Source organism: Nicotiana tabacum, chromosome 20 (assembly GCF_000715075.1).
Source record: "Nicotiana tabacum cultivar K326 chromosome 20, ASM71507v2, whole genome shotgun sequence".
Taxonomy (NCBI): domain Eukaryota; kingdom Viridiplantae; phylum Streptophyta; class Magnoliopsida; order Solanales; family Solanaceae; genus Nicotiana; species Nicotiana tabacum.
The window spans coordinates 121734531-121878709 of record NC_134099.1 but is presented as its reverse complement, the minus strand read 5'-3'; positions in this window follow the sequence as shown (position 1 = coordinate 121878709).

Sequence of the window (144179 nt, the reverse complement as noted above, 5' to 3'; positions counted from 1 at the left end):
GACCAAAGGCTAGAAAAATATCGTCAATCGTCAATAGAGGCATACATTCAAAATCTCCACTAACGCACAAGAGTATACAAGAACACGGCAAAAATCAAAAGCAGAAGTAAATGAAACATCTTCATATTTGTTAAATATCGGTTACAACATCCCTCGAAGGGTCCTTACATATAAATACAAAAGCCCGCAAGGTGTTCTTACGAAGAAAAGTAGAATCAAAAGGGTGCACACGCGTGATAAAAGCCTAAAAACTGGTCTACTCTCGAAGGTCCATCTCCTGCGACAAGCGCCTCCCGGAAAGCATCCTTAGGAGCCTCATCCTGGCCTTCCAAATTGATATCCCCAAAGGATAGGGAGAGATGTAGGAAAGGAAGAAAAAAATCCATAGCTCGCCGAAGATCGAGGACCCTTGCTAGCCAAGAGAACCTTGGAGAGGCAGTGGATTGGTCGAGCCTCGGCCTAGCTTGCGCGGCTACTTAGAATCCATTTCTTGGAACATTTAGCTGTGCAAACTACCAGCTCGGGGTAGAGTGCCACGTCGAGCCCGGGAATGAAGGTAAGCAGCGGTGTATAACTAGAGCCCCTTTTTGAGCAGTGGTATGCAATCTGAAGAGTTTTTCATGTGCAAGGAAAGCTAACGCCTATATGTCATCATCCCAAGCAAACAAGGGCAGCTACAACACACGTAACAACAACCACAACAGCGACAAGATGGCATGGTCGTGCTCGACAAGGGGAAGCTCCGGCAAGAGGCCGCGACACAGCCTATGGGAGCTCTACCAACTGGCCTTGAGGCCACAAATCCCAAACATGATGTACAATGGTGGAGGAAGATGATAAGGAGAAATGGGCGAATGAGCAGATGAAGGTATTTGGATAGAAACACAAAACCAGAGCACCCCTATTTATAAGGGGTAATGACATGGTCATCGAGGCTTTGGAAACTCACCGGCAAATGCAATTACTGCGTTCTTGAAGAGCCGAATCGACGGCAGTACTTTCTCCTTCGAGAATGGGAGTCGATCGTGCGTTGAATGATTTCAAATACACAAGTCCGTGGGACATCTCAGTTGTTGCAATAGCTCGCGCCACAGGTTTCATCATTCGTATGACGACACCGCGAGAAGCTCATAGAGTCAGGTGTTAGAATCATTTACAATTGCTTCGTTCTAGGAAACGCGGAGACTATCTGTATGTGGTGAAATCAGAGGGCTTAATTTTTTACTACCAAGCGACTTTGGTAGAACACCTCGAGACCCCAAGGACGTGGAGTTGCGACCGAGTCCCCTCCCTCAGGGCTCGTCGAGGCCCGACTCAAAGAATACGAAGATCGAGGCTAGAGAAAAAGGGGGAATTCCCAAGACACGCGACCAAGTCTGGTAGAGCCGGCCTACCCAGAGCCTGTGTTGAGGCGTCATGTATAACCATCCCATCTCCATGCTTTTATAATTAGTGTATGTTGTACCATAATCGGGTTCCCCTTCTATATAAAGTGAACCCTCACCACCTTGTAGGTTGCTATTGTTCCAACTATTCTACACAAGATCAATAATATCTCTCTTTCTCTTTCTTCTTTCTAATCTGCTCGCCCTTACTCGCTCGAGGCCCCTCTCTGCATTTATTATTTTCATACTTGTTGTTCATTTATTGCTTGGCATTGGCCATAGAGAGCCTTCTACGATTATATTCTAATTGTTATCCCTTCCCCGGCTACCCTCGATAGCTCGAGCTCGAGCCGGATATCGACCCTGAGGCCCCTCATCGACCGGTCCGGAGCCCGGGCGACAATCCCCTCGGTTTGATTACTGTCCCGTTTTAGCTTGTGTATGTTCGTTAAACTTCATACTCCTAGCGTCAACTGCTCTAACAAGTAGTATCAAAATAGATCACGTATTTTTTGAGTCCCATTTAGAAATTTAATTGTTGTTACCATTTTCACGGTAAACAACTACTTACGTAATAATGATCAACACATTGGCACATTTTCTCCAAGTAATGCACATATTATGATAGTGTCCATTTGGATTGTGGAAATCTCGTCGGACTTTGGACAAGGTTTATCTTAGTGGGCTGTTACGTTAATAATGCTGTAACCTGTACTAGGTTTAGCATGATGCATGTACATTTCAAGTTGGTGGAGGGTTTCTAGAATGGTCTAGACTAGTACTCCAAAGTGGGTAACTTGAGATGGAAAGGCACGAGACCGTAGATTGGACCGCTGATCGACTAGTCTACCACAAATAAGCCTTTTCATTTTAAAAAAGGGTAATTTTGCAAGAGCATGGACACTCATCAAGCACCTCTATGTTGATAATTGGCACGAGTAGAGTATGATGTGGAGCATGCTTTATGCAAAGATAATAATATTTTGCCAGGTATTTGCATGATAAAATATGTAAAAGTAGTAAATAAGATAGCAAAAGTAATCATGGAAAGAATAGAAAAGAAAGACAAAAAAGGAAGAAGTCAGTGTAGTTTGTGGAATATATGCAGGAATGTAATAAAGCAGGTAAGAAAGTAGGCATGATATAGAATTTTTTACAAGATGAAGAGCGATCATAGCAAATAAAGGTAAATAGGTGAAAGGATGTGCATGTCGTAGCAAATAAAGGTGAGCAGGGGAAGGAATGTGCATATCATAGCATATTTAAACAAATAAAGGTAAGGAAGCGAAGGGATATGCATGTCATATCATATTTAAACAAATAAAAGTGAAGAAGGAAAGGGATGTACATGTAAAAAAGGAAGCAATCCACATAAGCCAAGGTCATTATGGTAAGAGCCTAGGTGTAAATCCCCAGTAGAGTCGCCATATTGTCGCACCCTATTTTCTCTCAAAAACGGGTTTTGACGTGTGACAACTCTTTTATATGAGGAAGGTTAAAAGAGGATAGTCAGCATCTAATGATTTCAAAGGTGCGTTAGGGCACCTGTTCGCAAATAACTCTGTTTGACTAGTCAACGCAACCAAAGATCGGGTAAGGGCTCAAATTACCTTAAAGAGAAGGTGTTACACACTCTTCGAGGTCTACAACTGTGGGTCCCGATAAAACTTTAGGCTTTGTGGATTATGTAATTAGGCAAGTTGATCAAATAAACAAAGAGAATATAAAAAGTCGAAGAGTTCATTATAACACAATGAGAATTGGTACAAATCTTTAAGGACTACAAGGATACAACTACAATGGTATATGTTAAATGATTACGTGTAAATAGCAAGCATATAAAGGAGGGGGTCCTATATTTTTTATTCTAAAGGATCACCCCGTGCAACATAAATAATACTTTGCAACTCCTTTTAGATAGGAGTTGCGCATATTATTAAGCGGGCACAAACTATCATCTCCTGCTACCCGATTACTCTGTTGAAGTTGTTCACCTAAAGCGCTCTAATTCAATTATAAGTCGTGTCCTATGCATGCACAACTTGTCCCATGCCTATGGTCCAGGAGGCTTTGGACCCGTATTTGGGTGGTTCTAGACTTACTTAGGTTGCTCAAATTGATAAAACTAATCGCGCATTCAAAACAAATAGGGCTGCATATAATAGCAAAGAGTGGCTCAAGTTAGCCTCCACACATAAACAAAGAAGCACGCAGACTGAGTTTCAGATTAAGCAGTAGAACATTTCGAACTTAAGACTTAGATCCCCTTTGGTCCTATATGCATGATCTCTATATGATTCCACGTATCAAATAGGTAATGGTGCATTTTTAGGCTAACGTCAGAAAAATTAAGTCATTATGAATATTATAGACATGGTTTCTAAGATTCTAATTTTTTAGAGATGTACATGCAACGGATTTGCAGATTACAAAACTATAGGCATGATTTCTAGATTATTTGAGAAAAGGGCAGTGAAACGACCCCAAAATCATGAATTACCAACGCTGATTTTATAAACGAGTTTCTTAGGCAGGTGATAGTGTCCTAAAAGCATGGTATCAAATAGTTGGCAATTACAATTGATTTTATATAGTTTTATCCCTATAGGCATGCTATCTAGATGAGCAGTGCAACGATAATTGAGGCAACTGATAGATTAGTCATTCGAAGTTTCTTAGGCATTGCAAACAGTACAACAAACATTTGAAAACAGCATGTGTTGGCGAGTTAAGTGATATACGTGTGTGTGACTTATAGAGGCAGGCTTTCTACACATGAAATTAAAAACATTTAGAGAAAATAGCAAACATACCACATAGATCTTATAGGCATACTTTCTACCCATTTGTGTGAGAATTAGAGTACCCTACCCTCTAATTTACTAATTTCCCCATCTCTTTTTGTTTATAAATTATTACAGACCCAAGAATAATGAATACAAGTGTGGATATTACATATTAAAAGACTACAGGCCTAATACACAGAGCAGGCCCAAAAGAAAAATAACCTACTAACACCTAGGCCTTCACCAAGGTTCACCTTTCACACGAACAATAAACCTAGAACCCAACACATCTTAAGCATGAGAATCTATCAATTAAACCCCATGGCCATACACGAACTCATACCAGGCTTAGAAGAGAGAAACCATATATGCTAACCAATTGGCAGTCCTAATGTCTATTAGCAGTGATCATAATTCTTAGAAGCTAAGGGGACAAGATTGGTCAAACAAGAGGGCTTGAACATACCAAATAGTAGGAAAGCTCTGACATAGCAAGTTTGACATAGAAAAACTGACACCATGTTGAGAAATTATACAACAAAAAGGGTATAACATGCTGAAGCAAGTCTATTAAGTTAACAGGACAAACACACACACATGCTAAGTTCTTAAAAATTAAGTTTAGCACAAGACATCAACCAAAGTAGGTTATAAAAGACTTTAAATAAGTGAGTCTTATTCAAAGTAATTATAGTTAGAGGGATATGCAATTCCACATGAAGTTGACCACAAACAGCATAGAAACAAAACGAATAACATGGATTACCATGAACCTAAACAGTGTCTTAACTCATGAGAATATACAACACTTAAGGGAAATGAGACAGGCAAGCATAACAATTCATACCAATTTGCTCGACAGAAGGAAAACAGACATAACAATTTGCCTTAGAGGCTATTGTAATGACACAAAATTGACAAACCAAACATATAATGAAACTTAAATGGCATGGAAACATGTTTTAGATAATGAACACAACCTTAGATATCTATCATACTGGGAAAGAAGACTCAACAAAGTCTAGAATACAAATATAGAAATACAGGAAAAGGTTGTGAACACACATTAGTCTAGAAGCACCTAAGAAAGCTGGAGTCCATTCTAATAATGAAAAATATATTACTTATACTGAAGCCTACTGAATTCAACTAATAAAGAACATAGAACTGCAGTGGATTGTTAAAAGCAATATATTGGCAGTAAAGAACACAATATTAGGGATCCAGGAAAAGCAGGGAAATTGTATCATGCTTACAATATTTAAACAACATTAACACATAGAATACACACGTCATAGACAAACAGAAAAGAGTGCTCCGAGCAGTGCTTGCACCGGAGGAGGTCATTTTAATAGTATTATAGCCTTGGTTTTCAGTCAGCAAAGAATTCAATAATTTCAGAAAATATTCAAGTGATTCAGAAGAAGAGAACGAGTGAGAGAAGAGTATATTGAGAGTAATAGCAGTCAAAATTAGGTCCTTTTAAAAGGGAAATCGGGAAGGGTTTATGTAGTAGCCAAAATCAACATCCAAATAAGGAAACATAATAATCAAACATAAACAAGGAAATAGAATCATGCAAAATCGTTCAGTATCAATTTAAGAGAGAATCAAGCAAAATCTAATTCAAAAGGAAAGCACAGATTGTCGAAAATCTCACTGAATTGGACTATATAGCCTGATAGTGAGTGCATATAGATTAAATATAGTCTAAATCTCAAAGGTTGAATGGGGTTGAACCCGATTTGTGGACTGGTGTCCCACCCCGTTTTATCACGAAAATGGGTTTTGAAGCGTGACAACTCCTTTAAAGAAAGGGTTAAAAGAGAAGAGTCGTCACCTAATGATTTTTAAGGTGCGTTAGGGAACATATTTGCAAATGACTCGGGTTCAACTAGTTTGCATCACCAAAGATCCGGTAAGGGCGCAAAATTACCTAGAAGAGAAGGTGTTAGGCACTCTTCGAGGTCCACAACTATGGGTCCCAGCCGAACTTAAATTATATGGATTAATCAAATAAAGAAAGAGAGAAAGAGGGCACAAAGTTTGGGAATTGTATTACTATGAAAGACTTTGAGTAAATGAATACAAACACTTGATAAGGTAAAAGGGAAATAAGATTGGGGGTCCTAAGTTTTTTAGTCCAAAAGATCGCCCCGTGCAACATAAAAATAATACTTCGTAACTCCCTATAGGTGGGGCGTTACTCATATTATTCAGCGAGCACAGACTATCATCTCTTGCTACCCGATTACTATCTTTAAGTTGGTACCTAAAGCGTACAAGTTCAGTTATAAGTCGTACCTTATGCGTGCACTACCCGTCCCATGCCTATGGTATAGGAGGCGTTGGACCTGTATTTGGGTGGTTCTAGACTTTACTTAGGTTGCTCAGAAAATGTCAAAACTAGGCGACATACAAAACACATTGGACTTAACATACGAGCAATTAAAGGCTCAAGTTAGCCTCCACATTTAACATCAAATGCACGCGAAATAGATTTTTATTTTAGGTAGTTCAAGATTAAGGAACTTAAATCCCTATAGACATGATTTCTATGTGATAGGCATCAAGGCATGCAAGCAGTTTTAGAAATAAACGTCATTCATAGACAGGATTGCATAGATTGTTACACACTGATTATTAAGAAGGCAAATTCCCAATTAATAGTCCTGCAGCTATTGCGCCTAGGTAATTTAGGATAACGAGAGTAGAAATTAAGAATTACTCATGCTTTTGATAAAGGCCTAAGTGAGCGATGAACAATGTTAAAAAGGTGTCATTATTAGTTATTAAGCCAAATAGTGGCATCCTATAGGCAGGATTTCTAACGATTAACATTTGGGAACCTGATTTTGTTGTTAAACCTTATAGGCATGTTTTATAGTTGAATAATGTGATGTAATGACAAATAAAGGAATTAGAGTCCTATAGGCATGATCTCTAGAAGACACACTACAGTAATGAAAATTATAAGTATTACGCCCCACAATATTACGTCTATATTACGTTTCGCAGTATTATATTACGTTGATGTTACGCTCCGCAGCAATAAGTTACGATGATGTTGCACCCTACAGTATTTTACAATGAATTTATCGTAAGGTAATTGACATCAGTCCAAGTAAAAGATTTTTTTTTTTGGAGATTATAAGGATTATGCTATTTCACAAGTGATGAGTAAATTCGTGAAGGTGAAAGGGGAAGCAAGTCAAAGAAAATGAAATTTATTGAAGTTTGACATTTTGGGATAAAATACGGCCCGAGCTAAAATACGCGGTATTTATGGACTAGTACCATACAAAGTACTACATGACAATGATAGTAAGGTGTACAAAGTATGTTAAAAGCAAGTAGTATTTTAAGTAAGTTGAGTTAATTTTTAATTATGTGGGTAATTAGTTAATTGTTGGTTAATGGGAGATTAACCATTTAATTAAGGAATGTTTGGATATGACAAACCCTCCCCACGTGGCAACACCCCCCAATTCCCATCTATGACTCTTAAGTTAAATAGATATGTGCCATCTTTTTTTATGTACATGAATCTGGAGGTATAATATTCAATTACAATAGCAGCACCCAATGCTAGTTTACTAGGCATTGGCATAACAATATTCTTTATTCTACATTCTCCTTTTGAAGATTAATTGTGTATGTCATGTTCTTTTTCTTTCTTCATTAAGAACTCCTCCCTACGTCTCACAGATCGCCAACCCCAGAATCTTGGAACCAAATTTCGTGACTTTACTAGACATTTCTTAGTTTGACAGGAAATAGGATATGTGCAGACGTGTTTGTATTCAGAAACTCCTATGCTCTTTCATCACTTTCCAAATGAGGAGTTATTTTAAGTTTGGAACAATTCACCACTATCTTTAGTTGTTTCGAGCCTCAAAAGAATTTTGCTTGCGTGGAGAAGCCAGGACTAGAATAAATTAAGGCACGTTACTAGCCATATAGATGCCATATGACAAATATTCATAAAGGTTTTTCCCTACTTTGATCCGGCGTTACGTATTCTTTGCAAAAAATGTGCGCTAGAGGGATTGTCAAGAAAATCGGCTCAGGTATATTAAGACTATCCCTTCTTTTTTTTAGTATGATCCATACGATACAAACGAAACATGCAAATGCACAAATTCCATGAATGACTCTATTTATAGAAGTATTAGAGATATCTATGTTCTTGAATTTTTGTGTGTATAATATTTTATCATATGTTCATGGGTCTCAGAAAAATAAGAAAGTTGAAAAGAGTTTACTTTATGATATTACTCAAAGGCTAAATGGTCTTATGAGATTCCGAAAGATTTTATTAACGTACTTTTCATGCATTGCATTCATGTGCATTGACTCATGACCAGATGGCGTTATATACGCGTATATATGCAAATATATGTACATGGGATATGGGAAAAGGTTACGACGTTATATACGCACCACCACGTGATCAACTAGTATATGATGATGATGTTGCCCACAATGACTGAAATATGATTCAAACGGCGTTATATACGCGTATATATGTATGTATTCAAACGGCGTTATATACGCGTATATATGTATGTACATATATATATATATATATGGGATATGGGAAAGGTTATGGCGTTATATATGCACCACCACCTGATCAGCTGGTATATGATGATGATTTTGCCACAGTGGCCAATATGATATGATGGGATGCCCTCAGAGGCTAATAATGTTATGAAACATGTACCTATGCATGACATGATATTCATACGCATATGCATGACGCTAAAAGTAATTTATAATTTACAGAGTTATCCGGACATACAGGTTGAGTCACTTACTATATATTTCTTCCATGCAAGTTATGTACTTATTTATGTGCCTTACATACTCAGTACATTATTCGTACTGACGTCCCTTTTGCCTGAGGACGCTGCATTTCATGCCCGCAGGTCCAGATAGACAGGTCAAGAGCCCTTCAAGTAGGCTATCAGCTCAGCGGAAGATGTTGGTGCGCTCCATTTACTTTGGAATTGCGTGTTTGGTTAGTATAATTTAGACGTGTATTGTTTGGTATAGCGGGACTCTGTCCTGACCATTATGACATTTATGTACTCTTAGAGGCTTGTAGATATATATCGTGTATGTGAAAGATTGTACGACCTTGTTGGCCTATGTTTTTAGTTTATAAATAATTATGTTGGCTTATTAGGCCCGCATGTCACGTGTATATGATGATGTAATAAGAAAGATACGTTACGTTGGTACTCGATTGAGTAAGTTACCGGGTGCTCATCACGGTCCATCGGTTTGGGCCGTGACAATAAGGGAGTTCTGGGGTATTTATTTCCTACGGGCAGTTTCTCTAATAACATATAGCAACCAAGATATTGATGCATTTGAGCTCATTCTTTTCTAATAAACAAGTAGTGCAAGTGTGTGCTTTTCCTAATAGCATTCTTTCTATAATGTGCATAGAGAATGAATAACAGAAAGCAAGTGCATCATTCTATCTTATAGGCATGTTATATACCCCTCACATATTAATATTTGAATCTACCCCATCACACTTTTACTAGCACCCCAATAGTTTATACAACAATATTATTATATACCCAAATTAATAAGTAAAGTAGTAATATTACATGACAATAAACAGGGCTATAGCAGGCCCCAAATAAAACAACTAAATACCCAGCCTTGCTGGACCTTCAATACTTCTGACATAGTATACTTACGCCTTCAACAAATAACCACATGATCACAGTTCCATAGGGAAGCCCAGACCCCTCTCAATAAGCCACAACACCACACCACTTGGAACAACCAGTATAGAACATAATAGATGATAGGGAAGTAGAGTATTAGGGATAGTTTTGGAGGTTAAGGAATTGACTAGAACCTACCCCTAGTATGTCAGAGATCACAAGGGCCTCAATTAGATCCCGAGTAGTACTCACACTAGGAAGGCCCACAATAGAAACTAGATAGCCTTGGCTTTCAACCGGCTAAGAATAGGAATTTAGAATGACAAATAAGGAGGGTAGACAGAGATCACTGAACTAAGCATACAACACAAATGGTCAAGCAGGCTAGTAGGTCCGGCAAGGTTCACACGTCAAAGTATCATATAAACAACCATCATAGGAATTAGAAGAAGAAACAGGTTTGGAAGCATACATAGGTTGCACTAATGGAAATCTAAGGGTCTAAATTAATTTATGTCTAACCTAATGTCATCTTAATCAACAATTGAACACAATGGAGGGATACACATATTGATAACCACAGAAAGGAGAGAATAGCAGATGAACCAAAGCATACTAGAAACATGTTAGCATAAGAGTCCTAGAAAATAGAGTGTTTATCTTTTAGAAATCCATGATTGTGTGAAACAAGTTTAAAATATACTTTAGGGCAACATTAAAGAGCATTCAAATATATACAGGACTTTGTACCAAAAGGTTCAATCGAGTAAAAGGGGTTTTCATAGAGTTAGGGTAGTATCTAAACACAATATATGCAGAAATTGGCAACTTAACAGCACACAACAACAATAGTCAGGCTCATATTGGAATGGGCTGCTATTGAAGTCCAAAATTAAACATGTTAAGATGCTATAGAGTACAGAACCAATCTCATGAGATAAGAGATCATGGAGTGTAGGTCATGGTGAAGCATAATACAAACCATAGGTTGTTCTCATGCGTACAACTAAAATAGAATGACATTAAAATTGAACATTATCGTAATTGAATCATGCTAATACAAGTTCAAATACATATACAGAACGAAGGAAAGAAATTAAGCATTGCAAAGGTTTAAACACTAACTAGTAGCAGAATCAAAAGAGTGAAGAGTGTAATAGCAAAAACCCCAAATCCCCGATGCTTCAGAGTTCACAAGAGCCTCAAGAATGGGCTCCGAGCAGTTCTTGCACCGGAGGAGGTTGTTCAATTATTTAGCGAGTGTTCGAGTGTGCTGGTGAGTGAGTAAGAGAGAAGAGTAGTGAAAATAATAGCTAGGATTCAAAGATTCAAATCTTGTTAAGGGGGTTTCATGAGAGGGGTTTATATAGTAGCATATTTCATATATGAAATAGGGAACACGGTAAAAATTAAACACAGAATAAGGAAAAATATGCCAAAATCAATTAGAATCAATTTTAGGGAAAATAGCACATAGAATAAGGAAGTTCAGTAAATTCAACGAAGAATTAGGAAAAATAACATGCAAGAATCAAATAGCACTCAAAATATGCGAAATAGGTTGAACTGAGAATATACGAAATCAATTAGAGTCAGTCTTAGGGCAAATAAAATAAAAAATAGGGAAATACAGTGGGTTAAACAAAATAAGGAAAGTATCATTCAAACACAAGAAATGGAATAATATCAATCGCAAATCAGTAAAGAATGAGGGAAAATCTCAAACCCTAGTTTAGAATAACCACTTGAATTGGACCAAAAATGCAAGGATTGTTCAATATAACATGTATAGAGACGAAAGATTGTCCAAATCTTAAAAGAATCAAAGTAAATCAGCGTGCTCTTGAGAAGTAGTTCTTGCCAGATATCGGTCAAGAACTAAGTAATACCATAAACATGCGTATAACGATAGAGTATCACAAAATAGGTAAGTAGATCATGGATTGATTCCATGTTTGAGTCGGAATCGGAGAGGGTGTCATGACCCTAAATTGACCCGGTCGTGATGGCGCCTAATGTGAAACTAGGTCAGCAGACGCGAACCCCTAAACCAATCAGAAATTCATAATAAGTCATTTTAAGCAAATAATTTGCTAATATCCCATAGCATAAGTTAGAATAAGCAGTGCGGAAATATAATACAATCCCGAGATCGGGGTGTCACCAGTCATGAGCAACTATAACTCATCTAGGAACAAGAAAAGACAACATAATCCGAAAATAAAACACTAAAACAATCTAAATAAGATAAGAAGGAGAATCAGTCGGCTGTGAATGCCAAGCAGTAACCTAGTTAACTCCGGAGACCTGATGGAAGACTGATCAACACTTAAAATTGCGCCCCACTCCTGGATCTGCACATGAGGTGCAGGGAGTAATGTGAGTATGCCAACTCAGTAAGTAATAAAAGTAAAAGCATCTGAGTAGTAAGAAAATATGTAATTTCATGTCATAGCACTATAGCAAAATAGTATATGTCCAGAACAGTACAGTAAATCAATAAAACTTGTAAAAACAAACCAGTTCAGTAAAACCCTTTTAAAACATCTTTCAATAGTTTCAAACGAGTGATGCAAATAGTAAGAAAAGAATAGAAACATAAACACCCCCTTGGGTAAAACATGTACCACAACTGCACCTCGGGCAAAGTATCAACAGATCCTGCCCCTCGAGCTACCTCACAGTCACTCGTAATCAGCCCTTCGGGCAATATCACAGCTCTCACACTGGGTACCCGCATCATTGGGGGTGTTCAGACTCCGGAGGGGATCCTACAGCCTAAGTCTATCACAAGCCATCTTGTGGCATAACAAATTAAACCCTCGACCTCTCATATATCACAAATCAGTACACATGCTCCGACACAAAGACCGATCCCATAATAATCCTCACAACACAATCCCTCGGCCTCACTCAGTCAGAAACCTCCCAAGCTACTTGGGCAATAGTAAAACATGATGCTCAGCCCAAAATATCATTTAAAATATTAAAATGGAGTAAATACGACTGAGTTATGAAAATTGTAGAATATAGCATCACTAAGTACAAATATGAAGTCAAAACAGCGAGGAATAGTAGTAAAAAGCCCCTAAGGGTCCAAAATAGTTGGCACAAGGCACAAATATGACATTCAGCCCAAAACATAGTAATACTTTTCAAAACACAATGATATCAAACAGTTTTTAATCAAATACGCGACTTAATAGTCGTACGAGACAGAGCAAGTCACAATCCCCAATGGTGGACTACCCCACGCTCGTCATCTAACATTTGTGCCACCACAAAGTATCACAACGATGTGAAATTTGGGGTTTCATACCCTCATGATAATATTTACAATCATTACTTACCTCAATCCAGTCCAAATTCTAGCCCGCGAAGCCTTAGCCCATCGAATCGGCCTCCAACTGCTCCAAATCTATCCAAAATCAGTATCATACCATTAATACATTCTAAAGGAACAAAGCCCAAGCGAAAATAATCAAATTAACTCAACAATACCGAAATTGGCCAAATCCGACCCCCGAGCCCACGTCTCGGTTTTCGATAAAAACCGCAAAACTAGAATCCTTACACTCTCACGAGCTCATACATACCAAATACATCAAAACCCGACCACAAACGATCCCTCAAATCCTTCAATCAAAGTCTCCTATTTCAAGCCCTAACTCCCTAATTTTAGGCTTTAATTCCCACTAATTTCACGTCTAATTAGGTAGGAATCACCATAGAATCGAGTATTGAGTTCAAAATTCTCACCATCAAGTGTTTCCCTTCCATTCCCTCTTCAATCCCTCTCAAAAAAGATTCAAAATCGCACAAAAATGGAGAAAAATGCACCAAAAATCGAGAAGGCAACTATTTAAACATTCTGCCCAGGATATAATTTCTTCTTCACGAACTCGGTCAAAGCCTCGCGTTCGCGAAGCACAAATAATCACAACTGAAATTTTCCTCTTATGCGAACGCAAACACCACCTCGCGAACGCGATGCTTTACTAAGCTTAGCCTACACGAACGCATTCCTCCTATCGCAAACGCGATGCATTAGGGCCTGATGCCCAAGTTTGCTTCACCCTTCTACTCGAACGCGAACTATGCCACGCGTTCTCGATGCACCTTCTGAGTCAACCTTCACGAATACGTAACCAACATCACGAACGTAAAGGGCAACTCGCCGTCCTCACTCAATATCTCTTCGCGAACGCAAGGGCCCTCTTGTGAACGTGAAGAACAAAACTCTGCAACAAAAATACCAGAAAATCTTCAACTTCACAAAACAAGAATTTGATGTGTTAACCACCCGAAACACACCTCAGGCCCTCGGTACCTCAACCAAACATGCTGACACATCCCATAACATTCTTCAAACTTGTTCCAACCATCACAACACTCAAAACAACATCAAAACATCAAATCACCCTCAGATTCAAGGCTAAGGATTCCAAAACTTCAAATTCCGCTTTCGATCAAAATGTCTATGAAACCTCGTCCGAATGACCTAAAATTCTGCATACACATCCCAAATGACACAATAGAGCTACTCCAATTTCTGAAATTCCATTCCGACCCCTATATCAAAATTTCCACTACTAACCGGAAAATGCCAACATTGCAATTTTGCCAATTCAAGCATAAATCTTCCATGGACCTCCAAAATACATTCCGATCATGCTATTAAGTCCGAAATCATCTAACGAAGCTATTCAACCCATCAGAATTCATATCTAATACCTTTTTCACACAAGTCAGCATTCGGTTGACTTTTCCAACTCAAGCTTACTCAAAAGAGACTAAGTGTCTCATTTCTCTACAAAACCACTCTGAACCTAAACCAACCATCCCAATACCACACAATACAGTTGAACAAGATGTAAAGAAGAAGAAATGGGGGAAACAAAACAATAACTCATGAAATGACCGGCCGGGTCGTTACATCCTCCCCCTCTTAAACAAACGTTTGTCTTTGAACGAGTCAAGAAACATACCTAAAGCCTCAAATAGGTGAGGATATCTGCTCCACATCTCCCGCTCGGTCTCCTAATTAGCCTCCTCCATGGGCCAACCTTACAACTACTCTTTCACTGAAGCTAATTCCTCAGACCTCAACTTTTGGACCTGCCGCTCCAAAATAGCTACTGGCTCCACATCATAAGTCAAATCATCATCTAACTAGACCGTGCTAAAACCCAAAAGATGAGATGGATCGCCAATATACTTCTAAAGCATAAAAACATGAAATAACGAATGCACACTCGACAAGCTGGGTGGCAAAGCAAACTCATAAGCCACAACTCCAATCCTCTGAAGCACCTCAAAATGCCCAATAAACTGAGGACTCAATTTACCCTTCTTCTCAAATCTCATAACACCCTTCATGGGTGAAACCTTAAATTAAACCTTCTCCCAACCATGTATGACACATCACAAACCTTCCTGTCAGCATAACTCTTTTGTCTCGATTGCGCTGTATGAAGCCGCTCTTGGATCACATTCACCTTGTTTAAAGCAACAAACCGGAGATCTACATCGTCTCACATGCAAAGCCTTTTATGGAGCCATTTGAATACTCGACTGATAATTGTTGTTTTAAGTAACTACATGAGTAGTAGAAACTGATCCCATGAACCACCGAAATCAATGACACAAGTGTGCAACATGTCCTCCAATATATGAATAGAGTGCTTGGACTGCCCGTCCGTCTGAGGGTGAAAATCTGTGCTCAACTCAACCTGAGTACCTAACTCTCTCTGCACGGCCCTCCAAAATTGTAAAGTAAACTGAGTACCTCTATCTGAAATAATGGAAACTGGGACACCATGCAAGCAAACAATCTCTCGGATATAGATCTCTGCCAACCATTTTGAAGAATAGGTATTACACACAGGAATGAAGTGTGCGGCCTTGGTCAGCCGATCCACAATTACCCAAATAGCATTGAACTTCTTCAAAGTCCGTGGGAGTCCAACTACAAAATCCATGGTGATCCACTCCCACTTCAACTCTGGAATATCCATCTGTTGAAGCAAGCCACCCGGTCTCTGATAATCATATTTCACCTGCTGACAATTGAGATACCGAGCTACAAACCCACAATGTCCTTCTTCATTCTCCTCCACCAATAATGTTGTCTCAGATCATGATACATCTTCACGGCACCCGGATGGATGGAATACAGTGAGCTATGGGCCTCCTCTAGAATCAACTCTCGAAACCCGTTTACATTGGGCACACATCTCCGACCCTACATCCTCAACACCCCATCATCACCAATAGTCAAATCTCTAGTATTGTCGTGCGGAACTCCGTCCTTAAGGACAAGCAAATGAGGATCATCACACTGGCGCTCTTTGATGCGATTAGATAAGAAAGACTGAGAAACCACACAAGCTAAGACCCGGCTAGTCTCTGAAATATCCATCCTCACAAACCGATTGGCCAAGGTATGAACATCAACTGCAAGAGGTCTCTCCCCAATAGGAATAAATGCAAGACTGCCCATACTTATCGCCTTTCTACTCAAGGCATCAGCCACTACATTGGCCTTCCCCGGATGGTACAAGATGGTAATATCATAGTCCTTTAGCAGCTCCAACCATCTACGTTGCCTCAAATTGAGATTCTTCTGTTTGAACAAGTGCTGGAGGCTATGATGATCAGTAAACACCTCACAAGACACACCATAGAGATAATGCCTCCAATTCTTCAATGCGTGAACAATGGCAGCCAACTTCAAATCGTGACCAAGGTAGTTCTTCTCATAGGGCTTCAGCTGACGAGAAGCATAAGCAATCACTCTACCCACCTGTATCAACACACACCCAATACCAACTCTTGAAGCATCACAATAAACTGTATATGAACCTGAAGTTGATGGCAAAACTAACAAAGAAGTTGTGGTCAATGCAGTTTTGAGCTTCTAAAAGCTCGCCTCACACTCATCCGACCACCTGAATGGAGCATCCTTTTGAGTCCATTTGCACAAGGGTGATACTCTAGATGAAAATCTCTAAACGAACCAATGGTAATAACCCACCACACCAAGAATATTGTGAATCTCTGTGGCTGAGGATGGTCGGGCCAACTCTGAACTGCCTATATCTTCTTCGGATCAACTTGAATACCCTCACTGGACACCACGTGTTGCAAGAAAGCCATTGAACTGAGCCAAAAATCACATTTGGAGAACTTTGCATAAAGCTTCTCCTCTGTCAACCTCTGCAACACAACTCTCAAATACTCCGCGTGCTCCTCCTACTATGTCAGTACACAAGAATATCATCAATGAAAATAATCACGAAAGAGTCGAGATAAGACCGAAACACGCTGTTCATCAAATGCATGAACGATGTTGGGGCATTGGTCAGCCCAAAAGACATCACAAGGAACTCATAATGACCATAGCGGGTCCTGAAAGTTGTCTTAAGAATATCCGAGTCCTTGATCTTCAACTAGTGATAACTTGAACAAAGATCAATCTTGGAGAACACACTCGCCCCTAAAGTTGGTCAAATAAATCATCGTTACGAGGCAAAAGATAGTTGTTCTTGATGTAAATTTGTGCAACTGCATGTAGTCAATGCACATCCTCATCGTGCCATCCTTCTTATTCAGAAATAGAATAGGAGCACCCTAAGGTGACACACTAGGCAGAATAAACCCCTTATCAAAGAGTTCCTAAAGTTGTTCATTCAACTCCTTCAACTCCACTGGTGCCATACGATACGGTGGAATAGAAATGGGCTGAGTACTCAGCATCAGATCAATAACAAAATCAATATCCCTTTCTAGTGGCATGCCCGGTAGTTTTGTAGGAAACACATCGGGAAAATCCCTCACTACAAGAAGAGAATCAATACTATGAGTCTCTGCACTGACATCCCTCACAAAGGCTAAGGATAAAAGACAACCTTTCTCAACCATCCGCTAGGTCTTCAAGAACGAAATCACCCTACTGGGACAAAATCAGTCGAACCTCGCCAATCAATCCATGGCACACCCGGTATAGCCAATATCACTGTCTTAGCATGACAGTCCAATATAGCACAACATGGAGATAGCCAATCCATGCCCAATATCACATAAAAGTCCATCATACAAAGAAACAAAAGGTTCACTCGGGTCTCCAGACCCCCGATAGTTACCACACATGACCGATATATGCGGTCCACAACAATAGTATCACCCACTGGAGTAGATACACGAATAGATGAAACAAGAGACTCACGGGGCATATCCAAATAACGAGCAAAATATGATGACATATATGAAAAAGAGGAACCAATATCAAATAACATAGAGGCCTCTCTGTGGCAGACTAAGACAATACATGTAATCATAGTATCTGAAGCAATAACATCGGGTCTAGCTGGGAGTGAATAAAAACGGTCCTGACCACCACCTGATCAACCTCTCCCTCAAGGGCGACCCCTAGCTAACTGTCATCCACCCCTAGCTAGTTGGATGGGTGCTGAAGTCGATGGCTAACTCTTTTGCTTAGATAAACCCCCAAGACGACGAGGACACTACATCCACATGTGACCCAACTCTCCGCACTTATAAAAAACCCCAAGTCTCCAAGTGGGCCCTCTTGGCCACCCACGACCTTTTCTTTTTAGAGAATCCCGCTCCTATGTCGAAGGACGTTTTGCTCGGCAGTCTACCAGGTGGGTTTGTTTCTCTTTCTAGTTTCGAGTATCTTCTTGGATAGTTATAGCGGCCCATAGGCGCGAGATTTACATTTTGGCGGAGCGGCAGCCCCCTGGACATAGTCCTTTCAGGCAGTGGCCGTTTAGTGGTGCTGGAGACGGGGACTGAAGGAAACCCCTAGCACCAAGATGGCTAGTAAGAAAAATCTGGCATAGAAGAGCCCTGAACTGATGGAGAACGGGACGAACTCTAGGCTGGTAGGGCATTGAGTGATGAACGGACCTGATGAGAACTGTGAGAACCATGGCCCCATGACACCCCACAATAACCTGGGCAAGCTGACTGAGCATGCCTGAATGGACGGCCTTTGTCGTGCTGAAACTAACCCCCATGAGGAGTACCAATGAATCCACCCTGACCATAAGGCCTCTTAGCCTCCCTCTCAATCCTTTCTAGACCACGAACCATCTCAATCTGTCAAGCTATGTCAACAACCTCATTAAAGGTAGCATCGCATACTCTCTCTCTGATCATAAACAATCGAAGCTAAAAATCGAGGCCATCTATAAACCACATAATCCTCTCTCAATCTTTGGGAACCAACCATACCGTATGATGAGCCAACTCAGAGAACTGCATCTCATACTATGTAATAGATCTGTCACCCTAACGAAGCTGCTCGAACTTCCTGCACAACTCCTCTCGGCGAGACTCAGATACAAATTTCCCCAGAAAGAGAATGGATAACTGCTTCAAAGAAAGGGGTGTTGTGCCAATCGGCATATGCCTCTCGTAAGCCTCCCACAAACTATGTGCATCCCCAAAAAACTAGAAAGTAGTGAATGAGACCCCACTGGTCTCTAGAATACCTGCGGTCCGAAGCATCCTCTGACACTTGTCCAAGAAACCCTAGGTATCCTCACCCTCTACACCTCTGAAAGTCGGAGGTTGAAGTCTACCAAACCTCTCCAATCTGCGCTGCTCATCCTCTGGAATAAGAGGAGCTACATAGTCCTAAGAAGCTGTAACCGGATGGGCTGGAAGTGCCCCTGGTATCTGAAGTCCAAGCATGACCTACTCAGGTGTGCGAGCGGCGTGAGTCTGAGTGCCTCCCCCGGCCTGAGAAGTAGCTGCAACTGTAGTAACTGAGACCGCCTGAGCTAGGCTAGTGTACACCTATAGAATCTGGGCTAGGGCCTCCTACAGGCTTAGAATCACAATCGGCACAGCCAGTGCCTAAGCTGGTGATGCTGGAGCATCCACAACTTGGACCTGATCATAAACTAGGGTGAATGGTGGATCTGTAGCTACTACCCTAGCTATTGTGTGGGCTACACCCCTGCCCTTACCATGGCCTCGACCACATTCTCGGCCTCTAATGGCCGCATCTAGTGGTACTGGTGGTCGTCCATCATGATCGGTAGCATGTGTCCTCACCATCTGTGAGAGAATAGAATAACAAAAGTTTAGTAGTAGAATCAACAGATTCGCACAACAGGAATTCAAGAATAGGAAGTTTTCCTAAAGGTTCTGCAGTGTCCCGAGGAGAAGTACAGACGTCTCCGTACCGATTTGCGAAAATCTACTAAACCTGCTCATGACTTATGAGACCTATGTAACCTAGGCTCTAATATAAACTTGTCACAACCCTAAAACTGACTTGGTCATGATGGCACCTAACGTGAAACTAGGCCAGCCGACGCGAACCATAAAACCAATCAGAAATTCACAATAAGTTATTTTAAGCCAATAATTTGCTAAAGTCCCATAACATAAGTTAGAATAAGCAGTGCGGAATATAACACAAGCCCGACGTTAGGGTGTCACCAGTCATGATAAACTACAACTCGTCTAGGAACAATAAAAGACAACATAGTCCGAAAATAAAACACTAAGACAATCTAAATAAGATAGGAAGGAGAAGCACTGGGCTACGAATGCCAAACAGCTACCTAGTTAACTCCAGAGACCTGCTGGAAGACTGATTAGCACTTACTATCGCGCCCCGAGACTCCTGGATCTGCACACAAGGTGCAGGGAATAATGTGAGTACTCCAACTCAATAAGTAATAAAAGTAAAAGCAACTGAGCAGTAAGGAAACAGGTAATTTCACGTCAAAGCACTATAGTAAAATAGTATATCTTCATAATAGTACAATAAATCAATAAAACTCGTAAAAACAACTCAGTTCAGTAAAACCCTTTAAATAGTTTCAAACGAGTGATGCAAACAGTGAGAACATGATAGAAACGTAAATAGCCCCTCGGGAAAAACATGTACCTTAACCGCCCCTCGGTCAAAGTATCAACAGATCCAGCCCCTCGGACTACCTCACAATCACTCGTGATTAGCCCCTCAGGCAACAACATGAAGCAGCAATATCCCCTCGGGCAATATCACATCTCACACACTAGGTACCCGCACTCACTGGGGGTGTTCACACTCCCGAAGGGGCTCCTACAGCCCAAGCGCTATCACAAGCCATCTCATGGCATAACAAATCAGGCCCTCGGCCTCATATATATTACAAATCAGTGCACATGCTTCGGCGTAGCCCGATCCTACAATAATCCTCACTACACGGGCCATCAGCATCACTCAATCCGAAACCTCTCAAGCCACTCTAGCAATAGTAAAACATGATGCTCAGCCCAAAATACCATCTACAATATCAAAATGGAGTAATCTATAGCATACCAATAATACACACAAAAGGAACAAAGCCCAAGTGATAATAATCAAATTAACTCAACAATCCAGAAATTGGCCAAACCCAACCGTCGGGCCCACATCTCAGATTCCGATAAAAATTGCAAAACTAGAATCCTTACAGTCTCACGAGTTCATACATACCAAATACAGCAAAATCCAACCATAAACGGCCTCTCAAATCCTTAAATCAATGTCTCCAATTTCAAGCCCTAATTTCCCAATTTTAGGCTTTAAATCTCACTAATTTCACGTCTACTTAGGTAGAAATCACCATAGAATCGAGTATTGAGTTAAAAAATATTACCTCCAAGTGTTTCCCTTCGATTCCCTCTTCAATCCCTCTCAAAAAGCTTCAAAACCGCTCAACAATGGTGGAAAATGGACCCAAAATTGTGAAGGCAACTATTTAAACATTCCGCCAGGGCAATAATTCCTTCTTCGTGAATGTGGTCAAAGCCTCGCATTCGCGAAGCACAAATAATCACATATCAAATTTTCCTCTTACGCAAATGTGAACACCACCTCGCGAACATGATGCCTTACTCAACTTTTCCTACACGAACACATTCCTCCTGTTGCGAACGCGATGCCATAGGGCCTGGTGCCCAAGTCTGCTTCACCCTTCTACGCGAACGTGAACTATGCCACGCTTTCGCGATGCACCTTCTGACTCAACCTTTGCGAATGCGGGCCAAAATCGTCAACGCGAAGGGAAACTCTCCTACCTCATTCAACATCTCTTCGCGAATGCGAGGGCCCTCTTGTTAGCGGTAAGAACAAAACTCCGCAACAAAAATAACAGAATATCTGCAACTTCCCAAAATAATAATTTGATCCGTTAACCACCCAAAACACACCCGAGTCCCTCGGGACTTCAACCAAACATGATGATACATACCATAACATCATTCAAACTTGTTCCAACCTTTGAAAAACTCAGAACAACATCAAAGCATCAAATCACCCTGGGATTCAAGCCTAAGAATTCCAAAACTTCCAAATTATGCTTTCGATTTAAAAGTCTATCAAACCTCGTCTGAATGACATGATATTTTGCACACACGTCCCAATTGACATAACAGACACACTCCAATTTTCGGAAGTGACGCGCCGCAATATTGTGATGATGTTACATCTTGTAGTATTATAATACGATGATATTACGCCTTGTAGTATTACATAACAACGACGTTACGCTTCGCAATATTATATTACGATGATTTTACACCCTATCGTATTATACATGAAATTGTCGTAAGATAATTGACCTCGGTTCAAGGACAATATTATTTGGAGATTCTAAGCATTATGCTATTTCAAGCAAGTGATGAGTAAATTCGTGAAGGTGAAAGGGGAAGCAAGTCAAAGAAAATCAATTTTCATCCAAGTTTGACATGTTGGGATAAAATACGGCTCGAGATAAAATACCCGATATTTATGTATTAGTGTTGTTTACTGTGAAAATGGTAACAACATTTAAATTTGTAAATGGGACTCTAAAAATACGTGATCTATTTTTGTGCTAGTTGTAAGAGTAGTTGATGCTAAGAGTATGAAATTTAACAAAGAAACACAAGCTAAAATAGGACAGTAATCAAACCGAGGGGCTTGCCGCCCGGTCTACGAACTAGTCGATAAGGGGCCTCGGGGTCGATATCCAGCTCAAGCTCAAGCTATCGAGGGTGGCTGGGATAACAGTTAGAATATAGTTAAAGAAGTTACTTTATGGTCGATACCAAGTAATAAATGAAGAACAAGTATGAAAACAATAAATGCAAAGAGTGGCCTCCGGCAAATGGGTTACAGAGAAAAAAGAGAGATAGAGATATTATTGATCTTGTGAACCATAGTTGGAGAAACAACAGCCCCTTACAAAGTGGTGTAGATTCCCTTTATTTATAAGAGGGAACACAATATAGTACAAAATGCATTAAATGTAAAGACACGGGGATGGGACGGCTAGGCACGATACTAGACTCTGCTAATGGTTGTTGCTCGCCTTGGGAGATCCCCACCCCGAAAATATTTGTTGGGTAATAGGCGAAACTTGCAGGAGGGAGCTTGATCGTATCCCTACAGCCTCGAGATACCGATATGAATCCTCGAACGCACATTAGTGGCGAAAAATTGCTCCTTCCAAAATTCACCGTATACAGATAGTCTCCGCGTTTCCTAGAACGAAGTAATAGGAAACAATTTTGAATCTTGGTCTCAAGGTCATCTTTGTCGTGACGTCAACCATTTAAGAGCATTAAATTCCATGCTCTAGAGAACTGTGCAAGGCCACCGTCAGATATGATAATCGAGAAACCCATGAACTGCTATTGGCTCGTCCTTTCCGCTCCCCAAGCGGTTTCTATAAATGTATTGGTTGCTTGACACTTCCCACTTTCACCCCATTTCCAAGCACACGAGTTAGAATCTTTTGTATTTGACACTCTTTCATCTTTTTATAGAAGAATTTTTACCATTGACATGGATAGGAATTCTAGGATGGTTCCCCGGTGGAACGACGCTACATCATCATATTGATTGCCTAAGGAAGAAACCAGAGCGATTCCCTCTTTGGGACAATGTACCCCACCTAATCTAGATATGTCAGGGGATTTTAGCGTTGATGACACTTCATCTATACCGGGCCAGTGTAAGCATGTGTCCTGATATATTAGCATCGTGACCGATACTAGCAACGTGAGGACGGGCTGCCGATGGAGCGATGCAGTGGGGGTGGAGGTTCCCGGTCCCAATGATAATATAACAGACCATAAGGCTGGCTTCCTTCACGTGTACTCCTACCCTAGGTCTTGATAATTCTACCGAGTGCTCTCCCCTGGATATAGACCCGGTTATCCTTGATTTCTGCGACCGATACCAGGTAACGCTTGGTCAGATCTATCCTTATTATTTGAGGATAGTGTTAATGCTTTGCCATTTTACCGAAGGGGTTGAGGGTGAGATCTTTACCCTCAATCATCTGATTAGTATGTACAACCCTTGATTTTACCGAAGATTAATCATGCTCTGCCATCAGTCCAAAAAATCATTTTTCTTAAGCATCGACGAGGGAAAGGATCGAGAATGGATGAGCAGGTTTATCCGGGTGAAGACCTCGGACATTATCCCGGCCTAGAAGATGCCCTTTCTGGAGCGGTGGAATACCCGACGTAAGCACTTTTTCCCTTAGCCGCTTTTCAACTATTCTTCCTTTCGAAATAATGATCTCTTTGTGCTTCTTGCAGCCACTGTTTGGTAACCGGAGGCGGTTCCAGATCTGTCAGGATGGATCAAGCGGTTGGATGAGAAGTTCCCATATCGTGTTCGGTCCTGGACCGTCCTAGCCAAGAAGCGTTGGGTGGATAAGAATTATGGTGAGGTTCCTTTACCACCTACGCCTTGTACTTCGTGTTTCTTTTTGAGCCCTTTGTGAAAGCGTCTTGCCGTTACTGTGCTGGTGCAGGTCTTGGCGAGAATATACAGATGATGTTGCCCCTTGGTGGTGAAGTAGGGGCTTTGTAGCCCGACACGAGTAAGAAGAGGAAAACAGGGTAGCTGTTGTCCATCCTGCGACAAAGAAAACCAGGTCACTCGAGCATCGAGCCGCTATTGGGACTGCTGCTTCAACATCAGAGGTGAATGCTGACGCTGGGTGAGAGGATGACGATGAATACTCACTAGAGAGGAGAATGAGGTCGAGTGCGAGAGCCTCGGAGGCGCCTCAGTCGGAGGCTGCTGAGTCCGGAATGATTGGCTATGGTCGGCCTTGTGAGCTGGGGACCCTCGAAGAGGATGTTGATGTAGCTTCAAATCACGCAACTGGACTAGATGCAATTTTCGCCCGGGGGACCGCTGCCATTGATCCTGAGTGGTCGGGGTTTGGAGCCTTTCAGGAACGTGGGTTGCCACTTGGAGAAGTTGGCGATCTAAACAACTTCCTTTCATGCTTCCCAATCTCGTCAGGGGAACTGTGGGATGCTCAAAGATGATCGGCGTCACAGCAGGGATTCCTCTCCAAGGGGGAGGCTCTATTGCCAACATCTTTGATGGTGTTAGTGATAGGGTCAATCTTGATATTCACGGTGCCGTCAAAGGGTCAATCTTGCTCGTGCCCGACTTTTATTTTGTATTCCCATATATATTGGCTTACCTTTATTAACTATGTTGAGCAGAGTGGCTCACAGATTAATCAACTAAATGCGGAGATCTCCGGGCTGAGGGAGCAAAATGAAATAGCGGCCAGGGAGTTGGCGGCATCCAAGGATGGTCTCATGGATGCTCGCAGGGAGGTTGCTACTTTAGTCGCGGCTAAGTCTGAGGTCAAACTAAACGCTGTCACTTATCAAGAGGATGCGGCCACAGCACATAGAATAGCTCGTGACATATCAATAGAATCTAGGCATAAACTAACCCGAGCTATTAAGCATGCTAAGGCGGAGGCGAGGAGAGAGACCCTGGAGGAAATTGGAGCCAGAGGTATCGACCTATCAGCTGATCTCAAGGAGGCCGGTGAAGTGGAGGAAGAACTGGCGCTTTTAGTTTCCCTTGATGAGGGCGAAGATAATAGCGATGAGGAGTAGTCTCCGAGTCATTTTGTATCCCCTCATTTTTCCCTTCCATGCGGCCCCCGGGGGAATGGATCGTGTAAAGATGTTTTTCTTTTTACAATGTAATCTGTCAGCCCCTTTTTTTTTCTTTAGTTTCCTTTCCCCTTATCTTTCACATTTTAGCTTTTGCCTCTCGGCACCGGCCCTTCGTAGACTACTCTCGGATCACCTGGGACCTTAAAACTGGCCATGTCCTAGGGTTAAACCGACAGTTCCTCTCAGACTGATGCTCGTGATGTTGGGGGGCTCCCCAAGGTCTCGTAATTTTTTTGAGTTATATGGGGTAACAGTATTCATATGATCCGATAAAAAAAAGAGAGATCAGGGTGACTCCGCCAGTACGCTTCCCTAGGAAAGGGTGGCGTTAATGCAGCCAGAATTAATTGGCCCTCTTGAGTAGGTGGGCCGTTGTTGCTTTGCCCCTATATATTTGTTCATTTGACTCTCAAGTGGAGAATTTGTTGTTTTAAAAAGGTTGTCTTTTCTACAGAGCCTGGCACTTTGAGCTAGTCCTTACGCATCCCTATTTCAGAAAAATTTGCTCAGATCTTTATTTTTTTTCCTCCCTACTTTGCCGCAATCATGGCTGCTACGTTGATGTCCAATCATCGAGTGGAGGGGAGTCCCTTCTGCATTCCGCGTTTGGTTGGCAGAAACGGCTTGCATCCGATGTCAGGTGAGTGAGGCTAGAGATGCCCTGCCTATAGAAGAGTCATCACGCCGGGGAAACCTCCTAATGTTCCGGGCCATCGGGAGCTCATGTTGAGGATCATTTCATCAGTGGGGGAGAAAAACCTCGAGGTGATCAGAAAAGATTGTGGATGGGGGGAAGGCATGATTTTGCAAGTACCTTCCCCCGAGGAAAGCATTATGACACATGTTGAGGGATTTTAAAGAGTATACACTCATGTTTTTGTGTTGGGTTCCCCCGACCGGGTCGTGCTCGATTTCTGTCAGAGATATCAAGTAACACTGGCATAGGTTCATCCCTCCCTTTGGAGAATAGTACAGGCGATGAGATATTTTGATGACAAGGCCGGGATAGAGTTTACCCTTAGCCATCTAGTGATGTTGTATTGGCCATTGGGTTACCCGGGCCTGATTGCTCTTCAGCGTCGATCCACTCGAGCTCCTGTAGTCAGCAGCGAGGAGGACGAGGATCGAAAATGGATGAATTTGTTCATTCGGATCCGAACGACCGACGTCATTCCTGGAGAATTTTTGCCATTTCCTGAGAAATGGAAGTTCACACGTAAGTGCCTCATATGAACTGTCTTTATTTTCACTAGAGGCTGGCTCTGTAATGATATCTTTCTGTTCTTTTTTTGTATCAACTCATTGGTCGCCTAGCGAGGTCCCTGATTTAGCCGAGTGGTCTCATAAGCTGGCAGCTTGCCCGATTTATGATAGGCACTGGTGGCAAGATCTATCTAAAGGGAGATGGGAGGCGAAGCATCACGGTAAGTGCCCAGTGCTCTGCCTCCTAAAAAATGGCGATTTTCTTTCTAGTTTATTTTATTTGACTATCGTAGGTGTTGGGGGTCCTTTTGAAGTGAGGTCGTGTCCCCCATGTGAGGAGGAGAGATTGTTGTCGTCCGGATCAAGGAGTGTTGATAAAAGGAAAGACGTTCAGGGGTGTGAAAGGGCTTGCAGTGAGGCGACTCCCTATCAGAAGTTAAGGAGAAGCGATTCGATTGATTAGCAACCTTTTGAAAGCGGTACGCCATCGCATGTTGCTTCGGCCTTTGGCGAGGCTCAGCATTTTGGCCTTATGGTGAGTTTTGACTGTTGTAAGGTCATTCTTGCCCCGCGCGTTTCCTTTTCCCCTCTTCTCTTTCTTTACCTGGCTTTCTTTCATAGGCCTTCGACAGGCTTAAATCCGAGCTGCTTCATTGTGAGGCCCCGTTGCGGGAGGCTCTGGATAGGGAGAAATCCCTCAAGCTTCTTTGTGCGGCAAAGGAAAGCTAGCTCATTTCCCTACGGCATGAGGTGGACTGGAACCGGATCCGTGAGTTCCTACTGGAGAAATAGGTACCCTGCATTTCATGCCTGCTTGCACCCCCTTTCTATCTTGGCGTCTTGATGTTTTGATTTTTCAGTTGAAGGACAAGGCGGATGAGCTCGGACAACTCTAGGGCGAGGTTGGCCGAGTCAAATGCAAATTCATCGAGCTGCAAGCGCATGCGAGTGCCCATTTTGCGGCCAAAGAGGGGGCTCAGGCCGGGGTTTATGCTCTTGAGGCACAAATCTAGACCCTTCGTGCGAACGATTCTACTTGGGTGAAAATGATCGCAAGGCTTTCGTCCGATCTTTCGAAGGTGAAAAACGAGGTGGTGAATGTCCGTGCCGAGGTTTTGATGAGTAATACCAGGGCGGGACAGAAAGTGGTGGCCTATACGTGGAGCGTTGCCGTTGCTAAAGCTGAGCTGAAGAGGGCCCTTGATCATGCAAGCAATAGCAAGGAGTATGCGAGGTGCAGATCCCGAAGGGAAATCCTTAAGGAGATTCATGTCAGGGGCTTCGATCTCTTGGGGGAGATTCATGCCTCGGAAGGTTCTTAGCTCGTAGGCTGAGTAGCTCGAAGCCTTGTGATTTGGAGATGATATGGTCGAAGCTCGTTTGTCTGTTGAGGGTAGCATGTTTTAACCGGTTCTTTTCGAAATAGATTCGAAGTAATGGCATGCAATTTTGTTAGCGATGGTCAGGCATCCTCGAGTCGCGTTAATTTGGCTGGTGTAGACGTTTTGACCGTAGTCATATGTGTTTGGCCGGAGCCATTTTGATCTTGAGTGATAGTTTAGGCGTCTACATCGACGGTATAGCCTAAACATCAAGAATGAGTTTTATGCCTGTAGTAAGGTCTTACAAAATTTTCATGCCTATTGAGGTCTTACAGTTTGTCATGCATGTTGAGGTCTTACAGTTTGTCATGCCTATTGAGGTCTTACAGTTTGTCATGCTTGTTGAGGTCTTACAGGTCATGCTTATTAAGGTCTTACAGATTTTGTTGCTAAGTAAAATAGATCTGGCTAGACCGAGTCTTCCTGTTTGGGGTCTTTCGTCCTCAGGTTTTCCAATGTATGATGATTGACGTCAGTCTCCGAGTCATCGATTTTGCTTAGGATCGAAAGCCGTTATTCGTGAGCTTGGAATTGCCTCGATAGGGCCTTATGAGCCCAGAGTTCCGAACTTGAGGTCTTATGTGTGACAAATTGTCGATGCTAAGTCTCCAAGTATTTCGGGACATATTCGGTGGAGGGAATCCTTGCCATGAGCATGCTGAAATTTTGTTTTTTGGAATACGAGATGCTGAAAGATATTCTTTAATTGCTTGGCCAAAATACATGTTGTTTCGTTGTTATGAGCTCGGCCCACGCGGGCACGGTTCCTTTGACCTTTTGTCCCAGTACATGATTTCCTATTGGAGTCTCGTTTGTCATTTTGCGCGACGGGGCTAATTGCTAAAAAAGTGCCGGTAGGCTCATTGAGTCCTTCTTAGGAAGTGTGTGGACGTTGCCTCGTTAAAATCCTTGCCAGCAAAAACGCATTTCGGGTTAAAACCACGATTAATGGAAAAGAGTGCAATGGACGCTCTGAAACCTCAGGGTCCTCGAGCCGGAGCGGCCTCTCGATTGCCTTGGTTGCTGGCTTGCGTAAGAGTTATCGTGAAGTAAAAGATAGAAAAAGGGAGAGGTGATTATACCTTGGTGGCGATGGAACTTTCGAGTTCCAGCGTTCGTTTGGCAGTTGCTGTGTGGTCATCTATTTGAATACATCTGGGGAGAGTATCAAAAAATTGCGCCGATGATATGTTGGGGCTTGTCTGTGTTGTTCTTTTTGGCTGCTTATCTTTCTCGGGATTGATTTTTAACTCGGTTGCTGAGAAATTCCCGAAGGTGCCCGTTCTCGAGCAGTCGGGCCACTTCCTCTCGGAGCTGCCTGCAATCCTCGGTTTGGTGCATGTGCGAGTTGTGAAACTTGCAAATCAAGTTGTAGTTCTTTGAGAGGGATCCGAGTGTACATGTCTGGGACACCTAGCGTCCCTAATTTTGCTAATGGCGAACACGATGTTCGATACATCGATGTTGAAGTTGTACTCTGATAGACGGGGCGCCCCCGTTGGCCCTGTGTACCCATCGAAGCCACCTCTGTTGAGGGTCCCTGAGGATTCTGTCGTCGGTTTACCGACCGGTTGTTGCAAGGTGGATTGCATTTTGGAGTAATTCTCCTATAATCGGGGAACGGCTGATACCTCTCTTTATTTGATTTTGACTCTTTCGCTAAGAGTCTGCTCGGGTATACTGAGCCCGAAGGGGATCCCAACTGGTCGTCCTCGACCCTGATCTTTGACTGGTATTGGTTGTGGACGTTCGACGAGGTTACGACGGGATACTCGATCAGGTTCTCTTTTAGCTGCCTTGAGGCCAACAAACTTTGTTCATTCAGGCCTTGAGTGAAGGCCTGCACTGCCCAGTCATCGGTGACCAGGGGTAGTTCCATTCGTTCTGTCTGGATATGAGACACGAATTCTCGCAGTATTTCGTTCTCCCTCTGCTTAATCTTGAATACGTCGGATTTCCTTATTGCCACCTTGATGGCACCGGTGTGCGCCCATACGAAGGAGTCTACTAGCATGGCAAATGAATCTATGGAGTTGGGAAATAGGTTTTTGTACCACATCATGGCCCCTTCTAGAAAGTTTCTCCAAATTTCTTTAGTTAGACGGACTCGATCTCCTCATATTTTATGTCGTTGCCTTTCACCTTCCACGTATAGGCACTGACGTGTTCATTGGGATCCGAGGTCCCATTTTATTTTGGTAGTTCTGGCATTCTAAACTTCTTTGGAATAGGTTTCGGAGTTTCTTCCTCTGGGAACGAACGTTGCATAAACATCCTCAATCTACACCTTTTAGGACCGGAGGCGCGCCCGGGATTTGGTCTACTCTAAATTTATAAGTTTCGACCTTCTTATCATTGGTTGCTATCATTTTCTTGCCTGACTCGATCCTTTTGGTGAGGTCCTCCAGCATTTTAACGATGGCAGGATTGGCTACTGATCCATCGTTGCTTGACCTCTCCGGTATCCATTCGGCTGGGGGAGCAGTATCCGGTGCTACTGTGCTAGGAAACTTTGGGTGGTTGTGCAACTGAGCGATAGCCAACTGCTGTGCCTGCAACATTTCAAAAATAACATGAAGACTAACTTCCAGTTCTTGTCGGTCTAGGGTTTTTTGGGCTTCTTATCGGTCGCCATGCCGTGTGCTTTCATCGATGTTTGAGGTTTTGTTGACCTGCTATGTGTCTTGCAAACCCGCATCCGCTGAAATCGGTCCGAGTGCGTTATCGGGGTTCTGTGGCGTCGCGCCAACGACTGGAGAAGCCATACCATTTTCGCCGTGATTTTTGAGGTAGTCGTTCTCAACCCTGTTTACCGAGCCAGACATTTTGACCTGAAATCAAGAGATCTTGGAAAGAAAAAGTTTGAAATATAACTTGCGTTTGTGTAATAAAACCAGCAAGAAAATAATCACTGTTATTTTTAGCCCCTCGATGGGCGCCAAACTGTTTACCGTGAAAATAGTAACAACAATTAAATTTCTAAATGTGACTCTAAAAATACATGATCTATTTTTATACTAGTTGTAAGAGCAGTTGATGCTACGAGTATGAAGTTTAACGAAGAGACACAAGCTAAAATGGGACAGTAATCAAATCGAGGGGGCTTGCTGCCCAGGATTCGGACTGGTCGATGAGGTGCCTCGAGGTCGATATACGGCTCGAGCTCGAGCTATAGAGGGTAATTGGGGAAGGGATAACTATTAGAATATAATTAAAGAAGGCACTTTGTGGCCAATACCAAGCAATAAATGAAGAACAAGTATGAAAATAATAAATGCAAAGAGTGGCGAGTATGAAAATAATAAATGCAAAGAGTGGCCTCGGGCAAATAGGTTAGAGAGAAAAGAGAGAGAGAGTGAGAGATATTATTGATCTTGTGTAGAATAGTTGGAGCAACAACAGCCCCTTACAAAGTGGTGTGGGTTCCCTTTATATAGAAGAGGGAACACAATATAGTACAGAAAGTATTAAATGTAAAGACACAGGGATGGGACGGCTAGGCACGATACTAGACTTTGCTGATGCTAGTTGCTCGCCTCAAGAGCTCCCCACCGCCAGAATCTTTGTTTGGTTGTGGGCGAAACTCGGGGGAGGGAGCTCGATCGTAGCCCTGCAGCCTCGAGATACCGATATGACTCCCCGAATGCACCTTAGTGGCGAGAAATCGATCCCTCCGATTTCACCGTATACAAGTGTCATACAAGGTACCACAAGACCATGATAGTAAGGTGTACAAGGTGTATTTAAAGTGAGTAGTATTTTGAGTAATTTGATATAATTCTTAATTATATGGATAATTGGGTAATTATGGATTTTTAGTGGGAGATTAATTATGTAACTAAGCTAATTGAGTAAATTAACATTTTGGATAAGGAGTTAAATCTCCCAATGTGGAAGCACGTCAAAGTCAATTTGATGACTCTTAAATTTGTGTTATATGGTGGAAAATGAAGAAAGAATGGTGGCTTAGTCACCACATAAGTGGGACCTACACCCAAGGACTTAAAAAGACTATCTAAAATCATTTTAAACCTCTACAATCACAAGAAAAGCTTCAACAAAGTTCTTGTATTTTGAATAACAAAAACAACATTTTCATTCTCAAAAAAGTACGTCAGATTCCTACAAAATTCCTTACCAAAACTCTACAATGAGATTCTAAAACATTACCTTAACAACGTGATTCTTTCAACCAATTCTTACAAGATTTCAACCAAACTTCTTGCTACCAAACAATTCCAACAATAATTGTTAGAACCGTAGCAACGTAAAATTTTGCAGTTCTAAAGGAGTACGGTGCATCCTTTTCCAAGAATATTATACGGATTTTACCCTACCCTAGGTATGTTAAGGCTATCCCTTATTTCTTTTTGGCATGATCTATATGACACAAATGAAACGAGCAAATGCAGAAATCCATAAATGACTCTATTTATAAAAGTATTAGAGATGTCCATATTCTTGAATCCCCACATATCTTATTATTCTATCGTCTGTTCATGGGTGCCAGAAAATATGTAAGTTGATAAAGGTTGTTTCGTGATATTAATCAGAGGTATAATGATCTTATGACATTTTAAAAATTTTTATTGTCGTACTTCTAATGCATTACATTCATTTATGCATGTACATTGACCCATGACCATACGGCGTTATATACGCGTATATGCGTATATTATATGTATATGGGATACGGGAAAGGGTAATGGCGTTATATATGCATCACCACTTGATCAGCTGGTATACGTTGATGATTTGCCCACAGTGGCCAAAATGATACGATGTGGATGCCCTCAGAGGCTTAATGATATTATGAACACATGTACCTATGCACGACATGACATTCATACACATATTCATGACACTATAAGTATTTTATGATTTACAGAGTTCTCAAGACTTACAGGTTGAGTCATTTACTCTATATTTCTTCCATGTCTGTTATGTACTTATTTATGTGCCTTACATACTCGGTACATTATTCGTACTGACGTCCCTTTTGCCTGGGGATGCTGCGTTTAATGGTTGCAGGTCCCGATAGACTGGTCAAGTGCCCTCCAAGTAGGCTATCAGCTCAGCTGAAGATGTTGGTGCGCTCAATTTGCTTCGGAGGTGCTTGTTTGGTTAATATGATTTAGACGTGCATTGTTTGGTATGGAGGGACTTTGTCCTGACTTTTATGAAAATTAGGTATTCTTAGAGGCTTGTAGACAGATGTCATGTATGTAAAAAATTATATGGCCTTGTCAGCCCATGTTCAGTACATAAGTGGAGACGCTATGTTGGCAAAAGGCGATTAGGGAATGGAGACCCTATATCTAAAAATAATCTCAACTAGGGAGTGGAGACCCTATGTTGGCAAAAGGCAACTAGGGAGTAAAGACCCTATGTCTAAAAAATAATCTCAACTAGGGAGTGGAGACCATGTGTTGGCAAAAGGTGACTAGGGAGTGGAGACCCTATGTTGGCAAAAGGCGACTAGGGAGTGGAGACACTATGTCTAAAATAATCTCAACTAGGGAGTGGTGACCCTATGTTGATAAAAGGTGACTAGGGAGTGGAGACAATATATCTAAAATAATCTCAACTAGGGAGTGGAGACCGTATGTTGGCAAAAGGCGACTAAGGAGTGGAGACCCTATGTCTAAAATAATCTCAACTAGGGAGTGGAGACCCTATGTTGGAAAAAAACCGACTAGGGAGTGGAGACCCTATGTTGGCAAAAAGGCGACTAGGGAGTGGAGACCCTATGTCTAAAAATAATCTCAACTAGAGAGTGGAGACCCTATGTTGGCATAAGGTGACTAGGGAGTGGAGACACTATATCAAAAATAATCTCAACTAGGGAGTGGAGACCGTATGTTGGCAAAAGGCGACTAGGGAGTGGAGACCTTATGTGTAAAAATAATCTCAACTAGGAAGTGGAGACCCTATGTTGGCAAACGGCGACTAGGGATCGGAGACCCTATGTATAAAATATCAACTAGGGAGTGGAGAACCTATGTAGGCAAAAGGCGACTAGGGAGTGGAGACCCTATGTCTAAAATAATCTCAACTAGGGAGCGGAGACCCTATGCTAGAAAAAGGCGACTAGTGAGTGGAGAACCTATGTAGGCAAAAGGCGACTAGGGAGTGGAGACCCTATTTCTAAAATAATCTCAACTAGGGAGCAGAGACCCTATGCTAGAAAAAGGCGACTAGGGAGTGGAGACCCTATATCTAAAATAATCTCAGCTAGGGAGTGGAAACCCTATGATGGCAAAAAGCGACTAGGGAGTGGAGACCCTATGTCGAAAAATAATCTCAACTAGCGAGTGGAGACCCTATGTTGGCAAAAGGAAACTAGGGAGTAGAGACCCTATGTCTCAAAAATAATCTCAACTATGGAGTGGAGATCCTATGTTGGACAAAGGCGACTAGGGAGTGGAGACCCTATGTCTAAAATAATCTCAACTAGGGAGTGGAGACCCTATGTTTGCAAAAGACGATTAGGGAGTGGAGACTCAATATCTAAAATAATCTTAACTAGGGAGTGGAGACTCTATGTCGGCAAAATGAGACTAGGGAGTAGAGACCCTATGTCTAAAATAATTTCAACTAGGGAGTGAAGACCCTATGTTAGAAAAAGGTGACTGTGGAGTGAAGACCCTATGTTTAAAATAATCTCAACATAGGAGTGGAGAACCTATGTTGGCAAAAATAGGCTAGGGAGTGAAGACCCTATGTCTAAAATAATATCAACTAGGGAGTGGAGACCCTATGTTGGCAAAAGACTACTAGGGGTTGACACCCTATGTCTAAAATAAGCTCAACTAGGGAGTGGAGACCCTATGTTTGCAAAAAGCGACTAGGGAGTGGAAACCTTATGTGTAAAAATAATCTCAACTAGAAAGTGGAAACCCTATGTTGGCAAACGGCGACTAGGGATCGGAGACCCTATGTCTAAAAGCTCAACTAGGGAATGGAGAACCTATGTAGGCAAAAGGGGATTATGGAGTGGTGACCCTATGTCTAAAATAATCTCAACTAGGGAGTAGAGACCCTATGCTGGAAAAAGGCGACTAGGGAGTGTAGACCCTATGTCTAAAATAATCTCAACTAGGGAGTAGAGACCCTATGTTGGCAAAAGGCGACTAGGGAGTGGAGACCCAATGTCTAAAATAATCTCAACTAGGGAGTGGAGACCCTATGATGGCAAAAGGCGATTAGGGAGTGGAGACCCTATATCTAAAAATAATCTCAACTAGGGAGTGGAGACCCTATGTCTCATAAATAATCTCAACTAGGGTGTGGAGACCCTATGTCTAAAATAATCTCAACTACGGAGTGGAGACCCTATGTTGGACAAAGGCGACTAGGGAGTGGAGACCCTATGTCTAAAATAATCTCAACTAGGGAGTGGAGACCCTATGTTTGCAAAAGGCGATTAGGGAGTGGAGACCCTATATCTAAAATCATCTCAACTAGGGAGTGGAGACTCTATGTTGGCAAAAGGCGACTAGGGAGTGGAGACCTATGTCTAAAATAATCTCAACTAGGGAGTGGAGACCCTATGTTGGCAAAAGGGGACTAGGGAGTGGAGACCCTATGTTGGCAAAAAGGCGACTAGTGAGTGGAGAACCTATGTCTAAAAAATAATCTCAACTAGGGCGTGGAGACCCTATGTTGGCAAAAGGCGACTAGGGAGTGGCGACCTTATGTCTAAAATCTCAACTAGGGAGTGGAGACCCTATTTTAGCAAAAGACTACTAGGGAAAGGAGACCCTATGTCTAAAATTATCTCAACTAGGGAGTGGAGACCCTATGTTGGACAAAGGCGACAAGGGAGTGGAGACCCTATCTCTAAAATAATCTCAACTAGGGAGTGGAGACCGTATGTTGGCAAAAGGCGACTAAGGAGTGGAGACCCTATGTCTAAAATAATCTCAACTAGGGAGTGGAGACCCAATGTTGGCAAAAGGCGACTAGGGAGTGGCGACCTTATGTCTAAAATCTCAACTATGGAGTGGAGACCCTATTTTAGCAAAAGACGACTAGGCAGAAGAAACCCTATCTAAAATTATCTCAACTAGGGAGTGGAGACCCTATGTTGGACAAAGGTGACAAAGGAATGGAGACCCTATCTCTAAAATAATCTCAACTAGGGAGTGGACACCCTATATTTTCAAAATGCGATTAGGGAGTGGAGACCCTATATCTAAATCATCTCAACTAGGGAGTGGAGACTCTATGTCGGCAAAAGGCGACTAGGGAGTGGAGACCCTATGTCTAAAATAATCTCAACTAGGGAGTGGAGACCCTATGTTGGCAAAATGAGGCTAGGGAGTGAAGACCCTATATCTAAAATAATCTCAACTAGGGAGTGGAGACCCTATGTTGGCAAAAGACGACTAGGAGTGGAGACCCTATGTCTAAAATAAGCTCAACTAGGGAGTGGAGACCCTATGTTGGCAAAAGGAGACAAAGGAGTGGAGACCCTATGTCTAAAATAATCTCAACTAGGGAGTAGAGACCCTATGTATAAAAAATAATCTCAACTAGGGAGTGGAGACATTGTGTTGGCAAAAGGCGACTAGGGAGTGGAGACCCTCGGTCTAAAATAATATCAACTTGGGAGTGGAGACCATATGTTGGCAAAAGGCGACTAGGGAGTGAAGACCCTATGTCTAAAATAATCTCAACTAGGAAGTGGAGACCCTATGTTGGCAAAAGGCGACTAGGGAGTGGAGACCCTATGTCTAAAATATCAACTAGGGAGTGGAGAACCTATGTAGGCAAAATGCGACTAGGGAGTGGAGACCCTATGTCTAAAATAATCTCAACTAGGGAGTGGAGACCCTATGTTGAAAAAGGCGACTAGGGAGTGGAGACCCTATGTCTAAAATATAATCTCAACTAGGGAGTGGAGACCCTATGTTGGCAAAAAGGCGATTAGGGAGTGGAGACCCTATATCTAAAAATAATCTAAACTAGGGAGTGGAGACCCTATTTTAGCAAAAGACGACTAGGGAGAGGAGACCCTATGTCTAAAATAATCTCAACTACGGAGTGGAGACCCTATGTTGGACAAAGGCGACTAGGGAGTGGAGACCCTATGTCTAAAATAATCTCATCTAGGGAGTGGAGACCCTATGTTTGCAAAAGGCGATTAGGGAGTGGAGACCCTATATCTAAAATCATCTCAACTAGGGAGTCGAGACTCTATGTTGGCAAAAGGCGACTAGGGAGTGGAGACCCTATATCTAAAATAATCTCAATTAGGGAGTGGAGACCCTATATTGGCAAAAGGGGACTAGGGAGTGGAGACCCTATGTTGGCAATAAGGCGACTAGTGAGTGGAGACCGTATGTCTAAAAATAATCTCAACTAGGTAGTGGAGACCCTATGTTGGCAAAAGGCGACTAGGGAGTGGCGTCCTTATGTCTAAAATCTCAACTAGGGAGTGAAAACCCTATTTTAGCAAAAAACGACTAGGGAGAGGAGACCCTATGTCTAAAATTATCTCAACTAGGGAGTGAAGACCCTATGTTGGACAAAGGCGACAAGGGAGTGGAGACCCTATCTCTAAAAATAATCTCAACTAGGGAGTGGACACCCTATATTTTCAAAATGCGATTAGGGAGTGGAGACCCTATATCTAAATCATCTCAACTAGGGAGTGGAGACTCTATGTCGGCAAAAGGCGACTAGGGAGTGTAGACCCTATGTCTAAAATAATCTCAACTAGGAACTGGAGACCCTATGTTGGCAAAAAGGAACTATGGAGTGGAGACCCTATGTCTAAAATAATCTAAATATGGGAGTGGAAACCCTATGTTGGCAAAAGGAGGCTAGGGAGTGAAGATCCTATATCTAAAATAATATCAACTAGGGAGTGGAGACCCTATGTTGGCAAAAGACGACTAGGGAGAGGAGACCCTATGTCTAAAATAAGCTCAACTAGGGAGTGGAGACCCTATGTTTGCATAAAGCGACTAGGGAGTGGAGACCTTATGTGTAAAAATAATCTCAACTAGGAAGTGGAGACCCTACGTTGGCAAAAGACGACTAGGGATCAGAGATCCTATGTCTATAATCTCAACTAGGGAGTGGATAACCTATCTAGGCAAAAGGCGACTAGGGAGTGGAGACCTTATGTGTAAAAATAATCTCAACTAGGAAGTGGAGACCCTACGTTGGCAAAAGGCGACTAGGGATCGGAGATCCTATGTCTAAAATCTCAACTAGGGAGTGGAGAAACTATCTAGGCAAAAAGAGACTAGGGAGTGGAGACCCTATGCCTAAAAATAATCTAAACTAGGAAGTGGAGCCCTATGCTGGCAAAAGTCGATTAGGGAGTGGAGACCCTATATCTAAAAATAATCTCAACTAGGGAGTGGCTGCCCTATGTTGGCAAAAGGCAACTAGGGAGTAGAGACCCTATGTCTATAAAATAATCTCAACTAGGGAGTGGAGACCTTCTGTTAGCAATATGCGACTAGAGAGTGGAGACCCTAGGTCTAAAATCATCTCAACTAGGGAGTCGAGACTCTATGTTGGCAAAAGGCGACTAGGGAGTGGAGACCCTATATCTAAAATAATCTCAACTAGGGAGTGGAGACCCTATATTGGCAAAAGGGGACTAGGGAGTGGAGACCCTATGTTGGCAATAAGGCGACTAGTGAGTGGAGACCGTATGTCTAAAAATAATCTCAACTAGGTAGTGGAGACCCTATGTTGGCAAAAGGCGACTAGGGAGTGGCGTCCTTATGTCTAAAATCTCAACTAGGGAGTGAAAACCCTATTTTAGCAAAAAACGACTAGGGAGAGGAGACCCTATGTCTAAAATTATCTCAACTAGGGAGTGAAGACCCTATGTTGGACAAAGGCGACAAGGGAGTGGAGACCCTATCTCTAAAAATAATCTCAACTAGGGAGTGGACACCCTATATTTTCAAAATGCGATTAGGGAGTGGAGACCCTATATCTAAATCATCTCAACTAGGGAGTGGAGACTCTATGTCGGCAAAAGGCGACTAGGGAGTGTAGACCCTATGTCTAAAATAATCTCAACTAGGAACTGGAGACCCTATGTTGGCAAAAAGGAACTATGGAGTGGAGACCCTATGTCTAAAATAATCTAAATATGGGAGTGGAAACCCTATGTTGGCAAAAGGAGGCTAGGGAGTGAAGATCCTATATCTAAAATAATCTCAACTAGGGAGTGGAGACCCTATGTTGGCAAAAGACGACTAGGGAGAGGAGACCCTATGTCTAAAATAAGCTCAACTAGGGAGTGGAGACCCTATGTTTGCATAAAGCGACTAGGGAGTGGAGACCTTATGTGTAAAAATAATCTCAACTAGGAAGTGGAGACCCTACGTTGGCAAAAGGCGACTAGGGATCAGAGATCCTATGTCTATAATCTCAACTAGGGAGTGGATAACCTATCTAGGCAAAAGGCGACTAGGGAGTGGAGACCTTATGTGTAAAAATAATCTCAACTAGGAAGTGGAGACCCTACGTTGGCAAAAGGCGACTAGGGATCGGAGATCCTATGTCTAAAATCTCAACTAGGGAGTGGAGAAACTATCTAGGCAAAAAGAGACTAGGGAGTGGAGACCCTATGCCTAAAAATAATCTAAACTAGGAAGTGGAGCCCTATGCTGGCAAAAGTCGATTAGGGAGTGGAGACCCTATATCTAAAAATAATCTCAACTAGGGAGTGGCTGCCCTATGTTGGCAAAAGGCAACTAGGGAGTAGAGACCCTATGTCTATAAAATAATCTCAACTAGGGAGTGGAGACCTTCTGTTAGCAATATGCGACTAGAGAGTGGAGACCCTAGGTCTAAAATAATCTAAACTAGGGAGTGGAGACCCTATGTTGGCAAAAGGCGACTAGGGAGTGGAGACCCTATGTCTAAAATAATCTCAACTAGGGAGTGGATACCCTATGTTGGCAAAAGGCGACTAGGGATTGGAGACTGTATATCTAAAATAATCTCAACTAGGGAGTGGAGAACCTATGTTGGCAAAAGGCGACAAAAGAGTGGAGACCCTATGTCTAAAATAATCTCAACTAGGGAGTGGAGACCCTATGTTGGAAAAACCGACTAGGGAGTGGAGACCCTATGTTTGCAAAAAGCGACTAGGGAGTGGAGACCTTATGTGTAAAAATATTCTCAACTAGGAAGTGGAGACCCTACGTTGGCAAAAGGCGACTAAGGATCGGAGATCCTATGTCTAAAATCTCAACTAGGGAGTGGAGAACCTATGTAGGCAAAAGGCGACTAGGGAGTGGAGACCCTATGTCTAAAATAATCTTAACTAGGGAGTGGAGACCCGATGTTGGCAAAAGGCGATTAGGTAGTGGAGACCCTATATCTAAAAATAATCTCAACTAGGGAGTGAAGACCCTATGTTGGCAAAAGGAAACTAGGGAGTAGAGACCCTATGTCTCAAAAATAATCTCAACTAGGGAGTGGAGACCTTGTGTTGGCAAAAGGCGACTAGGGAGTGGAGACCCTAGGTCTAAAATAATCTCAACTAGGGAGTGGAGACCCTATGTTGGCATAAGGTGACTAGGGAGTGGAGACACTATATCTAAAATAATCTCAACTGGGGAGTGGAGACCGTATGTTGGCAAAAGGCGACAAAGGAGTGGAGACCCTATGTCTAAAATAATCTCAACTAGGGAGTGGAGACCCTATGTTGGAAAAAACCGACTAGGGAGTGGAGACCCTATGTTTGCAAAAAGCGAATAGGGAGTGGAGACCTTATGTGTAAAAATAATCTCAACTAGGAAGTAGAGACCCTATGTTGGCAAAAGGTGACTAAGGATCGGAGATCCTATGTCTAAAATCTCAACTAGGGAATGGAGAACCTATGCAGGCAAAAGGCGACTTGGGGGTGGAGACCCTATGTCTCAAAAATAATCTCAACTAGGGAGTGGAGACCCTGTGTTGGCAAAAGGCGACTAGGGAGTGGAGACCCTATGTTGGCATAAGGTGACTAGGGAGTGAAGACACTATATCTAAAATAATCTCAACTAGGTAGTGGAGACCGTATGTTGGCAAAAGGCGACTAATGAGTGGAGACCCTATGTCTAAAATAATCTCAACTAGGGAGTAGAGACCCTATGTTGGCAAAAGGCGACTAGGGAGTGGCGACCTTATGTCTAAAATCTCAACTAGGGAGTGGAGACCCTATTTTAGCAAAAGACGACTAGGGAGAGGAGACCCTATCTAAAATTATCTCAACTAGGGAGTGGAGACCCTATGTTGGACAAAGGCGACAAGGGAATGGAGACCCTATCTCTAAAATAATCTCAACTAGGGAGTGGAGACCCTATGTTTTCAAAAGGCGATTAGGGAGTGGAGACCCTATACCTAAAATCATCTCAACTAGGGAGTGGAGACTCTATGTCGTCTAAAGGCTACAAGGGAGTGGATACCCTATCTCTAAAATAATCTCAACTAGGGAGTGGAGACCGTATGTTGGCAAAAGGCGACTAAGGAGTGGAGACCCTATGTCTAAAATAATCTCAACTAGGGAGTGGAGACACTATGTGGGCAAAAGGCGACTAGGGAGTGGCGACCTTATGTCTAAAATCTCAACTAGGGAGGGGAGACCCTATTTTAGCAAAAGACGACTAGGGAGAGGAGACCCTATCTAAAATTATCTCAACTAGGGAGTGGAGACCCTATGTTGGACAAAGGCGACAAGGGAGTGGAGACCCTACCTCTAAAATAATCTCAACTAGGGAGTGGAGACCCTATGTTTGCAAAAGGCGATTAGGGAGTGGAGACCCTATATCTAAAATCATCTCAACTAGGGACTGGAGACTTTATGTCGGCAAACGTTGACTAGGGAGTGGAGACCCTATGTCAAAAATAATCTCAACTAGGGAGTGGAGACCCTATGTTGGCAAAAGGGGACTATGGAGTGGAGACCCTTTGTCTAAAATAATATCAACATGGGAGTGGAGACCCTATGTTGGCAAAAGGAGGCTAGGGAGTGAAGACCCTATATCTAAAATAATCTCAACTAGGGAGTGGAGACCCTATGTTGGCAAAACGGCGACTATGGAGTGGAGACCCTATGTCTAAAATAAGCTCAACTAGGGAGTGGAGACCCTATGTTTGCAAAAAGCGACTAGGGAGTGGAGACCTTATGTGTAAAAATAATCTCAACTAGGAAGTGGAGACCCTATGTTGGCAAACGGCGACTAGGGATTAGAGACCCTATGTATAAAAAATAATCTCAACTAGGGAGTGGAGACATTGTGTTGGCAAAAGGCGACTAGGGAGTGGAGACCCTCGGTCTAAAATAATATCAACTAGGGAGTGCAGACCCTATGTTGGCAAAAGACGACAAGGGAGTGAAGACCCTATGTCTAAAATAATCTCAACTAGGGAGTGGAGACCCTATATTAGCAAAAGGCGACTAGGGAGTGGAGACCCTATGTCTAAAATATCAACTAGGGAGTGGAGAACCTATGTAGGCAAAATGCGACTAGGGAGTGGAGACCCTATGTCTAAAAAAATCTCAACTAGGGAGTGGAAACCCTATGCTATAAAAAGGCGACTAGGGAGTGGAGACCCTATGTCTAATATAATCTTAACTAGGGAGTGGAGACCCTATGTTGGCAAAAGGCGACTAGGTAGTGGAGACCCTATGTCTAATAATAATCTCAACTAGGGAGTGGAGGCCCTATGTCTAAAATAATCTCAACTAGGGAATGGAGACCCTATATTGGCAAAAGGCTGCTAGGGAGTGGTGACCCAATGTCTAAAATAATCTCAACTAGGGAGTAGAGACCCTATGTTGGCAAAAGGCGACTAGGGAGTGGCGACCTTATGTCTAAAATCTCAACTAGGGAGTGGAGACCCTATTTTAGCAAAAGACGACTAGGGAGAGGAGACCCTATCTAAAATTATCTCAACTAGGGAGTGGAGACCCTATGTTGGACAAAGGCGACAAGGGAATGGAGACCCTATCTCTAAAATAATCTCAACTAGGGAGTGGAGACCCTATGTTTTCAAAAGGCGATTAGGGAGTGGAGACCCTATACCTAAAATCATCTCAACTAGGGAGTGGAGACTCTATGTCGTCTAAAGGCTACAAGGGAGTGGATACCCTATCTCTAAAATAATCTCAACTAGGGAGTGGAGACCGTATGTTGGCAAAAGGCGACTAAGGAGTGGAGACCCTATGTCTAAAATAATCTCAACTAGGGAGTGGAGACCCTATGTGGGCAAAAGGCGACTAGGGAGTGGCGACCTTATGTCTAAAATCTCAACTAGGGAGGGGAGACCCTATTTTAGCAAAAGACGACTAGGGAGAGGAGACCCTATCTAAAATTATCTCAACTAGGGAGTGGAGACCCTATGTTGGACAAAGGCGACAAGGGAGTGGAGACCCTACCTCTAAAATAATCTCAACTAGGGAGTGGAGACCCTATGTTTGCAAAAGGCGATTAGGGAGTGGAGACCCTATATCTAAAATCATCTCAACTAGGGACTGGAGACTTTATGTCGGCAAACGTTGACTAGGGAGTGGAGACCCTATGTCAAAAATAATCTCAACTAGGGAGTGGAGACCCTATGTTGGCAAAAGGGGACTATGGAGTGGAGACCCTTTGTCTAAAATAATATCAACATGGGAGTGGAGACCCTATGTTGGCAAAAGGAGGCTAGGGAGTGAAGACCCTATATCTAAAATAATCTCAACTAGGGAGTGGAGACCCTATGTCTAAAACGGCGACTATGGAGTGGAGACCCTATGTCTAAAATAAGCTCAACTAGGGAGTGGAGACCCTATGTTTGCAAAAGGCGACTAGGGAGTGGAGAACCTATGTAGGCAAAATACGACTAGGGAGTGGAGACCCTATGTCTAAAATAATCTCAACTAGGGAGTGGAAACCCTGTGCTATAAAAAGGCGACTAGGGAGTGGAGACCCTATGTCTAAAATAATCTCAACTAGGGAGTGGAGACCCTATGTTGGCAAAAGGCGATTAGGGAGTGGAGACCCTATATCTAAAAATAATCTCAACTAGGGAGTGAAGACCCTATTTTATCAAAAGACGACTAGGGAGAGGAGACCCTATGTCTAAAATAATCTCAACTACGGAGTGGAGACCCTATGTTGGACAAAGGCGACTAGGGAGTGGAGACCCTATGTCTAAAATAATCTCAACTAGGGAGTGGAGACCCTATGTTTGCAAAAGGCGATTAGGGAGTGGAGACCGTATATCTAAAATCATCTCAACTAGGGAGTGGAGACTCTATGTTGGCAAAAGGCGACTAGGGAGTGGAGATCCTATGTCTAAAATAATCTCAACTAGGGAGTGGAGACCCTATATTGGCAAAAGGGGACTAGGGAGTGGAGACCCTATGTTGGCAATAAGGCGACTACTGAATGGAGACCCTATGTCTAAAAATAATCTCAACTAGGGAGTGGAGACCCTATGTTGGCAAAAGGCGACTAGGGAGTGGCAACCTTATGTCTAAAATCTCAACTAGGGAGTGAAAACCCTATTTTAGCAAAAAACGACTAGGGAGAGGAGACCCTATGTCTAAAATAATCTCAACTAGGGAGTGGAGACCCTATGTTGGACAAAGGCGACAAGGGAGTGGAGACCTTATCTCTAAAAATAATCTCAACTAGGGAGTGGAGACCCTATATTTTCAAAAGGCGATTAGGGAGTGGAGACCCTATATCTAAAATCATCTCAACTAAGGAGTGGAGACTCTATGTCGGCAAAAGGCGACTAGGGAGTGTAGACCCTATGTCTAAAATAATCTCAACTAGGGACTGGAGACCCTATTTTGGCAAAAAGGGAATTATGGAGTGGAGACCCTTTGTCTAAAATAATATCAATATGGGAGTGGAAACCTTATGTTGGCAAAAGGAGGCTAGGGAGTGAAGACCCTATATCTAAAATAATCTCAACTAGGGAGTGGAGACCGTATGTTGGCAAAAGACAACTAGGGAGAGGAGACCCTATGTCTAAAATAAGCTCAACTAGGGAGTGGAGACCCTATGTTTGCATAAAGCTACTATGGAGTGGAGACCTTATGTGTAAAAATAATCTCAACTAGGAAGTGGAGACCCTACGTTGGCAAAAGGCGACTAGGGATCGGAGATCCTATGTCTATAATCTCAACTAGGGAGTGGAGAAACTATCTAGGCAAAAAGAGACTAGGGAGTGGAGACCCTATGTCTAAAAATAATCTCAACTAGGAAGTGGAGCCCTATGTTGGCAAAAGGCGATTAGGGAGTGGAGACCCTATATCTAAAAATAATCTCAACTAGGGAGTGGATACCCTATGTTGGCAAAAGGCAACTACGGAGTAGAGACCCTATGTCTAAAAAATAATCTCAACTAGGGAGTAGAGACCTTGTGTTAGCAATATGCGACTAGTGAGTGGAGACCCTAGGTCTAAAATAATCTAAACTAGGGAATGGAGACCCTATGTTGGGAAAACGCGACTAGGGAGTGGAGACCCTATGTCTAAAATAATCTCAACTAGGGAGTGGAGACCCTATGTTGGCAAAAGGCAACTAGGGAGTGGAGACTGTATATCTAAAATAATCTCAACTAGGGAGTGGAGAACCTATGTTGGCAAAAGGCGACAAAAGAGTGGAGACCCTATGTCTAAAATAATCTCAACTAGGGAGTGGACACCCTATGTTGGAAAAACCGACTAGGGAGTGGAGACCCTATGTTTGCAAAAAGCGACTAGGGAGTGGAGACCTTCTGTGTAAAAATAATCTCAACTAGGAAGTGGAGACCCTACATTGGCAAAAGGCGACTAAGGATCGGAGATCCTATGTCTAAAATCTCAACTAGGGAGTGGAGAACCTATGTAGGCAAAAGGCGACTAGGGAGTGGAGACCCTATGTCTAAAATAATCTTAACTAGGGAGTGGAGACCCGATGTTGGCAAAAGGCGATTAGGTAGTGGAGACCCTATATCTAAAAATAATCTCAACTAGGGAGTGAAGACCCTATGTTGGCAAAAGGCAACTAGGGAGTAGAGACCCTATGTCTCAAAAATAATCTCAACTAGGGAGTGGAGACCCTGTATTGGCAAAAGGCGACTAGGGAGTGTAGACCCTAGGTCTAAAATAATCTCAACTAGGGAGTGGAGACCCTATGTTGGCATAAGGTGACTAGGGAGTGGAGACACTATATCTAAAATAATCTCAACTAGGGAGTGGAGACCGTATGTTGGCAAAAGGCGACAAAGGAGTGGAGACCCTATGTCTAAAATAATCTCAACTAGGGAGTGGACACCCTATGTTGGAAAAACCGACTAGGGAGTGGAGACCCTATGTTTGCAAAAAGCGACTAGGGAGTGGAGACCTTATGTGTAAAAATAATCTCAACTAGAAAGTAAAGACCCTACGTTGGCAAAAGGAGACTAAGGATCGGAGATCCTATGTCTAAAATCTAAACTAGGGAGTGGAGAACCTATGTAGGCAAAAGGCGACTTGGGAGTGGAGACCCTATGTCTAAAATAATATTAACTAGGGAGTGGAGACCCGATGTTGGCAAAAGGCGATTAGGTAGTGGAGACCCTATATCTAAAAATAATCTCAACTAGGGAGTGAAGACCTTATGTTGGCAAAAGGCAACTAGGGAGTAGAGACCCTATGTCTCAAAAATAATCTCAACTAGGGAGTGGAGACCCTGTGTTGGCAAAAGGCGACTAGGGAGTGGAGACCCTTGGTCTAAAATAATCTCAACTAGGGAGTGGAGACCCTATGTTGTCATAAGGTGACTAGAGAGTGAAGACACTATATCTAAAATAATCTCAACTAGGGAGTAGAGACCGTATGTTGGCAAAAGGCGACTAAGGAGTGGAGACCCTATGTCTAAAATAATCTCAACTAGGGAGTGGAGACCCTATGTTGACAAAAGGCGACTAGGGAGTGGCGACCCTATTTTAGAAAAAGACGACTAGGGAGAGGAGACCCTATCTAAAATTATCTCAACTAGGGAGTGGAGACCCTATGTTGGACAAAGGCGACAAGGGAATGGAGACATTATCTCTAAAATAATCTCAACTAGGGAGTGGAGACCCTATGTTTTCAAAAGGAGATTAGGGAGTGGAGACCCTATATCTAAAATCATCTCAACTAGGGAGTGGATACTCTATGTCGGCTAAAGGTGACAAGGGAGTGGAGACCCTATCTCTAAAATAATCTCAACTAGGGAGTGGAGACCATATGTTGGCAAAAGGCGACTAAGGAGTGGAGACCCTATGTCTAAAATATTCTCAACTAGGGAGTGGAGACCCTATGTGGGCAAAAGGCGACTAGGGAGTGGCGACCTTATTTCTAAAATCTCAACTAGGGAGTGGAGACCCTATTTTAGCAAAAGACGACTAGGGAAAGGAGACCCTATCTAAAATTATCTCAACTAGGGAGTGGAGACCCTATGTTGGACAAAGGAGACAAGGGAGTGGAGACCCTATCTCTAAAATAATCTCAACTAGGGAGTGGAGACCCTATGTTTGCAAAAGGCGATTAGGGAGTGGAGACCCTATATCTAAAATCATCTCAGCTAGGGAGTGGAGACTTTATGTCGGCAAACGGTGACTAGGGAGTGGAGACCCTATGTCTAAAATAATTTCAACTAGGGAGTGGAGACCCTATGCAAGAAAAAGGAGACTAGGCAGTGGAGACCCTATGTCTAAAATAATCTCAACTAGGGAGTGGAGACCCTATGATGGCAAAAAATGAGTAGGGAATGGAGACCCTATGTCTAAAAATAATCTCAACTAGGGAGTGGAGACTCTATGTTGGCAGAAGGCGATTAGGCAGTGGAGACCCTGTATCTAAAAATAATGTCAACTAGGGAGTGGAGACCCTATTTTATCAAAAGACGACTAGGGAGAGGAGACCTTATGTCTAAAATAATCTCAACTACGGAGTGGAGACCCTATGTTGGACAAAGGCGACTAGGGAGTGGAGACCCTATGTCTAAAATAATCTCAACTAGGGAGTGGAGACCCTATGTTTGCAAAAGGCGATTAGGGAGTGGAGACCCTATATCTAAAATCATCTCAACTAGGGAGTGGAGACTCTATGTTGGCAAAAGGCGACTAGGGAGTGGAGACCCTATGTCTAAAATAATCTCAACTAGGGAGTGAAGACCCTATGTTGGCACAAGGGTACTAGGGAGTGGAGACCCTATGTTGGCAATAAGGCGACTAGTGAGTGGAGACCCTATGTCTCAAAATAATCTCAACTAGGGAGTGGAGACCCAATGTTGGCAAAAGGGGACTAGGGAGTGGCGACCTTATGTCTAAAATCTCAACTAGGGAGTAGAAACCCTATTTTAGCAAAAAACGACTAGGGAGAGGAGACCCTATGTCTAAAATAATCTCAACTAGGGAGTAGAAACCCTATGATGGCAAAAAGCGACTAGGGAGTGGAGACCCTATGTCAAAATAATCTCAACTAGGGAGTGGAGACCCTATGTTGGCAAAAGGCGATTAGGGAGTGGAGACCCTATATCTAAAACTAATCTCAACTAGGGAGTGGAGACCCTATGTTGGCAAAAGGCAACTAGGGAGTAGAGACCCTATGTCTCAAAAATAATCTCAACTAGGGAGTGGAGACCCTGTGTTGGAAAAAGCCGACTAGGGGGTGGAGACCCTAGGCCTAAAATAATCTCAACTAGGGAGTGGAGACCCTATGTTGGCAAAAGACGATAAGGGAGTGGAGACCCTATGTCTAAAATAATCTCAACTAGGGAGTGGAGACCCTATGTTGGCAAAAGGCGACTAGGGAGTGGAGACCCTATGTCTAAAATATCAACTAGGGAGTGGAGAACCTATGTAGGCAAAATGCGACTAGGGAGTGGAGACCCTATGTCTAAAATAATCTCAACTAGGGAGTGGAGACCCTATGTTGAAAAAAGGCAAGTAGGGAGTGGAGACCCTATGATGGCAAAAGGTGATTAGGGAGTGGAGACCTTATGTCTAAAAATTGTCTCAAGTAGGGAGTGGAGACCCTATGTTGGCAAAAAGCGATTAGGGAGTGGAGTCCCTGTATCTAAAAATAATCTAAACTAGGGAATGGAGACCCTATGTTGGCAAAAGGCAACTAGGGAGTAGAGACCCTATGTCTCAAAAATAATTTCAACTAGGGAGTGGAGACCCTGTGTTGGCAAAAGGCGACTAGGGAGTGGAGACCCTATGTCTAAAAATAATCTCAACTAGGGAGTGGAGACCCTATGTCTAAAATAATCTTAACTAGGGAGTGGAGACCCGATGTTGGCAAAAGGCGATTAGGTAGTGGAGACCCTATATCTAAAAATAATCTCAACTAGGGAGTGAAGACCCTATGTTGGCAAAAGGAAACTAGGGAGTAGAGACCCTATGTCTCAAAAATAATCTCAACTAGGGAGTGGAGACCCTGTGTTGGCAAAAGGCGACTAGGGAGTGGAGACCCTAGGTCTAAAATAATCTCAACTAGGGAGTGGAGACCCTATGTTTGCATAAGGTGACTAGGGAGTGAAGATACTATATCTAAAATAATCTCAACTAGGGAGTGGAGACCGTATGTTGGCAAAAGGCGACTAAGGAGTGGAGACCCTATGTCTAAAATAATCTCAACTAGGGAGTGGAGACCCTATGTTGGCAAAAGGCGACTAGGGAGTGGCGACCTTATGTCTAAAATCTCAACTAGGGTGCGGAGACCCTATTTTAGCAAAAGACGACTAGGGAGAGGAGACCCTATGTTCTAAAATAATCTCAACTAGGGAGTGGAGACCCTATGTTGGCAAAAGGCAACTAGGGAGTAGAGACCCTATGTCTAAAATAATCTCAACTAGGGAGTAGAAACCCTATGATGGCAAAAAGCGACTAGGGAGTGGAGACCCTATGTCAAAATAATCTCAACTAGGGAGTGGAGACCCTATGTTGGCAAAAGGCGATTAGGGAGTGGAGACCCTATATCTAAAAATAATCTCAACTAGGGAGTGGAGACCCTATGTTGGCAAAAGGCAACTAGGGAGTAGAGACCCTATGTCTCAAAAATAATCTCAACTAGGGAGTGGAGACCCTGTGTTGGAAAAAGCCGACTAGGGGGTGGAGACTCTAGGTCTAAAATAATCTAAACTAGGGAGTGGAGACTCTATGTTGCCAAAAGACGACAAGGGAGTGGAGACCCTATGTCTAAAATTATCTCAACTAGGGAGTGGAGACCCTATGTTGGCAAAAGGCGACTAGGGAGTGGAGATCGTATGTCTAAAATAATCTCGACTAGGGAGTGGAGACCCTATGCTGGCAAAAGGTAACTAGGGAGTGGAGACCCTATGTCTAAAAATAATCTCAACTAGGGAGTAGAGACCCTATTTTGGCAAAAGACGACTAGGGAGAGGAGACCCTATGTCTAAAATAATCTTAACTAGGGAGTGGAGACCCTATGTTGGTAAAAGGCGACTAGAGAGTGGAGATCGTATGTCTAAAATAATCTCAACTAGCAAGTGGAGACCCTATATTGGCAAAATGTGACTAGGGAGTGGTGACCCTATGTCTAAAATAATCTCAACTACAGAGTGGAGACCCTATGTTGGCAAAAGGGGACTAGGGAATGAAGACCCTATATATAAAATAATCTCTATTAGGGAGTGGAGACCCTATGTTGGCAAAAGACGACTAGGGAGTGGAGACCCTATGTCTAAAATAATCTCAACTAGGGAATAGAGACCCTATGTTGGCAAAAGGAGACTAGGGAGTGGTGACCCAATGTTCGAAATAATCTCAACTAGGGAGTGGAGACCCTATGTTGGCAAAAGGGGACTACGGAGAGGAGACCCTATGTCTAAAATAATCTTAACTAGGGAATGGAGAACCTATGTTTGCAAAAAGCAACTAGGGAGTGGAGATCGTATGTCTAAAATAATCTCAACTAGGGAGTGGAGACCCTATATTGGCAAAAGGGGACTAGGTAGTGGAGACCCTATGTATAAAATAATCTCAACTACGGAGTGGAGACCCTATGTTGACAAAAGGGGACTAGGGAATGAAGACCCTATATATAAAATAATCTCTATTAGGGAGTGGAGACCCTATGTTGGCAAAAGACGGCTAGGGAGTGGAGACCCTATGTCTAAAATAATCTCAACTAGGGAATAGAGACCCTATGTTGGCAAAAGGAGACTAGGGAGTGGTGACCCAATGTCTGAAATAATCTCAACTAGGGAGTAGAGACCCTATTTTGGCAAAAGACGACTAGGGAGAGGAGACCCTATGTCTAAAATAATCTTAACTAGGGAATGGAGAACCTATGTTGGCAAAAAACAACTAGGGAGTGGAGATCGTATGTCTAAAATAATCTCAACTAGGGAGTGGAGACCCTATATTGGCAAAAGGGGACTAGGGAGTGGAGACCCTATGTATAAAATAATCTCAATTAGGGAGTGATGACCCTATGTTGGCAAAAGGAGACTTGGGAGAGGAGACCCTATGTATAAAATAATCTCAATTTGGGAGTGGTGACCCTATGTCTAAAATAATCTCAACTACGGAGTGGAGACCCTATGTTGGCAAAAGGGGACTAGGGAATGAAGACCCTATATATAAAATAATCTCTATTAGGGAGTGGAGACCCTATGTTGGCAAAAGACGACTAGGGAGTGGAGACCCTATGTCTAAAATAATCTCAACTAGGGAATAGAGACCCTATGTTGGCAAAAGGAGACTAGGGAGTGGTGACCCAATGTCTGAAATAATCTCAACTAGGGAGTAGAGACCCTATTTTGGCAAAAGACGACTAGGGAGAGGAGACCCTATGTCTAAAATAATCTTAACTAGGGAATGGAGAACCTATGTTGGCAAAAAACAACTAGGGAGTGGAGATCGTATGTCTAAAATAATCTCAACTAGGGAGTGGAGACCCTATATTGGCAAAAGGGGACTAGGGAGTGGAGACCCTATGTATAAAATAATCTCAACTAGGGAATAGAGACCCTATGTTGGCAAAAGGAGACTAGGGAGTGGTGACCCAATGTTGGCAAAAGACGACTAGGGAGTGGAGACCCTATGTCTAAAATAATCTCAACTAGGGAATAGAGACCCTATGTTGGCAAAAGGAGACTAGGGAGTGGTGACCCAATGTCTGAAATAATCTCAACTAGGGAGTAGAGACCCTATTTTGGCAAAAGACGACTAGGGAGAGGAGACCCTATGTCTAAAATAATCTTAACTAGGGAATGGAGAACCTATGTTGGCAAAAAGCAACTAGGGAGAGGAGTGGAGACACTATGTTGGCAAAAGGAGACTAGGGATTGGAGACCCTATGTATAAAATAATCTCAACTAGGGAATAGAGACCCTATGTTGGCAAAAGGAGACTAGGGAGTGGTGACCCTATGTTGTCAAAAGGCGGCTAGGGAGTGGAGATCGTATGTCTAAAATAATCTCGACTAGGGAGTGGAGACCCTATGCTGGCAAAAGGTGACTAGGGAGTGGAAACCCTATGTCTAAAAATAATCTCAACTAGGGAGTAGACACCCTATTTTGGCAAAAGAGGACTAGGGAGAGGAGACCCTATGTCTAAAATAATCTCAACTAGGGAATGGAGACCCTATGTTGGCAAAAGGCGACTAGGGAGTGGAGACCCTATGTCGAAAAATAATCTCAACTAGGGAGTGGAGACCCTATGTTGGCAAAAGGCGACTAGGGAGTGGAGACCCTATGTCTAATAATAATCTCAACTAGGGAGTGGAGACCCTATTTTGGCAAAAGATGACTAGGAAGAGGATACCCTATGTCTAAAATAATCTTAACTAGGGTGTGAAGACCCTATGTTGGCAAAAGGCGACTAGGGAGTGAAGATCTTATATCTAAAATAATATCAACTAGGGAGTGGAGACCCTATGCTGGCAAAAGTCGACTAGGGAGTGGAGACCCTATGTCTAAAATCTCAACTAGGGAGTGGAACCCTATTTTGGAAAAAGACGACTAGGGAGAGGAAACCCTATGTCTAAAATAATCATAACTAGGGAGTGGAGACCCTATGTTGGCAAAAGGCGACTAGAGAGTGGAGATCGTATGTCTAAAATAATCTCGACTAGGGAGTGAAGACCCTATGCTGGCAAAAGGTGACTAGGGAGTGGAGACCCTATGTCTAAAAATAATCTCAACTAGGGAGTAGAAACCCTATTTTGGCAAAAGACGACTAGGGAGAGGAGACCCTATGTCTAAAATAATCTTAACTAGGGAGTGGAGACCCTATGTTGGCAAAAGGCGACTAGAGAGTGGAGATCGTATGTCTAAAATAATCTCAACTAGCAAGTGGAGACCCTATATTGGCAAAATGTGACTAGGGAGTGGTGACCCTATGTTTAAAATAATCTCAACTACGGAGTGGAGACCCTATGTTGGCAAAAAGGGACTAGGGAATGAAGACCCTATATATAAAATAATCTCAATTAGGGAGTGGAGACCCTATGTTGGCAAAAGACGACTAGGGAGTGGAGACCCTATGTCTAAAATAATCTCAACTAGGGAATAGAGACCCTATGTTAGCAAAAGGCGACTAGGGAGTGGTGACCCAATGTCTGAAATAATCTCAACTAGGGAGTGGAGACCCTATGTTGGCAAAAGGGGATTACGGAGTGGAGACCCTATGTATAAAATAATTTCAATTAGGCAGTGGAGACCCTATGTTGGCAAAAGACGACTGGGAAGTGGAGACCCTATGTCTAAAATAATCTCAACTAGGGAATGGAGAACCTATGTTGGCAATGCGACAAGAGAGTGGAGACCCTATGTCTAAAAATAATCTCAACTGGGGAGTGGAGACACTATTTTGGCAATAGACGACTAGGAAGAGGATACCCTATGTCTAAAATAATCTTAACTAGGGAGTGAAGACACTATGTTGGCAAAAGGCGACTAGGGAGTGAAGATCTTATGTCTAAAATAATCTCAACTAGGGAGTGGAGACCCTATGCTGGCAAAAGTCGACTAGGGAGTGGAGACCCTATGTCTAAAATCTCAACTAGGGAGTGGAGACCCTATTTTGGCAAAAGACGACTAGGTAGAGGAGACCCTATGTCTAAATTAATTATAACTAGGGAGTGGAGACCCTATGTTGGCAAAAGACGACTAGGGAGTGGAGATCGTATGTCTAAAATAATCTCGACTAGGGAGTGGATACCCTATGCTGGCAAAAGGTGACTAGGGAGTGGAGACCCTATGTCTAAAAATAATCTTAACTAGTGAGTGGAGACCCTATGTTGGCAAAAGGCGACTAGGGAGTGAATACCCTATGTCTAAAATAATCTCAACTAGGGAGTGGAGATCCTATGTTGGCAAAAGACGACTAGGGAGTGGAGACCCTATGTCTAAAATAATCTCAACTAGGGAATGGAGACCCTATGTTGGCAAAAGGCGACTAGGGAGTGGTGACCCAATGTCTAAAATAATCTCAACTAGGGAGTGGAGACCCTATGTTGGTAAAAGGGGACTAGGGATTGGAGACCCTATGTATAAAATAATTTCAATTAGGGAGTGGAGACCCTATGTTCGCAAAAGATGACTGGGAAGTGGAAACCCTATGTCTAAAATAATCTCAACTAGGGAGTGAAGACCCTATCTTTGCAAAAGACGATTAGGGAGTGGAGACCCTATGTCTAAAATAATCTCAACTAGGGAATGGAGACCCTATGTTGGCAAAAGGCGACTAGGGAGTGGAGACCCAATGTCTAAAATAATCTCAACTAGGGAGTGGAGACCCTATGATGGCAAAAGGCGATTAGGGAGTGGAGACCCTATATCTAAAAATAATCTCAACTAGGGAGTGGAGACCCTATGTCTCATAAATAATCTCAACTAGGGTGTGGAGGCCTGTGTTGGAAAATGGCGACTAGGGGGTGGAGACCCTAGGTCTAAAATAATCTCAACTAGGGAGTGGAGACCCTATGTTGGCAAAAGACGATAAGGGAGTGGAGACCCTATGTCTAAAATAATCTCAACTAGGGAGTGGAGACCCTATGTTGGCAAAAGGCGACTAGGGAGTGGAGACCCTATGTCTAAAATATCAACTAGGGAGTGGAGAACCTATGTAGGCAAAATGCGACTAGGGAGTGGAGACCCTATGTCTAAAATAATCTCAACTAGGGAGTGGAGACCCTATGTTGAAAAAGGCGACTAGGGAGTGGAGACCCTATGATGGCAAAAAGCGACTAGGGAGTGGAGACCCTATGTCTAAAAATAATCTCAACTAGGGAGTGGAGACCCTATGTCTAAAATAATCTTAACTAGGGAGTGGAGACCCGATGTTGGTACAAGGCGATTAGGTAGTGGAGACCCTATATCTAAAAATAATCTCAACTAGGGAGTGAAGACCCTATGTTGGCAAATGGCAACTAGGGAGTAGAGACCCTATGTCTCAAAAATAATCTCAACTAGGTAGTGGAGACCCTGTATTGGTAAAAGGCGACTAGTGAGTTGAGACCCTATGTCTAAAAATAATCTCAACTAGGGAGTGGAGACACTATGTTGGCAAAAGGAGACTAGGGAGTGGAGACCCTATGTATAAAATAATCTCAACTAGGGAATAGAGACCCTATGTTGGCAAAAGGAGACTAGGGAGTGGTGACCCTATGTTGTCAAAAGGCGGCTAGGGAGTGGAGATCGTATGTCTAAAATAATCTCGACTAGGGAGTGGAGACCCTATGCTGGCAAAAGGTGACTAGGGAGTGGAAACCCTATGTCTAAAAATAATCTCAACTAGGGAGTAGACACCCTATTTTGGCAAAAGACGACTAGGGAGAGGAGACCCTATGTCTAAAATAATCTCAACTAGGGAATGGAGACCCTATGTTGGCAAAAGGCGACTAGGGAGTGGAGACCCTATGTCGAAAAATAATCTCAACTAGGGAGTGGAGACCCTATGTTGGCAAAAGGCGACTAGGGAGTGGAGACCCTATGTCTAATAATAATCTCAACTAGGGAGTGGAGACCCTATTTTGGCAAAAGATGACTAGGAAGAGGATACCCTATGTCTAAAATAATCTTAACTAGGGTGTGAAGACCCTATGTTGGCAAAAGGCGACTAGGGAGTGAAGATCTTATATCTAAAATAATATCAACTAGGGAGTGGAGACCCTATGCTGGCAAAAGTCGACTAGGGAGTGGAGACCCTATGTCTAAAATCTCAACTAGGGAGTGGAACCCTATTTTGGAAAAAGACGACTAGGGAGAGGAAACCCTATGTCTAAAATAATCATAACTAGGGAGTGGAGACCCTATGTTGGCAAAAGGCGACTAGAGAGTGGAGATCGTATGTCTAAAATAATCTCGACTAGGGAGTGAAGACCCTATGCTGGCAAAAGGTGACTAGGGAGTGGAGACCCTATGTCTAAAAATAATCTCAACTAGGGAGTAGAAACCCTATTTTGGCAAAAGACGACTAGGGAGAGGAGACCCTATGTCTAAAATAATCTTAACTAGGGAGTGGAGACCCTATGTTGGCAAAAGGCGACTAGAGAGTGGAGACCGTATGTCTAAAATAATCTCAACTAGCAAGTGGAGACCCTATATTGGCAAAATGTGACTAGGGAGTGGTGACCCTATGTCTAAAATAATCTCAACTACGGAGTGGAGACACTATGTTGGCAAAAAGGGACTAGGGAATGAAGACCCTATATATAAAATAATCTCAATTAGGGAGTGGAGACCCTATGTTGGCAAAAGACGACTAGGGAGTGGAGACCCTATGTCTAAAATAATCTCAACTAGGGAATAGAGACCCTATGTTAGCAAAAGGCGACTAGGGAGTGGTGACCCAATGTCTGAAATAATCTCAACTAGGGAGTGGAGACCCTATGTTGGCAAAAGGGGATTACGGAGTGGAGACCCTATGTATAAAATAATTTCAATTAGGCAGTGGAGACCCTATGTTGGCAAAAGACGACTGGGAAGTGGAGACCCTATGTCTAAAATAATCTCAACTAGGGAATGGAGAACCTATGTTGGCAATGCGACAAGAGAGTGGAGACCCTATGTCTAAAAATAATCTCAACTGGGGAGTGGAGACACTATTTTGGCAATAGACGACTAGGAAGAGGATACCCTATGTCTAAAATAATCTTAACTAGGGAGTGAAGACACTATGTTGGCAAAAGGCGACTAGGGAGTGAAGATCTTATGTCTAAAATAATCTCAACTAGGGAGTGGAGACCCTATGCTGGCAAAAGTCGACTAGGGAGTGGAGACCCTATGTCTAAAATCTCAACTAGGGAGTGGAGACCCTATTTTGGCAAAAGACGACTAGGTAGAGGAGACCCTATGTCTAAATTAATTATAACTAGGGAGTGGAGACCCTATGTTGGCAAAAGACGACTAGGGAGTGGAGATCGTATGTCTAAAATAATCTCGACTAGGGAGTGGATACCCTATGCTGGCAAAAGGTGACTAGGGAGTGGAGACCCTATGTCTAAAAATAATCTTAACTAGTGAGTGGAGACCCTATGTTGGCAAAAGGCGACTAGGGAGTGAATACCCTATGTCTAAAATAATCTCATCTAGGGAGTGGAGATCCTATGTTGGCAAAAGACGACTAGGGAGTGGAGACCCTATGTCTAAAATAATCTCAACTAGTGAATGGAGACCCTATGTTGGCAAAAGGCGACTAGGGAGTGGTGACCCAATGTCTAAAATAATCTCAACTAGGGAGTGGAGACCCTATGTTGGTAAAAGGGGACTAGGGATTGGAGACCCTATGTATAAAATAATTTCAATTAGGGAGTGGAGACCCTATGTTCGCAAAAGATGACTGGGAAGTGGAAACCCTATGTCTAAAATAATCTCAACTAGGGAGTGAAGACCCTATCTTGGCAAAAGACGATTAGGGAGTGGAGACCCTATGTCTAAAATAATCTCAACTAGGGAATGGAGACCCTATGTTGGCAAAAGGCGACTAGGGAGTGGAGACCCAATGTCTAAAATAATCTCAACTAGGGAGTGGAGACCCTATGATGGCAAAAGGCGATTAGGGAGTGGAGACCCTATATCTAAAAATAATCTCAACTAGGGAGTGGAGACCCTATGTCTCATAAATAATCTCAACTAGGGTGTGGAGGCCTGTGTTGGAAAATGGCGACTAGGGGGTGGAGACCCTAGGTCTAAAATAATCTCAACTAGGGAGTGGAGACCCTATGTTGGCAAAAGACGATAAGGGAGTGGAGACCCTATGTCTAAAATAATCTCAACTAGGGAGTGGAGACCCTATGTTGGCAAAAGGCGACTAGGGAGTGGAGACCCTATGTCTAAAATATCAACTAGGGAGTGGAGAACCTATGTAGGCAAAATGCGACTAGGGAGTGGAGACCCTATGTCTAAAATAATCTCAACTAGGGAGTGGAGACCCTATGTTGAAAAAGGCGACTAGGGAGTGGAGACCCTATGATGGCAAAAAGCGACTAGGGAGTGGAGACCCTATGTCTAAAAATAATCTCAACTAGGGAGTGGAGACCCTATGTCTAAAATAATCTTAACTAGGGAGTGGAGACCCGATGTTGGTACAAGGCGATTAGGTAGTGGAGACCCTATATCTAAAAATAATCTCAACTAGGGAGTGAAGACCCTATGTTGGCAAATGGCAACTAGGGAGTAGAGACCCTATGTCTCCAAAATAATCTCAACTAGGTAGTGGAGACCCTGTATTGGTAAAAGGCGACTAGTGAGTTGAGACCCTATGTCTAAAAATAATCTCAACTAGGGAGTGGAGACCCTATGTTGGCAAAAGGCGACTAGGGAGTGGCGACCTTATGTCTAAAATCTCAACTAGGGAGTGGAGACCCTATTTTGGCAAAATCTCAACTAGGGAGTGGAGACCCGATGTTGGTACAAGGCGATTAGGTAGTGGAGACCCTATATCTAAAAATAATCTCAACTAGGGAGTGAAGACCCTATGTTGGCAAATGGCAACTAGGGAGTAGAGACCCTATGTCTAAAAAATAATCTCAACTAGGGAGTGGAGACCCTGTATTGGTAAAAGGCGACTAGGGAGTGAAGATCTTATGTCTAAAATAATCTCAAGGGAGTGGAGACCCTATGCTGGCAAAAGTCGACTAGGGAGTGAAGACCCTATGTCTAAAGTAATTTCAAATAGGAAGTGGAGACCCTATGTTGGCAAAAAGCGACTAGGGAGTAGAGATCCTATGTTGGCAAAAAACGATTATGTACTGGAGATCCTATGTTGGCAAAAGACGACTTGGGAGTGGAGACCCTATGTCTAAACTAATGTCAACAAGGGAATGGAGACTCTATGTTGGCAAAAGGTGACTAGGGAGTGGAGACCCTATGTCTAAAATAATCTCAACTAGGGAGTAGAGACCCTATTTTGGCAAAAGACGACTAGGGAGAGGAGACCCTATGTATAAAATAATCTCAACTAGGGAGAGGAGACCCTATATTGACAAAATGTGACTAGGGAGTGGAGACTCTATGTTGGCAAAATACGACTGGGAAGATCAGACCCTATGTCTAAAATAATCTCAACTAGGGAATGGAGACCCTATGTTGGAAAAGGTCGACTAGGTAGTGGAGACACTATGTCGAAAAATAATCTCAACTAGGGAGTGGAGATCCTATCTTGGCAAAAGGCGACTAGGGAGTGGAGACCCTATTTTGGCAAAAGACGACTAGGAAGAGGATACCCTATGTCTAAAATAATCTTAACTAGGGAGTGAAGACCCTATGTTGGCAAAAGGCGACTAGGGAGTGAAGATCTTATGTCTAAAATAATCTCAACTAGGGAGTGGAGACCCTATGCTGGCAAAAGTCGACTAGGGAGTGGAGACCCTATGTTGTCAAAAGGCTACTAGGGAGTGGAGATCGTATGTCTAAAATAATCTCGACTAGGGAGTGGAGACCCTATGCTGGCAAAAGGTGACTAGGGAGTGGAAACCCTATGTCTAAAAATAATCTCAACTAGGGAGTAGACACCCTATTTTGGCAAAAGACGACTAGGGAGAGGAGACCCTATGTCTAAAATAATCTCAACTAGGGAATGGAGACCCTATGTTGGCAAAAGGCGACTAGGGAGTGGAGACCCTATGTCGAAAAATAATCTCAACTAGGGAGTGGAGACCCTATGTTGGCAAAAGGTGACTAGGGAGTGGAGACCCTATGTCTAAAAATAATCTCAACTAGGGAGTAGAGACCCTATTTTGGCAAAAGACGACTAGGGAGAGGAGACCCTATGTCTAAAATAATCTTAACTAGGGAGTGGAGACCCTATGTTGGCAAAAGGCGACTAGAGAGTGGAGATCGTATGTCTAAAATAATCTCAACTAGCAAGTGGAGACCCTATATTGGCAAAATGTCACTACCCTATGTCTAAAATAATCTCAACTAGGGAATAGAGACCCTATGTTGGCAAAAGGCGACTAGGGAGTGGTGACCCAATGTCTGAAATAATCTCAACTAGGGAGTGGAGACCCTATGTTGGCAAAAGGGGACAACGGAGTGGAGACCCTACGTATAAAATAATTTCAATTAGGGAGTGGAGACCCTATGTTGGCAAAAGACGACGGAGAAGTGAAGACTCTATGTCTAAAATATTCTCAACTAGGGAATGGAGACCCTATGTTGGCAATGCGACAAGGGAGTGGAGACCCTATGTCAAAAAATAATCTCAACTGGGTAGTGGAGACCCTATTTTGGCAATAGACCACTAGGAAGAGGATACCCTATGTCTAAAATAATCTTAACTAGGGAGTGAAGACACTATGTTGGCAAAAGGCGACTAGGGAGTGAAGATCTTATGTCTAAAATAATCTCAACTAGGGAGTGGAGACCCTATGCTGGAAAAAGTCGACTAGGGAGTGGAGACCCTATGTCTAAAATCTCAACTAGGGAGTGGAGACCCTATTTTGGCAAAAGACGACTAGGTAGAGGAGACCCTATGTCTAAATTAATTAAAACTAGGGAGTGGAGACCCTATGTTGGAAAAAGACGACTAGGGAGTGGAGATCGTATGTCTAAAATAATCTCGACTAGGAAGTGGAGACCCTATGCTGGCAAAAGGTGACTAGGGAGTGGAGACCCTATGTCTAAAAATAATCTCAACTAGGGAGTAGAGACCCTATTTTGGCAAAAGACGACTAGGGAGAGGAGACCCTATGTCTAAAATAATCTTAACTAGGGAGTGGAGACCCTATGTTGGCAAAAGGCGACTAGAGAGTGGAGATCGTATGTCTAAAATAATCTCAACTAGCAAGTGGAGACCCTATATTGGCAAAATGTCACTAGGGGGTGGTGACCCTATGTCTAAAATAACCTCAACTACGGAGTGGAGACCCTATGAAGGCAAAAGGGGACTAGGGAATGAAGACCCTATATATAAAATAATCTCAATTAGGGAGTGGAGACCCTATGTTGGCAAAAGACGACTAGGGAGTGGAGACCCTATGTCTAAAATAATCTCAACTAGGGAATAGAGACCCTATGTTGGCAAAAGGCGACTAGGGAGTGGTGACCCAATGTCTGAAATAATCTCAACTAGGGAGTGGAGACCCTATGTTGGCAAAAAGGGGACAACGGAGTGGAGACCCTATGTATAAAATAATTTCAATTAGGGAGTGGAGACCCTATGTTGGCAAAAGACGACGGAGAAGTGGAGACTCTATGTCTAAAATAATCTCAACTAGGGAATGGAGACCCTATGTTGGCAATGCGACAAGGGAGTGGAGACCCTATGTCAAAAAATAATCTCAACTGGGTAGTGGAGACCCTATTTTGGCAATAGACCACTAGGAAGAGGATACCCTATGTCTAAAATAATCTTAACTAGGGAGTGAAGACACTATGTTGGCAAAAGGCGACTAGGGAGTGAAGATCTTATGTCTAAAATAATCTCAACTAGGGAGTGGAGACCCTATGCTGGCAAAAGTCGACTAGGGAGTGGAGACCCTATGTCTAAAATCTCAACTAGGGAGTGGAGACCCTATTTTGGCAAAAGACGACTAGGTAGAGGAGACCCTATGTCTAAATTAATTAAAACTAGGGAGTGGAGACCCTATGTTGGAAAAAGATGACTAGGGAGTGGAGATCGTATGTCTAAAATAATCTCGACTAGGAAGTGGAGACCCTATGCTGGCAAAAGGTGACTAGGGAGTGGAGACCCTATGTCTAAAAATAATCTCAACTAGGGAGTAGAGACCCTATTTTGGCAAAAGACGACTAGGGAGAGGAGACCCTATGTCTAAAATAATCTTAACTAGGGAGTGGAGACCCTATGTTGGTAAAAGGCGACTAGAGAGTGGAGATCGTATGTCTAAAATAATCTCAACTAGCAAGTGGAGACCCTATATTGGCAAAATGTCACTAGGGAGTGGTGACCCTATGTCTAAAATAATCTCAACTACGGAGTGGAGACCCTATGTTGGCAAAAGGGGACTAGGGAATGAAGACCCTATATATAAAATAATCTCAATTAGGGAGTGGAGACCCTATGTTGGCAAAAGACGACTAGGGAGTGGAGACCCTATGTCTAAAATAATCTCAACTAGGGAATAGAGACCCTATGTTGGCAAAAGGCGACTAGGGAGTGGTGACCCAATGTCTGAAATAATCTCAACTAGGGAGTGGAGACCCTATGTTGGCAAAAGGGGATTACGGAGTGGAGACCCTATGTATAAAATAATTTCAATTAGGCAGTGGAGACCCTATGTTGGCAAAAGACGACTGGGAAGTGGAGACCCTATGTCTAAAATAATCTCAACTAGGGAATGGAGAACCTATGTTGGCAATGCGACAAGGGAGTGGAGACCCTATGTCTAAAAATAATCTCAACTGGGGAGTGGAGACACTATTTTGGCAATAGACGACTAGGAAGAGGATACCCTATGTCTAAAATAATCTTAACTAGGGAGTGAAGACACTATGTTGGCAAAAGGCGACTAGGGAGTGAAGATCTTATGTCTAAAATAATCTCAACTAGGGAGTGGAGACCCTATGCTGGCAAAAGTCGACTAGGGAGTGGAGACCCTATGTCTAAAATCTCAACTAGGGAGTGGAGACCCTATTTTGGCAAAAGACGACTAGGTAGAGGAGACCCTATGTCTAAATTAATTAAAACTAGGGAGTGGAGACCCTATGTTGGAAAAAGACGACTAGGGAGTGGAGATCGTATGTCTAAAATAATCTCGACTAGGAAGTGGAGACCCTATGCTGGCAAAAGGTGACTAGGGAGTGGAGACCCTATGTCTAAAAATAATCTTAACTAGGGAGTGGAGACCCTATTTTGGCAAAAGACGACTAGGGAGAGGAGACCCTATGTCTAAAATAATCTCAACTAAGGAATGGAGACCCTATGTTGGCAAAAGGCGACTAGGGAGTGGAGACCCTATGTCGAAAAATAATCTCAACTAGGGAGTGGAGACCCTATGTTGGCAAAAGGCGACTAGGTAGTAGAGACCCTATGTCTAATAATAATCTCAACTAGGGAGTGGAGACCCTATGTCTAAAATAATCTCAACTAGGGAATGGAGACCCTATATTGGCAAAAGGCTGCTAGGGAGTGGTGACCCAATGTCTAAAATAATCTCAACTAGGGATTAGAGACCCTATGTTGGCAAAAGTGGACTAGGGAGTGGAGACCCTATGTATAAAATAATATCAACTAGGGAGTGGAGACCCTATATTGACAAAAGGTGACTAGGGAGTGGAGACTCTATGTTGGCAAAATACGACTGGGAAGTGGAGACCCTATGTCTAAAATAATCTCAACTAGGGAATGGAGACCCTATGTTGGCAAAAGGCGACTAGGGAGTGGAGACACTATGTCGAAAAATAATCTCAACTAGGGAGTGGAGACCCTATGTCGAAAAATAATCTCAACTAGGGAGTGGAGATCCTATCTTGGCAAAAGGCGACTAGGGAGTGGAGACCCTATTTTGGCAAAAGACGACTAGGAAGAGGATACCCTATGTCTAAAATAATCTTAACTAGGGAGTGAAGACCCTATGTTGGCAAAAGGCGACTAGGGAGTGAAGATCTTATGTCTAAAATAATCTCAACTAGGGAGTGGAGACCCTATGCTGGCAAAAGTCGACTAGGGAGTGGAGACCCTATGTTGTCAAAAGGCTACTAGGGAGTGGAGATCGTATGTCTAAAATAATCTCGACTAGGGAGTGGAGACCCTATGCTGGCAAAAGGTGACTAGGGAGTGGAAACCCTATGTCTAAAAATAATCTCAACTAGGGAGTAGACACCCTATTTTGGCAAAAGACGACTAGGGAGAGGAGACCCTATGTCTAAAATAATCTCAACTAGGGAATGGAGACCCTATGTCGGCAAAAGGCGACTAGGGAGTGGAGACCCTATGTCGAAAAATAATCTCAACTAGGGAGTGGAGACCCTATGTTGGCAAAAGGCGACTAGGGAGTGGAGACCCTATGTCTAATAATAATCTCAACTAGGGAGTGGAGACCCTATTTTGGCAAAAGATGACTAGGAAGAGGATACCCTTTGTCTAAAATAATCTTAACTAGGGAGTGGAGACCCTATTTTGGCAAAAGGCGACTAGAGAGTGAAGATCTTATGTCTAAAATAATCTCAACTAGGGAGTGGAGACCCTATGCTGGCAAAGGTCGACTAGGGAGTGGAGACCCTATGTCTAAAATCTCAACTAGGGAGTGGAACCCTATTTTGGAAAAAGACGACTAGGGAGAGGAAACCCTATGTCTAAAATAATCATAACTAGGGAGTGGAGACCCTATGTTGGCAAAAGGCGACTAGGGAGTGGAGATCTTATGTCTAATATAATCTCGACTAGGGAGTGGAGACCCTATGCTGGCAAAAGGTGACTAGGGAGTGGAGACCCTATGTCTAAAAATAATCTCAACTAGGGAGTAGAGACCCTATTTTGGCAAAAGACGACTAGGGAGAGGAGACCCTAAGTCTAAAATAATCTTAACTAGGGAGTGGAGACCCTATGTTGGCAAAAGGCGACTAGAGAGTGGAGACTGTATGTCTAAAATAATCTCAACTAGCAAGTGGAGACCCTATATTGGCAAAATGTGTCTAGGGAGTGGTGACCCTATGTCTAAAATAATTTCAACTACGGAGTGGAGACCCTATGTTGGCAAAAGGGGACTAGGGAATGAAGACCCTATATATAAAATAATCTCAATTAGGGAGTGGAGACCCTATGTTGGCAAAAGACGACTAGGGAGTGGAGACCCTATGTCTAAAATAATCTCAACTAGGGAATAGAGACCCTATGTTGGCAAAAGGCGACTAGGGAGTGGTGACCCAATGTCTGAAATAATCTCAACTAGGGAGTGAAGACCCTATGTTGGCAAAAGGGGACAACGGAGTGGAGACCCTATGTATAAAATAATTTCAATTAGGGAGTGGAGACCCTATGTTGGCAAAAGACGACGGAGAAGTGGAGACTCTATGTCTAAACTAATCTCAACTAGGGAATGGAGACCCTATGTTGGCATCTCAACTAGGGAGTGGAGACCCTATGCTGGCAAAAGTCGACTAGGGAGTGGAGACCCTATGTTGTCAAAAGGCTACTAGGGAGTGGAGATCGTATGTCTAAAATAATCTCGACTAGGGAGTGGAGACCCTATGCTGGCAAAAGGTGACTAGGGAGTGGAAACCCTATGTCTAAAAATAATCTCAACTAGGGAGTAGACACCCTATTTTGGCAAAAGACGACTAGGGAGAGGAGACCCTATGTCTAAAATAATCTCAACTAGGGAATGGAGACCCTATGTCGGCAAAAGGCGACTAGGGAGTGGAGACCCTATGTCGAAAAATAATCTCAACTAGGGAGTGGAGACCCTATGTTGGCAAAAGGCGACTAGGGAGTGGAGACCCTATGTCTAATAATAATCTCAACTAGGGAGTGGAGACCCTATTTTGGCAAAAGGCGACTAGAGAGTGAAGATCTTATGTCTAAAATAATCTCAACTAGGGAGTGGAGACCCTATGCTGGCAAAGGTCGACTAGGGAGTGGAGACCCTATGTCTAAAATCTCAACCAGGGAATAGAGACCCTATGATGGCAAGAGGCGACTAGGGAGTGAAGACCCTATGTCTAAAATAATCTCAACTAGGTAGTGGAGACCCTATGCTGGAAAAAGCGACTAGGGAGTAGAGATTTTATTTAGACATAGGGTCTCCACTCCCTAGTCGCTTTTTCCAGCATAGGGTCTCCACTACCTAGTTGAGATTATTTTAGACATAGGGTCTTCACTCCCTAGTCGCCTCTTGCCATCATAGGGTCTCTATTCCCTGGTTGAGATTATTTTATACATAGGGTCTCCACTCCCTAGTTGAGATTATTTTAGAAATAGCGTCTCCACTCCCTAGTTGAGATTATTTTAGACATAGGGTTTCCACTCCCCAGTCGCCTTTTGCCAACATAGGGTCTCAACTCCCTAGTTAAGATTATTTTAGACATAGGGTCTCAACTCCCTAGTCGCCTTTTGCCATCATAAGGTCTCCACTCCCTAGTTGAGATTATTTTATGCATAGGGTCTCCACTCCCTAGTTCTCTTTTGCCATCATAGGGTCACCACTCCCTAGTTGAGATTATTTTAGAAATAGCGTCTCCACTCCCTAGTTGAGATTTATTTAGACATAGTGTCTCCACTCCCCATTCATCTTTTGCCAACATAGGGTCTCCAATCCCTAGTTAAGATTATTTTAGACATAGGGTCTCAACTCCCTAGTCGCCTATTGCCATCATAAGGTCTCCACTCCCTAGTTGAGATTATTTTATACATAGGGTCTCCACTCCTTAGTCCCCTTTTGTCATCATAGGGTCACCACTCCCTAGTTACGATTATTTTAGATATAGCGTCTCCACTCCCTAGTTGAGATTATTTTAGACATAGGGTTTCCACTCCCTAGTCGCCTTTTGCCAACATAGGTTCTCCACTCCCTAGTTGAGATTGTTTTAGACATAGGGTCTCCACTCCCTAGTCGCCTTTTGGAAACATAGGGTCTGCACTCCCTAGTCGGTTTTTGCCAACTTAGGGTCTCCTATCCCTAGTCGCCTTTTGCCAACATAAGATCTTCACTCCCTAGTTGAGATTATTTTAGACACAGGGTATCCACTCCTTAGTCGCCATTTGCCAACATAGGGTCTCTACTCCCTAGTTGAGATTATTTTTGACATAGGGTCTCAACTCCCTAGTCGCCTTTTGCCAACATAGGGTCTCCACTCCATAATTGAGATTATTTTAGACATAGGTTCTCCACACCCTAGTCTACTTTTGTCAACATAGGGTCTCCACTCCGTAGTTGAGATTTTAGACATAGGGTTTTCACTCCCTAGTCACCTTTTGCCAACATAGGGTGTTTACTCCCTAGTTGAGATTATATTAGACATAGGGTCTCCACTCCCTAGTTGAGATTATTTTAGACATAGGGTCTCCCTCCCTAGTCGCCTTTTGCCATCATAGGATCTCCAATCCCTATTTGAGATTATTTTAGACATAGGGTCTCCACTCCCTAGTTGAGATTATGTTAGACATAGGGTCTCCACTCCCTAGTTGAGATTATCTTAGACATAGGGTCTCCACTCCCTAGTCACCTTTTGGCAACATAAGGTCTCCACACCCTAGTCGCTTTTTGCCAACATAGGGTCTCCACTCCCTAGTCGCATTTTGCCAACATAAGGTCTCCACTCCCTAGTTGAGATTATTTTAGAAATAGCGTCTCCACTCCCTAGTTGAGATTTATTTAGACATAGTGTCTCCACTCCCCATTCATCTTTTGCCAACATAGGGTCTCCAATCCCTAGTTAAGATTATTTTAGACATAGGGTCTCAACTCCCTAGTCGCCTTTTGCCATCATAAGGTCTCCACTCCCTAGTTGAGATTATTTTATACATAGGGTCTCCACTCCTTAGTCCCCTTTTGTCATCATAGGGTCACCACTCCCTAGTTGCGATTATTTTAGATATAGAGTCTCCACTCCATAGTTGAGATTATTTTAGACATAGGGTTTCCACTCCCTAGTCGCCTTTTGCCAACATAGGTTCTCCACTCCCTAGTTGAGATTGTTTTAGACATAGGGTCTCCACTCCCTAGTCGCCTTTTGGAAACATAGGGTCTGCACTCCCTAGTCGGTTTTTGCCAACTTAGGGTCTCCTATCCCTAGTCGCCTTTTGCCAACATAAGATCTTCACTCCCTAGTTGAGATTATTTTAGACACAGGGTATCCACTCCTTAGTCGTCATTTGCCAACATAGGGTCTCTACTCCCTAGTTGAGATTATTTTTGACATAGGGTCTCAACTCCCTAGTCGCCTTTTGCCAACATAGGGTCTCCACTCCATAATTGAGATTATTTTAGACATAGGTTCTCCACACCCTAGTCTACTTTTGTCAACATAGGGTCTCCACTCCGTAGTTGAGATTTTAGACATAGGGTTTTCACTCCCTAGTCACCTTTTGCCAACATAGGGTGTTTACTCCCTAGTTGAGATTATTTTAGACATAGGGTCTCCACTCCCTAGTTGAGATTATTTTAGACATAGGGTCTCCCTCCCTAGTCCCCTTTTGCCATCATAGGATCTCCAATCCCTATTTGAGATTATTTTAGACATAGGGTCTCCACTCCCTAGTTGCGATTATGTTAGACATAGGGTCACCACTCCCTAGTTGAGATTATCTTAGACATAGGGTCTCCACTCCCTAGTCACCTTTTGGCAACATAAGGTCTCCACACCCTAGTGGCTTTTTGCCAACATAGGGTCTCCACTCCCTAGTCGCATTTTGCCAACATAAGGTCTCCACTCCCTAGTTGAGATTATTTTTAGACATAGGGTATCCACTCCATAGTCGCTTTTTGCCGACATAGTATCTCCACTCCCTAGTTGAAATTATTTTAAACATAGGGTCTCCACTCCATAGTCACCTTTTGCCAACAAAGGGTCTCCACTCCCTAGTAGAGATTATTTTAGACATATGGTCTCCATTCCCTAGTCGCCTTTTGCCAACATAGGGTCTCCACTCCCTAGTTGAGATTTTAGACATAGATTCTCCACTCCCTAGTCGCCTTTTGCCAACATAGGGTCTCCACTCCCTAGTTGACATTATTTTTAGACATAGGGTCTCCACTCCCTAGTCATTTTTTCCAACATAGGGTCTCCTCTCCCTAGTTGAGATTATTTTAGACATATGGTCTCCACTCCCTAGTCGCCTTTTGCCAACATAGGGTCTCCACTCCCTAGTTGAGATTATTTTAGAATTAGGGTCTCCACTCCCTATTCGACTTTTGCCAATATAGTGTCTCCACTCCCTAGTTGAGATTATTTTACACATAGAGTCTCCACTCCCTAGTCACCTTTTGCCAACATAGGGTCTTCACTCCTTAGTTGAGATTATTTTAGACAGAGGGTCTCTACTCCCTAGTCACCTTTTGGCAACATAGGGACTCCACTCCCTTGTTGATATTATTATAGATATAGGGTCTCCACTCCCTAGTCGCTTTTTGCCATCATAGGGCCTCCACTCCCTAGTTGAGATTATTTTAGACATAGGGTCCCCACTCCGTAGTCGCCTTTTGCCATCATAGGGTCTGTAATCCCTAGTTGAAATTATTTTATACATAGGGTCTCCACTCCCAAGTTGAGATTATTTTAGAAATAGCGTCTCCACTCCCTAGTTGAAAATATTTTAGACATAGGGTCTCCACTCCCCAGTCTCCTTTTGCCAACATAGGGTCTCCATTCCCTAGTTAAGATTATTTTAGACATAGGGTCTCAACTCCCTAGTCGCCTTTTTGCAATCATAAGGTCTCCACTCCCTAGTTGAGATTATTTTATGCATAGGTTCTCCACTCCCTAGTCCCCTTTTGCCATCATAGGGTCACCACTCCCTAGTTGAGATTATTTTAGAAATAGCGTCTCCACAACCTAGTTGAGATTATTTTAGACATAGGGTCTCCACTCCCTAGTATCCTTTTGCCAACATAGGGTCTCCACTCCCTAGTTGAGATTGTTTTAGACATAGGGTCTCCACTCCCTAGTCGCCTTTTGCCAACATAGGGTCTTCACTCCCTAGTTAAGATTATTTTAAACATAGGGTCTCAACACCCTAGACGCCTTTTGCCATCATAAGGTCTCCACTCCCTAGTTGAGATTGTTTTAGACATAGGGTCTCAACTCCCTAGTCGCCTTTTTGCCATCATAAGGTCTCCACTCCCTAGTTGAGATTATTTTATGCATAGGGTCTCCACTCCCTAGTCCCCTTTTGCCATCATACGGTCACCACTCCCTAGCTGAGATTATTTTAGAAATAGCGTCTCCAATCCCTAGTTGAGATTATTTTAGACATAGGGTTTCCACTCCCTAGTCACCTTTTGCCAACATAAGTTCTCCAATCCCTAGATGAGATTATTTTAGACATAGGGTCTCCACTCCCTAGTATCATTTTGCCAACATAGGGCCTCCACTCCCTAGTTGAGATTGTTTTAGACATAGGGTTTCCACTCTCTAGTCGCCTTTTGGAAACATAGGGTCTGCACTCGCTAGTCGGTTTTTGCAAACTTAGGGTATCCTATCCCTAGTCACCTTTTGCCAACATAAGATATTCACTCCCTAGTTGAGATTATTTTAGACATATGATATCCACTCCCTAGTCGCCTTTTGCCAACATAGGGTCTCCACTCCCTAGTTGAGATTATTTTAAACATAGGGTCTCCACTCCATAGTCACCTTTTGCCAACAAAGGGTCTCCACTCCCTAGTAGGGATTATTTTAGACATATGGTCTCCATTCCCTAGTCGCCTTTTGCCATCATAGGGTCTCCACTCCGTAGTTGAGATTTTAGACATAGATTCTCCACTCCCTAGTCGCCTTTTGCCAACATAGGGTCTCCACTCTCTAGTTGACATTATTTTTAGACATAGGATCTCCACTCCCTAGTCGTTTTTTCCAACATAGGGTCTCCTCTCCCTAGTTGAGATTATTTTAGACATATTGTCTCCACTCCCTAGTCGCCTTTTGCCAACATAGGGTCTCCACTCCCTAGTTGAGATTATTTTAGAATGAGGGTCTCCACTCCCTATTCGACTTTTGCCAATATAGTGTCTCCACTCCCTAGTTGAGATTATTTTACACATAGAGTCTCCACTCCCTAGTCACCTTTTGCCAACATAGGGTCTTCACTCCTTAGTTTAGATTATTTTAGACAGAGGGTCTCTACTCCCTAGTCACCTTTTGGCAACATAGGGACTCCACTCACTTGTTGATATTATTTTAGACATAGGGTCTCCACTCCCTAGTCGCTTTTTGCCAACATAGGGCCTCCACTCCCTAGTTGAGATTATTTTAGACATAGGGTCTCCACTCCATAGTCGCCTTTTGCCATCAGAGGGTCTGTAATCCCTAGTTGAGATTATTTTATACATAGAGTCTCCACTCCCAAGTTGAGATTATTTTAGAAATAGCGTCTCCACTCCCTAGTTGAAATTATTTTAGACATAGGGTCTCCACTCCCCAGTCGCCTTTTGCCAACATAGGGTCTCCACTCCCTAGTTAAGATTATTTTGGACATAGGGTCTCAACTCCCTAGTCGCCTTTTTGCCATCATAAGGTCTCCACTCCCCATTTGAGATTATTTTATGCATAGGGTCTCCACTCCCTAGTCCCCTTTTGCCATCATAGGGTCACCACTCCCTAGTTGAGATTATTTTAGAAATAGCGTCTCCACAACCTAGTTGAAATTATTTTAGACATAGGGTCTCCACTCCCTAGTATCCTTTTGCCAACATAGGGTCTCCACTCCCTAGTTGAGATTGTTTTAGACATAGGGTCTCCACTCCTTAGTCGCCTTTTGCCAACATAGGGTCTTCACTCCCTAGTTAAGATTATTTTAAACATAGGGTCTCAACACCCTAGACGCCTTTTGCCATCATAAGGTCTCCACTCCCTAGTTGAGATTGTTTTAGACATAGGGTCTCAACTCCCTAGTCGCCTTTTTGCCATCATAAGGTCTCCACTCCCTAGTTGAGATTATTTTATGCATAGGGTCTCCACTCCCTAGTCCCCTTTTGCCATTATAGGGTCACCACTCCCTAGTTGAGATTATTTTAGAAATAGCGTCTCCACAACCTAGTTGAGATTATTTTAGACATAGGGTCTCCACTCCCTAGTATCCTTTTGCCAACATAGGGTCTCCACTCCCTAGTTGAGATTGTTTTAGACATAGGGTCTCCACTCCCTAGTCGCCTTTTGCCAACATAGGGTCTTCACTCCCTAGTTAAGATTATTTTAAACATAGGGTCTCAACACCCTAGACGCCTTTTGCCATCATAAGGTCTCCACTCCCTAGTTGAGATTGTTTTAGACATAGGGTCTTAACTCCCTAGTCGCCTTTTTGCCATCATAAGGTCTCCACTCCCTAGTTGAGATTATTTTAGACATAGGGTTTCCACTCCCTAGTCGCCTTTTGCCAAATTAAGTTCTCCACTCCCTAGTTGAGATTATTTTAGACATAGGGTCTCCACTCGATAGTATCCTTTTGCCAACATAGGGTCTCCACTCCCAAGTTGAGATTGTTTTAGACATAGGGTCTCCACTCCCTAGTCGCCTTTTGGAAACATAGGGTCTGCACTCCCTAGTCGGTTTTTGCCAACTTAGGGTCTCCTATCCCTAGTCACCTTTTGCCAACATAAGATATTCACTCCCTAGTTGAGATTATTTTAGACAAAGGATATCCACTCCCCAGTCGCCTTTTGCCAACATAGGGTCTCCACTCCCTAGTTGAGATTATATTAGACATAGGGTCTCCACTTCGTAGTCCTCTTTTGCCAACATAGGGCCTCCACTCCCTTTTTGAAATTATTCTTAGACATAGGGTCTCAACTACCTAGTCGCCTCTTGCCAACATAGGGTCTCCACTCCGTAATTGAGATTATTTTAGACATAGGGTCTCCACACCCTAGTCGACTTTTGTCAACATAGGGTCTCCACTCCGTAGTTGAGATTTTAGACATAGGATTTTCACTCCCTAGTCACCTTTTGCCAACATAGGGTGTTTACTCCCTAGTTGAGATTATTTTAGACATAGGGTCTCCACTCCCTAGTTGAGATTATTTTAGACATAGGGTCTCCTTCCCTAGTCTCCTTTTCCCATCATAGGGTCTCTAATCCCTAGTTGTGATTATTTTATACATAGGGTCTCCACTCCCTAGTTGATATTATATTAGACATAGGGTCTCCACTCCATAGTTGCCTTTTGCCAACATAGGGCCTCCACTCCCTAGTTGAAATTATTTTAGACATAGGGTCTCAACTCCATCGTCATCTTTTGCCAATATGGGGTCTCCACTCCCTAGTTGAGATTATTTTAGACATAGGGTCTCCACTCCCTAGTCGCCTTTTGCCAACATAGGGTCTCCACTCCCTAGTTGAGATTATTTTAGACATAGGGTCTCCACTCCCTAGTCGCCTTTTGCCAACATAGGGTCTTCACTCCCTAGTTGAAATTATTTTTAGACATAGGGTCTCCACTCCCTAGTTGAGATTATTTTAGACATAGGGTCTCCACTCCTTAGTTGAGATTATTTTAGACATAGGGTCTCCACTCCCTAGTTACCTTTTGGCAACATAGGGTCTCCACACCTAGTCGCTTTTTGCCAACATAAGGTCTCCACTCCCTAGTCGCCTTTTGCCAATATAGGGTCTCCACTCCCTAGTTGAGATTATTATTAGACATAGGGTCTCCACTCTTAGTCGCTTTTTGCGGACATAGTATCTCCACTCCCTAGTTGAGATTATTTTAAACATAGGGTCTCCACTCCCTAGTCGCCTTTTGCCAACATAGGGTCTCCACTCCCTAGAAGAGATTATTTTAGACATAGGGTCTCCACACCCTAGTCTTAGTTTGCCAACATAGGGTCTCCACTCCCTAGTTGAGATTTTAGACATAGATTCTCCACACCCTAGTCATCTTTTGCCAACATAGGGTCTCTACTCCCTAGTTGACATTATTTTTAGACATAGGGTCTCCACTCCCTAGTCGCTTTTTGCCATCATAGTGTCTCCACTCCCTAGTCGCTTTTTGCCAACATAGGGTCTCCTCTCCCTAGTTGAGATTATTTTAGACATATGGTCTCCAGTCCCTAGTCGTCTTTTGCCAACATTGGGTCTCCACTCCCTAGTTGAGATTATTTTAGAATTAGGGTCTCCACTCCCTAGTCGACTTCTGCCAATATAGTGTCTCCACTCCCTAGTTGAGATTATTTTACACATAGAGTCTCCACTCCCTAGTCACTTTTTGCCAATATAGAGTCTTCACTCCCTAGTTGAGATTATTTTAGACAGAGGGTCTCTACTCCCTAGTCACCTTTTGGCAACAGAGGGACTCCATTCCCTTGTTGAGATTATTTTAGATATAGGGTCTCCAATTCCTAGTCTCTTTTTGCAAACATAGGGTCTCCACTCACTAATTGAGATTATTTTAGACATAGGGTCTCTACTCCCTAGTCGCCTTTTTCCATCATAGGGTCTCTAATCCCTTGTTGAGATTATTTTATACATAGGGTCTCCACTCCCTAGTTGAGATTATTTTAGACATAGCGTCTCCACTCCCTAGTTGAGATTATTTAAGACAAAGGGTCTCCACTCCTCAGTCGCCTTTTGCTAACATAGGGTCTCCACTCCCTAGTTAAGATTATTTTAGACATAGGGTCTCAACTCCTTAGTCGTCTTTTGCCATCATAAGGTCTCCACTCCCCAGTTGAGATTATTTTATACATAGGGTCTCCACTCCCTAGTCCCCTTTTGCCATCATAGGGTCACCACTCACTAGTTGAGATTATTTTAGATATAGTGTCTCCACTCCCTAGTTTAGATTATTTTAGACATAGGGTCTCCACTCCCTAGTCGCCTTTTGCCAACATAGGATCTCCACTCCCTAGTTATGATTATATTAGACATAGGGTCTCCACTCCCTAGTCTCCTTTTGCCAACATAGGGTCTCCACTCCCTAGTTGAGATTATTTTAGAAATAGGGTCCCCACTCCCTAGTCGCCTTTTGGAAACATAGGGTATGCACTCCCTAGTCGGTTTTGCCAACTTAGGGTCTCCTATCCCTAGTCGCCTTTTGCCAACATAAGATCTACACTCCCTTGTTGAGATTATTTTAGACATAGGGTCTCCACTCCCTAGTCGCCTTTTGACAACATAGGGTCTCCACTCCCTAGTTGAGATTATATTAGACATAGGGTCTCCACTCCGTAGTCGCCTTTTGCCAACATAGGGCTTCCACTCCCTAGTTGAAATTATTGTTAGACATAGGGTCTCCACTCCATAGTCGCCTTTTGCCAACATAGGGTCTCTACTCCCTAGTTGAGATTATTTTAGACATAGGTTCTCAACTCCCTAGTCGCCTTTTGCCAATATAGGGTCTCCACTCCCGAGTTGAAATTATTTTAGACATAGGGTCTCCACTCCCTACTCGCCTTTTGCCAACATAGGGTCTCCACTCCCTAGTTGTGATTATTTTAGACATATGCTCTCCACTCCCTAGTCGTCTTTTGCCAACATAGGGTGTCTACTCCCTAGTTGAGATTATTCTAGACATAGGGTCTCCACTCCCTAGTTGAGATTATTTTAGACATAGGGTTTCCACTTCCTAGTCGCCTTTTGCCATCATAGGGTCTATAATCCCTAGTTGAGATTATTTTATACATAGGGTCTCCACTCCCTAGTTGAGATTATATTACACATAGTGTCTCCACTCCATAGTCGCCTTTTGCCAACATAGGGCCTCCACTTCCTAGTTGAAATTATTTTATACATAGGGTCTCAACTCCCTCGTTGCCTTTTGCCAATATAGGGTCTCCACTCCCGAGTTGAGATTATTTTAGACATAGGGTCTCCACTCCCTACTCGCCTTTTGCCAACATAGGGTCTCCACTCCCTAGTTATGATTATTTTAGACATAGGGTCTCCACTCCCTAGTCGCCTTTTGCCAACATAGGGTCTCCACTCCCTAGTTGAAATTATTTTTAGACATAGGGTCTCCACTCCCTAGTCTCCTTTTGCCAACATAGGGTCTCTAATCCCTATTTGGGATTATTTTAGACATAGGGTCTCCACTCCCTAGTTGAGATTAGTTTAGACATAGGGTCTCCACTCCCTAGTTGAGATTAGTTTAGACATAGGGTCTGCACTCCCTAGTCACCTTTTGGCAACATAGGGTCTCCACGCCTAGTCTCTTTTTGCCAACATAGGGTCTCCACTCCCTAGTCGCATTTTTCCAACATAAGGTCTCCACTCCCTAGTTGAGATTATTATTAGACATAGGGTCTCCACTCCCTAGTCGCTTTTTGCCGACATAGTATCTCCACTCCCTAGTTGAGATTATTTTAATCATAGGGTTTCCACTCCCTAGTCGCCTTTTGCCAACATAGGTTCTCCACTCCCTAGTAGAGATTATTTTAGACATAGGGTCTCCACTCCCTAGTCGCATTTTGCCAACATAGGGTCTCCACTCCCTAGTTGAGATTTTAGACATAGATTCTCCACACCCTAGTCGTCTTTTGCCAACATAGGGTCTCCACTCCCTAGTTGACATTATTTTTAGACATAGGGTCTCCACTCCCTAGTCGTTTTTTGCCAACATAGTGTCTCCACTCCCTAGTCGCTTTTTGCCAACATAGGGTCTCCTCTCCCTAGTTTAGATTATTTTAGACATATGGTCTCCACTCCCTAGTCGCCTTTTGCCAACATAGGGTCTCCACTCCCTAGTTGAGATTATTTTAGAATTAGGGTCTCCACTCCCTAGTCGACTTCTGCCAATATAGTGTCTCCACTCCCTAGTTGAGATTATTTTACACATAGAGTCTCCACTCCCTAGTAACTTTTTGCCAATATAGAGTCTCCACTCCCTAGTTGAGATTATTTTAGACAGAGGGTCTCTACTCCCTACTCACCTTTTGGCAATAGAGGGACTCCATTCCCTTGTTGAGATTATTTTAGACATAGGGTCTCCAATTCCTAGTCGCTTTTTGAAAACATAGGGTCTCCACTCACTAGTTGAGATTATTTTAGACATAGGGTCTCTACTCTCTTGTCGCCTTTTTCCATCATAGGGTCTCTAATCCCTTGTTGAGATTATTTTATACAGAGGGTATCCACTCCATAGATGAGATTATTTTAGACATAGGGTCTCCACTCCTCAGTCGCCTTTTGCTAACATAGGGTCTCCACTCCCTAGTTAAGATTATTTTAGACATAGGGTCTCAACTCCTTAGTCGTCTTTTGCCATCATAAGGTCTCCACTCCCCAGTTGAGATTATTTTATACATAGGGTCTCCACTCCCTAGTCCCCTTTTGCCATCATAGGGTCACCACTCACTAGTTGAGATTATTTTAGATATAGCGTCTCCACTCCCTAGTTTAGATTATTTTAGACATAGGGTCTCCACTCCCTAGTCGCCTTTTGCCAACATAGGTTCTCCACTCCCTAGTAGAGATTATTTTAGACATAGGGTCTCCACTCCCTAGTCGCATTTTGCCAACATAGGGTCTCCACTCCCTTGTTGAGATTTTAGACATAGATTCTCCACACCCTAGTCGTCTTTTGCCAACATAGGGTCTCCACTCCCTAGTTGACATTATTTTTAGACATAGGGTCTCCACTCCCTAGTCGTTTTTTGCCAACATAGTGTCTCCACTCCCTAGTCGCTTTTTGCCAACATAGGGTCTCCTCTCCCTAGTTTAGATTATTTTAGACATATGGTCTCCACTCCCTAGTCGCCTTTTGCCAACATAGGGTCTCCACTCCCTAGTTGAGATTATTTTAGAATTAGGGTCTCCACTCCCTAGTCGACTTCTGCCAATATAGTGTCTCCACTCCCTAGTTAAGATTATTTTACACATAGAGTCTCCACTCCCTAGTAACTTTTTGCCAATATAGAGTCTCCACTCCCTAGTTGAGATTATTTTAGACAGAGGGTCTCTACTCCCTACTCACCTTTTGGCATTAGAGGGACTCCATTCCCTTGTTGAGATTATTTTAGACATAGGGTCTCCAATTCCTAGTCGCTTTTTGAAAACATAGGGTCTCCACTCACTAGTTGAGATTATTTTAGACATAGGGTCTCTACTCCCTTGTCGCCTTTTTCCATCATAGGGTCTCTAATCCCTTGTTGAGATTATTTTATACAGAGGGTATCCACTCCATAGATGAGATTATTTTAGACATAGGGTCTCCACTCCTCAGTCGCCTTTTGCTAACATAGGGTCTCCACTCCCTAGTTAAGATTATTTTAGACATAGGGTCTCAACTCCTTAGTCGTCTTTTGCCATCATAAGGTCTCCACTCCCCAGTTGAGATTATTTTATACATAGGGTCTCCACTCCCTAGTCCCCTTTTGCCATCATAGGGTCACCACTCACTAGTTGAGATTATTTTAGATATAGCGTCTCCACTCCCTAGTTTAGATTATTTTAGACATAGGGTCTCCACTCCCTAGTCGCCTTTTGCCAACATAGGTTCTCCACTCCCTAGTAGAGATTATTTTAGACATAGGGTCTCCACTCCCTAGTCGCATTTTGCCAACATAGGGTCTCCACTCCCTTGTTGAGATTTTAGACATAGATTCTCCACACCCTAGTCGTCTTTTGCCAACATAGGGTCTCCACTCCCTTGTTGACATTATTTTTAGACATAGGGTCTCCACTCCCTAGTCGTTTTTTGCCAACATAGTGTCTCCACTCCCTAGTCGCTTTTTGCCAACATAGGGTCTCCTCTCCCTAGTTGAGATTATTTTAGACATATTGTCTCCACTCCCTAGTCGCCTTTTGCCAACATATGGTCTCCACTCCCTAGTTGAGATTATTTTAGAATTAGGGTCTCCACTCCCTAGTCGACTTCTGCCAATATAGTGTCTCCACTCCCTAGTTGAGATTATTTTACACATAGAGTCTCCACTCCCTAGTCACTTTTTGCCAATATAGAGTCTTCACTCCCTAGTTGAGATTATTTTAGACAGAGGGTCTCTACTCCCTACTCACCTTTTGGCAATAGAGGGACTCCATTCCCTTGTTGAGCTTATTTTAGACATAGGGTCTCCAATTCCTAGTCGCTTTTTGAAAACATAGGGTCTCCACTCACTAGTTGAGATTATTTTAGACATAGGGTCTCTACTCCCTTGTGGCCTTTTTCCATCATAGGGTCTCTAATCCCTTGTTGAGATTATTTTATACAGAGGGTATCCACTCCATAGATGAGATTATTTTAGACATAGGGTCCCCACTCCTCAGTCGCCTTTTGCTAACATAGGGTCTCCACTCCCTAGTTAAGATTATTTTAGACATAGGGTCTCAACTCCTTAGTCGTCTTTTGCCATCATAAGGTCTCCACTCCCTAGTTGAGATTATTTTATACATAGGGTCTCCACTCCCTAGTCCCCTTTTGCCATCATAGGGTCACCACTCACTAGTTGAGATTATTTTAGATATAGCGTCTCCACTCCCTAGTTTAGATTATTTTAGACATAGGGTCTCCACTCCCTAGTCGCCTTTTGCCAACATAGGTTCTCCACTCCCTAGTTATGATTATTTTAGACATTGGGTCTCCACTCCCTAGTCTCCTTTTGCCAACATAGGGTCTCCACTCCCTAGTTGAGATTATTTTAGACATAGGGTCTCCACTCCCTAGTCGCCTTTTGGAAACATAGGGTATGCACTCCCTAGTCGGTTTTTGCCAACTTAGGGTCTCCTATCCCTAGTCGCCTTTTGCCAACATAAGATCTCCACTCCCTTGTTGAGATTATTTTAGACATAGGGTCTCCACTCCCTAGTCGCCTTTTGCCAACATAGGGTCTCCACTCCCTAGTTGAGATTATATTAGACATAGGGTCTCCACTCCGTAGTCACCTTTTGCCAACATAGGGCTTCCACTCCCTAGTTGAAATTATTGTTAGACATAGGGTCTCCACTCCCTAGTCGCCTTTTGCCAACATAGGGTCTCTACTCCCTAATTGAGATTATTTTAGACATAGGGTCTCAACTCCCTAGTCGCCTTTTGACAATATAGGGTCTCCACTCCCGAGTTGAGATTATTTTAGACATAGGGTCTCCACTCCCTAGTTGTGATTATTTTAGACATAGGCTCTCCACTCCCTAGTCGCCTTTTGCCAACATAGGGTGTCTACTCCGTAGTTGAGATTATTCTAGACATAGGGTCTCCACTCCCTAGTTGAGATTATTTTTGACATAGGGTCTCTAATACCTAGTTGAGATTATTTTATACATAGGGTCTCCACTCCGTAGTTGAGATTATATTAGACATAGGGTCTACACTCTGTAGTCACCTTTTGCCAACATAGGGCCTCCACTCCCTAGTAGAAATTATTTTAGACATAGGGTCTCCACTCCCTAGTCGCCTTTTGCAAACATAGGGTCTCCACACCCGAGTTGGGATTATTTTAGACATAGGGTCTCCATTACCTAGTTGAGATTATTTTAGACATAGGGTCTCCACTCCCTAGTTGAGATTATTTTGGACATAGGGTTTCCACTTCCTAGTCGCCTTTTGCCATCATAGGGTCTCTAATCCCTAGTTGCGATTATTTTATACATAGGGTCTCCACTCCCTAGTTGAGATTATATTACACATAGTGTCTCCACTCCATAGTCGCCTTTTGCCAACATAGGGCCTCCACTTCCTAGTTGAAATTATTTTATACATAGGGTCTCCACTCCCTAGTCGCCTTTTGCCAACATAGGGTCTCCACTCCCTAGTTTAAATTATTTTTAGACATAGGGTCTCCACTCCCTAGTCTCTTTTTGCCAACATAGGGTCTCTAATCCCTATTTTGGATTATTTTAGACATAGGGTCTCCGCTCCCTAGTTGAGATTAGTTTAGACATAGGGTCTCCACTCCCTAGTTGAGATTAGTTTAGACATAGGGTCTGCACTCCCTAGTCACCTTTTGGCAACATAGGGTCTCCACTCCCTAGTCGCTTTTTGCCAACATAGGGTCTCCACTCCCTAGTCGCATTTTTCCAACATAAGGTCTCCACTCCCTAGTTGAGATTATTTTTAGACATAGGGTCTCCACTCCCTAGTCGCTTTTTGCCGACATAGTATCTCCACTCCCTAGTTGAGATTATTTTAAACATAGGGTTTCCACTCCCTAGTCGCCTTTTGCCAACATAGGGTCTCCACTCCCTAGTAGAGATTATTTTAGACAAAGGGTCTCCACTCCCTAGTCGCATTTTGCCAACATAGGGTCTCCACTCCCTAGTTGAGATTTTAGACATAGATTCTCCACACCCTAGTCGTCTTTTGCCAACATAGGGTCTCCACTCCCTAGTTGACATTATTTTTAGACATAGGGTCTCCACTCCCTAGTCGCTTTTTGCCAACGTAGTGTCTCCACTCCCTAGTCACCTTTTGGCAACAGAGGGACTCCATTCCCTTGTTGAGATTATTTTAGATATAGGGTCTCCAATTCCTAGTCTCTTTTTGCAAACATAGGGTCTCCACTCACTAATTGAGATTATTTTAGACATAGGGTCTCTACTCCCTAGTCGCCTTTTTCCATCATAGGGTCTCTAATCCCTTGTTGAGATTATTTTATACATAGGGTCTCCACTCCCTAGTTGAGATTATTTTAGACATAGCGTCTCCACTCCCTAGTTGAGATTATTTTAGACATAGAGTCTCCACTCCTTAGTCGCCTTTTGCTAACATAGGGTCTCCACTCCCTAGTCGCCTTTTGCCATCATAAGGTCTCCACTCCCCAGTTGAGATTATTTTATACATAGGGTCTCCACTCCCTAGTCCCCTTTTGTCATCATAGGGTCACCACTCACTAGTTGAGATTTTTTTAGATATAGCGTCTCCACTCCCTAGTTTAGATTATTTTAGACATAGGGTCTCCACTCCCTAGTCGCCTTTTGCCAACATAGGTTCTCCACTCCCTAGTTATGATTATTTTAGACATAGGGTCTCCACTCCCTAGTCGCCTTTTGCCAACATAGGGTCTCCACTCCCTAGTTGAGATTATTTTAGACATAGGGTCTCCACTCCCTAGTTGCCTTTTGCCAACATAGGGTCTCCACTCCCTAGTTGAGATTTTAGACATAGATTCTCCTATCCCTAGTCACCTTTTGCCAACATAAGATCTTCACTCCCTTGTTGAGATTATTTTAGACATAGGGTCTCCACTCCCTAGTCGCCTTTTGCCAACATAGGGTCTCCACTCCCTAGTTGAGATTATATTAGACATAGAGTCTCCACTCCGTAGTCGCCTTTTGCCAACATAGGGCTTCCACTCCCTAGTTGAAATTATTGTTAGACATAGGGTCTCCACTCCCTAGTCGCCTTTTGCCAACATAGGGTCACTGCTCCCTAGTTGAGATTATTTTAGACATAGGGTCTCAACTCCCTAGTCGCCTTTTGCCAATATAGGGTCTCCACTCCCGAGTTGAGATTATTTTAGACATAGGGTCTCCACTCCCTACTCGCCTTTTGCCAACATAGGGTCTCCACTCCCTAGTTGTGATTATTTTAGACATACGCTCTCCACTCCCTAGTCGCCTTTTGCCAACATAGGTGTCTACTCCCTAGTTGAGATTATTCTATACATAGGGTCTCCACTCCCTAGTTGAGATTATTTTAGACATAGGGTTTCCACTTCCTAGTCGCCTTTTGCCATCATAGGGTCTCTAATCCCTAGTTGAGATTATTTTATACATAGGGTCTCCACTCCCTAGTTGAAATTATATTAGACATAGGGTCTACACTCTGTAGTCACCTTTTGCCAACATAGGGCCTCCACTCCCTAGTTTAAATTATTTTAGACATAGGGTCTCCACTCCCTAGTCGTCTTTTGCCAACATAGGGTCTCCACACCCGAGTTGGGATTATTTTAGACATAGGGTCTCCATTACCTAGTTGAGATTATTTTAGACATAGGGTCTCCACTCCGTAGTCGCGTTTTGCCAACATAGGGTCTCCACTCCCTAGTTGAGATTTTAGATATAGGGTCTCCATTCCCTAGCCATCTTTTGCCAACATAGAGTCTCCACTCCCTAGTTGAGATTTTAGATATAGGGTCTCCATTCCCTAGCCATCTTTTGCGAACATAGGATCATTACTCTCTAGTTGAAATTATATTTAGACATAGGGTATCCACTCCCCAGTCGCCTTTTGCCAACATAGGGTCACCACTCCCTAGTTGAGATTATTTTAGATATAGAGTCTCCACTCCCTAGTTAAGATTATTTTAGACATAGGGTTTCCACTCCCTAATCGTCTTTTGCCAACATAGGGTCTCCACTCCCTAGTTGTGATTATTTTAGACATAGGTTCTCCACTCCCTAGTCGCCTTTTGCCGACATAGGGTCTCCGCTCCCAAATTGAAATTATTTTTAGACATAGGGTCCCAACTCCCTAGTTGCCTTTTGCCAACATAGTGTCTCCAATCCCTATTTGAGATTATTTTAGACATAGGGTCTCCACTCTCAACATTTACGCTTTTCTAACATAGGGTCTCCACTCCCTAGTTGAGATTATTTTAGACATAGGGTATCCACTCCCTAGTTACCTTTTGGCAACATAGGGTCTCCACACCTAGTCGCTTTTTGCAAACATAGCGTCTCCACTCCCTAGTCGCATTTTGCCAACATAAGGTCTCCACTCCCTTGTTGAGATTATTTTTAGACATAGGGTCACCACTCCCTAGTCGTTTTTTGCCGACATAGTATCTCCACTCCCTAATTGAGATTATTTTAAACATAGGGTCTGCACTCCTTAGTCGCCTTTTGCCAACATAGGGTCTCCACTCCCTAGTAGAGATTATTTTAGACATATGGTCTCCACTCCCTAGTCGCATTTTGCCAACATAGGGTCTCCACTCCCTAGTTGAGATTTTAGACATAGATTCTCCACACCCTAGTCACCTTTTGCCAACATGGGGTCTCCACTCCCTAATTGACATTATATTTAGACATAGGGTCTCCACTCCCTAATCGCTTTTTGCCAACATAGGGTCTCCTCTCCCTAGTTGAGATTATTATAGACATATGGTCTCCACTCCGTAGTCGACTTTTTCCAACATAGGGTCTCCACTCCCTAGTTGAGCTTATTTTAGAATTAGGGTCTCCACTCCCTAGTCGACTTCTGCCAATATAGTGTCTCCACTCCCTAGTTGAGATTATTTTACACATAGAGTCTCCACTCCCTAGTCAACTTTTGCCAACATAGAGTCTTCACTCCCTAGTTGAGATTATTTTAGATAGAGGGTCTCTACTCCCTAGTCACCTTTTGGCAACATAGGGACTCCACTCTCTTGTAGAGATTATTTTAGACTTAATCTTTCTTTTACTATTTCTAAATCTTCATCCATGTCTATTTATGTATAACTGTAATCATTGTTGTCTATAACTGATACTATTCTTTCGAATGGATTTTCTATTTTTATTTTATTTATTTTATTTTTAGCTGTTATCTTATGTTTTGTTGTTAAGACATATAGATTTTTACATCTTGCTGTGAATATTTTACTTCCTGGTGCTAATTCTATTCCAGACATTTTCCAGTATAATACTAATGATTTATCTATATTTTTATCATCTACTGCTACTGAAGAGTTAGCACTTACTATAAATTTAAATTTTTGGTATATTAAGTTACCTCTTACAGCACTTATTATACTCTTTTCTATAGGTTGTACAATCCTATCATCTGCCAAGTATATTTCTATAGGGGTATCTATTCCTTCCCTAAAACATGCTTTTATTAGGATCTCCGTTCCTCCTAAGTGTACATATTTTATTGGATTTTTTGCTTTTATATCTTGTATTTCTTTATTTAGTAGTCTTTTATTTAAAATTGGTATTTGTGCTTTACCTTTGATGTATTTACAATATATTATATGTTCTCTTTGGCTTACTACATAGTATTCTTCTTTTTGTCTTTTAAACCAATTCTTTATTGTTGGTACTTCTAATATTTTGTCTATACTTAGATCCAATTGAAAGAATAGTATCAGTTATGGACAACAATGATTACAGTTATACAGAAATAGACATGGATGAAGATTTAGAAATAGTAAAAGAAAGATTAAGCACATCAAAACGAATAAATAATGAAATGCCAGAAACATCATCAAGAAGTACATCAAGAAGTACATCAAAAAGAATAAATTATACCACTCCACAAAAATTAATAGAACAAAAAATAGAAGAAATAAACCCACATCATTATTATATAACAGGAATAATGGACCAAAGAAAATATCTAATACTAATAAATACAGGGCAGGAAGAGAATTATGTTATAAGAGAACTAATACCAGAACAAGAGATAGTAACAATAGAACAACAAAATTCAGAACTACCAAAAGCGTTAGGAAAAAACGAAGAAACAACTGAAAAAGAATTAATTATTGGAGGAATACCAATATTAATAAATTTTAAAATATATCAAGGAGATAAAAATATTACACTAGGGATAAAATGGTTAGTAAAAGTCAAACCATATAAATTAGAAGATAGGCAATTAACAATAAGTTATGAAAATAAGAAAATAATAATAAAAAGAACTTTGATATAATGCCAAAGATATACATACTTTCCAAAATAATAGTAGAAGGATATTATAATAGATATTATACACCTATGGTGGATACAGGAGCAGAAGCTAATATGTGTAGACATAATTGTTTACCAGAAAGTAAATGGGAAAAGCTAAAAACTCCCATAGTAGTAACAGGATTTAATAATGAAGGAAGTATGATAACATATAAAGCAAGAAATATAAAAATACAAATATGGGATAAAATATTAACCATAGAAGAAATATATAGTTACGAATTCACAAATAAAGATATATTATTAGGAATGTCATTTTTAGATAAATTATACCCACATATTATAACAAAAACACATTGGTGGTTTACTACCCCGTGTAAACAAAAATTAGGAGCAAAAAGAGTAAATAATAAAGTAAGAAAAACAACACCCTGGATTAAAGGAAGTGAAAAGATTACCCAAAAATTAGAAAATGTAATACAAAGTAACCATAATATAGAGATAATCATTTTCTCAATAAATAAGATAAAACCACTACAAGATAAACTAGAATTACTATATAATGATAATCCACTCCAAGGATGGGAAAAACATCAAACAAAAATAAAGATTGAACTAATAGATGAAAATAGCATAATAACACAAAAACCTTTAAAATACAATTTTAATGATTTAACAGAATTTAAAATGCATATAAAAGAATTATTAGATAATAACTACATACAAGAAAGTAATAGTAAACATACTAGCCCAGCATTTATAGTAAATAAGCATAGTGAACAAAAAAGAGGAAAAAGCCGTATGGTTATAGATTATAGAAACTTAAATGCAAAAACAAAAACATATAATTACCGATACCAAATAAAATACTAAAAATTAGACAAATACAAGGATATAACTATTTTAGTAAATTTGACTGTAAATCAGGATTTTACCATTTAAAACTAGAAGATGAATCTAAAAAGTTAACAGCATTCACAGTACCACAAGGATTTTACGAATGGAACGTATTACCTTTTGGATATAAAAATGCACCAGGTAGGTATCAACATTTTATGGATAATTACTTCAACCAATTAGAAAATTGTATAATATATATAGATGATATATTGCTATATTCTAGAACAGAGAACGAACATATAAAACTACTAGAAAAATTCATACACATTGTAGAAATATCAGGAATAAGTTTAAGTAAAAAGAAAGCAGAAGTAATGAAAAATCAAATAGAATTTTTAGGTATACAAATAGATAAAAACGGAATAAAAATGCAAACCCATGTAGTACAAAAAATAATTAACTTGAATGAAACACTTGATACAAAAAAGAAGTTACAATCATTTTTAGGATTGGTTAACCAAGTAAGAGAATATATTCCTAAATTAGCAGAAAACTTAAAACCATTACAGAAAAAATTAAAAAAGGACATAGAATATCATTTTGACGAAAAAGATAAAATACATATACAGAAGATAAAAAATATGTGTAAAAAATTACCAAAACTATATTTTCCAGATGAAAAGAAACAATTTACATATATTGTAGAAACTGATTCTAGTGATCACAGCTACGGAGGAGTTCTAAAATATAAATATGATAATGAAAAAATTGAACACCATTGTAGATATTATTCCGGATCATACACGGAACCACAATTAAAATGGGAAATAAATAGGAAAGAACTATTTGGATTATATAAATGTTTGTTAGCATTTGAGCCATATATTGTTTATAACAAATTTATAGTAAGAACAGATAATACACAAGTAAAATGGTGGATAACTCGGAAAGTACAGGATTCAGTAACTACAAAGGAAATAAGGAGACTTGTATTAAATATACAAAATTTTACATTTACAATTGAAGTAATACAGACTGACAAGAATGTTATTGCAGACTACCTATCAAGACAAAGGTACCCAAACAGATGAAAGCCAAGAATCAAAAGACATATTTACAATCCTTACTACTCTATCCTTACAGATGGAGAGTATGGGAAAAAGATTACAACAGCTAGAAAGTCAGCAGCATGACTATAAAAATGCGGAGCTAAGTCAATCGGAAGACTCTAAACTTCCAGAGGTAGAAGGAGACGTTGGGAAACTCCAAAAAACCCATAACACAGTTGCTTTATATACAGCTGCAGGTACAAGCAAACAAGTTAGCAAAAAGCCACATATCAATGTAAACCTAAATACCGTATTTGATAAGCCGATTACATCAAAAAAGCCAAGAGAAGCAATAGTTATAGCCCCACAAACTTCAACCTATGCTAATAGCCTACACCACAACAAAAAGGTATATAACCATATTACTCAAACATATATTGAGAATATATATAAAATCCAGACATTTCTGAACCTAAACCCTAGATCAACAACTACTACAGATCCAACACAAGATTATGTGACCCAAAAACTACATGGATATAATAGGCTTATAGCCCAGCCAAAAACAAAAGCAAACCTAGTAAAAACATGTTACAACTACGGACTACTCAGCACAGTATATACCCATGATGGAGAAGAAATAATTGGAATACCAGAGCTATACAAAGCATTTGTCACCTTCAAGAGAATTACAAAAGGCAACCTATTCTTCATCAAATTCTATACAGCACCAGCGGAAATACTATATGATGAAATAAAACCCATAATACAGGTGATAAAAATAGGACTAACACGAGATATGATAATACCGGAAGAGATAGAGAAACAACCGGAGATACAGAAAATGGAGATACCAAGTTTCTATGCTAATAAAAGAATAATTGGTATAGCAACTATCATTCAAGAACTAGCTAACAATTATCTACAAGGAAATGCTATCTGGAGCTACTATTCCAGAGACCAATTGATGATATATGCCAACTCGAAGGAACTACGACAAGGAGATATGGATGAAGTCCAGAAATGGATTTTATCATTATTAAAGCCAGAAATGCAACCAGCTACCAGAGCATTGAAAAAAGAATTTATTTCAAACGAGTTATTAACAAGATACTGCAAACTAGTAGGACACAAATATCCAGACCACATATGTTCAAAGTGCAACGGAGATGATAACTATGTACCAGAAGTCCAACTAGAATGAAGGTATCAACAAGAAGACAAAAGAAGAAGACAGCTACTGGAAACATATAATGTAAAGTAAATAGTACTAGTCGCATTCATGAACAGTAAAGGTCGTTCATGAATAGTAAGAGTCATAAAGTAAATAGTATATGTCATAATCATGAACAGTAAAGGTCGTTCATGAATAGTAAGAGTCATAAAGTAAATAGTATATGTCATAATCATGAACAGTAAAGGTCGTTCATGAATAGTAGGAGTCATTTGTAAACAGTAAGAGTCGTTTTAATTTTCTTTATATAGAATGTAAATCCGAGGAAGGAGGACAAACCATGGATATATGTATCAACAGGTATACATCTCAGTATTAATATGAACAAATCAAAAATTGATAGTTACAAATATTTTAAGTACTGGTTAGAAATTCTAAAACATATAAATATGTCAAAAATAATATTAGAAAAAAATATAGAAGAATACCAAAAAACTAAAGATATTAATTAATTAGAATACACACTTGATAATATAAAAGAAATTTCAAGGTTAATTTCGTTAGCTACAGATAATCATGAAAAAGCATTTAATTCCACAACTACATAAAAAAGATCCTATGAAAAATAAGATGAACTAAAACAACCACCCCCAAATTATAAGATGAACTCAAACAACCAGATGAACTCAAACAACCACCCCCAAATTGGTATCAGAGCTATGAAAAATAAACATTTATATTAAAAGCAAATTATGAAAAATAACACTGACATTAATAGTACAAACCCGCAAAACAGTGAAACAATCAAAATAACTAAGAAATCACAGAAAATTAGGAAGAAACTAAAGAAACTATATATAGAATATGAATACTTAAGTATCACAAAAATAAACAAAGCTAGGCTGTCCAAATTAATCGATATCATATCTAAAACAGAATATAAATATGTTTGTTATCTAAAGGATAAAAGATGAATAAAGAAGAATTCGCATTAGAAGAGAAAACATATGAGAATCCAGAAGGATTAAAAATAACAATAATATTTTCTAACTTAGGAAGAAGATATAAAAAAATAGGAAATAACCTAAACTTAATGTTAGAAAAAGAAACTGTAAAACTAGAGGATAGTTTAACCGCCATGGTTAGAATAACAAAAGAAAACGAAGAAATAGATAGAAAACGAGAGATTAAAGAAATACAACAGCAAGCTAAAGAAAAAATACAACAGATAGAGGAAGTAAAAAACACTAAAATAACAGAATTAGAAAAAGAATTAGAGATGCTAAAACAGATGTATGCAAATAAACTAAAAGAAAAGGAAAACGTAAAGAAGAAGAAGAAGAACTAAAACTAACAAATGAGATAGAAAGATTCAAATTACAGTTAGAAGAAGTACAGGAGAGTCCATCAAAAATAAGTATAAACGAAATAAATGACCAAAGTGATAAAGACACAGAACTAGGAGAAAACTATTCAGAAACAAGTGAAACATACACAGAACTTATAGAAAAAACAGAAAAGATAAAAATAAACCCAGAAATAAATACAGGAGATATGAACGAAGATAAACCAAGCATATCAGGAATAAAAAATCCAAAACAATTAAACCCAACCTATTACATAGTAAGTTATGATGCATATGACAGAAACAAAACATTATGGGATAAAAGGTTAAATAAGAAATGGGCACCAAGACAGATAACTGAACAATATAATTTTTTAGATCTAGATTGTGTAGCAGATATAAATAAAACAATACAATTATGGATAGGATATATCTCAAAACAACTAATAGATAATAAAATAACAATAACGGAAACACCAGGATATATAGAAAGAACATTAATAGGAACTGTAAAATTATGGTTACAAAATTTATCAAGTGAAAGCTTAGACACATTAAGGAGTAATAAAAAACTTGACGGTACAACTACAACAACAGTTACAGATATATTAAATAAATATGAAATAGCAATAAGAAATGAATTTAGTAGTATGACAACAGAAGTAGAAGAACAAAATAAAGAAAAAATTACAAATAGAAATTTAATGACAAAATTAGCAATATGTAATATGTGTTATATAGATGAATATACTTGTGCATTTAGAGACTATTATTATAAAGGAACATATAGTCCAGATGAAAGTAAAGAGATAAGAAAATTATATTTTACAAAATTACCAGAACCCTTTAGCTCAAAAATAATAAAAAGTTGGAACGAAGCAGGACTAGCAGATACATTAGGAGTAAGGATAAAATTTCTACAAAACTGGTTTATAGAATTATGTGAAAAATATAAAGAAAACATGAAAATGGAAAAAATATTAGTAAAAAATTTGGCATGTTGCAAAAGTAGAATAGCACCCCAATTTGGCTGCACAGATAAATATTACAAAAAAGAAGGAAAGAAAAAGAAATTTAAATCAAAATATTCAAAGTATAAATATAGGAAACCAAGAAGAAGATATTATGTAAAAAATTATAAACATAAAAAACCATATAGGAAAAAGAAAAAACTAACAGAATGTACTTGCTATAATTGTGGAAAGCTAGGACACTTAGCCAAAGATTGTAAATTACCAAAAACCGAAGATGTATACCTGTTGATACATATATCCATGGTTTCTATATTTCTCAGTGTTATTTCTTTTCTGTGTTGATAACTTTCAAGTTTATCTTCATAAAATTCAATTTCATTTTCTATAGTTAATAAAGCTTTATTACGTAATTTATTATATCTAATAATATCTTTGCAGGTTTTAATATTGTATTTAACACAATCTATTTTTCTATTTATGTTACTGAGGTTTTTAAGAAGTTTCCATTTCTGGGTATTATAGAATCTTATATAATGAAAAGTGTTATGTTTCATTTATAAAAAGATTTTATTAACTTGATATGTGATCATTAGTCTGAATATAAATCTAGTTCATATAGATCTAATATATCTATTTCATGTGATACAATTAGTTCTGTAAATGCTTGTTCCATTACATATATTATTTCAAAAGTAACTAAAATATCGTAAATTTTTCTTTTAACATCGTTATTAAGTCTCTTAAAGATATATAACATAAGTATTTTGTAGTCAATATTTTCTTCTAATAAATACGTGTGGTTGTTCATTTAGATTTATTATTTATCCTTATCATGTGTTTACTAAACATATTCCCTCTAACCTCTTTGTTTATCATAGAATTTATCATATTTTAATAAGTTATACTGAACAATCTTTTCTGGTCACTACCATGTTTTTCATGCTTCAATCATTTACCCTAACAGCGCCTCAACTCTGTGTACTCCCCTAAACGGCTTCCTTGCCTACTGGTTTCCACTTTAGGATGGCATAGTCTGGGCTTAACTACTCTCAGCATTATTAGACAGGCAAACTTTCTCAAGATGTTCTTTATAACAGTACTATAACATGATAAACAATTATGATATTTAAGAGATTATAAGGAATATAAGAGTTTAGTTAAACATGATTATAAATAAACTTACCTGGTTTTGTAACTCGTTTGAATGCTCCATAGCTGTTTTAGATACTTGTAATTAACTCAGATATTTCTTACAAGAGAGAAGATAAGAGAGAATATTAGAGAGAGAAGGTAAGGGTGAGGATGTCTGAGGATGTCCTCCTTCCTGACAGCATATATGAGATCTCAGAAAACGAGTTCTCTGAAAATGAAATAAACAAGGATATAGAAGAGTCAGATGAAGAAAATTATGACTGAAAAAGATATACAAATTATACAACAAGAAGAACACCAAGATGAACAATCTTCAGAACAAAAAATAATATTTGACGCTAATATATTTGAACAAATAAAAGGAAAAGAATTGGATCTAAGTATAGACAAAATATTAGAAGTACCAACAAGGAGACCCTAAGTTGGCAAAAAGTGACTAGGGAGTGGAGACCCTATGTTGCCAAAAGGCGATAAGGGAGTGGACACCCTATGTCTAAAATAATCTCAACTAGGGAGTGTGACCCTATGTTGGCAAAAGGCAACTAGGGAGTGGAGACCCTATGTGTAAAATAATCTCAACAAGGGAGTGGAGACCCTATGTTGGCATAAGGCGACTAGAGAGTGGAGACCCTAGGTCTAAAATAATCTCAACTAGGGAGTGGAGATTCTATGTTGGCAAAAGGCGACTAGGGAGTGAAAACCCTATGTCTAAAATCTAAACTATGGAGTGGAGACCATATGTTGGCAAAAGGCGACTAGGGACTGGAGACCCTAAGTTGTCAAAAAACGACTAGGGATTGGAGACCCTATGTTGCCAAAAGGTGACTAGGGAGTGGAGATCCTTTGTCAAAAATAATCTCAACTACGGAGTGGAGACCTTATGTTGCCAAAAGGCGACTAGGGAGTGGAGACCCTATGTTGGGAAAAACCGACTAGGGAGTGGAGATCATATGTTGCCAAAAGGCGACTAAGGAGTGGAGACCCTATGTGTAAAATAATCTAAACTAGGGAGTGGAGACCCTATGTGTAAAATAATATAAACTAGGGAGTGGAGACCCTATGTTGGCAACAGGCGACTACGGAGTGGAGACCCTTATGTCTAATATAATCTCAACTAGGGAGTGGAGACCCTATGTTGGCAAAAGACGACTAAGGAGTGGATACCCTATGTCTAAAATAATCTCAACTAGGGAGTGAAGATCTTATGTTGGCAAAAGGCTACTAGGGATAGGAGACCCTAAGTTGGCAAAAACCGACTAGGGATTGCAGACCCTATATTTCCAAAAGGCGACTAGGGAGTGGAGACCCTATGTCTAAAACAATCTCAACTAGGGAGTGGAGAACCTATGTTGGCAAAAGGCGACTAGGGAGTGGAAACCCTATGTCTAAAATAATCTCAACTAGGGAGTGGAGGAGCTATATCTAAAATAATCTCAACTAGGGGTGGTGACCCTATGATAGCAAAAGGGGACTAGAGAGTGGAGAACCTATGTATAAAATAATCACAACTAGGGAGTGGAGACCTTATGATAGCAAAAGGTGACTAGGGAGTTGAGACCCTCTGTCTAAAATAATCTCAACTAAGGAGTGGAGACCCTATGTTGGCAAAAGGTGACTAAGGAGTGGAGACACTATGTCTAAAATAATCTCAACTAGGGAGTGGAGACGCTATTTCTAAAATAAGCTCAACTAGTGAGTGGTGACCCTATTATGGCAAAAGGGGACTAGAGAGTGGAGACCCTATGCATAAAATAATTTCAACTAGGGAGTGGAGACCTTATAATGGCAAAAGGCGACAAGGGAGTTGAGACCCTATGTCTAAAATAACCTTAACTAGGGAGTGGAGACCCTATGTTGGCAAAAGGCGACAGGGGAGTGGAGACCCTATGTCTAAAATAATCTCAACTAGGGAGTGGAGACGCTATTTCTAAAATAATCTGAACTAGGGAGTGGAGACCCTATGCATAAAATAATCTCAACTAGGGAATAGAGACCCTATGATGGCAAAAGGCGACTAGGGAGTGGAGACCCTATGTCTAAAATAATCTCAACAAGGGAGTGGAGTCCCTATGTTGCCAAAAGGTGACTAGGGAGTAGAGACCCTCTGTCTAAAATAATCTCAACTAAGGAGTGGAGACCCTATGTTGGCAAAAGGTGACTAGGGAGTGGAGACTCTATGTGTAAAATAATCTCAACTAGGGAGTGAATACACTATATTGGCAAAAGTCGAATAGGGAGTGGAGACCCTAATTCTAAAATAATCTCAACTAGGGAGTGGAGACCCTATGTTATCAAAAGGCGACTAGGGAGTGGAGACCATATGTCTAAAATAATCTCAACTAGGGAGAGGAGACCCTATGTTGGCAAAAAGTGACTAGGGAGTGGAGACACTATGTTGGCAAAAGGCGAATAGGGAGTGGAGACCCTATGTCTAAAAATAATGTCAACTAGGTACTAGAGACCCTATGTTGGCAAAAGGCAACTAGGGAGTGGAGACCCTATGTCTAAAATAATCTCTACTAGGGAGTGGAGACCCTATGTTGGCAAAAGGCGACTATGGAGTGGAGACCCTATGTATAAAATATTTTCAACTAGGGAGTGGATATACCATGTCGGCAAAAAGCGACTAGGGAGTGGATACCCTATGTCTAAAAATAATCTCAACTAGGGAGTGGAGACCTTATGTTGGCAAAATGCGACTAGGGAGTGGAGACCCTATGTTGGCAAAAAGCGACTAGGGTGTGGAGACCTTATGTTGCCAAAAGGTGACTAGGGAGTGGATACCATATGTCTAAAATAATCTCAACTAGGGAGTGAAGACCTTATGTCTAACATAATCTCAACTAGGGAGTGGACAGCCTATGTCTAAAATAATCTCAAATAGGGATTGGAGACCCTATGTTAGCAAAAGGCGACTAGGGAGCGGAGACCCTATGTCTAAAAATAATTTCAACTAGGGAGTGGAGACCCTATGTTTGTAAAAGGCGACTAGGGAGTGGAGACCCTATGTCTAAAATAATCTCAACTAGGGAGTGGAGACCCTATGTTGGCAAAAGGCGACTAGGGAGTGGAGACCCTATGTCTAAAATTATCTCAACTAGGAAGTAGAGACCCTATGTTGGCAAAAGGCGACTAGGGAGTGAAGACCCTATGTCTAAATATAATTTCAACTAGGGAGTGGTGATCCTATGTTGGCAAAAGATAGCTAGGGAATGGAGTCCCTATATCTAAAATCTCAACTAGGGAGTGGAGACCCTATGTTGGCAAAAGGCAACTACGGAGTGGTAACCCTCTGTCTAAAATAATCTCAATTAGGGAATGGAGACCTTATGTTAGGAAAAGGCGACTAGGGAGTGGAGACCCTAAGTTGGCAAAAAGTGACTAGGGAGTGGAGACCATATGTTGCCAAAAGGCGATAAGGGAGTGGAAACCCTATGTCTAAAATAATCTCAACTAGGGAGTGTGACCCTATGTTGGCAAAAGGAAACTAGGGAGTGGAGACCCTATGTGTAAAATAATCTCAACAAGGGAGTGGAGACCCTATGTTGGCATAAGGCGACTAGAGTGTGGAGACCCTAGGTCTAAAATAATCTCAACTAGGGAGTGGAGATTCTATGTTGGCAAAAGGCGACTAGGGAGTGAAAACCCTATGTCTAAAATCTAAACTATGGAGTGGAGACCATATGTTGGCAAAAGGCGACTAGGGACTGGAGATCCTAAGTTGTCAAAAAACGACTAGGGATTGGAGACCCTATGTTGCCAAAAGGTGACTAGGGAGTGGAGACTCTATGTGTAAAATAATCTCAACTAGGGAGTGAATACACTATATTGGCAAAAGTCGAATAGGGAGTGGAGACCCTAATTCTAAAATAATCTCAACTAGGGAGTGGAGACCCTATGTTATCAAAAGGCGACTAGGGAGTGGAGACCATATGTCTAAAATAATCTCAACTAGGGAGAGGAGACCCTATGTTGGCAAAAAGTGACTAGGGAGTGGAGACACTATGTTGGCAAAAGGCGAATAGGGAGTGGAGACCCTATGTCTAAAAATAATGTCAACTAGGTACTAGAGACCCTATGTTGGCACAAGGCGACTAGGGAGTGGAGAATCTATGTCTAAAATCTCAACTAGGGAGTGGAGACCCTATGTTGGCAAAAGGCAACTAGGGAGTGGAGACCCTATGTCTAAAATAATCTCTACTAGGGAGTGGAGACCCTATGTTGGCAAAAGGCGACTATGGAGTGGAGACCCTATGTATAAAATATTTTCAACTAGGGAGTGGATATACCATGTCGGCAAAAAGCGACTATGGAGTGGATACCCTATGTCTAAAAATAATCTCAACTAGGGAGTGGAGACCTTATGTTGGCAAAATGCGACTAGGGAGTGGAGACCCTATGTTGGCAAAAAGCGACTAGGGTGTGGAGACCTTATGTTGCCAAAGGGTGACTAGGGAGTGGATACCATATGTCTAAAATAATCTCAACTAGGGAGTGAAGACCCTATGTCTAACATAATCTCAACTAGGGAGTGGAGAGCCTATGTCTAAAATAATCTCAAATAGGGATTGGAGACCCTATGTTGGCAAAAGGCGAATAGGGAGCGGAGACCCTATGTCTAAAAATAATTTCAACTAGGGAGTGGAGACCCTATGTTTGTAAAAGGCGACTAGGGAGTGGAGACCCTATGTCTAAAATAATCTCAACTAGGGAGTGGAGACCCTATGTTGGCAAAAGGCGACTGGGGAGTGTAGACCCTATGTATAAAATTATCTCAACTAGGAAGTAGAGACCCTATGTTGGCAAAAGGCGACTAGGGAGTGAAGACCCTATGTCTAAATATAATTTCAACTAGGGAGTGGTGATCCTATGTTGGCAAAAGATAGCTAGGGAATGGAGTCCCTATATCTAAAATCTCAACTAGGGAGTGGAGACCCTATGTTGGCAAAAGGCAACTACGGAGTGGTAACCCTCTGTCTAATATAATCTCAATTAGGGAATGGAGACCTTATGTTAGCAAAAGGCGACTAGGGAGTGGAGACCCTAAGTTGGCAAAAAGTGACTAGGGAGTGGAGACCATATGTTGCCAAAAGGCGATAAGGGAGTGGAAACCCTATGTCTAATATAATCTCAACTAGGGAGTGTGACCCTATGTTGGCAAAAGGAAACTAGGGAGTGGAGACCCTATGTGTAAAATAATCTCAACAAGGGAGTGGAGATCCTATGTTGGCATAAGGCGACTAGAGTGTGGAGACCCTAGGTCTAAAATAATCTCAACTAGGGAGTGGAGATTCTATGTTGGCAAAAGGCGACTAGGGAGTGAAAACCCTATGTCTAAAATCTAAACTATGGAGTGGAGACCATATGTTGGCAAAAGGCAACTAGGGACTGGAGATCCTAAGTTGTCAAAAAACGACTAGGGATTGGAGACCCTATGTTGCCAAAAGGTGACTAGGGAGTGGAGACTCTATGGGTAAAATAATCTCAACTAGGGAGTGAATACACTATATTGGCAAAAGTCGAATAGGGAGTGGAGACCCTAATTCTAAAATAATCTCAACTAGGGAGTGGAGACCCTATGTTATCAAAAGGCGACTAGGGAGTGGAGACCATATGTCTAAAATAATCTCAACTAGGGAGAGGAGACCCTATGTTGGCAAAAAGTGACTAGGGAGTGGACACACTATGTTGGCAAAAGGCGAATAGGGAGTGGAGACCCTATGTCTAAAAATAATGTCAACTAGGTACTGGAGACCCTATGTTGGCAAAAGGCGACTAGGGAGTGGAGAATCTATGTCTAAAATCTCAACTAGGGAGTGGAGACCCTATGTTGGCAAAAGGCGACTAGGGAGTGGAGACCCTATGTCTAAAATAATCTCTACTAGGGAGTGGAGACCCTATGTTGGCAAAAGGCGACTATGGAGTGGAGACCCTATGTATAAAATATTTTCAACTAGGGAGTGGATATACCATGTCGGCAAAAAGCGACTAGGGAGTGGATACCCTATGTCTAAAAATAATCTCAACTAGGGAGTGGAGACCTTATGTTGGCAAAATGCGACTAGGGAGTGGAGACCCTATGTTGGCAAAAAGCGACTAGGGTGTGGAGACCTTATGTTGCCAAAAGGTGACTAGGGAGTGGATACCATATGTCTAAAATAATCTCAACTAGGGAGTGAAGACCCTATGTCTAACATAATCTCAACTAGGGAGTGGAGAGCCTATGTCTAAAATAATCTTAAATAGGGAATGGAGACCCTATGTTGGCAAAAGGCGACTAGGGAGCGGAGACCCTATGTCTCAAAATAATTTCAACTAGGGAGTGGAGACCCTATGTTTGTAAAAGGCGACTAGGGAGTGGAGACCCTATGTCTAAAATAATCTCAACTAGGGAGTGGAGACCCTATGTTGGCAAAAGGGGACTGGGGAGTGTAGACCCTATGTATAAAATTATCTGAACTAGGAAGTAGAGACCCTATGTTGGCAAAAGGCGACTAGGGAGTGAAGACCCTATGTCTAAATATAATTTCAACTAGGGAGTGGTGATCCTATGTTGGCAAAAGATAGCTAGGGAATGGAGTCCCTATATCTAAAATCTCAACTAGGGAGTGGAGACCCTATGTTGGCAAAAGGCAACTACGGAGTGGTAACCCTCTGTCTAAAATAATCTCAATTAGGGAATGGAGACCTTATGTTAGCAAAAGGCGACTAGAGAGTGGAGACCCTAAGTTGGCAAAAAGTGACTAGGGAGTGGAGACCATATGTTGCCAAAAGGCGATAAGGGAGTGGAAACCCTATGTCTTAAATAATCTCAACTAGGGAGTGTGACCCTATGTTGGCAAAAGGAAACTAGGGAGTGGAGACCCTATGTGTAAAATAATCTCAACAAGGGAGTGGAGACCCTATGTTGGCATAAGGCGACTAGAGTGTGGAGACCCTAGGTCTAAAATAATCTCAACTAGGGAGTGGAGATTCTATGTTGGCAAAAGGCGACTAGGGAGTGAAAACCCTATGTCTAAAATCTAAACTATGGAGTGGAGACCATATGTTGGCAAAAGGCGACTAGGGACTGGAGATCCTAAGTTGTCAAAAAACGACTAGGGATTGGAGACCCTATGTTGCCAAAAGGTGACTAGGGAGTGGAGATCCTTTGTCAAAAATAATCTCAACTACGGAGTGGAGACCTTATGTTGCCAAAAGGCGACTAGGGAGTGGAGACCCTATGTTGGGAAAAACCGACTAGGGAGTGGAGATCATATGTTGCCAAAAGGCGACTAAGGAGTGGAGACCCTATGTGTAAAATGATCTAAACTAGGAAGTGGAGACACTATGTGTAAAATAATATAAACTAGGGAGTGGAGACCCTATGTTGGCAACAGGCGACTACGGAGTGGAGACCCTATGTCTAATATAATCTCAACTAGGGAGTGGAGACCCTATGTTGGCAAAAGACGACTAAGGAGTGGATACCCTATGTCTAAAATAATCTCAACTAGGGAGTGAAGATCTTATATTGGCAAAAGGCTACTAGGGATAGGAGACCCTAAGTTGGCAAAAACCGACTAGGGAGTGCAGACCCTATATTTCCAAAAGGCGACTAGGGAGTGGAGACCCTATGTCTAAAACAATCTCAACTAGGGAGTGGAGAACCTATGTTGGCAAAAGGCGACTAAGGAGTGGAAACCCTATGTCTAAAATAATCTCAACTAGGGAGTGGAGGCGCTATATCTAAAATAATCTCAACTAGGGGTGATGACCCTATGATGGCAAAAGGGGACTAGGGAGTGGACAACCTATGTATAAAATAATCTCAACTAGGGAGTGGAGACCTTATGATGGCAAAAGGTGACTAGGGAGTTGAGACCCTCTGTCTAAAATAATCTCAACTAAGGAGTGGAGACCCTATGTTGGCAAAAGGTGAATAAGGAGTGGAGACACTATGTCTAAAATAATCTCAACTAGGGAGTGGAGACGCTATTTCTAAAATAAGCTCAACTAGTGAGTGGTGACCTTATTATGGCAAAAGGGGACTAGGGAGTGGAGACCCTATGCATAAAATAATCTCAACTAGGGAGTGGAGACCTTATGATGGCAAAAGGCGACTAGGGAGTTGAGACCCTATGTCTAAAATAACCTTAACTAGGGAGTGGAGACCCTATGTTGGCAAAAGGCGACAGGGGAGTGGAGACCCTATGTCTAAAATAATCTCAACTAGGGAGTGGAGATGCTATTTCTAAAATAATCTGAACTAGGGAGTGGAGACCCTATGTATAAAATAATCTCAACTAGGGAATAGAGACCCTATGATGGCAAAAAGCGACTAGGGAGTGGAGACCCTATGTCTAAAAAAATATCAACAAGGGAGTGGAGTCCCTATGTTGCCAAAAGGTGACTAGGGAGTAAAGACCCTATGTCTAAAATAATCTGAACAGGGGAGTGGAGACCCTATGTCTAAAATAATCTCAACTAGGGAGTGGAGATGCTATTTCTAAAATAATCTGAACTAGGGAGTGGAGACCCTATGTATAAAATAATCTCAACTAGGGAATAGAGACCCTATGATGGCAAAAGGCGACTAGGGAGTGGAGACCCTATGTCTAAAATAATCTCAACTAGGGAGTGGAGACCCTATGCTGGCAAAAAGCGACTAGGGAGTGGAGACCCTATGTCTAAAATAATATCAACAAGGGAGTGGAGTCCCTATGTTGCCAAAAGGTGACTAGGGAGTGGAGACCCTCTGTCTAAAATAATCTCAACTAAGGAGTGGAGACCCTATGTTGGAAAAAGGTGACTAGGGAGTGGAGACTCTATGTGTAAAATAATCTCAACTAGGGAGTGAATACACTATATTGGCAAAAGTCGAATAGGGAGTGGAGACCCTAATTCTAAAATAATCTCAACTAGGGAGTGGAGACCCTATGTTATCAAAAGGCGACTAGGGAGTGGAGACCATATGTCTAAAATAATCTCAACTAGGGAGAGGAGACCCTATGTTGGCAAAAACTGACTAGGGAGTGGAGACACTATGTTGGCAAAAGGCGAATAGGGAGTGGAGACCCTATGTTTAAAAATAATGTCAACTAGGTACTAGAGACCCTATGTTGGCACAAGGCGACTAGGGAGTGGAGAATCTATGTCTAAAAATAATGTCAACTAGTGAGTGGAGACCCTATGTTGGCAAAAGGCGATTAGGGAGTGGAGACCCTATGTCTAAAATAATCTCTACTAGGGAGTGGATATCCTATATTGGCAAAAAGAGACTATGGAGTGGAGACCCTATGTTTAAAATAATTTCAACTAGGGAGTGGAGATACTATGTCGGCAAAAAGCGACTATGGAGTGGAGACCCTATGTCTAAAATAATCTCAACTAGGGAGTGGAGACCCTGTGTCTAACATAATCTCAACTAGGGAGTGGATACCCTATGTCTAAAATAATCTCAAATAGGGATTGGAGACCCTATGTTGGCAAAAGGCGACTAGGGAGTGGAGACCCTATGTCTAAAAATAATTTCAACTATGGAGTGCAGACCCTATGTTGGTAAAAGGCGACTAGGGAGTGGAGACCCTTTGTGTAAAATAATCTCAACTAGGAAGTGGAGACCATATGTTGGCAAAAGGCGACTAGGGAGTGAAGACCCTATGTCTAAATATAATTTCAACTAGGGAGTGGTGATCCTATGTTGGCAAAAGATGGCTAGGGAATGGATACCCTATATCTAAAATCTCAACTAGGGAGTGGAGACCCTATGTTGGCAAAAGGCGACAGGGGAGTGGAGACCCTATGTCTAAAATAATCTCAACTAGGGAGTGGAGATGCTATTTCTAAAATAATCTGAACTAGGGAGTGGAGACCCTATGTATAAAATAATCTCAACTAGGGAATAGAGACCCTATGATGGCAAAAAGCGACTAGGGAGTGGAGACCCTATGTCTAAAAAAATATCAACAAGGGAGTGGAGTCCCTATGTTGCCAAAAGGTGACTAGGGAGTAAAGACCCTATGTCTAAAATAATCTGAACTAAGGAGTGGAGACCCTATGTCTAAAATAATCTCAACTAGGGAGTGGAGATGCTATTTCTAAAATAATCTGAACTAGGGAGTGGAGACCCTATGTATAAAATAATCTCAACTAGGGAATAGAGACCCTATGATGGCAAAAGGCGACTAGGGAGTGGAGACCCTATGTCTAAAATAATCTCAACTAGGGAGTGGAGACCCTATGCTGGCAAAAAGCGACTAGGGAGTGGAGACCCTATGTCTAAAATAATATCAACAAGGGAGTGGAGTCCCTATGTTGCCAAAAGGTGACTAGGGAGTGGAGACCCTCTGTCTAAAATAATATCAACTAAGGAGTGGAGACCCTATGTTGGAAAAAGGTGACTAGGGAGTGGAGACTCTATGTGTAAAAAAATCTCAACTAGGGAGTGAATACACTATATTGGCAAAAGTCGAATAGGGAGTGGAGACCCTAATTCTAAAATAATCTCAACTAGGGAGTGGAGACCCTATGTTATCAAAAGGCGACTAGGGAGTGGAGACCATATGTCTAAAATAATCTCAACTAGGGAGAGGAGACCCTATGTTGGCAAAAACTGACTAGGGAGTGGAGACACTATGTTGGCAAAAGGCGAATAGGGAGTGGAGACCCTATGTTTAAAAATAATGTCAACTAGGTACTAGAGACCCTATGTTGGCACAAGGCGACTAGGGAGTGGAGAATCTATGTCTAAAAATAATGTCAACTAGTGAGTGGAGACCCTATGTTGGCAAAAGGCGACTAGGGAGTGGAGACCCTATGTCTAAAATAATCTCTACTAGGGAGTGGATATCCTATATTGGCAAAAAGAGACTATGGAGTGGAGACCCTATGTTTAAAATAATTTCAACTAGGGAGTGGAGATACTATGTCGGCAAAAAGCGACTATGGAGTGGAGACCCTATGTCTAAAATAATCTCAACTAGGGAGTGGAGACCCTGTGTCTAACATAATCTCAACTAGGGAGTGGATACCCTATGTCTAAAATAATCTCAAATAGGGATTGGAGACCCTATGTTGGCAAAAGGCGACTAGGGAGTGGAGACCCTATGTCTAAAAATAATTTCAACTATGGAGTGCAGACCCTATGTTGGTAAAAGGCGACTAGGGAGTGGAGACCCTATGTGTAAAATAATCTCAACAAGGGAGTGGGGACCCTATGTTGGCATAAGGCGACTAGAGAGTGGAGACCCTAGGTCTAAAATAATCTCAACTAGGGAGTGGAGATTCTATGTTGGCAAAAGGCGACTAGGGAGTGAAGACCCTATGTCTAAATATAATTTCAACTAGGGAGTGGTGATCCTATGTTGGCAAAAGATGGCTAGGGAATGGATACCCTATATCTAAAATCTCAACTAGGGAGTGGAGACCCTATGTTGGCAAAAGGCGACCACGGAGTGGTGACCCTCTGTCTAAAATAATCTCAACTAGGGAGTGGAGACCTTATGTTAGCAAAAGGCGACTAGGGAGTGGAGACCCTAATTTGGCAAAAAGCGACTAGGGAGTGGAGACCCTATGTTGGCAAAAGGCGACTAGGGAGTGGAGACCCTAATTTGGCAAAAAGCGACTAGGGAGTGGAGACCCTATGTTGGCAAAAGGCGACTAGGGAGTGGAGACCCTATGTCTAAAAATAATTTCAACTATGGAGTGCAGACCCTATGTTGGTAAAAGGCGACTAGGGAGTGCAGACCCTATGTTGGTAAAAGGCGACTAGGGAGTGGAGACCCTATGTCTAAAATAATCTCAACTAGGGAGTGGAGACCCTATGTTGGCAAAAGGTGACTGGGGAGTGGAGACCCTATGTATAAAATAATCTCAACTAGGAAGTGGAGACCATATGTTGGCAAAAGGCGACTAGGGAGTGAAGACCCTATGTCTAAATATAATTTCAACTAGGGAGTGGTGATCCTATGTTGGCAAAAGATGGCTAGGGAATGGATACCCTATATCTAAAATCTCAACTAGGGAGTGGAGACCCTATGTTGGCAAAAGGCGACAGGGGAGTGGAGACCCTATGTCTAAAATAATCTCAACTAGGGAGTGGAGATGCTATTTCTAAAATAATCTGAACTAGGGAGTGGAGACCCTATGTATAAAATAATCTCAACTAGGGAATAGAGACCCTATGATGGCAAAAAGCGACTAGGGAGTGGAGACCCTATGTCTAAAAAAATATCAACAAGGGAGTGGAGTCCCTATGTTGCCAAAAGGTGACTAGGGAGTAAAGACCCTATGTCTAAAATAATCTGAACTAAGGAGTGGAGACCCTATGTCTAAAATAATCTCAACTAGGGAGTGGAGATGCTATTTCTAAAATAATCTGAACTAGGGAGTGGAGACCCTATGTATAAAATAATCTCAACTAGGGAATAGAGACCCTATGATGGCAAAAGGCGACTAGGGAGTGGAGACCCTATGTCTAAAATAATCTCAACTAGGGAGTGGAGACCCTATGCTGGCAAAAAGCGACTAGGGAGTGGAGACCCTATGTCTAAAATAATATCAACAAGGGAGTGGAGTCCCTATGTTGCCAAAAGGTGACTAGGGAGTGGAGACCCTCTGTCTAAAATAATATCAACTAAGGAGTGGAGACCCTATGTTGGAAAAAGGTGACTAGGGAGTGGAGACTCTATGTGTAAAAAAATCTCAACTAGGGAGTGAATACACTATATTGGCAAAAGTCGAATAGGGAGTGGAGACCCTAATTCTAAAATAATCTCAACTAGGGAGTGGAGACCCTATGTTATCAAAAGGCGACTAGGGAGTGGAGACCATATGTCTAAAATAATCTCAACTAGGGAGAGGAGACCCTATGTTGGCAAAAACTGACTAGGGAGTGGAGACACTATGTTGGCAAAAGGCGAATAGGGAGTGGAGACCCTATGTTTAAAAATAATGTCAACTAGGTACTAGAGACCCTATGTTGGCACAAGGCGACTAGGGAGTGGAGAATCTATGTCTAAAAATAATGTCAACTAGTGAGTGGAGACCCTATGTTGGCAAAAGGCGACTAGGGAGTGGAGACCCTATGTCTAAAATAATCTCTACTAGGGAGTGGATATCCTATATTGTCAAAAAGAGACTATGGAGTGGAGACCCTATGTTTAAAATAATTTCAACTAGGGAGTGGAGATACTATGTCGGCAAAAAGCGACTATGGAGTGGAGACCCTATGTCTAAAATAATCTCAACTAGGGAGTGGAGACCCTGTGTCTAACATAATCTCAACTAGGGAGTGGATACCCTATGTCTAAAATAATCTCAAATAGGGATTGGAGACCCTATGTTGGCAAAAGGCGACTAGGGAGTGGAGACCCTATGTCTAAAAATAATTTCAACTATGGAGTGCAGACCCTATGTTGGTAAAAGGCGACTAGGGAGTGGAGACCCTATGTGTAAAATAATCTCAACAAGGGAGTGGGGACCCTATGTTGGCATAAGGCGACTAGAGAGTGGAGACCCTAGGTCTAAAATAATCTCAACTAGGGAGTGGAGATTCTATGTTGGCAAAAGGCGACTAGGGAGTGAAGACCCTATGTCTAAATATAATTTCAACTAGGGAGTGGTGATCCTATGTTGGCAAAAGATGGCTAGGGAATGGATACCCTATATCTAAAATCTCAACTAGGGAGTGGAGACCCTATGTTGGCAAAAGGCGACCACGGAGTGGTGACCCTCTGTCTAAAATAATCTCAACTAGGGAGTGGAGACCTTATGTTAGCAAAAGGCGACTAGGGAGTGGAGACCCTAATTTGGCAAAAAGCGACTAGGGAGTGGAGACCCTATGTTGGCAAAAGGCGACTAGGGAGTGGAGACCCTAATTTGGCAAAAAGCGACTAGGGAGTGGAGACCCTATGTTGGCAAAAGGCGACTAGGGAGTGGAGACCCTATGTCTAAAAATAATTTCAACTATGGAGTGCAGACCCTATGTTGGTAAAAGGCGACTAGGGAGTGCAGACCCTATGTTGGTAAAAGGCGACTAGGGAGTGGAGACCCTATGTCTAAAATAATCTCAACTAGGGAGTGGAGACCCTATGTTGGCAAAAGGTGACTGGGGAGTGGAGACCCTATGTATAAAATAATCTCAACTAGGAAGTGGAGACCATATGTTGGCAAAAGGCGACTAGGGAGTGAAGACCCTATGTCTAAATATAATTTCAACTAGGGAGTGGTGATCCTATGTTGGCAAAAGATGGCTAGGGAATGGATACCCTATATCTAAAATCTCAACTAGGGAGTGGAGACCCTACGTTGGCAAAAGGCGACCACGGAGTGGTGACCCTCTGTCTAAAATAATCTCAACTAGGGAGTGGAGACCTTATGTTAGCAAAAGGCGACTAGGGAGTGGAGACCCTAATTTGGCAAAAAGCGACTAGGGAGTGGAGACCCTATGTTGGCAAAAGGCGACAAGGGAGTGGAGACCCTATGTCTAAAATAATCTCAACTAGGGAGTGTGACCCTATGTTGGCAAAAGGCGACTAGGGAGTGGAGACCCTATGTGTAAAATAATCTCAACAAGGGAGTGGAGACCCTATGTTGGCAAAAGGCGACTAGAGAGTGGAGACCCTAGGTCTAAAATAATCTCAACTAGGGAGTGGAGACTCTATGTTGACAAAAGGCAACTAGGGTGTGAAAACCCTTTGTCTATAATCTAAACTATGGAGTGGATACCATATGTTGGCAAAAGGCGACTAGGGACTGGCGACCCTAAGTTGTCAAAAAACGACTAGGGATTGGAGACCCTATGTTGCACAGAGGCGACTGGGGAGTGAGACCCTCTGTCTAAAATAATCTCAACTAGGGAGTGGAGACCTTATGTTGCCAAAAGGCGACTAGGGTGTGGAGACCCTATGTTGGCAAAAATCGACTAGGGAGTGGAGATCCTATGTTGCCAAAAGGCGACTAAGGAGTGGATACCCTATGTGTAAAATAATCTAAACTAGGGAGTGGAGAACCTATGTGTAAAATAATCTAAACTAGGGAGTGGAGACCCTATGTTGTCAAAAGACGACTAAGGAGTGGATACCCTATGTCTAAAATAATCTCAACTAGGGAGTGAAGATCTTATGTTAGCAAAAGGCGACTAGGGATAGGAGACCCTAAGTTGGCAAAAACCGACTAGGGAGTGCAGACCGTATGTTTCTAAAAGGTGACTAGGTAGTGGAGACCCTATGTCTAAAACAATCTCAACTAGGGAGTGGAGAACCTATGTTGGCAAAAGGCAACTAGGGAGTGGAAACCCTATGTCTAAAATAATCTCAACTAGGGAGTGGAGACGCTATATCTAAAATAATCTCAACTAGGGAGTGGTGACCTTATGATGGCAAAAGGCGACTAGGGAGTTGAGACCCTATGTCTAAAATAATCTTAAATAGGGTGTGGAGACCTTATGTTGGCAAAAGGCGACTGGGGAGTGGAGACACTATGTCTAAAATAATCTCAACTAGGGCGTGGAGACGCTATTTCTAAAATAATCTCAACTAGGGAGTAGTGACCCTATGATTGCAAAAGGGGACTAGGGAGTGGAGACCCTATGCATAAAATAATCTCAATTAGGGAGTGGAGACCTTATGATGGCAAACGGCGACTAGGAAGTTGAGACCCTATGTCTAAAATAATCTTAACTGGGGAGTGGAGACCCTATGTTGGCAAAAGGCGACTGGGGAGTGGAGACCCTATGTCTAAAATAATCTCAACTAGGGAGTGGAGACGCTATTTCTAAAATAATCTCAACTAGGGAGTGGAGACCCTATGTATAAAATAATCTCAACTAGGGAATAGAGACCCTATGATGGCAAAAGGCGACTAGGGAGTGGAGACCCTATGTCTAAAATAATATCAACTAGGGAGTGGAGACCCTATGCTTGCAAAAAGCGACTAGGGAGTGGAGACCCTACGTCTAAAATAATATCAACAAGGGAGTGGAGTCCCTATGTTGCCAAAAGGTGACTAGGGAGAAGAGACCCTCTATCTAAAATAATCTCAACTAAGGAGTGGAGACCCTATGTTGGCAAAAGGTGACTAGGGAGTGGAGACTCTATGTGTAAAATAATCTCAACTAGGGAGCGGAGACACTATATTGGCAAAAAGCGACTAGGGAGTGGAGACCCTATGTCTAAAATAATCTCAACTAGGGAGTGGAGACCCTATGTTGGCAAAAGGCGACTGGGGAGTGGTGACCCTCTGTGTAAAATAATCTCAACTAGGGAGTGGAGACCTTATGTTAGCAAAAGGCGACTGGGGACTGGTGAACCTAATTTGGCAAAAAGCGAATAGGGAGTGGAGACCCTATTTGCCAAAAGGCGACAAGGGAGTGGAGACCCTATGTCTAAAATAATCTCAACTGGGGAGTGTGGCCCTATGTTGGCAAAAGGCGTCTAGGGAATGGAGACCCTATGTGTAAAATAATCTCAACAAGGGAGTGGAGACCCTATGTTGGCAAAAGGCGACTAAAGAGTGGAAACCCTAGGTCTAAAATAATTTTAACTAGGGAGTGGAGACTCTATGTTGGCAAAAGGCGAATAGGGAGTGAAAACCTTATGTCTAAAATCTAATCTATGGAGTGGAGACCATATGTTGGTAAAAAGCGACTAGGGACTGGTGACCCTAAGTTGTCAAAAAACGACTAGGGATTGGAGACCCTATGTTGCCAAAAGGCGACTAGGGAGTGGAGACCTTCTGTCTAAAATAATCTCAACTAGGGAGTGGAGACCTTATGTTGGCATAAAGCGACTAGGGAGTGGAGACCCTATGTCTAAAAATAATGTCAACTAGGGAGTGGAGACCCTATGTTGGCAAAAGGCGACTAGGGAGTGGAGAATCTATGTCTAAAATCTCAACTAGGGAGTGGAGACCCTATGTTGGCAAAAGACGACTAGGGAGTGGAGACCCTATGTCTAAAATAATCTCTACTAGGGAGTGGAGACCTTATATTGGCAAAATGCGACTAGGGAGTGGAGACCCTATGTTGGCAAAAAGTGACTAGGGTGTGGAGACCTTATGTTGCCAAAAGGTGAATAGGGAGTGGAGACCCTATGTCTAGAATAATCTCAACTAGGGAGTAGAGACCCTATGTCTAACATAATCTCAACTAGGGAGTGGAGACCCTATGTCTAAAATAATCTCAAATAGGGATTGGAGACCCTATGTTGGCAAAAGGCGACTAGGGAGTGGACACCCTATGTCTAAAAATAATTTCAACTAGGGAGTACAGACCCTATGTTGGTAAAAGGCGACTAGGGAGTGGAGACCCTATGTCTAAAATAATCTCAACTAGGGAGTGGAGACGCTATTTCTAAAATAATCTCAACTAGGAAGTGGTGACCCTATGATGGCAAAAAGGGACTAGGGAGTGGAGACACTATGCATAAAATAATCTCAATTAGGGAGTGGAGACCTTATGATGGCTAACGGCGACTAGGAAGTTGAGACCCTATGTCAAAAATAATCTTAACTAGGGAGTGGAGACCCTATATTGGCAAAAGGCGACTGGGGAGTGGAGACCCTATGTCTAAAATAATCTCAACTAGGGAGTGGAGACGCTATTTCTAAAATAATCTCAACTAGGGAGTGGAGACCCTATGTATAAAATAATCTCAACTAGGGAATAGAGACCCTATGATGGAAAAAGGCGACTAGGGAGTGGAGACCCTATATCTAAAATAATATCAACTAGGGAGTGGAGACCCTATGCTTGCAAAAAGCGACTAGGGAGTGGAGACCCTATGTCTAAAATAATATCAACAAGGGAGTGGAGTCCCTATGTTGCCAAAAGGTGACTAGGGAGAAGATACCTTCTGTCTAAAATAATCTCAACTAAGGAGTGGAGACCCTATGTTGGCAAAAGGTGACTAGGGAATGGAGACTCTATGTGTAAAATAATCTCAACTAGGGAGTGGAGACACTATATTGGCAAAAGTCGAATAGGGAGTGGAGACCCTAATTCTAAAATAATCTCAACTAGGGGTGGAGACCCTATGTTGGCAAAAGGCGACTAGGGAGTGGAGACCATATGTCTAAAATAATCTCAACTAGGGAGAGGAGACCCTATGTTGGCAAAAAGCGACTAAGGAGTGGAGACACTATGTTGGCAAAAAGAGACTAGGGAGTGGAGACCCTATGTCTAAAAATAATGTCAACTAGGGAGTGGAAAACCTATGTAGACAAAAGGCGACTAGGGAGTGGAGAATATATGTCTAAAATTTCAACTAGGGAGTGGAGACCCTATGCTGGCAAAAGGCGACTAGGGAGTGGAGACCCTATGTCTAAAATAATCTCTACTAGGGAGTGGAGACCTTATATTGGCAAAATGCGACTAGGGAGTGGAGACCCTATGTTGGCAAAAAGTGACTAGGGTGTGGAGACCTTATGTTGCCAAAAGGTGAATAGGGAGTGGAGACCCTATGTCTAGAATAATCTCAACTAGGGAGTAGAGACCCTATGTCTAACATAATCTCAACTAGGGAGTGGAGACCCTATGTCTAAAATAATCTCAAATAGGGATTGGAGACCCTATGTTGGCAAAAGGCGACTAGGGAGTGGAGACCCTATGTCTAAAAATAATTTCAACTAGGGAGTACAGACCCTATGTTGGTAAAAGGAGACTAGGGAGTGGAGACCCTATGTCTAAAATAATCTCAACTAGGGAGTGGAGACGCTATTTCTAAAATAATCTCAACTAGGGTGTGGTGACCCAATGATGGAAAAAGGGGACTAGGGAGTGGAGACCCTATGCATAAAACAATCTCAATTAGAGAGTGGAGACCTTATGATGGCAAACAGCGACTAGGAAGTTGAGACCCTATGTCTAAAATAATCTTAACTAGGGAGTGGAGACCCTATGTTGGCAAAAGGCGACTGGGGAGTGGAGACCCTATGTCTAAAATAATCTCAACTAGGGAGTGGAGACGCTATTTCTAAAATAATCTCAACTAGGGAGTGGAGACCCTATGTATAAAATAATCTCAACTAGGGAATAGAGACCCTATGATGGCAAAGGCGACTAGGGAGTGGAGACCCTATGTCTAAAATAATATCAACTAGGGAGTGGAGACCCTATGCTTGCAAAAAGCGACTAGGGAGTGGAGACCCTATGTCTAAAATAATATCAGCAAGGGAGTGTAGTCCCTATGTTGCCAAAAGGTGACTAGGGAGAAGAGACCCTCTATCTAAAATAATCTCAACTAAGGAGTGGAGACCCTATGTTGGCAAAAGGAGACTAGATCGTGGAGACTCTATGTGTAAAATAATCTCAACTAGGAAGTGGAGACACTATATTGGCAAAAGTCGAATAGGGAGTGGAGACCCTAATTCTAAAATAATCTCAACTATGGGGTGGAGACCCTATGTTGGCAAAAGGCGACTAGGGAGTGGAGACCATATGTCTAAAATAATCTCAACTAGGGAGAGGAGACCCTATGTTGGCAAAAAGCGACTAGGGAGTGGAGACACTACGTTGGCAAAAAGCGAGTAGGGAGTGGAGACCCTATGTCTAAAAATAATGTCAACTAGGGAGTGGAGACCCTATGTTGGCAAAAGGCGACTAGGGAGTGGAGAATCTATGTCTAAAATCTCAACTAGGGAGTGGAGACCCTATGTTGGCAAAAGGCGACTAGGGAGTGGAGACCCTATGTCTAAAATAATCTCTACTAGGGAGTGGAGACCTTATATTGGCAAAATGCGACTAGGGAGTGGAGACCCTATGTTGGCAAAAAGTGACTAGGGTGTGGAGACCTTATGTTGCCAAAAGGTGAATAGGGAGTGGAGACCCTATGTCTAGAATAATCTCAACTAGGGAGTAGAGACCCTATGTCTAACATAATCTCAACTAGGGAGTGGAGACCCTATGTCTAAAATAATATTAAATAGGGATTGGAGACCCTATGTTGGCAAAAGGCGACTAGGGAGTGGAGACCCTATGTCTAAAAATAATTTCAACTAGGGAGTACAGACACTATGTTGGTAAACGGCGACTAGGGAGTGGAGACCCTATGTCTAAAATAATCTCAACTAGGGAGTGGAGACCCTATGTTGGCAAAAGGCGACTGGGGAGTGGTGACCCTCTGTCTAAAATAATCTCAACTATGGAGTGGAGACCTTATGTTAGCAAAAGGCGACTGGGGAGTGGTGAACCTAATTTGGCAAAAAGCGACTAGGGAGTGGAGACCCTATTTGCCAAAAGGCGACAAGGGAGTGGAGACCCTATGTTTAAAATAATCTCAACTAGGGAGTGTGGCCCTATGTTGGCAAAAGGCGTCTAGGGAGTGGAGACCCTATGTGTAAAATAATCTCAACAAGGGAGTGGAGACCCTTGTTGGCAAAAGGCGACTAGAGAGTGGAAACCCTAGGTCTAAAATAATCTCAACTAGGGAGTGGAGACTCTATGTTGGCAAAAGGCGACTAGGGAGTGAAAACCCTATGTCTAAAATCTAAACTATGGAGTGGAGACCATATGTTGGAAAAAAGCGACTAGGGACTGGAGACCCTAAGTTGTCAAAAAACGACTAGGGATTGGAGACCCTATGTTGCCAAAAGGCGACTAGGGAGTGGAGACCTTCTGTCTAAAATAATCTCAACCAGGGAGTGGAGACCTTATGTTGCCAAAAGGCGACTAGGGTGTAGAGACCCTATGTTGGCAAAAATCGACTAGGGAGTGGAGATCCTATGTTGCCAAAAGGCGACTAAGAAGTGGATACCCTATGTGTAAAATAATCTAAACTAGGGAGTGGAGACCCTATGTTGGCAAAAGGTGACTAGGGAATGAAAACCCTATGTCTAAAATCTCAACTACGGAGTGGAGACCCTATGTTGGCAAATGGCAACTAGGGAGTGGAGACCCTATGTCTAAAATAATCTCAACTAGGGAGTGGGGACCCTATGTTGGCAAAAGAAGACTAGGGAGTGGAGACACTATGCCAAAAATAATCTCAAATAGGGAGTGCAGACCCTATGATGGCAAAAGGGGACTAGGGAGTGGAGACCCTATGCATAAAATAATCTCAATTAGGGATTGGAGACCTTATGATGGCAAACAGCGACTAGGAAGTTGAGACCCTATGTCTAAAATAATCTTAACTAGGGAGTGGAGACCCTATGTTGGCAAAAGGCGACTGAGCAGTAGAGACCCTATGTCTAAAATAATCTCAATTAGGGATTGGAGACGCTATTCTTAAAATAATCTCAACTAGGGAGTGGAGACCCTATGTATAAAATAATTTCAACTAGGGAATAGAGACCCTATGATGGCAAAAGGCGACTAGGGAGTGGAGACCCTATGTCTAAAATAATATCAACTAGGGAGTGGAGACCCTATGTTGCCAAAAGGTGACTAGGGAGAAGAGACCCTCTGTCTCAAATAATCTCAACTAAGGAGTGGAGACCCTATGTTGGCAAAAGGTGACTAGCGAGTGGAGACTCTATGTGTAAAATAATCTCAACTAGGGAGTGGAGACACTATATTGGCAAAAGTCGAATAGGGAGTGGAGACCCTAATTCTAAAATAATCTCAACTATGGGGTGGAGACTCTATGTTGGCAAAAGGCGACTAGGGAGTGGAGACCATATGTCTAAAATAATCTCAACTAGGGAGAGAAGACCCTATGTTGGCAAAAAGCGACTAGGGAGTGGAGACACTACGTTGGCAAAAAGCGACTAGGGAGTGGAGACCCTATGTCTAAAAATAATGTCAACTAGGGAGTGGAGACCCTATGTTGGCAAAAGGCGACTAGGGAGTGGAGAATCTATGTCTAAAATCTCAACTAGGGAATGGAGACCCTATGTTGGCAAAAGGCGATAAGGGAGTGGAGACCCTATGTCTAAAATAATCTCTACTAGGGAGTGGAGACCTTATATTGGCAAAATGCGACTAGGGAGTGGAGACCCTATGTTGGCAAAAAGTGACTAGGGTGTGGAGACCTTATGTTGCCAAAAGGTGAATAGGGAGTGGAGACCCTATGTCTAGAATAATCTCAACTAGGGAGTAGAGACCCTATGTCTAACATAATCTCAACTAGGGAGTGGAGACCCTATGTCTAAAATAATCTCAAATAGGGATTGGAGACCCTATGTTGGCAAAAGGTGACTAGGGAGTGGAGACCCTATGTCTAAAAATAATTTCAACTAGCGAGTACAGACCCTATGTTGGTAAAAGGCGGCTAGGGAGTGGAGACCCTATGTCTAAAATATTCTCAACTAGGGAGTGGAGACGCTATTTCTAAAATAATCTCAACTAGGGAGTGGTGACCCTATGTTGGCAAAAGGCGACTGGGGAGTGGAGACCCTATGTCTAAAATAATCTCAACTAGGGAGTGGAGACCCTATGTCTAACATAATCTCAACTAGGGAGTGGAGACCCTATGTCTAAAATAATCTCAAATAGGGATTGGAGACCCTATGTTGGCAAAAGGCGACTAGGGAGTGGAGACCCTATGTCTAAAAATAATTTCAACTAGGGAGTGGAAACCCTGTGCTGGTAAAAGGCGACTGGGGAGTGGAGACCCTATGTATAAAATAATCTCAACTAGGAAGTGGAGACCCTATGTTGGCAAAAGGAGACTAGGGAGTGAAGACCCTATTTCTAAATATAATTTCAACTAGGGAGTGGTGATCCTATGTTGGCAAAAGATGGCTAGGGAATGGATACCCTATATCTAAAATCTCAACTAGGGAGTGGAGACCCTATGTTGGCAAAAGGCGACTAGGGAGTGGAGACCCTCTGTCTAAAATAATCTCAACTAGGGAGTGGAGACCTTATGTAAGCAAAAGGCGACTGGGGAGTGGTGACCCTAATTTGGCAAAAAGCGACTAGGGAGTGGAGACCCTATTTGCCAAAAGGCGACAAGGGAGTGGAGACCCTATGTCTAAAATAATCTCAACTAGGGAGTGTGGCCCTATGTTGGCAAAAGGCGTCTAGGGAGTGGAGACCCTATGTGTAAAATAATCTCAACATGGGAGTGGAGACCCTATGTTGGCAAAAGGCGACTAGAGAGTGGAGACCCTAGGTCTAAAATAATCTCAACTAGGGAGTGGAGACTCTATGTTGGCAAAAGGCGACTAGGGAGTGGAGACACTATGTCTAAAATAATATCAACAAGGGAGTGGAGTCCCTATGTTGCCAAAAGGTGACTAGGGAGAAGAGACCCTCTGTCTAAAATAATCTCAACTAAGGAGTGGAGACCCTATGTTGGCAAAAGGAGACTAGAGCGTGGAGACTATATGTGTAAAATAATCTCAACTAGGGAGTGGAGACACTATATTGGCAAAAGTCGAATAGGGAGTGGAGACCCTAATTCTAAAATAATCTCAACTATGGGGTGGAGACCCTATGTTGGCAAAAGGCGACTAAGGAGTGGAGACCATATGTCTAAAATAATCTCAATTAGGGATAGGAGACCCTATGTTGGCAAAAAGCGACTAGGGAGTGGAGACACTACGTTGGCAAAAAGCGAGTAGGGAGTGGAGACCCTATGTCTAAAAATAATGTCAACTAGGGAGTGGAGACCCTATGTTGGCAAAGGGCGACTAGGGAGTGGAGAATCTATGTCTAAAATCTCAACTAGGGAGTGGAGACCCTATGTTGGCAAAAGGCGACTAGGGAGTGTAGACCCTATGTCTAAAATAATCTCTACTAGGGAGTGGAGACCTTATATTGGCAAAATGCGACTAGGGAGTGGAGACCCTATGTTGGCAAAAAGTGACTAGGGTGTGGAGACCTTATGTTGCCAAAAGGTGAATAGGGAGTGGAGACCCTATGTCTAGAATAATCTCAACTAGGGAGTAGAGACCCTATGTCTAACATAATCTCAACTAGGGAGTGGAGACCCTATGTCTAAAATAATCTCAAATAGGGATTGGAGACCGTATGTTGGCAAAAGGCGACTAGGGAGTGGAGACCCTATGTCTAAAAATAATTTCAACTAGGGAGTACAGACCCTATGTTGGTAAACGGCGACTAGGGAGTGGAGACCGTATGTCTAAAATAATCTCAACTAGGGAGTGGAGACCCTATGTTGGCAAAAGGCGACTGGGGAGTGGTGACCCTCTGTCTAAAATAATCTCAACTAGGGAGTGGAGACCTTATGTTAGCAAAAGGCGACTGGGGAGTGGTGAACCTAATTTGGCAAAAAGCGACTAGGGAGTGGAGACCCTATTTGCCAAAAGGCGACAAGGGAGTGGAGACCCTATGTTTAAAATAATCTCAACTAGGGAGTGTGGCCCTATGTTGGCAAAAGGCGTCTAGGGAGTGGAGACCCTATGTGTAAAATAATCTCAACAAGGGAGTGGAGACCCTTGTTGGCAAAAGGCGACTAGAGAGTGGAAACCCTAGGTCTAAAATAATCTCAACTAGGGAGTGGAGACCCTATGTTGGCAAAAGGCGACTAGGGAGTGGAGACACTATGCCAAAAATAATTTCAAATAGGGAGTGCAGACCCTATGATGGCAAAAGGGGACTAGGGAGTGGAGACCCTATGCATAAAATAATATCAATTAGGGATTGGAGACCTTATGATGGCAAACAACGACTAGGAAGTTGAGACCCTATGTATAAAATAATCTTAACTAGGGAGTGGAGACCTTATGTTGGCAAAAGGCGACTGGGGAGTAGAGACCCTATGTCTAAAATAATCTCAATTAGGGATTGGAGACGCTATTTCTAAAATAATCTCAACTAGGGAGTGGAGACCCTACGTATAAAATAATTTCAACTAGGGAATAGAGACCCTATGATGACAAAAGGCGACTAGGGAGTGGAGACCCTATGTCTAAAATAATATCAACTAGGGAGTGGAGACCCTATGCTTGCAAAAAGCGACTTGGAGTGGAGACCCTATGTCTAAAATAATATCAACAAGGGAGTGGAGTCCCTATGTTGCCAAAAGGTGACTAGGGAGAAGAGACCCTCTGTCTAAAATAATCTCAACTAAGGAGTGGAGACCCTATGTTGGCAAAAGGTGACTAGGGAGTGAAGACTCTATGTGTAAAATAATCTCAACTAGGGAGTGGAGACACTATATTGGCAAAAGTCGAATAGGGAGTGGAGACCCTAATTCTAAAATAATCTCAACTATGGGGTGGAGACCCTATGTTGGCAAAAGGCGACTAGGGAGTGGAGACCATATGTCTAAAATAATCTCAACTAGGGAGAGGAGACCCTATGTTGTCAAAAAGCGACTAGGGAGTGGAGACACTACGTTGGCAAAAAGCGACTAGGGAGTGGAGACCCTATGTCTAAAAATAATGTCAACTAGGGAGTGGAGACCCTATGTTGGCAAAAGGCGACTAGGGAGTGGAGAATCTATGTCTAAAATCTCAACTAGGGAGTGGAGACCCTATGTTGGCAAAAGACGACTAGGGAGTGGAGACCCTATGTCTAAAATAATCTCTACTAGGGAGTGGAGACCTTATATTGGCAAAATGCGACTAGGGAGTGGAGACCCTATGTTGGCAAAAAGTGACTAGGGTGTGGAGACCTTATGTTGCCAAAAGGTGAATAGGGAGTGGAGACCCTATGTCTAGAATAATCTCAACTAGGGAGTAGAGACCCTATGTCTAACATAATCTCAACTAGGGAGTGGAGACCCTATGTCTAAAATAATCTCAAATAGGGATTGGAGACCCTATGTTGGCAAAAGGCGACTAGGGAGTGGAGACCCTATGTCTAAAAATAATTTCAACTAGGGAGTACAGACCCTATGTTGGTAAAAGGCGACTAGGGAGTGGAGACCCTATGTCTAAAATATTCTCAACTAGGGAGTGGAGACGCTATTTCTAAAATAATCTCAACTAGGGAGTGGTGACCCTATGTTGGCAAAAGGCGACTGGGGAGTGGAGACCCTATGTCTAAAATAATCTCAACTAGGGAGTGGAGACCCTATGTCTAACATAATCTCAACTAGGGAGTGGAGACCCTATGTCTAAAATAATCTCAAATAGGGATTGGAGACCCTATGTTGGCAAAAGGCGACTAGGGAGTGGAGACCCTATGTCTAAAAATAATTTCAACTAGGGAGTACAGACCCTATGTTGGTAAAAGGCGACTAGGGAGTGGAGACCCTATGTCTAAAATAATCTCAACTAGGGAGTGGAGACCCTATGTTGGCAAAAGGCGACTGGGGAGTGGAGACCCTATGTATAAAATAATCTCAACTAGGAAGTGGAGACCCTATGTTGGCAAAAGGCGACTAGGGAGTGAAGACCCTATTTCTAAATATAATTTCAACTAGGGAGTGGTGATCCTATGTTGGCAAAAGATGGCTAGGGAATGGATACCCTATATCTAAAATCTCAACTAGGGAGTGGAGACCCTATGTTGGCAAAAGGTGACTACGGAGTGGTGACCCTCTGTCTAAAATAATCTCAACTAGGGAGTGGAGACCTTATGTAAGCAAAAGGCGACTGGGGAGTGGTGACCCTAATTTGGCAAAAAGCGACTAGGGAGTGGAGACCCTATTTGCCAAAAGGCGACAAGGGAGTGGAGACCCTATGTCTAAAATAATCTCAACTAGGGAGTGTGGCCCTATGTTGGCAAAAGGCGTCTAGGGAGTGGAGACCCTATGTGTAAAATAATCTCAACAAGGGAGTGGAGACCCTATGTTGGCAAAAGGCGACTAGAGAGTGGAGACCCTAGGTCTAAAATAATCTCAACTAGGGAGTGGAGACTCTATGTTGCCAAAAGGCGACTAGGGAGTGGAGACACTATGCCAAAAATAATCTCAAATAGGGAGTGCAGACCTTATGATGGCAAAAGGGGACTAGGGAGTGGAAACCCTATGAATAAAATAATCTCAATTAGGGAGTGGAGAACTTATGATGGCAAACAGCGACTAGGAAGTTGAGACCCTATGTCTAAAATAATCTTTACTAGGGAGTGGAGACCCTATGTTGGCAAAAGGCGACTGGGGAGTAGAGACCCTATGTCTAAAATAATCTCAACTAGGGATTGGAGACGCTATTTCTAAAATAATCTCAACTAGGGAGTGGAGACCCTATGTATAAAATAATCTCAACTAGGGAATAGAGACCCTATGATGGCAAAAGGCGACTAGGGAGTGGAGACCCTATGTCTAAAATAATATCAACTAGGGAGTGGAGACCCTATGCTTGCAAAAAGCGACTAGGGAGTGGAGACCCTATGTCTAAAATAATATCAACAAGGGAGTGGAGTCCCTATGTTGGCAAAAGGTGACTAGGGAGAAGAGACCCTCTGTCTAAAATAATCTCAACTAAGGAGTGGAGACCCTATGTTGGCAAAAGGTGACTAGGGAGTGGAGACTCTATGTGTAAAATAATCTCAACTAGGGAGTGGAGACACTATATTGGCAAAAGTCGAATAGGGAGTGGAGACCCTAATTCTAAAATAATCTCAACTATGGGGTGGAGACCCTATGTTGGCAAAAGGCGACTAGGGAGTGGAGACCATATGTCTAAAATAATCTCAACTAGGGAGAGGAGACCCTATGTTGTCAAAAAGCGACTAGGGAGTGGAGACACTACGTTGGCAAAAAGCGACTAGGGAGTGGAGACCCTATGTCTAAAAATAATGTCAACTAGGGAGTGGAGACCCTATGTTGGCAAAAGGCGACTAGGGAGTGGAGAATCTATGTCTAAAATCTCAACTAGGGAGTGGAGACCCTATGTTGGCAAAAGACGACTAGGGAGTGGAGACCCTATGTCTAAAATAATCTCTACTAGGGAGTGGAGACCTTATATTGGCAAAATGCGACTAGGGAGTGGAGACCCTATGTTGGCAAAAAGTGACTAGGGTGTGGAGACCTTATGTTGCCAAAAGGTGAATAGGGAGTGGAGACCCTATGTCTAGAATAATCTCAACTAGGGAGTAGATACCCTATGTCTAACATAATCTCAACTAGGGAGTGGAGACCCTATTTCTAAAATAATCTCAAATAGGGATTGGAGACCCTATGTTGGCAAAAGGCGACTAGGGAGTGGAGACCCTATGTCTAAAAATAATTTCAACTAGGGAGTACAGACCCTATGTTGGTAAAAGGCGACTAGGGAGTGGAGACCCTATGTCTAAAATAATCTCAACTAGGGAGTGGAGACGCTATTTCTAAAATAATCTCAACTAGGGAGTGGTGACCCTATGTTGGCAAAAGGCGACTGGGGAGTGGAGACCCTATGTCTAAAATAATCTCAACTAGGGAGTGAAGACCCTATGTCTAACATAATCTCAACTAGGGAGTGGAGACCCTATGTCTAAAATAATCTCAAATAGGGATTGGAGACCCTATGTTGGCAAAAGGCGACTAGGGAGTGGAGACCCTATGTCTAAAAATAATTTCAACTAGGGAGTACAGACCCTATGTTGGTAAAAGGCGACTAGAGTGGAGACCCTATGTCTAAAATAATCTCAACTAGGGAGTGGAGACCCTATGTTGGCAAAAGGCGACTGGGGAGTGCAGACCCTATGTATAAAATAATCTCAACTAGGAAGTGGAGACCCTATGTTGGCAAAAGGCGACTAGGGAGTGAAGACCCTATTTCTAAATATAATTTCAACTAGGGAGTGGTGATCCTATGTTGGCAAAAGATGGCTAGGGAATGGATACCCTATATCTAAAATCTCAACTAGGGAGTGGAGACCCTATGTTGGCAAAAGGCGACTACGGAGTGGTGACCCTCTGTCTAAAATAATTTCAACTAGGGAGTGGAGGCCTTATGTTAGCAAAAGGCGACTGGGGAGTGGTGACCCTAATTTGGCAAAAAGCGACTAGGGAGTGGAAACCCTATTTGACAAAAGGCGACAAGGGAGTGGAGACCCTATGTCTAAAATAATCTCAACTAGGGAGTGTGGCCCTATGTTGGCAAAAGGCGTCTAGGGAGTGGAGACCCTATGTTGGTAAAAAGTGACTAGGGTGTGGAGACCTTATGTTGCCAAAAGGTGAATAGGGAGTGGAGACCCTATGTCTAGAATAATCTCAAATAGGGAGTAGACACCCTATGTCTAACATAATCTCAACTAGGGAGTGGAGACCATATGTCTAAAATAATCTCAACTAGGGAGAGGAGACCCTATGTTGGCAAAAAGTGACTAGGGAGTGGAGACACTACGTTGGCAAAAAGCGACTAGGGAGTGGAGACCCTATGTCTAAAAATAATGTCAACTAGGAAGTGGAGACCCTATGTTGGCAAAAGGCGACTAGGGAGTGGAGAATCTATGTCTAAAATCTCAACTAGGGAGTGGAGACCCTATGTTGGCAAAAGACGACTAGGGAATGGAGACCCTATGTCTAAAATAATCTCTACTAGGGAGTGGAGACCTTATATTGGAAAAATGCGACTAGGGAGTGGAAACCCTATGTTGCCAAAAGGCGACAAGGGAGTGGAGACCCTATGTCTAAAATATTCTCAACTAGGTAGTGTGACCCTATGTTGGCAAAAGGTGGCTAGGGAGTGGAGACCCAATGTGTAAAATAATCTCAACAAGGGAGTGGAGACACTATGTTTGCAAAAGGCGACTAGAGAGTGCAGACTCTAGGTCTAAAATAATCTCAACTAGGGAGTGGAGACACTATGTTGGCAAAAGGCGACTAGAGAGTGCAGACCCTAGGTCTAAAATAATCTCAACTAGGGAGTGGAGACTCTATGTTGGCAAAAGGCGACTAGGGAGAGAAAACCCTATATCTAAAATCACAACTATGGAGTGGAGACCCTATGTTGTCAAAAGGCGACTAGGGAATGGAGACCCTAAGTTGGCAAAAAAGACTAGGGATTGGAGACCCTATGTTGTTAAAAGGCGACTAGGGAAGGGAGACCCTCTGTCTAAAATATCTCAACTATGGAGTGGAGACCTTATGTTGCAAAAAGGCGACTAGGGAGTGGAGACCCTAAATTGCCAAAAAGCGACTAGGGAGTGGAGACCCTATGTGTAAAATAATCTAAACTATAGAGTAGAGACGCTATGTTGGCAAAAGGTGACTAGGGAGTGGAGACCCTATGTCTAAAATAATCTCAACTAGGAAGTGGAGACCCTATGTCTAAAATAATCTCAACTAGGAAGTGGAGACCCTATGTCTAAAATAATATCAACTAGGGAGTGGAGACCTTAAGTTAGCAAAAGGCGACTAGGGAGTGGAGACCCTAATTTGGCAAAAAGCGACTAGGGAGTGCAGACCCTATGTTGCCAAAAGGCGACAAGGGAGTGGAGACCCTATGTCTAAAATAATCTCAACTAGGGTGTGTGACCCTTTGTTGGAAAAAGGCGATTAGGGAGTGGAGACCCTATGTGTAAAATAATCTCGACAAGGGAGTGAAGACCCTATGTTGGCAAAAGGCGACGAGAGAGTGAAGACCCTAGGTCTAAAATAATCTCAACTAGGGAGTGGAGACTCTATGTTGGCAAAAGGCGACTTGGGAGTGGAAACCCTATGTCTAAAATCTCAACTATGGTGTGGAGACCCTATGTTGGCAAAAGGCGACTAGGGACTGGAGACCCTAAGTTGGCAAAAAACGACTAGGGATTGGAGACCCTGTGTTGCCAAAAGGCGACTAGGGAGTGGAGACCCTCTGTCTAAAATAATCTCAACTAGGGAGTGGAGACCTTATGTTGCAAAAAGGCGACTAGGGAGTGGAGAAACTATATTGCCAAAAGGCGACTTGGGAGTGGAGACCCTATGTGTAAAATAATCTTAACTATAGAGTGGAGACCCTATGTTGGCAAAAGGTGACTAGGGAGTGGAGACCCTATGACTAAAATAATCTCGACTAGGAAGTGGAGACCCTAGGTCTAAAATAATCTCAACTAGGAAGTGGAGACCCTATGTCTAAAATAATATCAACTAGGGAGTGGAGACCCTATGTCTAATATAATCTCAACTAGGGAGTGGAGACCCTATGTAGAAAATAATCTCAAATAGGGATTGGAGATTCTATGTTGGCAAAAGGCGACGAGGGAGTGGAGACCCTATGTCTAAATATAATTTCAACTAGGGAGTGGTGATCCTATGTTGGCAAAAGATTGCTAGGGAATGGAGACCCTATATCTAAAATCTCAACTAGGGTGTGGAGACCCTATGTTGGCAAAAGGCGACTACAGAGTGGACACCCTCTATCTAAAATAAATCAACTAGGGAGTGGAGACCTTATGTTGGCAAAAGGCAACTAGGGAGTGGAGACCCTAAGTTGGCAAAAAGCGACTAGGGAGTGGAAACCCTATGTTGCCAAAAGGCGACAAGGGAGTGGAGACCCTATGTCTAAAATAATCTCAACTAAGTAGTGTGACCCTATGTTGGCAAAAGCAGACTAGGGAGTGGAGACCCTATGTGTAAAATAATCTCAACGAGGGAGTGGAGACACTATGTTGGCAAAAGGCGACTAGAGAGTGCAGACCCTATGTCTAAAATAATCTCAACTAGGGAGTGGAGACTCTATGTTGGCAAAAGGCGACTAGAGAGTGCAGACCCTAGGTCTAAAATAATCTCAACTAGGTAGTGGAGACACTATGTTGGCAAAAGGCGACTAGAGAGTGCAGACCCTAGGTCTAAAATAATCTCAACTAGAGAGTGGAGAATCTATGTTGGAAAAAGGCGACTAGGGAGAGAAAACCTTATATCTAAAATCACAACTATAGAGTGGAGAACCTATGTTGGCAAAAGGCGACTAGGGACTGGAGACCCTAAGTTGGCAAAAAACGACTAGGGATTGGAGACCCTGTGTCGACAAAAGGAGACTAGGGAGTGGAGACCCTCTGTCTAAAATAATCTCAACTAGGGAGTGGAGACCTTATGTTGCAAAAAGGCGACTAGGGAGTGGAGACCCTATATTGCCAAAAGGGGACTAGGGAGTGGAGACCCCATGTTTAAAATAATCTAAACTATGGATTGGAGACCCTATGTTGGCGAATGGTGACTAGGGAGTGGAGACCCTATGCCTAAAATAATCTCAACTAGGAAGTGGAGACCCTATGTCTAAAATAATATCAACTAGGGAGTGGAGACCTTAAGTTAGCAAAAGGCGACTAGGGAGTGGAGACCCTAATTTGGCAAAAAGCGACTAGGGAGTGGAGACCCTATGTTGCCAAAAGGCGACAAGGGAGTGGACACCCTATGTCTAAAATAATCTCAACTAGGGAGTGTGACCCTATGTTGGCAAAAGGCGACTAGGGAGTGAAGACCCTATGTGTAAAATAATCTCAACAAGGGAGTGGAGACCCTATGTTGGCAAAAGGCGACTAGAGAGTGCAGACCCTAGGTCTAAAATAATCCCAACTAGGGAGTGGAGACTCTATGTTGGCAAAAGGCGACTAAGGAGTGAAAACCCTATGTCTAAAATCTTAACTATGGAGTGGAGTCCCTATGTTGGCAAAAGGCGACTAGAAACTGGAGACCCTAAGTTGGCAAAAAATGACTAGGGATTGGAGACCCTGTGTTGCCAAAAGGAGACTAGGGAGTGGAGACCCTCTGTCTAAAATAATCTCAACTAGGGAGTGGAGACCTTATGTTGCAAAAAAACGACTAGGGAGTGGAGACCATATATTGCCAAAAGGCGACTAGGGAGTGGAGACCCTATGTGTAAAATAATCTCAACAAGGGAGTGGAGACAATATGTTGGCAAAAGGTGACTAGAGAGTGCAGACCCTAGGTCTAAAATAATCTCAACTAGGGAGTGGAGACTCTATGTTGGCAAAAGGCGACTAGAGAGTGCAGACCCTAGGTCTAAAATAATCTCAACTAGGTAGTGGAGACACTATGTTGGCAAAAGGCGACTAGAGAGTGCAGACCCTAGGTCTAAAATAATCTCAACTAGGGAGTGGAGACTCTATGTTGGCAAAAGGCGACTAGGGAGAGAAAACCTTATATCTAAAATCACAACTATAGAGTGGAGACCCTATGTTGGCAAAAGGCGACTAGGGACTGGAGACCCTAAGTTGGCAAAAAACGACTAGGGATTGGAGACCCTGTGTTTACAAAAGGAGACTAGGGAGTGGAGACCCTCTGTCTAAAATAATCTCAACTAGGGAGTGGAGACCTTATGTTGCAAAAAGGAGACTAGGGAGTGGAGACCCTATATTGCCAAAAGGGGACTAGGGAGTGGAGACCCCATGTTTAAAATAATCTAAACTATGGATTGGAGACCCTATGTTGGCGAATGGTGACTAGGGAGTGGAGACCCTATGCCTAAAATAATCTCAACTAGGAAGTGGAGACCCTATGTCTAAAATAATATCAACTAGGGAGTGGAGACCTTAAGTTAGCAAAAGGCGACTAGGGAGTGGAGACCCTAATTTGGCAAAAAGCGACTAGGGAGTGGAGACCCTATGTTGCCAAAAGGCGACAAGGGAGTGGACACCCTATGTCTAAAATAATCTCAACTAGGGAGTGTGACCCTATGTTGGCAAAAGGCGACTAGGGAGTGAAGACCCTATGTGTAAAATAATCTCTACAAGGGAGTGGAGACCCTATGTTGGCAAAAGGCGACTAGAGAGTGCAGACCCTAGGTCTAAAATAATCTCAACTAGGGAGTGGAGACTCTATGTTGGCAAAAGGCGACTAAGGAGTGAAAACCCTATGTCTAAAATCTTAACTATGGAGTGGAGACCCTATGTTGGCAAAAGGCGACTAGAAACTGGAGACCCTAAGTTGGCAAAAAACGACTAGGGATTGGAGACCCAGTGTTGCCAAAAGGCGACTAGGGAGTGGAGACCCTCTGTCTAAAATAATCTCAACTAGGGAGTGGAGACCTTATGTTGCAAAAAAACGACTAGGGAGTGGAGACCATATATTGCCAAAAGGTGACTAGGGAGTGGAGACCCTATGTGTAAAATAATCTCAACAAGGGAGTGGAGACAATATGTTGGCAAAAGGTGACTAGAGAGTGCAGACCCTAGGTCTAAAATAATCTCAACTAGGGAGTGGAGACTCTATGTTGGCAAAAGGCGACTAGAGAGTGCAGACCCTAGGTCTAAAATAATCTCAACTAGGTAGTGGAGACACTATGTTGGCAAAAGGCGACTAGAGAGTGCAGACCCTAGGTCTAAAATAATCTCAACTAGGGAGTGGAGACTCTATGTTGGCAAAAGGCGACTAGGGAGAGAAAACCTTATATCTAAAATCACAACTATAGAGTGGAGACCCTATGTTGGCAAAAGGCGACTAGGGACTGGAGACCCTAAGTTGGCAAAAAACGACTAGGGATTGGAGACCCTGAGTTGCCAAAAGGAGACTAGAGAGTGGAGACCCTCTGTCTAAAATAATCTCAACTAGGGAGTGGAGACCTTATGTTGCAAAAAGGAGACTAGGGAGTGGAGACCCTATATTGCCAAAAGGGGACTAGGGAGCGGAGACCCCATGTTTAAAATAATCTAAACTATGGATTGGAGACCCTATGTTGGCGAATGGTGACTAGGGAGTGGAGACCCTATGTCTAAAATAATCTCTACTAGGAAGTGGAGACCCTATGTCTAAAATAATATCAACTAGGGAGTGGAGACCTTAAGTTAGCAAAAGGCGACTAGGGAGTGGACACCCTAATTTGGCAAAAAGCGACTAGGGAGTGGAGACCCTATGTTGCCAAAAGGCGTCAAGGGAGTGGACACCCTATGTCTAAAATAATCTCAACTAGGGAGTGTGACCCTATGTTGGCAAAAGGCGACTAGGGAGTGGAGACCCTATGTGTAAAATAATCTCAACAAGGGAGTGGAGACCCTATGTTGGCAAAAGGCGACTAGAGAGTGTAGACCCTAGGTCTAAAATAATCTCAACTAGGGAGTGGAGACTCTATGTTGGCAAAAGGCGACTAGGGAGTGAAAACCCTATGTCTAATATCTTAACTATGAGGTGGAGACCCTATGTTGGCAAAAGGTGACTAGAAACTGGAGACCCTAAGTTGGCAAAAAACGACTAGGGATTGGAGACCCTGTGTTTCCAAAAGGCGACTAGGGAGTGGAGACCCTCTGTCTAAAATAATCTCAACTAAGGAGTGGAGACCTTATGTTGCAAAAAAACGACTAGGGAGTGGAGACCCTATATTGCCAAAAGGCGACTAGGGAGTGGAGACCCTATGTGTAAAATAATCTAAACTTTGGAGTGGAGACCCTATGTTGGCAAAAGGTGATTAGGGAGTGGAGACCCTATGTCTAAAATAATCTCAACTAGGAAGTGGAGACCCTATGTCTAAAATAATATCAACTAGGGAGTGGAGACCCTATGTCTAATATAATCTCAACTAGGGAGTGGAGACCCTATGTCTAAAATAATCTCAAATAGGGATTGGAGACCCTATGTTGGCAAAAGGCGACTAGGGAGTGGAGACCCTATGTCTAAAAATAATTTCAACTAGGGAGTGGAAACCCTGTGCTGGTAAAAGGCGACTAGGGAGTGGAGATCCTATGTCTAAAATAATCTCAACAAGGGAGTGGAGACCCTATGTCGGCAAAAGGGTGACTGGGGAGTGGAGACCCTATGTATAAAATAATCTTAACTAGGAAGTGGAGACCCTATGTTGGCAAAAGGCGACTAGGGAGTGAAAACACTATGTCTAAATATAATTTCAACTAGGGAGTGGTAATACTATGTTGGCAAAAGATGGCTAGGGAATGGAGACCCTATATCTAAAATCTCAACTAGGGAGTGGAGACCCTATGTTGGCAAAAGGCGACTACATAGTGGAGACCCTCTGTCTAAAATAATCTCAACTAGGGAGTGAAGACCTTATGTTGGCAAAAGGAGACTAGGAAGTGGAGACCCTAAGTTGGCAAAAAGCGACTAGGGAGTGGAGACCCTATGTTGCCAAAAGGTGACAAGGGAGTGGAGACCCTATGTCTAAAATAATCTCAACTAGGGAGTATGACCTTATGTTGGCAAAAAGCGACTAGGGAGTGGAGACCCTATGTGTAAAATAATCTCAACAAGGGAGTGGAGACCCTATGTTGGCAAAAGGCGACTACACAGTGGAGACCGTAGGTCTAAAATAGTCTCAACTAGTGAGTGGAGACTCTATGTTGACAAAAGGCGACTAGGGAGTGAAAACCCTATGTCTAAAATCTCAACTATGGAGTGGAGACCCTATATTGGCAAAAGGCGACTAGGGACTGGAGACCCTAAGTTGGTAAAAAAACAACTATGGAGTGGAGACCCTATGTTGGCAAAAGGCGACTAGGGACTGGAGACCCTAAGTTGGCAAAAAACGACTTGGGATTGGAGACCCTGTGTTGCCAAAAGGCGACTAGGGAGTGGAGACCCTCTGTCTAAAATAATCTCAACTAGGGAGTGGAGACCTTATGTTGCAAAAAGGCGACTAGGGAGTGGAGACCCTATATTGCCAAAAGGGGACTAGGGAGTGGAGACCCCATGTTTAAAATAATCTAAACTATGGAGTGGAGACCCTATGTTGGCAAAAGGTGATTAGGGAGTGGAGACCCTATGTCTAAAATAATCTCAACTAGGAAGTGGAGACCCTATGTCTAAAATAATATCAACTAGGGAGTGGAGACCCTATGTCTAATATAATCTCAACTAGGGAGTGGAGACCCTATGTATAAAATAATCTCAAATAGGGATTGGAGACCCTATGTTGACAAAAGGCGACTAGGGAGTAGAGACCCTATGTCTAAAAATAATTTCAACTAGGGAGTGCAGACCCTATGTTGGTAAAAGGCGACTAGGGAGTGGAGACCCTATGTCTAAAATAATCTCAACTAGGGAGTGGAGACCCTATGTTGGCAAAGGGCGACTGGGGAGTGGAGACCCTATGTATAAAATAATCTCAACTAGGAAGTGGAGACCCAATGTTGGCAAAAGGCGACTAGGGAGTGAAAACCTTATGTCTAAATATAATTTCAACTAGGGAGTGGTGATCCTATGTCGGCAAAAGATGGCTAGGGAATGGAGATCCTATATCTAAAATCTCAACTAGGTAGTGGAGACCCTATGTTGGCAAAAGGCGACTACATAGTGGAGACCCTCTGTCTAAAATAATCTCAACTAGGGAGTGAAGACCTTATGTTGGCAATAGGAGACTAGGAAGTGGAGACCCTATGTGTAAAATAATCTCAACAAGGGAGTGGAGACCCTATGTTTGCAAAAGGCGACTACATATTGGAGACCTTAGGTCTAAAATAATCTCAACTAGGGAGTGGAGACTCTATGTTGACAAAAGGCGACTAGGGAGTGAAAACCCTATGTCTAAAATCTCAACTATGGAGTGGAGACCCTATATTGGCAAAAGGCGACTAGGGACTGGAGACCCTAAGTTGGTAAAAAAAGACTACGGATTGGAGACCCTATGTTGCCAAAAGGCGACTAGGGAGTGGAGACCCTCTGTCCAAAATAATCTCAAATAGGGATTGGAGACCCTATGTTAGCAAAAGGAGACTAGGAAGTGGAGACCCTATCTCTAAAAATAATTTCAACTAGGGAGTGGAAACCCTGTGTTGGTCAAAGGCGACTAGGGAGTGGAGATCCTATGTCTAAAATAATCTCAACTAGGGAGTGAAGACCCTATGTTGGCAAAAGGCGACTGGGGAGTGGAGACCCTATGTCTAAATATAATTTCAACTAGGGAGTGGTGATCCTTTGTTGGCAAAAGATTGCTAGGGAATGAAGACCCTATATCTAAAATCTCAACTAGGGAGTGGAGACCCTATGTTGGCAAAAGGCGACTACAGAGTGGAGACCCTCTCTCTCAAAAATAATCTCAAATAGGGAGTGGAGACCTTATGTTGGCAAAATACAACTAGGGAGTGGAGACCCTAAGTTGGCAAAAAGCGACTAGGGAGTGGAAACCCTATGTTGCCAAAAGGCGACAAGGGAGTGGAGACCCTATGTCAAAAATAATCTCAACTAGGTAGTGTGACCCTATGTTGGCAAAATGCGACTAGGGAGTGGAGACCCTATGTGTAAAATAATCTCAACAAGGGAGTGGAGACACTATGTTGGCAAAAGGCGAGTAGAGACTGCAGACCCTAGGTCTAGAATAATCTCAACTAGGTAGTGGAGACACTATGTTGGCAAAAGGCGACTAGAGAGTGCAGACCCTAGGTCTAAAATAATCTCAACTAGGGAGTGGAGACTCTATGTTGGCAAAAGGCGACTAGGGAGAGAAAACCATATATCTAAAATCACAACTATGGAGTGGAGACCCTATGTTGGCAAAAGGTGACTAGGGACTGGAGACCCTATGTTGGCAAAAAACGACTAGGGATTGGAGACCCTGTATTGCCAAAAGGAGACTAGGGAGTGGAGACCCTCTGTCTAAAATAATCTCAACTAGGGAGTGGAGACCTTATGTTGCAAAAAGGCGACTAGGGAGTGGAGACCCTATATTGCCAAAAGGGGACTAGGGAGTGGAGACCCCATGTTTAAAATAATCTAAAATATGGATTGGAGACCCTATGTTGGCGAATGGTGACTTGGGAGTGGAGACCCTATGTCTAAAATAATCTCAACTAGGAAGTGGAGATCCTATGTCTAAAATAATATCAACTAGGGAGTGGAGACCTTATGTTAGCAAAAGGCGACTAGGGAGTGGAGACCCTAATTTGGCAAAAAGCGACTAGGGAGTGCAGACCCTATGTTGCCAAAAGGCGACAAGGGAGTGGAGACCCTATGTCTAAAATAATATCAACTAGGGAGTGTGACCCTATCTTGGCAAAAGGCGACTAGGGAGTGGAGACCCTATGTGTAAAATAATCTCAACAAGGGAGTGGAGACCCTATGTTGGCAAAAAGGCGACTAGAGAGTGCAGACCCTAGGTCTAAAATAATCTCAACTAGGGAGTGGAGACTCTATGTTGGCAAAAGGAAACTAGGGAGTGAAAACCCTATGTCTAAAATCTCAACTATGGAGTGGAGACCCTATGTTGGCAAAAGGCGACTAGGGACTGGAGACCCTAAGTTTGCAAAAACGACTAGGGATTGGAGAACCTGTGTTGCCAAAAGGCGACTAGGGAGTGGAGACCCTCTGTCTAAAATAATTTCAACTAGGGAGTGGAGACCTTATGTTGCAAAAAAGCGACTAGGGAGTGGAGACCCTATATTGCCAAAAGGCGACTAGGGAGTGGAGACCCTATGTGTAATATAATCTAAACTATGGAGTGGAGACCCTATGTTGGCAAAAGGTGATTAGGCAGTGGAGACCCTATGTCTACAATAATCTCAACTAGGATGTGGCGACCCTATGTCTAAAATAATATCAACTAGGGAGTGGAGACCCTATGTCTAATATAATCTCAACTAGGGAGTGGAGACCCTATATCTAAAATAATCTCAAATAGGGATTGTAGACCCTATGTTGGCAAAAGGCGAATAGGGAGTGGAGACCCTATGTCTAAAAATAATTTCAACTAGGGAGTGCAGACCCTATGTTGGTAAAAGGCGACTAGGGAGTGGAGACCCTATGTCTAAAATAATCTCAACTAGGGAGTGGAGACCCTATGTTGGCAAAGGGCGACTGGGGAGTGGAGACCCTATGTATAAAATAATCTCAACTAGGATGTGGAGACCCTATGTTGGCAAAAGGCAACTAGGGAGTGAAAACCCTATGTCTAAATATAATTTCAACTAGGGAGTGGTGATCCTATGTTGGCAAAAGATGGCTAGGGAATGGAGACCCTATATCTAAAATCTCAACTAGGGAGTGGAGACCCTATGTTGGCAAAAGGCGACTACAGAGTGGAGACCCTCTGTCTAAAATAATCTCAACTAGGGAGTGAAGACCTTATGTTGGCAAAAGGAGACTAGGAAGTGGAGACCCTAAGTTGGCAAAAAGCGACTAGGGAGTGGAGACCCTATGTTGCCAAAAGGTGACAAGGGAGTGGAAACCCTATGTCTAAAATAATTTCAACTAGGGAGTGTGACCTTATGTTGGAAAAAGGCGACTAGGGAGTGGAGACCCTATGTGTAAAATAATCTCAACAAGGGAGTGGAGACCCTATGTTGGCAAAAGGTGACTACATAGTCTAGACCTTAGGTCTAAAATAATCTCAACTAGGGAGTGGAGACTCTATGTTGACAAAAGGCGACTAGGGAGTGAAAACCCTATGTCTAAAATCTCAACTATGGAGTGGAGACCCTATATTGGCAAAAGGCGACTAGGGACTGGAGACCCTAAGTTGGAAAAAAACGACTACGGATTGGAGACCATATGTTGCCAAAAGGCGACTGGGGAGTGGAGACCCTCTGTCTAAAATAATCTCAACTAGGGAGTGGAGACCTTATGTTGCCAAAAGGCGACTAGGGAGGGGAGACCCTATGTTGGCAAAAACCGACTAGGAAGTGGAGACCCTATGTTGCCAAAAGGCGACTAGGGAGTGGAGACTCTATGTGTAAAATAATCTAAACTATGGAGTGGAGACCCTATGTTGGCAGAAGATGACTAGGGAGTGGAGGCCCTATGTCTAAAATAATCTCAACTAGGAAGTGGAGACCCTATGTCTCAAATAATATCAACTATGGAGTGGAGACCCTATGTCTAACATAATCTAAACTATGGAGTGGAGACCCTATGTCTAACATAATCTAAACTATGGAGTGGAGACCCTATGTCTAAAATAATCTCAACTAGGAAGTGGAGACCCTATGTCTAAAATAATATCAACTAGGGAGTGGAGACTCTATGTCTAATATAATCTAAACTAGGGAGTGAAGACCCTATGTCTAAAATAATCTCAAATAGGGATTGGAGACCCTATGTTGGCAAAAGGCGACTAGGCAGTGGAGACCGTATGTCTAAAAATAATTTTAACTAGGGAGTGCAGACCCTATGTTGGTAAAAGGCAACTAGGGAGTAGAGACCCTATGTCTAAAATAATCTCAACCAGGAAGTGGAGACCCTATGTGGCAAAAGGCGACTGGGGAGTGGAGACCCTATGTATAAAATAATCTCAACTAGGGAGTGAAGACCCTATGTCTAAATATAATTTCAACTAGGGAGTGGTGATCCTATGTTGGCAAAAGATGGCTAGGGAATGGAGACCCTATATCTAAAATCTCAACTAGGGAGTGGAGACCCTATGTTGGCAAAAGGCGACTACAGAGTGGAGACCCTCTGTCTAAAATAATCTCAACTAGGGAGTGAAGACCTTATGTTGGCAAAAGGAGACTAGGAAGTGGAGACCCTAAGTTGGCAAAAAGCGACTAGGGAGTGGAGACCCTATGTTGCCAAAAGGTGACAAGGGAGTGGAAACCCTATGTCTAAAATAATTTCAACTAGGGAGTGTGACCTTATGTTGGAAAAAGGCGACTAGGGAGTGGAGACCCTATGTGTAAAATAATCTCAACAAGGGAGTGGAGACCCTATGTTGGCAAAAGGTGACTACATAGTCTAGACCTTAGGTCTAAAATAATCTCAACTAGGGAGTGGAGACTCTATGTTGACAAAAGGCGACTAGGGAGTGAAAACCCTATGTCTAAAATCTCAACTATGGAGTGGAGACCCTATATTGGCAAAAGGCGACTAGGGACTGGAGACCCTAAGTTGGAAAAAAACGACTACGGATTGGAGACCATATGTTGCCAAAAGGCGACTGGGGAGTGGAGACCCTCTGTCTAAAATAATCTCAACTAGGGAGTGGAGACCTTATGTTGCCAAAAGGCGACTAGGGAGGGGAGACCCTATGTTGGCAAAAACCGACTAGGAAGTGGAGACCCTATGTTGCCAAAAGGCGACTAGGGAGTGGAGACTCTATGTGTAAAATAATCTAAACTATGGAGTGGAGACCCTATGTTGGCAGAAGATGACTAGGGAGTGGAGGCCCTATGTCTAAAATAATCTCAACTAGGAAGTGGAGACCCTATGTCTCAAATAATATCAACTATGGAGTGGAGACCCTATGTCTAACATAATCTAAACTATGGAGTGGAGACCCTATGTCTAACATAATCTAAACTATGGAGTGGAGACCCTATGTCTAAAATAATCTCAACTAGGAAGTGGAGACCCTATGTCTAAAATAATATCAACTAGGGAGTGGAGACTCTATGTCTAATATAATCTCAACTAGGGAGTGAAGACCCTATGTCTAAAATAATCTCAAATAGGGTTTGGAGACCCTATGTTGGCAAAAGGCGACTAGGCAGTGGAGACCGTATGTCTAAAAATAATTTTAACTAGGGAGTGCAGACCCTATGTTGGTAAAAGGCAACTAGGGAGTAGAGACCCTATGTCTAAAATAATCTCAACCAGGAAGTGGAGACCCTATGTGGCAAAAGGCGACTGGGGAGTGGAGACCCTATGTATAAAATAATCTCAACTAGGGAGTGAAGACCCTATGTCTAAATATAATTTCAACTAGGGAGTGGTGATCCTATGTTGGCAAAAGATGGCTAGGGAATGGAGACCCTATATCTAAAATCTCGACAAGGGAGTGGAGACCCTATGTTGGCAAAAGGCGACTAGAGAGTGCAAACCCTATGTCTAAAATAATATCAACTTTGAGTGGAGACCTTATGTTAGCAAAAGGCGACTAGGGAGTGGAGACCCTATGTTGCCAAAAGGCGACAAGGGAGTGGAGACCCTATGTCTAAAATAATCTCAACTAGGGAGTGTGACCCTATGTTGGCAAAAGGCGACTAGGGAGTGGAGACCATATATTGCCAAAAGGCGACTAGGGAGTGGAGACCCTATGTGTAAAATAATCTAAACTATAGAGTGGAGACCCTATGTTGGCAAAAGGTGACTAGGGAGTGGAGACCCTATGTCTAAAATAATCTCAACTAGGAAGTGGAGACCCTATGTCTAAAATAATCTAAACTATAGAGTGGAGACCCTATGTCTAACATAATCTAAACTATGGAGTGGAGACCCTATGTCTAAAATAATCTCAACTAGGAAGTGGAGACCCTATGTCTAAAATAATATCAACTAGGGAGTGGAGACTCTATGTCTAATATAATCTCAACTAGGGAGTGGAGACCCTATGTCTAAAATAATCTCAAATAGGGATTGGAGACCCTATGTTGGCAAAAGGCGACTAGGCAATGGAGACCCTATGTCTAAAAATAATTTAAACTAGGGAGTGCAGACCCTATGTTGGTAAAAAGCGACTAGGGAGTAGAGACCCTATGTCTAAAATAATCTCAACCAGGAAGTGGAGACCCTATGTGGCAAAAGGCGACTGGGGAGTGGAGACCCTATGTATAAAATAATCTCAACTAGGGAGTGAAGACCCTATGTCTAAATATAATTTCTACTAGGGAGTGGTGATCCTATGTTGGCAAAAGATGGCTAGGGAATGGAGACCCTATATCTAAAATCTCGACAAGGGAGTGGAGACCCTATGTTGGCAAAAGGCGACTAGAGAGTGCAGACCCTATGTCTAAAATAATATCAACTTTGAGTGGAGACCTTATGTTAGCAAAAGGCGACTAGGGAGTGGAGACCCTATGTTGCCAAAAGGCGACAAGGGAGTTGAGACCTTATGTCTTAAATAATCTCAATTAGGAAGTGTGACCCTATGTTGGCAAAAGGCGACTAGGGAGTGGAGACCCTATATTGCCAAAAGGCGACTTGGGAGTGGAGACCCTATGTGTAAAATAATCTAAACTATAGAGTGGAGACCCTATGTTGGCAAAAGGTGACTAGGGAGTGGAGACCCTATGTCTAAAATAATCTCAACTAGGAAGTGGAGACCCTATGTCTAAAATAATCTAAACTATAGAGTGGAGACCCTATGTCTAACATAATCTAAACTATGGAGTGGAGACCCTATGTCTAAAATAATCTCAACTAGGAAGTGGAGACCCTATGTCTAAAATAATATCAACTAGGGAGTGGAGACTCTATGTCTAATATAATCTCAACTAGGGAGTGGAGACCCTATGTCTAAAATAATCTCAAATAGGGATTGGAGACCCTATGTTGGCAAAAGGCGACTAGGCAGTGGAGACCCTATGTCTAAAAATAATTTCAAACTAGGGAGTGCAGACCCTATGTTGGTAAAAAGCGACTAGGGAGTAGAGACCCTATGTCTAAAATAATCTCAACCAGGAAGTGGAGACCCTATGTGGCAAAAGGCGACTGGGGAGTGGAGACCCTATGTATAAAATAATCTCAACTAGGGAGTGAAGACCCTATGTCTAAATATAATTTCAACTAGGGAGTGGTGATCCTATGTTGACAAAATATGGCTAGGGAATAGAGACCCTATATCTAAAATCTCGACAAGGGTGTGGAGACCCTATGTTGGCAAAAGGCGACTAGAGAGTGCAGACCCTATGTCTAAAATAATATCAACTTTGAGTGGAGACCTTATGTTAGCAAAAAGCGACTAGGGAGTGGAGACCCTATGTTGCCAAAAGGCGACAAGGGAGTGGAGACCCTATGTCTAAAATAATCTCAACTAGGGAGTGTGACCCTATGTTGGCAAAAGGCGACTAGGGAGTGGAGACCATATATTGCCAAAAGGCGACTAGGGAGTGGAGACCCTATGTGTAAAATAATCTAAACTATAGAGTAGAGACCCTATGTTGGCAAAAGGTGACTAGGGAGTGGAGACCCTATGTCTAAAATAATCTCAACTAGGAAGTGGAGACCCTATGTCTAAAATAATCTCAACTAGGAAGTGGAGACCCTATGTCTAAAATAATATCAACTAGGGAGTGGAGACCCTATGTCTAATATAATCTCAACTAGGGAGTGGAGACCCTATGTCTTATATAATCTCAACTAGGGAGTGGAGACCCTATGTATAAAATAATCTCAAATAGGGATTGGAGATTCTATGTTGGCAAAAGGCGACGAGGGAGTGGAGACCCTATGTCTAAATATAATTTCAACTAGGGAGTGGTGATCCTATGTTGGAAAAAGATTGCTAGGGAATGGAGACCCTATATCTAAAATCTCAACTAGCGTGTGGAGACCCTATGTTGGCAAAAGCCGACTACAGAGTGGAGACCCTCTGTCTAAAATAAATCAACTAGGGAGTGGAGACCTTATGTTGGCAAAAGGCAACTAGGGAGTAGAGACCCTAATTTGGCAAAAAGCGACTAGGGAGTGGAAACCCTATGTTGCCAAAAGGCGACAAGGGAGTGGAGACCCTATGTCTAAAATAATCTCAACTAAGTAGTGTGACCCTATGTTGGCAAAAGCCGACTAGGGAGTGGAGACCCTATGTGTAAAATAATCTCAACTAGGGAGTGGAGACACTATGTTGGCAAAAGGCGACTAGAGAGTGCAGACCCTAGGTCTAAAATAATCTCAACTAGGGAGTGGAGACTCTATGTTGGCAAAAGGCGACTAGGGAGAGAAGACCCTATGTCTAAAATAATCTCAACTAGGGAGTGGAGACACTATGTTGGCAAAAGGCGACTAGGGAGTGGAGACCCTATGTCTAAAATTATCACAACTAGGGAGTAGAGACCCTATGTTGGGAAAAGGCGACTAGGGAGTAGAGACCCTATGTCTAAAATAATCTCAACTAGGGAGTGGAGACCCTATGTTGGCAAAAGGCGACTAGGGAGTGGAGACCACCCTATGTCTAAAATAATCTCAACGGATTGGAGACCCTGTGTTGCCAAAAGGAGACTAGGGAGTGGAGACCCTCTGTCTAAAATAATCTCAACTAGGGAGTGGAGACCTTATGTTGCCAAAAGGCGACTAGGGAGTGGATACCATATGTTGGCAAAAACCGACTAGGGAGTGGAGACCCTATGTTGCCAAAAGGCGACTAGGGAGTGGAGACTCTATGTGTAAAATAATCTAAACTATGGAGTGGAGACCCTATGTTGGCAGAAGATGACTAGGGAGTGGAGGCCCTATGTCTAAAATAATCTCAACTAGGAAGTGGAGACCCTATGTCTAAAATAATATCAACTAGGGAGTGGAGACCCTATGTCTAACATAATCTAAACTATGGAGTGGAGACCCTATGTCTAACATAATCTAAACTATGGAGTGGAGACCCTATGTCTAAAATAATCTCAACTAGGAAGTTGAGACCCTATGTCTAAAATAATCTCAAATAGGGATTGGAGACCCTATGTTGGCAAAAGATGACTAGGGAGTGGAGACCCTATGTCTAAAAATAATTTCAACTAGGGAGTGCAGACCCTATGTTAGTAAAAGGCGACTAGGGAGTGGAGACCCTATGTCTAAAATAATCTCAACTAGGAAGTGGAGACCCTATGTCTAAAATAATCTAAACTATAGAGTGGAGACCCTATGTCTAACATAATCTAAACTATGGAGTGGAGACCCTATGTATAAAATAATCTCAACTAGGAAGTGGAGACCCTATGTTGGAAAAAGGCGACTAGGGAGTGAAAACCCTATGTCTAAATATAATTTCAACTAGGGAGTGGTGATCCTATGTTGGCAAAAGATGGCTAGGGAATGGAGACCCTATATCTAAAATCTCAACTAGGGAGTGGAGACCCTATGTTGGCAAAAGGCGACTACAGAGTGGAGACCCTCTGTCTAAAATAATCTCAACTAGGGAGTGAAGACCTTATGTTGGCAAAAGGAGACTAGGAAGTGGAGACCCTAAGTTGGCAATAAGTGACTAGGGAGTGGAGACCCTATGTTGCCAAAAGGTGACATGGGAGTGGAGACCCTATGTCTAAAATAATTTCAACTAGGGAGTGTGACCTTATGTTGGCAAAAGGCGACTAGGGAGTGGAGACCCTATGTGTAAAATAATCTCAACAAGGGAGTGGAGACCCTATGTTGGCAAAAGGCGACTAGAGAGTGGAGACCCTAGGTCTAAAATAATCTCAACTAGGGAGTGGAGACTCTATGTTGACAAAAGGCGACTAGGGAGTGAAAACCCTATGTCTAAAATCTCAACTATGGAGTGGAGACCCTATATTGGCAAAAGGCGACTAGGGACTGGAGACCCTAAGTTGGCAAAAAACGACTACGGATTGGAGACCCTATGTTGCCAAAAGACAACTAGGGAGTGGAGACCCTCTGTCTAAAATAATCTCAACCAGGGAGTGGAGACCTTATGTTGCCAAAAGGCGACTAGGGAGTGGAGACCCTATGTTGGCAAAAATTGACTAGGGAGTGGAGACCCTATGTTGCCAAAAGGAGACTAGGGAGTGGAGACTCTATGTGTAAAATAATATAAACTATAGAGTGGAGACCCTATGTTGGCAGAAGATGACTAGGGAGTGGAGGCCCTATGTGTAATATAATCTCAACTAGGAAGTAGAGACCCTATGTCTAAAATAATATCAACTAGGGAGTGGAGACCCTATGTCTAACATAATCTAAACTATGGAGTGAAGACCCTATGTCTAACATAATCTAAACTATGGAGTGGAGACCCTATGTCTAAAATAATCTCAACTAGGAAGTGGAGACCCTATGTCTAATATAATATCAACTAGGGAGTGGAGACTCTATGTCTAATATAATCTCAACTAGGGAGTGGAGACCCTATGTCTAAAATAATCTCAAATAGGGATTGGAGACCCTATGTTGGCAAAAGGCGACTAGGCAGTGGAGACCCTATGTCTAAAAATAATTTCAAATAGGGAGTGCAGACCCTATGTTGGTAAAAAACGACTAGGGAGTAGAGACCCTATGTCTAAAATAATCTCAACCAGGGAGTGGAGACCCTATGTGGCAAAAGGCGACTGGGGAGTGGAGACCCTATGTATAAAATAATCTCAACTAGGGAGTGAAGACCTTATGTCTAAATATAATTTCAACTAGGGAGTGGTGATCCTATGTTGGCAAAAGATGGCTAGGGAATGGAGACCCTATATCTAAAATCACAACTAGGGAGTGGACACCCTATGTTGGCAAAAGGCGACTATAGAGTGGAGATCCTCTATCTAAAATAATCTCAACTAGGGAGTGAAGACCTTATGTTGGCAAAAAGAGACTAGGAAGTGGAGACCCTAAGTTGGCAAAAAGCGATTAGGGATTGGAGACGCTATTTCTAAAATAATCTCAACTAGGGAGTGGAGACCCTATGTCTAAAATAATCTCAACTAGGGAGTGTGACCTTATGTTGGCAAAAGGCGACTAGGGAGTGGAGACCCTATGTGTAAAATAATCTCAACAAGGGAGTGGAGATCCTATATTGGAAAAAGGCGACTACAGAGTGGAGACCTTAGGTCTAAAATAATCTCAACTAGGGAGTGGAGAGTCAATGTTCACAAAAGGCGACTAGGGAGTAAAAACCCTATGTCTAAAATATCAACTATGGAGTGGAGACCCTATATTGGCAAAAGGCGACTAGGTACCGGAGACCGTAAGTTGGCAAAAAAAGACTACGGATTGGAGACCTTGTGTTGCCAAAAGGCGACTAGGGAGTGGAGACCCCCTGTCTAAAATAATCTCAACTAGGGAGTGGATAACTTATGTTGCCAAAAGGCGACTAGGGAGTGTAGACCCTATGTTGGCAAAAACCGACTAGGGAGTGGAGACCCTATGTTGTCAAAAGGCGACTAGGGAGTGGAGACCCTATGTGTAAAATAATCTAAACTATGGAGTGGAGACCCTATGTTGGTAAGAGTTGACTAGGGATTGGAGACCCTATGTCTAAAATAATCTCAAGTAGGAAGTGGAGACCCTATGTCTAAAATAATATCAACTAGTGAGTGGAGACCCTATGCCTAACATAATCTCAACTAGGGATTGGAGACCCTATGTCTAAAAAAATGTCAAATAGGGATTGGAGACCCGATGTTGGCAAAAGGCGACTAGGAAGTGGAGAACCTATGTCTAAAAATAATTTCAACTAGGGAGTGGAAACCCTGTGTTGGTAAAAGGCGACTAGGGAGTGGAGATCCTATGTCTATAATAATCTCAACTAGGGATTGGAGCCCCTATGTTGGCAAAAGGCGACTGGGGATTGGAGACCCTATGTATAAAATAATCTCAACTAGGAAGTGGAGACCCTATGTTGGCAAAAGACGACTAGGGAGTGGAGACGCTATGTCAAAAATAATCTCAACTAGGGAGTGGAAACCCTATGTTGGCAAAAGGTGACTAGGGAATGAAAACCCTATGTCTAAAATCTCAACTATGGAGTGGAGACCCTATGTTGCCAAAAGGCGACAAGGGAGTGGAGGCCCTATGTCTAAAATAATCTCAACTAGGGAGTGTGACCTTATGTTTGCAAAAGGCGACTAGGGAGTGGAGACACTATGTGTAAAATAATCTCAACAAGGGAGTGGAGACCCTATATTGGCAAAAGGCGACTACAGAGTGGAGACCTTAGGTCTAAAATAATCTCAACTAGGGAGTGGAGAGTCTATGTTCACAAAAGGCGACTTGGGAGTAAAAACCCTATGTCTAAAATATCAACTATGGAGTGGAGACCCTATATTGGCAAAGGGCGACTAGGTACCGGAGACCGTAAGTTGGCAAAAAAAGACTACGGATTGGAGACCCTGTGTTGCCAAAAGGCGACTAGGGAGTGGAGACCCTCTGTCTAAAATAATCTCAACTAGGGAGTGGATACCTTATGTTTCCAAAAGGCGACTAGGGAGTGGAGACCCTATGTTGGCAAAAACCGACTAGGGAGTGGAGACCCTATGTTGTCAAAAGGCGACTAGGGAGTGGAGACCCTATGTGTAAAATAATCTAAACTATGGAGTGGAGACCCTATGTTGGCAAAAGTTGACTAGGGATTGGAGACCCTATGTCTAAAATAATCTCAAGTAGGAAGTGGAGACCCTATGTCTAAAATAATATCAACTAGGGAGTGGAGACCCTATGCCTAACATAATCTCAACTAGGGATTGGAGACCCTATGTCTAAAATAATCTCAAATAGGGATTGGAGACCCGATGTTGGCAAAAGGCGACTAGGGAGTGGAGAACCTATGTCTAAAAATAATTTCAACTAGGGAGTGGAAACCCTGTGTTGGTAAAAGGCGACTAGGGAGTGGAGATCCTATGTCTATAATAATCTCAACTAGGGATTGGAGCCCCTATGTTGGCAAAAGGCGACTGGGGATTGGAGACCCTATGTATAAAATAATCTCAACTAGGAAGTGGAGACCCTATGTTGGCAAAAGACGACTAGGGAGTGGAGACGCTATGTCAAAAATAATCTCAACTAGGGAGTGGAGACCCTATGTTGGCAAAAGGTGACTAGGGAATGAACACCCTATGTCTAAAATCTCAACTAGGGAGTGGAGACCATATTTTGGCAAAAGACGACTATGGAGCAGAGAATCTATGTCTAAAATAATCTCAACTAGGGAGTGGAGACCTTATGTTGTCAAAAGGCGACTAGGGAGTGGAGACCCTATGTTTGCAAAAAGCGACTAGGGTATGGAGACCCTATGTTGTCAAAAGGCGACAAGGGAGTGGAGACCCGATGTCTAAAATAATCTCAACTAGGGAGTGTGACCCTATGTTGTCAAAAGGCGACTAGGGAGTGGAGACCCTATGTGTAAAATTATCTCAACAAGGGAGTGGAGACCCTATGTTGGCAAAAGGCGACTAGAGAGTGGAGACCCTAGGTCTAAAATAATCTCACCTAGGGAGTGGAGACTCTATGTTGGCAAAAGGCGACTAGGGAGTGAAAACCCTATGTCTAAAATCTCAACTATGGAGTGGAGACCCTATATTGGCAAAAGGCGACTAGGGACTGGAGACCCTAAGTTGGCAAAAAACGACTAGGGATTGGAGACCCTGTATTGCCAAAAGGCGGTTAGGGAGTGGAGACCATATGTCTAAAATAATCTCAACTAGGGAGTGGAGACCTTATGTTGCCAAAAGGCAACTAGGGAGTGGAGACTCTATGTTGGCAAAAACCGACTAGGGAGTGGAGACCCTATGTTGCCAAAAGGCGACTAGGGAGTGGAGACCCTATGTGTAAAATAATCTAAACTATGGACTGGAGACCCTAAGTTGGCAAAAGGTGAGTAGGGAGTGGAGACCCTATGTCTAAAATAATCTCAACTAGGAAGTGGAGACCCTATGTCTAAAATAATATGAACTAGGGAGTGGAGACCCTATATCTAACATAATCTCAACTAGGGAGTGGAGACCCTATGTCTAAAATAATCTCAAATAGGGATTGGAGACACTATGTTAGCAAAAGGCGACTAGGGAGTGGAGACCCTATGTCTAAAAATAATTTCTACAAGGGAGTGGAAACCCTGTGTTGGTAAAAGGCGACTAAGGAGTGGAGATCCTATGTCTAAAATAATCTCAACTAGGGAGTGGAGACCCAATGTTGGCAAAAGGCGACTGAGGAGTGTAGACCCTATGTATAAAATAATCTCAACTAGGCAGTGGAGACCCTATGTTGGCAAAAGGCGACTAGGGAGTGGAGACCCTATGTCTAAATATAATTTCAACTAGGGAGTGGTGATTCTATGTTGGCAAAAGATGGCTAGGGAATGGAGACCCTATATCTAAAATCTCAACTAGGGTGTGGAGACCCTATGTTGGTAAAAGGCGACTACAGAGTGGAGACCCTCTGTCTAAAATAATCTCTACTAGGGAGAGGAGACCTTATGTTGGCAAAAGGCGACAAGGGAGTGGAGACCCTAAGTTGGCAAAAAGCGACTAGGGAATGGAGACCATATGTTGCCCAAAGGCGACAAGGAAGTGGAGACTCTATGTCTAAAATAATCTCAACTAAGGAGTGTGACCCTATGTTGGCAAAAGGCGACTAGGGAGTGGAGACCCTATGTCTAAAATAACCTCAACTAGGAAGTGGAGACCCTATGTTGGCAAAAGGCGACTAGATAGTGGCGACCA